The sequence below is a fragment of the Haemaphysalis longicornis genome, unplaced genomic scaffold, assembly GCF_048455015.1.
Source record: "Haemaphysalis longicornis isolate Haplotype H1 unplaced genomic scaffold, Haemaphysalis longicornis Haplotype H1 scaffold_1, whole genome shotgun sequence".
NCBI classification, from domain to species: Eukaryota; Metazoa; Arthropoda; class Arachnida; order Ixodida; family Ixodidae; genus Haemaphysalis; species Haemaphysalis longicornis.
Window position 1 is genome coordinate 84,982,519 of NW_027526203.1, and position 144,179 is coordinate 85,126,697.

At 47.3% G+C, this 144,179-nt stretch overlaps 1 protein-coding gene across 1 annotated transcript; it reads right to left on the bottom strand.

Annotated features, from left to right (window-relative positions):
- Positions 1-22,832: 22,832 nt before the first annotated feature.
- On the bottom strand, positions 22,833-81,150 carry LOC144139057 (uncharacterized). The gene is made up of 4 exons (XM_077671569.1): positions 80,933-81,150; positions 74,861-74,921; positions 56,073-56,690; positions 22,833-22,877 (listed from the first exon to the last, which is right to left on the bottom strand). The coding sequence occupies exons 1-4, from the start codon at positions 81,148-81,150 to the stop codon at positions 22,833-22,835; spliced, it is 942 nt and encodes a 313-aa protein (XP_077527695.1).
- Positions 81,151-144,179: the final 63,029 nt, after the last annotated feature.

Sequence of the window (144,179 nt, forward strand, 5' to 3'; positions counted from 1 at the left end):
AAGTAAATGTGTTAATCAGCCATTAAGTGATTCATTTGATTCAAACGTGATATCTACAACTACAGTTAAATCTCGATATAATGAAGCTGTTTAATCTCGTTATATAGAAATTTCGATCAATCAAAAATTCATGCCTAGCATACACAGGCAATAACAGTTTACTTGCCAGTTGTAAGCGGTGATTCAGAATAGGTTTGGAAGTACCTACCCGCTATATATTTTTCACTTGATTTCCCGGTAAAATCAGTGTCACGCTATTCTATTCACCCTTCACCGACGTACATGCGGTGCAGCTACCGGCTGGCACAACACACACTTTTGTTTGCATTGCTTTCACTAACACCTTTCAACTAGGAGTTTGCAAATACCGAATGCAGTCTACGCTCATTACAGTGGATCCGGCAACAGTGGACTTCCGGTTACAAGAGACTATTTCTATTGGTTTGTTCGGTACCCATATAATTTAAGAGGAATCCACTCCGCTCATGATGGACTCAGCTTAGCAGACTATTAGCTACAACAGACTAAATTTTGGGCGAAAATTGTTTTGATTCACTGTTATAGCTGACTTTCGCGGGGCCGGCACCCGATATGCTTTTTCTTATTTTTCGTTAGGAAACTACTATGTCTGGCAACATTGTCGGCGTAGAATGGGCCATTGGTGCAGCGAGCCAAGCCAGTGCCGGTGGCTTTTTTGTGTGACCAGCGGCAGGGTAGTTGATTTCACTGTCGGATAAATGAAGCATAATGAATGCTGGCAAACATGGCGAAAAACAGGCCAACATAGCCAGAAGTATGAGCTTGTCTAAGCAGGCAGTCTAGTCGACCGTCAAGTAGAAGGACGCTGCGAAAAACGCGACTCGAGTGAGATTGAAGAACAGCGCTTTGAGTACACTAAGTGGCGCAAATGGAGGTCAAGCCTGCCTCGTCACAGATTTTTATGTAATAAAAACTCGGTACAGTGAAGTTCAGCATTTATTGTTCCCATGCAGGTATCATGCCCGTTCCGTTCAATGAAAAGTGTAAGAAATGCCTCAAGCAGAGAGATGGCTCCCATCCATTGTGTGCAATCTGCGGCTGGCCGTGCGGAGTCCAACTGGTCTAACTTTCGATTTCACAGCTGTCCTTCATCAGATTATTTTGTATCATCAGCTGTTTTATTGACCAGGCTAAGATAATTAAAAATGCGGAAGCTACGTTAAGGAAACATCAGGCAGCGATCCGAATTGTTTCACGCATGGTTTCGTGTAAACCTGCCTCGTCACGAAGGATTCGAAGAGGGTTCTGCTGGCCATGATTGATTTTATCTCTTTATGACTGGTTAGTAATTGCCACTAGTTAAACTGACTTTATTTGTTCAGCGTGCAAGTCTTGGAGGGGTGCAGGGTAGGGAAACTCAAGGTGGTTGTTTTCCGTGGAGTGACCCGGGCTTCTGTACAGACTCTTCGGGTGTCCCAAGCAAGGTGCCTTGGTCCTGTATTGTGAGGTGCAGCCGGTTGTCCAATGACGACTGAGCGCTTCTGAGGATGTCCTCGATTGGCGGTAGGGGTGCAAGGTCCCGAAGCTTTCGTAGATCGGTGAACTTGGGAAGCCCCGTGATAGTCCGAAGGACGTGTCGGTGGAGTACTTGCAATGTCTTTTCAACTGTTTCTGACAGGGTTACGACTGTACCCCCGTAGGTGATTTTACCAATTGCAATATATCTCAAAAGGATAGTTCAGGCTGTCTGTCTGTCGTGTCCCACCGAACTTGTTCGAAACGCATTTGATTGCGTGTAGGACCGCGGGGTCATTGCTTTTTGAGTTCCATGATCCAATGGTGGCCCGTTTTGTAGCTTTGTATAGGAATACAGAGAATTCTGACATGTTCATGCTTAATCCTAATTTCATGTTGCCCCAGTGTGAACGTGATTGACCCCCCTGCCAGGAGGGAACTCCGCCTTCCATTGACACAGAGGAGCTCCGTTTTGATTTACCACTTAGCCGATCGCAAGAAATATTCATTAGCAAAGTACTTGCCAACACGGCCACTACACCTCGTATCATCCATAAATGGCAGACACTTGCTGACCGGAAGGAGGGCATTGGCACCGCTGCCCCCTGCACATTTACCTTTTGTCACACTGTGTGTGAAGCAAACATGCACCATCTTGTCTTGCAGTGCTCCGCTTTTGATGTTCTTAGATTGAACCATAATGCTCTTCAGATATAGAAGCATTACATTGGGACATTCTCGAAAATCCTCAACACCTGGTGACCTTAGCCCAGTTTGGCGTTGCCAGTGGCCTGGCCAGCGTGATTTATGGGCGTCTACCTCCCTCCCTATTCCCCCTCTTCCCCCTACAGCAACCTTCGGTCCTCCCCTTCCTAATAAAAGAATTTATCATCATTTGTTCAGCTTAGTGTCGTCTCTACGCACTTGACCGCATGTGCTAGGCCCTTTCCAAGTGTCGGTGCTACGCTTCCAAAAATATGCAATACTGGCCAAAGTTCCCATTTTACGTGCATGCACCCCCGCCTCCCCCCCCCGCCCCCTCCACCCTTTCGGATACGGCATACCTAAGATGGTGCGGGCATTTTTTTCCGGATTAAGAGTCTACGCCCGCTTTAATGGGCATAGACTGTAGTAGCTTTCAAATAATCAAAGCAGAAAAAAAGCCAAAATATCAAATTTGTTTACAATCCTGAATTTTTTACACGCTTCTGTGCAAAAAATGAAGCTGCTTCACATGTTTGAGAGTCATGACATTTTTTGAACTACCCAAAGAACGCACTTTTCAACTCTTTCATTTGCACAGTCTAGTCACCAAACCACTATGAGTACTTCAGGAATATGGAGTGAGCCCAATATGCGTTCAAGAACGACTTGTGCTACAGTTACTATACTACAATCATATGCCCGCAGTACTGCTCTAAGGGAAGCACTACGCCATGTAAGGGCAGCTTGCTACGGTACCACGATCAGGAAATACAATGACGCACTCCATCGGAAGCCTGTGGCGAACATCAAGAAGGGATGGTAAACTATCGTGCCATTTGTCACATGGGGTCTAGAACGTAAAAAGCTAGAAACTCTTTTGCTTTTAAAATAATGGAGGCGCTGTTTAAAACACAAAATCTGCGGCAAAGTTTGTACGATTGCTTTACTGGAAGCTGCCCTAACATGTAATCGCCCGGTCGTAGAATTCAAAATGGCGGCCATAGTCATTGGCATGGGTCGACAGCATTGTGGCCAGTCATCTCATCGAAGCAACCACAAACCACTCTGTGCTGCACAATAAAATTTATGGCCTCTACAAGGCGCAGGCGCACTCGTCGAAAGTGTAATTTAGATGAAGCTTGCCGTGCAGATGGAAAATGGGCAGACAGTGCAGAAGCAGTGTGTTAACATGCGCCACATTTCTCGCTTTTACAGAGCCAAGCACAAAAAAATTGATATAACTTTTCGAAGAATCAAATACAGTGTAGACCGCTTATAACGTAGGTCACGGGAGCCGCAAAAATCCGCATTATAAGCAGTACCGCACTATAACCAAAACATGCGTGAATCCAACCACATCGCAACCTATCTTTCAATCATTCATCACTCAAACTCAAAGAACTTAAAAAGAAAGGTGCAGTCTTTATTTCGTTTATTCATTTATTTTTTTCACATCAGCCGCTGCAGGGTTTTATACCCCTGCTACACTAGCGTCCGAATGTCATTTGAACGAAATGTCATTTCACTCAAATGCCAAGTTGTGCTGCTACACTGGGCATTCAAATGCCATTCGGCTCAAATGATATTCATGAGCACCGAGAGAGACATTTGGGATTTCAAATACCATTTCTAACACTCTCGCACGCAGCGTCTTCGATCGGCAATAAAAAATATAATACTTCCGTACGTAAAACAAACAAAATATATTTGTTTGTGGAACTTTGTTCTCTGCTCATTGACTTAAAATATGAAATCAACACATTTAATTTTTATACTCTCAAATCCAGTGCGTCATTGCAAAAAAAAAATAATAAAACTACGCAAACAGCCACCACATTAGAGTCAGAACTGGTGTCGCTTCTATTTTGATATCATTTTACTGCCTTAGACTACCCCTAAGTTGGATTGTTGTACCATTGCACGAAAACAGAACGGGGCGACCACAGCGCCACTACAGCACTGCGAGCAATTCTGAAATCTTTGAAATGCCATCGAAATTGTAGTGTAGCACGGCGGATTCTGAATGGCATTCGAAGCGTCCCATTTGAGTCAAATGACGTCTGGACCCTAGTGCAGCCGGGGTGTTACATATTGCAAGCGCGGATATACATACAAACGGCGCGCACGGCTTTAACGTCCGTTGTGTTTGTGTTTTGAAGGACCATGGCTGCGTTTTTAGCGTCTATGAACAGATGCCGCGGGACAATGTGATAAGAACGCCAGACGGATTTCTTTTTAGATGCGGCGCATCTCTTGCCTTGAGGCATGTCCCTCCTGTGTCGTCGGCGGCGGCGGCGGCTTCCGTCCGCAGGCCTCCTCCGTTCGCCTCTCCCACAGCTGTGTGCAACACTCTCACTCCGGCGCATTAGCATAACGACAGCTGGCGCGCTTGGTTGGCGCGCGCTTCGCTGCGTTAACGCTGCGTTAACAGCTGCTCCGGTGCGCATGTGCGCGCATGCGCGACTCTCCTCCGCGGTCTCCTCTCCTTCAACTCAATGGAAACGCCAATTGAACCCCCAGATGCGCCGCATCACACCAGGGTTCCCTCGCGGGGAGATGGAGGCAATTTTTACCCCCACCTTGTGTTCACGATGCTGAAGGCGGCTGCTTACTGCGCAACGTACTGGTTGTAGAAACCGGCTTTGCGCGGCTCGCTATCTGCAGGTGTTCGGAATAGGAAAGAGCGGAGGCTTATCTGCACAACGTTCAAAAGCGTGAACAGCATCAAGCGATTTCTTCTCACGAAAACGTGCAGTGCACGCCGCAGGCGCGGTGACGCAAGCGCCGATACAACTGGCGTGGTGCTAATCCTTTCCGCCCCTTGGGAAATGATTCGACTGCGCCGCTTACGAGGAAGCGAAGGAGGAGGTGAGCAGTTTTCCTTCTGAATGACCCTCCCAGCGCTGGCACTGTGGCTGCTGTGGCATCGTCCCCGCACCCACTCGCGAGGTAGTGCCACTCGCTAGCGCGTTTGGTTGTTGTATCACGTGCGTGCCGCTTTGAATTTGACTGGGTGCCTCTTCAACTGTCTCTGTCTTTCTACGGATTGGACATGAGGGCAGATGTTTTGGAAATGTCCGAGTGCCTCACTGAAGGGACGATCATTGCGCGGATACGTGCTGCGGATAGCTGGGACAGCGACAACTCTGACGACGCGGTTGTGCAGCCTTCGTAGTGTCTTCGTAGTGTAGTGTCTTCGCAGGAGGCCCAACGTATGATACAGCCCCCAGGGACTTCGTTTCCACCAAGGACCTTTTGCTCAGCTAGCTGAAGCACCTATAGATGCTCTTGAAATGATGTGCGCCAGCTTTGTGTGCAGAAAACAAAGCTGACTGACTATGGCTTCTTTTCTGCAAATAAGTAGTACGTACGACCTTGCTTGCGTCCAAATAAAATCATGTAAGCTCTGTTTCGTCTATTTTGTTTCAACTGTATTCGCTTCCTCTGTTTCGACTGTATTTTGTGCGAATCAATCGTGAGGATAAGGCTGCTTTTTTTCTGAAGAATGGGGCACGTGTGGGGGGCATTTTCTCTGCACAGGAAGAGTCCAAGCTCTTTTTTTTCTTCGCCGCATATGCCTTACGCCTCTTTCAAATGGTGGGGCTTGGTGCAAATGTAACCCCAATGCAGTCCCGCGTGCATGCCGGGACCAGGTGTCATGAAGTAATGGCACAAACAAAAACCTTCCATTCAGCGCACTACCCGTGACCTTTTTTTAGGGCTAGAGTTCAGCCTGTTCCCACCTTATATCCTTCGTGAGCTCCCTGGTTCAAAGGTCAGACTTTGCAGCACCGAAGGCGATAACAGGTAGGGCAGCTGCAGCAACTGGAAGATGCGCAAGTGCTTTTTATGACTTCATAGCTGCCTGTGGACAATTTGCGCGGCGGGGCTATTGTGTAAGATGTGAATTTTAGCCGCATTTTTTGCGGCAAAAAGGGTGAAGCACTTGTTGCGTAGAGTGAAAAAAATGCGAAGTTTGGTGGTCAATACGAGGAGTATAGGTATTACGTGAGTGCATTTATTACATGAGCACACGTCACAAAGCTATAAGGTGTTACACTGGGGTTCGTATTTCTTCTTCAATATGTGCCAAGTGAACTGCATAGACCCATAAAAAAGAAAATAACAGGAAAAGGCTGATGGAAAAAGTCCGACTGCCATAGGTTTCGGTTCTGGTATGCGAAATGTGGAGCCATTTTTTGCAACACTCGTATGAGCCTAACATAAAAATAAACAGCAATGTGGTTGGCTCATTGAAAAGCTTAAAGGACTTGAAACTGGCAGGTTCTCCTCGGCACTCATGCTTGGTTTGCCTGTGTGGTCACGGTGGGCCCTCTTGATGATGACCGTGAAGGTGTTGTGCATTAGAATCAAATTTTGAGCTCATCCTCATCAGCCTATCTATGCCCACTGCAGGGCAAAGGCCTCTCCCATAGTTCTTCAATTATCCCGGTCCTGTGCTAACTGCCACTAATTTATCCCCGCAAAGTTCTTGATGTGCCCGTCTAACTTTCTGCCGCCCCCTGCCACGCTTGCCTTCTCTAGGGATCCACTGTGTTGTAGCGGTGGCGTAGGGGTAGAACATCCGTCTCGCGTGCAGAAGCACCGTGGGTCGAATCCCAGTGCCGCCCAATTCCGACCCGATTAAAAAAAATCCGCATGTTGATGGAATCGACCTTTCCGGAAAGTTGCGCGCGCCCCCAAACGGCGACCGCAAAGCATCCTGGGAACAATGAGCGCCGCAGCCGCCGGACCCGCTGCCGCTGCCCCGCCGGCCCGTAGAGGAGTGCGCCGTCCTGACCTCCCGCCTCTGTTGTATGCGATTGCACCTGCGAATGCCGCATCTGTGAACCGTGCAGCTTCGCATTATATGATGATAGCCACTACCCTCTGAAGTTGCAGAGACGACACAACAAATCTGCAGACTTTGGGTGTAGCAGAGCCGGAGTTGCCTTGTTGCTGAGCGTCAACCATGTGAGTCAATCAAGCTCTTTGTCTCCGTTGAAAAAGTGCAAAAATGCGTTCGTTCTGAGCGTGTATAGACATATTGCGGTTTAGTTCTGTTATTGATATTCATCAGTCACTACAGTAAGGGAGCGGCGCAAAAGCAAAGCCATCCGTGACAATAGATACTATGGCGTTGGCTCGACGTTAGCATGCTATTCGCCACCGCGTACCTTCAAGAAAAGCGAAGGATACGTCGTGACGAAACCTCAGCCAAAGCAAGGAATATTAATTATTAACAGTGACTCTGGCTAATCAGTGAACGGATGCGGTCGGTAAAAATAAAGACAGGCTGCTATCAACATGAGTTGTGAACAAGTGTGGCACGGAGTTGGGCTGAGGAGATCGGCTACGCTTACGAGAGATTTGTCTTGGCCGGTGTTACGTCGCCCTTTTCGCGAATATGAAGTTCTTGCTTTACGTTATGGTTATGGCACGTTTCTCGCTTTGGTATTTTTTTCCTAAAGAGTGCAGCGCGAAAGATTGTCTTCTGCAAGCAAAACACAGACAGCTCGAGCCATGGGATAGTTTGCGTTCGCGTCGAATATGCGGCACCCGTGTACAGGACATTTGCAGCCTACAGCTTATTTGTTATGCTGTATATTTCGCTCTACGTTTATGATTTAGCTACCATTTCGTTAATGTCTAAACGGAACTATCTCCGTTGGTATTTACGTCGCACAAGGTTATCCGAAAGTAAATGTTTCAACTCAGTTGTAAGGTTTTTTTTAGGTTTGATCCGAAGCGTTGTCATGATTTTTTCCAAGCCATAAAACAAGGCTCATGTAGTCCTTTAAAAGCTGTTGCAGCTGGCAGTTGTTAATAGGTGAAGAATTTGGTGTGACTGTTGTAAAAAAAGTACCGAGGCCGCGTCAGGTATTTGTTGCCTTTTGTCTGGGTGCCCTCTTATTTATTTATTTATTGATACAGGTACCCTCTTAGACAAGGTATTTGTTGCCTTTTGCCTGGGTGCCCTCTTATTTATTTATTTATTGATACAGGTACCCTCTTAGACATTGTCTAAGTAAAGAAAGAGGAAAAAAGAAGAAAGACGCCTTAAAAATTTGTGACTTATACTAATTTTAGTCATTAAAATTTCCTTCATCTGCTGTGTGTGATAAGAACTTTACACATTGATTATCACACTTTTCAGGTGTGCCCTGGTAGCCCTCGAGAATGCACATTTCTTAGAAAGGATACCAAAAGGACCGTGGACAAAGCAACTGCGGGATTTTCCAAAATCATTCAGTGAAGCCTGCATCACGACGTATGCAAGGAGGCATAGGGCTGACAAGCATAAAAAATCGGGCTACCGGATGTTTAAAGCAAACAAAGTGCGCCAAGTGCTGCTGTGTCGGACGGACCATCATGTTTGGGTGAAAGCGTCAGTGGAGGCGTCTTTCGCCCTGTCTAAGTTGTACAAGACGTCTGTAGTAATACTCCAGAGTGATGCGAGCATTACCGAGGCTGGGTGTGAATGCCGCGCAGGGGCCACAGGCGTATGTAAGCATGTTGCCGCGTAGTTGTGGCTTTTACTTGATGCCGTGCTCTCGGACACTCATTTTGTTAGTGAAACATCTTGCACTGAAAGGGCAAGGTCATGGAAGACTGGCTCCAAAAAGTCTAATGTGAGCCATTTGGAGTTTTCTGAACTCAACTTTGTGAAGCATGAGCCAGGGAAGCAAAAAGTGTTTGTGCCAACCACAAAACAAATTGGCGTCAAAGTAACAGAAGATGACCTGGTGGGGCTCAACATGGCTCTTAAGAAGCGGAAAATAAATCCTATGCTGGCTTCTGTTCTGGAGGACGCCTCATTCACGCCACAAGAAATAGTGAGCCTGCCCGAAAAAGCCTGCACCGCTTCTCTTCCGATTCAGCTTCCTACAGAAGTTCTGTGGGTGGAACATGTTCATTCCACCTACAATAACAATAACTGTGCATTGTCAGTTGAGGAGGCGTGGGAGCTTGAAGCTAGCACACGGCTACAGAGTCGCAGTGAAGTGTGGCACGCGGAACGATCGAAGCGGCTCACAGCGTCACATTTTGGAGAAATTGTGTCACGACAGAAAGAAGTGGATGAAAAATTCCTATCCAGGGTATTTGGCAACGCAGCAGTAAAGACAAAACACATGTCTTTTGGAGTGGAGAATGAGGAACCGGCTGTGGCACGCTACATTGCCTTGAAAAAGGGAAGTGTTACAGTGTATGATTGCGGACTGTGTGTGAATCCCGGCGTGCCAGTGTTGGCCGCATCGCCAGACCGAGTCGTCTCTGAAGGGGACCAGTTTGGGCTAGCTGAAGTGAAAACGTTAGCAGCTTCAAAGGAGCGCCAAGAGCCACTCGAAGAATCAATGAGGTCAGCTGTGTACCTCAAGGACAACAAGCTGCGGCGCAACCACAAGTACTACTACCAAGTCCAAGGACAAATGGCGATATCGGGCTTGGTTTGGTGCGACTTCATAGTAGACAATGGTGCAGCTTGTGCTAGCGAAAGGATCCCATTTGACAGAGACCTCTGGGTAAACAAAATGCTTCCCTGCCTACTACAATTTTATGCGTTGCACAAGTGCAAGGGATAGCAACAGTCCTGGAAAAACATGTGGCGTTTCATTAGATTGATTTTAAGAAGTGTCAAGGTTTATCATGCAGAAAATAAAATTTTTCATTTCATTAAGACAAGGCAATCAGCATATTGTGATTACAATAACACACACACTTTTATTCCTTTAGCAACAACTAAGCAATAAAGACAAATTATAACTGTTCAGAGAACACTAATACAAAAAACGTGCATATTTTAAACTGCGATTTCATTAAAAAAAACAAGGAAGCAAGCATGTGGTAATTACAATGAAACACACACACACGTTCATTTATTTAGCAACAACTAATCAATGAAGAGAAATAAAACTGTACAGAGAACATTAATACAAAACATGGCATAGTTGGAACTTTGCTTATCGGTTAAGAAGTGGTTTGTGTGTAAAGTTATTGAGGCGACAGCAAATTTTCCATATTTGGTTTAGCTTGTCGGCCATCACGTTTGGAAAAACATATCGCAGTATTCTAAAGTTCTTCACCTCTCTAATCACTCGCTCAACGTGGATTCTCAGGTTAGCGATCTGACGTGTGCGAATTTCCTCCGCTACTGTGAGTTGACGCCGACCGTTTAACATTGGCGGCCTGTTCAATCTGACACCTAGTTCACGAAGGTCATCTTCTATCAAGAATCCTCTGTCCGCCATGACATTGTCTCCTTGCTCCAGAAGCTTGTAGAAGCCGCTGTGCTTTGTAATCTCTTTGTCGGACAGCCTGCCCGGTACCAGGTTAGACACGAATGAAACAAACCCATTTGGCGTAATGCCAATGAGCCCCTTGGCGGTGTTGTGCCCTTTGAACAGGTTGTATGTTTCACTTTGGGTGTTGTAGTCTGATGGCATTTCAATGAATATTTCCGTACAATCGACTACCACTCGAGTTGAACTGTCCCAAGTTCGGAAGCTTTCGGGCATGAACTTATCAATAGTTCTGCGGGCTGGCCAAATGGGTATTTGGACAAGCATTTCGTGCAAAAAATTCACCCAGTAAACACACATGGCACTTATCGTTGAGACACTGACACCAAATCGGTAAGCAAGGTCCTGCTCCAAAAGTCCCACCCTTAGCCGGCAAAGTACGACGATTATTTGCTCACGCATCGAAAGTGCTGGCGGTCGGCCCCCATTTGACTTCATTGTTTTATACTTACTCTCTACAAGCTCAAGGAATGTGATGAAACGTTCATGGGAGCAAAATCCTGTGTAAAACTGCAGCCTTTTCTCGTCTGCAATAACGAAATCTGCCGTGGAAACATTTTCCTTGTTGCTGGTGGCTTTGTTTTTCAACCTCTCAATTTTTAGCTCGCACACTTCTGCTTTCAGAGCACTGTTCTCTGCCTTCACAGCACTGTTCTCTGCCTTCAGATTAGCGTTTTCTTCTTGAAGTCTGGTGCAGAGTTCAAGAAGCATATCCATTTTTTTACAGATAGTAGTGGCTGCATTCTCTTGTGGTCCCACCGAGTACGTGTGGTCTGCACCTGAAAAGATCGTCAGAAACAGCACACACAAGGAATGTTTATATAAGAGGGTCACTGAAGTATGAACACAAATTTGCCTATAACAGGGGCCTCAAACACGCAACCAGCAGACCTTTCGATTGCGGCCCGGCCCGCTCATGAGTGTTTTCATTCATTTATTTTTGTTTCTTAGAGCGAATGTGAGTGCGCGCCTTGGTCGCGTTTCCTAGTTTCAGGTGGATAATATGAAATAAAACCTAGTTTCAGGTGGCTATAATGAAATAAAATCTAATCAAATGAAAATTTGGTCTCCCTTAAGCAAAGTACACGTATTTGTAAATTCTGTGGCGCCTGTATAAAAGCAGCCTAAATGTCTTGCAATACTACGGTAAATAGCATAGAGTTAGGTTTTATTAATCAACAGAAATCGGCAAAATATAATAATCACCGTAGGAAGGGTCTCCATACAAAAAGGAGCCTGCCATACGGCTTTTAAATTATGCAGCATAATCCCGTGACAATATTTACGTTCCGCACGTTTAAATAACAAGCAGGGCGCGTCGCGGTGAGAACCATTGTTCTCGGACGGAAAGTACACCACAGCTTATGAGCGGAAAATAAATCCGCAAAGCGTCCGTAAACAAATAAACAAAGAAGACGCCAGAAGCTGAACTTACAAGAGAAACCTTGTTCCTTCACTGCCTCCGGCAATGGGCTGCAGCTAGTCGTTGGCGTGAGGCAGACAGGATCGTTGCCTGCGAGATTAAAAGGATTGAATTATCACCCTGGTATGCCCTTGGTGCTGAAGTGGATTCCAAAGCGAGGTTTGCTTACGTTGATCAGGCAGGGATATTTCCACCGTGCTGCATATCACCAGCTCGTCTTGGAGGCAGGGAAGCGGGACGGACGCGTTAGCTGGGCGGCATTTCGTTCGCTTCGCGGCAGCTACGAAGAAAAGCAAATAAGACATCAACTACAAAAGTACCATTCACATTATACTGTCGAGCTTACCTGGCTTTACCGGAGGACACCTCTCGGAGTAGACGCGGTGCGGAAAGATGGAAGGCAGGCGGTCCATGTGGCCTTTGCGTCCGCTCGCGTTAAAATGGGCTCCACATATTTTGTGATGCTCTGACGGCTTCCACAGAGCAAAAGGCCGTCATGTCCCTGGCGATTTATCCGCCGAATCCATTCCTTCTTGAGTTTCTCGTCCTTAGGAAACTTGTGAAAGGAAACATGCCGGTCTCGTAGCGTATTGTTATCGCAACCGGGCACACAGCACGTTTGTCCGCCTCCTAGCTTCCTCGACGCCATAACATCAATATCGCGAAAGCGAAAACAGTGAACGGTACAGCACGTCGCAACCGACCGAAGCTTTAAACACGGGAAAATGCATTAGTCAAACGTAGGCACACGGTGAATGAAACGAACGCGGGCACACGAGCGTGGAGACGTAGAGATGCGAGGGCGAAACAGCGAGCGAGCGCGCTGCCGCACACAGTTCCCATGACACCTTGCGCGTGCCCGCCAGGGGAAGGAGCGGCGCTGCAGTTTCTGGAAAGGTCTATTGCAGAAGGCTTGGGGTGTGCCCTGATCTCGGCGACCATTGCCGGTAACGCACTCCCTCACCAGAGCAGGATTGGCCACCCTGTTGTAGTAATGGCTACGGCCTCCCATGAATATGCCAATTTTGAGCTCCTACTACTAAACAAAAAGTCCCGCTGGGAATTTCTGCTCAGCGCATCAAATGCGAAGCAACTCTCTGAACTCTGATTTGGAGCCTTGAGAATCGCTGTGCGTTTGTCAAGTTCATCATAGACTGTTGCAGGAAAATAAAAGGCCAATTGAATTTTCACTGCAGTGTTTGTGGCAGCTGCATGCTTGTTGCTTTTGTTACCAACAATTTAATTTATTCACCTTGTAATTATTAAAAGAAAATAACTATTCCTTTAGTATTTGCTTTAAAGGCAAAAATCATTAATGCATGCCTACTGACTACAGCTGAAACTTAGAACAGCACTTTTTTTAGCCACTCAAAACCTGAGTTGTCTTTTTACTGAAAAAAAAAATTCTCTGGTACAGAAAATAAACCCGGAGATTGAAGCTCGCAAATTACATAAGAAATGCTATAAAAAACAAAGTTTTAGTTAAATATCGATCCCAAATTCTGTTTGAGCTACACCAAATGTTGTATTGCCACATAAAAATAACTAAACGACATAATCACTCTTCAAAGAACTTCAGCACTTAACACTTTCATGACCCCGCCTATTCCCATCGATAGTATTTTATCGATGAATACAAAGTCAAATTTTGGCGCTCTCTGAGCACTTCTGGACAGCTAACACCATCAAAAGGGTAAAAGTGGAACTATTTCATCAGTTTCACCACGGCCGGACTGGAGGAGCGGCGAGCGCGCACTTTCATACGGCCTTGCTTCGAGTACAGTTGCCGCCTTTCATCACCGCTAGTTCGTGGCGCTGCGGGCCAACCCTCGCCAGTTCACCTACAGCACGAGAGGGGTAGAGGAGCGGCGCGCACGCATTTGCCGCTGCCCTAGCCTGCCGTGGCTACAGGTGATACACGCCCGTGTCAATTTACATGTGCATCCAAAATAGTCGATTGCTTCCCCCTTCTGAAGTTTCGGTCTAATAGGGTCAAACAGCCTAATATTATCATCCGGAAGCGCCTAATAAAAGATTTGAAAGAAAAGTTTTATCGCGGGGCTCACGAAGAAAAAAAATTCAGACCAATCCACCATGTGAATGTGGTAGGAAAGCAAAGCTGTAAACGGTACTCACAACGATTACCCATGAGGCGTCACTTAAATTCCCTCGCGTCGCTCTACAAATAGTGAAACCAGAGATAAGTGAAATGCACTTAACCACACTCGTTGTTACTTCAAAGAGATATTCTTGGTAAGTACTAAATCAATGCATGTTGTATGAACGGTGGTTGGTTGAGTTGAATTGGTGTAGAACATGAGTGGAAACTTTTTTTACAAAATTAAAGGAAGCTCAAGCCCGGTGTTAGACGATCTCACTTCTCCGTTTCTGTCGCCGGCTGCGGATGCAGGCCGGCGACATTTTTAGTGGACACTGGCTCAGCTGTATCGATAATGGGAGAACAAAGCTTTCAAAACCTGTTCAGAGACCAAATTGAGCTGAAAAAATCGCAACTAACATTGCTAGATTTTTCACGTCGAAAAATTCCTGTTCGTGGACAGTTCACTGCCCTCACTGTGCACAAACTGGAAACAGCTGTAGTGACCTTCCACATTACCCAAGGTGGAACATCATTCCTGGGTATTGGTGCCGTACAAGCTTTTACGCTGCCTTACTATGGCCAAACCAAACGTTGACACAAACCAAGAAAAACCTTGACACAAGGCCCCAAAATGCTACGCCCCGAAATGCATCCACAGCACTCAAACAAGTTGTCACCGCCCACCACAAAACCACCCGTGTCGGAAGAAATTGTGTCTCTGGTGACGTCTGTACATCAAGATGAACTGAGACGGCGACAGTGGAGGATAACACTCTCCGAGAAGTTTCCTGTTACGTGCAGACATCGTGGCCGCCCCGCAAGAGTCGGGCACCTAAGCTGACTCCATACTATGAAGTCCGAAAGGAGTTGACAGTTGTTGATGGCATGCTCTTCCATACTAAGCGCATCGTAGTTCCTGCCAAGCTCACAGCGACTTTTGTCCAGCTGGCTCACAAATCCCACCCTCGTATCGTGAAAACCAAACAACGCCTACGAGAGAAGTATTGATGGCCAGGGTAAGGCAAACATGATGAAACAGCTATCCGCAGTTGTTCCATTTGTCAGCACGCAGTCAAAAGTGCCAAGACCTCACCCACACCACTTCAGCCAATTCCTCTTCCTGACAAACTTTTTGTTGCTCTATTTGAGCGTGCACCTGGAGACTACCGATTTGCCACTTCAGTAGTTGATTATTTTTCAAAATGGCCAGAAGGGGCATTTTGCACTGAGGTTACTACTCACACCGTGACGAAGTTGCTTCTTGCACTCTTCGCACGCGAGCGTTACCCTACCGAAATAGTGTCTGACCCCGGTCGACTTCACATCGATTTGAGTCCTTCCTTGAAGACCGTGGAATCAACCACATCTTTTCTGCCGTGTACCACCCATAGGCAAATGGTCTCGTTGAGAGGTTTAATCGTGTACTGAAGACATACATTTAACTGGCTCTGCTGGAGTAGCGTCCAGTGAAGGAAACTGTGACTGAGTACTTGGGAGTATACAGAGTCACCCTCACAGCACCACCGGTCTCTCCCCGGCTGTTCTTCTACATGGCCGACACATGAGAGCTTCTTTAGACGTCATTGGTCAGCCGAAAGCTGACTTCAGCACAAATCCTTCACGGGAGATGAGTCCGCTCGGAAAAAAGAGTCGCAGAGTGTCAACGAAAAAGTAAGGCGCGCTGCAAGGGTACCTAAGTTCCAAGTTGGCACCTACATACGAGTGAAGAAACCAGTTCCTGGACCATGGGTACTTCAAGTTATGAACAACTATTAAAAATCCCCCCAAATTGGCTACTGGGCCTTCTATCTGCTAGACGGTCGAATTTGGAAGGCTTCACAGCTATCAGAGGTACCAAAAGAGGCATCACCAGGGCAATAAACTTACAAGGACAACTCTTGCACATACAACATGCCCCCGTTGACGGACTACCAAAGTAGAGCTGCGCCATCGAAGACTTAGATCACTGCACCTGGGGGTCCGCCACAAACAGAATCTGTGAGTTCATCCGCAGATCAACTTGAGTCTTCATGCGCTGTACCACCACATGTGCCACCGAGCCCACCACAGCCGCAAGGTTCGCAGCCACAAAGTCTGGCTCCAGGCTCTGGCACTGAGAAGTGCGGTGTACCGGTAGAGGGAAATGAACTCGATGCCGGGGCCACCACCTGACCGGCCCAGGAGAAATCGCAGACCTCCAGTGAGCTTCCAAGATTACGTGCAGTAATTTGACAGCTGTAAGGGCTCATACAGACAGTGGCTGTATTGATGATTTATGCGTACAGAGACTCTCTGTCAGAGAGTGACCGTATTGGTGATTTTTATGTGCAGACAGGGCTGTCTCATGATTATTCCCAGGCAGGGATAGTAGTGGCCCGCAGAAGCACTGGGTGCCGCCATGTTATCCGTAGACGCCAACATGTGGCACAACCTCTGTAATATGCGTACACACGCGCGCGCGCGCGCGCGCACGAACGCACGCACGCACACACGCACATGCACGCACACACACACACACACGATGTGTAGTGCAGTGCATCTGTACGGCCGACATTACTTATGCTTACGAACAACCATAGTCCATAGCAGCCATGAAACTCTCTGTATATACCGCCAGCGCATTTGAATACCTGCCCAATATTCGCGCTCGTTCATACTGCTGTTTGGAAGCTACGCAGTCTCAGACGATTGTGTACAACCGTTTAATGCTTCCCACATCTCTTCAATGATGCCGTAATCACGCCTGTTCACGTCAAGATAAAACGCATCGTTGCTCCGACTGCACTACCGCCCAGAGCAACCTGCGAAACCACTGCGTAAAGGGTACCATCCGTTGTCAGTAGAGTGAACTAGAATATGAGTTGTAACACCAGCTACGTAGGCCTCACATTTCACATCGGGTGAGCCCGCGTTCACAGCCAGAAAAAAAGAACCCTTGCAGCTTGTCACCGCGGCTGTCGTAGAACAAAGCCACTCAAATTCCATCAGGGAGATTGCGTTACACAGACACACCTCACACCAGCAACAAATAAAGCCAGGACGTTCTCGGCAGGTGATAGGTGACGACGCTACGAGTAAAAACAACCCACCACGACGTCCTCACGTACAAATGACGACTTGGCAAGACACACACGGCGCAGACGACGTTAGAGCCTTGTGATGCACTACATTCGTAACAGTTCGTACACAAATCGCACACATCGGAAGACGCCTTTGTTTCTTTTTTTTTACGGGTGCTTTTTACAACTAGAAGGCGCTTGTGGCGCATCCGCCCTAAGGTCCCTAAAATTACTAAGGTAGCGCCAACTGCTCCCTCCTTCTCCGCTGCCCTCCTCTTTTTTCTCTCCCCTCACCTGCGGGGCCGCGGTCCTATTAACTCCGCGGCGGGGCCGTCATGTTTGTTGGCTTACTCAGGGTAGACGCCCTCGCAACGCTTCGGGCCGCTCGCTGCAGTTTTTCGTGCAGTTTGCTCTTGTTTTCGCGCCGCAATCGCTCTTTGGTAGCATTAATAGTATTTCTAGAGCCCCGTTTTACCAACACGCATTAAGTGAGGCTGTTTTGTTGTATATTTTTGTGTAGAAGAGGATAATTGCGGGATGGATGCCGCTGGCGCATACGGACAGCGCGGTGTTTGTTTACGTGTGCGGCATGCTCAGGATAGTTCGTGAACGCGAAAAGATCGAACGTGGACGTTTCAAATTGCTCTGTTGCAGTAATTCCGTTCTTGCATTTGCGTGATTAAGTTGTGGTCGTGCAAGTGCTGCACAGAGGGCTTGCGCATGGTTCGCAGGAACCTTGGTTCGCGGCAGCTCGAGCGCTGCGCGGCTTTTTTGCGTTCGCGTTTTTTGCGTTAGTTGTAGATCATTAGGCAGCGCTCAGTATGCGTCCCGCATTAGCTACTGACATTCATGCCACCTTTATTCCGTGCACTTTCCGGTGCTTTGACGCTGTTGCAAAATATATGTCCCTTCACGTCGTTATAGGCTGCTGTCAAGGTCAAAGTTCTCGCGTCTCCTCGTTGGCCTCGCGCAAGACGGCTGTACTTTTGGCAGTGCGTCCGTGGCATAGCAATGTTCGTGCGATTGGCGTTCACAATTACTTCGAGTAAGGCCCTGTCGGGCATATCTGGAAAAGGCTGGCACAAAGAACGCGCAGTTAAAGAATGCGCTTAAAGAATGTGCTTAAAGGATTAGCTGTAGTGCCCAGTTCTATAATAACTACCGTATTCCACGGCCAGAAGCGCGCTAACAAGCGCAATTGTGAATCCCTTTGATGCTGTACAGCTAACATTGATTCATGTGTGGACTTTGATAAATTACAGCTTGCTACAGCCGAGCTGGCAGTGACTGCACTGACCTTATTCGAGCAGCCGAAGGCACAGAAACTCGGCATCGCGAAGCTACATAAAGTGACTCCGACGCAACACTTCTTTGAAACGAGCAGCTGACTCTTCGGTTGTTATTCGCTGGCTGCCTCGATAAGGCCTGCTCCGAGGCAGCTGAGCCTAAAATGGCGAATTTAAATGGACAGTGGCGGCGAAGAGAAGAAAAAACAAACAACGCGGGGACGAGGTAATACGTCACTGGCCGTTGGCCAATGGCGCGCGGCGTTCGCCGGCGAAAAAGAAAATGGCAAAAAACGAAGGAGGAAAGGAGCGCGGGCGAGGGCGAAAGGCGGCGAGATCTAAAGATGGCGCTACCTTAGTAATTTCAGGGACCTTAATCCGCCCCACTTTCGTTAATGCGTGAAACGTTTGCATGCAAACGCTTTCACGTTCAGCAATGTTTTTTTTTCTTTTTATGATCATCTTTATTACTACTTTAAGCATGAACGGCTTTTGCCAATTTGTTCTTTGTTTTTTTTTTATTTTTGTCTGACGTCACCGGAAGTTTTGCCACTACAGCGTTTTGAAGACGGACACACCCGGCGCTGCGATCGTACGCCTCAACCATGGAGGAAAGAAAAAGGTTAGGAGAGTCTCTGTCGTCACATTTGTGAAGCCGAGTCCCGCCATGACTTGAGCCCACTGAGCCCAGCACTCTCTCCCTGCATCCTTTGCTGTTTCCGGTTTGATTCGACTAACATGGCGTCGCCCTGCCCTCGCGCTTCGCAGCGAAAACAGCGTCGTCGCTAATTCCTCGGTGCGATGTCATGTTCTAAGCTGTTGATTTCGCCTTCAATTTGCCCATTGTAACCCTCACCCAAAGTTTCAATCGAAAAACGGCCTTCGTTTTTGAGATAGAAGGACGATTTTCCAGCTCTTAAGCCTGGCAAAGTAGCGTTTGTCGTCGTCATAGCAACAGGCTCGCGGAATGGCGAACGCAGACGACGGGAGCAGTGTTTGGGGTCGTACAGCACGGCGGCCGTACAGCGCAACGAAGAAACACAAAGTGAGCAAAGAACGAACTGTGGATCTCGCCAACGCTGAGCGAAGTGGATTTTCCCGGAAGGTCGCCGGCGGCGGAAGCGGCTCGCTCCGCCGATCTTGACGCGACGTACGCGCCGCTGCGGCAGGGTTGCGAGTTAAGGCCGCCTCCGACAGCGGAGTTTTCAAACTGGCCTAATCTGAAAACGCTTGTCGTAGCGACCAAGGTAAATATAAATGGTAGCGAAGCTTCGGGCGAAAAGCGGTTCAGAACCTATTGCCAGCGACATCAGCATGGGGGCTTATGGGCATGGAGGAAAGCATGGAGGAAAGAAAAGGTTAGGAGAGGCCCTGACGTCGCATTTGTGAAGCCGAGTCCCGCCATGACTTGAGCCCACTGAGCCCAGCACTCTATCCCATCATCCTTTGCTGTCTCCGGTTTGATTTGACTAACATGGCGTCGCCCTGCCCTCACGCTTCGCAGCGAAAACAGCGTCGTCGCTAATTCCTCGGTGCGATGTCATCTTCTAAACTGTTGATTTCGCCTTCAATTTGCCTATTCTAACCTTCACCCAAAGTTTCAATCGAAAAACGGCGTTTGTTTTTGAGATAGAAGGACGATTTTTCAGCTCTTAAGACTGGAAAAGTAGCGTTTGTCGTCGTCATAGCAACAGGCTCGCGGGATGGCGAACGCAGACGCCTCCTAAGGCAGAGTTTTCAAACTGGCCTAATCTAAAAACGTTTGTCGTGGCGACTGCGCTGGTTTGCAAGCGTAGTGAGGCAGCCACGTACCAAGCGCCTTAAAAATTTGTCCGTTCTATTCGCCCAAATTTGGCCACCGCAGTTGTAAACAAGTAAGCAACATTGTCTATGGGCTCAAGAAAAAATCACGTGACTTCCTCCACACTTTTCGCAATGCATTGGGGTGCTAGGGGCCTCTCCTGAGTATTCTTTCCTCCATTCTTGAGCCCGCCCCATAGACAATGTTGATTACCTGTTTACAACTGCGGCGGCCAAATTTGGGCGAATAAAACGGACAAATTTTTAAGGCGCTTGGTATGTGGCTGCCTCGCTACGCTTGCAAACCAGCGCAGTCGCCACGACAAACGTTTTTAGATTAGGCCAGTTTGAAAACTCTGCCGTCGGAGGCGTCTGCGTTCGCCACCCCGCGAGCCTGTTGCTATGACGACGACAAACGCTACTTTGCCAGGCTTAAGAGCTGAAAAATCGTCCTTCTATCTCAAAAACAAACGCCGTGTTTCGATTGAAACTTTGGGTGAGTGTTAGAATGGGCAAATTGAAGGCGAAATCAACAGCTTAGAACATGACATCGCACCGAGGAATTAGCGACGAAGCTGTTTTCGCTTCGAAGCGGGAGGGCAGGGCGACGCCATGTTAGTCAAAACCGGACACAGCAAAGGATGATGGGATAGAGCGCTGGGCTCAGTACAAGCATATCGGGTCAGCGGTCGCCGCACCCTGATTGGTCCGTTAAAATGACGTCACACACACATTAACCGGATGTGACGTTTGATTTTTTTTCTCTCGCCAGGGCAGTCATTTGGCAGCGTGAACCGTGGTTCATCGTTAGTGCAACGCCAGGCAGCCAGGTTCGAGTGATGTCGTTACGCGGAGTTCTAGTTGGCGACAGCCAACTCAAATTCATGTGCACGTTGCGGCTGCGCTTGTTGCCGTTTGTGGAGACCTGCACATTTAGCTTCGGTGGCCACAACACTCCCCGGCTGTCCGAAGCAGTGTCGCGCTTGCGTTGCCGGCCGGCAGATTTCGCCGTTCTCTATGTTGGGGGGAACGATCTAGATCGGACCGGCGCAGATCCGCAGCGGATATGTGACAGCATCAAGGTGTGTACAGAGGAAACCCTCGCACTATTTTGTTTGTCTGTGAAGGCGGGATGGACATTAAATGTCGCCCTATTTGTGTTGTAGGCCCTGGTGACCCAGCTGCAGCGCGAGGTGGCCCCGGCCGTGTACGTCTTCACGGTGCTGCCTCGTTGCTTCCAGTCGGCAAGCGCGAGTTCCACTCGTCGCTTGCTGAACAGGAAGCTAACGGCCACCCTGAAGCGTATGCGGGACGTCTACATATTGAACGCTGAGGTAACAATGGACGAGCTCGTATAGGCCTACGTGTATTGTTTTGTTCTCTAGTGGCTACGTATAACTATATTTCTAACGCTGTCTTAAAAAATTAGAAATTGTACACAACTTTAGCCAGTTTTGCGTGGAAGTATGTGTATAGAAGGTACCATTCTGTTGTAAAAACATGTTGACCGACCACGTGCTTCGCCTGCGACGTCGCTGTGTTCTCTAAATGCATGTTATCAAACTTGCCGTATACCCCCTAGCGTTTGCACTGAAGTACGCTTATAGAGTCGGAAATAGGAGCTAAAAGTCCCACTTTGTATGAAACTTTGGAGAAGTCCGCCTTACAAAATTAGTAATTGCAGAGTGCTACTAAATGTTTGCCACATGGTTATATTAGGGTCCGAATGTAATTTGAACCAAATGTCATTTGACTCAAATGGGGTGCTTCGAATGTCATTCAGCATTCCGTGCTACACTACAATTTCGATGGCATTTGAAAGATTTCACAATTGCTCGCCGTGCTGTAGTGGCACTGTTGTCGCCCCGTTCCGTTTTCGTACAATAATACAACGATCAAATGTAGGAACAGTCTAAGGCAGTAAAATGACGTCAAATTAGAAGAGGCACCAGTTTTTACTCTAATGTGGCGGCTGTCTTGCGTGTTTTTTTTTTTGCGACTGACCCACTGGTTTTGAAAGTATTAAAATTAAATATGTCTGTTTCATATTTTAAGTAAATCAGCAGTGAACAAAGTTCCACAAACAAAAATATTTTGTTTGTTTTACGTACGGAAGTAGTATATTTTTTATTGCCAATCGAAGACGCTGCGTGCGAGAGTGCTAGAAATGGCATTTGAAATCCCAAATGTCTCTTATGGTGCTTATTTGGCTCGAATCTTATTTGAGCCGAATGTCATTTCAAAACATAGTGTAGCAGGGGCATGAAAAGAACTTATTTATGGCAGAAGCACACTAAATGTTTGCATACATGGTTTAAAAAGAACTTAGTAGTGAACCGATGCCAGCTTCGCATTTCTTCGCGAGTCCTGTTGTTACCAAACATTAAATATCTGTACTGTGAAGTGTGCTTGCATTTGCCCTGACAGTCTGCTTGCTTTGTTGTTGAATTTGTGCGCAGCACCGTTTCCTGAACGCGACCAAACAGCCAAGCGGTCCCTGTTTGCCGCGGATGGATACCACGTGTCGAGGGATCGTGGCATCGACGAGATGTCCGCGATCCTTGTGAAGGCGCTGGCCAGGCGGTACGGGCGGGGCATTCTCTCGCCAGACCGAGCTGCACCTGGTGCCAAGTACACCTTCTCCCGCTGTGTCTGCTGTGGAGCCTAGGGCCACGAGAGGAACGACTGCCTGCAGTACTGCTCGCCGTCCTGAGGTGCAACGAGGCACCACCGAAGACCATCGGCTTGCTAAAACGGCCCTTTTCAGGGCCACATATTTTCCTGCCATGCGGGATTCGCTGCAGCCAACCCTTGCCACCCCGTAACCTGCTCTCTCTAGTGGTATTTATTTATTTACTTTTATTTATTTATTGGTACCTCAAGGGCCCTTTTGGGGCATTACATGAGGGGTGGGCAGGAAAATAGGCAGGCAAAATACAGTGCAATGATGTAAACAATAAGGGTTACACGTCATGACACAAATCTTGTATCGCAGACCTAAAACGAGTGCTATCAGTAATAACGGTGATGTCGGCAGGAAGATTGTTCCAGTCATGCGCTGTATGAACAAAAAATGAACGTTGAAAAGTTGTAGTGTGAGCGCGTGGTGGGTAAACAGCGTTACGATGGCTGTGGCGCGATGTTTTAGGAGGGGGTAGGATGAACTGATTGTTTGGGGGTAAGGTATAAAAAAACCGGTGATAAAGAGACAGGCGTGCTATCTGTCGACGGGAGGTGAGAGGAGGGAGGAGAAGTTGCGATTTTAATGCCGAGATGCTTGAGTGATACGAATAATCTGAAAGGATGAATCTGGCTGCGCGGTTTTGAACGGATTCAAGGACGTTACAGAGGTTGGCTTGGTGTGGGTCGTAGATGGCGTTGCCGTAATCGAGTTTGGAAAGAACGAGTGTTTGGTATGCAAGTAATTTAACAGACGATGGTGCTAAGGAAAGGTTGCGACGTAAATAACCGACAACACGATGGTCAGCATAAAACCCTACTTAATCAATAGGTGGTGGAGAAAACTACTTGCACATTCATTGCAGTACAGGCAGCCATGATTTGTGCTCGCCCTAGGCCGAGAGTTGCACTTTCTTTTTATATGCTCTTAATTTCGAAATTCTCGACTTGCATGTACACCTTCTCCCAAACACGAATCAGAAATGGTTTGTTCCACCCAGTTGATGAAGCCTCAGTGCCACCCGCCACGGTGGCTCAGTGGCTAAGGCGTTGCGCTGCTGAGCACGAAGTCGCGGGTTCCATTCCCGGCCGCGGCGGCCACTTTTCTGATGGAGGCGAAAAGCAAGAACGCCCGTGTGTGCAAGATGTTGGCGCACGATAAAGATCCCCAGGTGGTCAAAATTAATCCGGAGCCCTCCACTACGGCGCGCCTCATTGCCTGCGTTGTGTCGGCGCGTTAAACCCTACAATCAATCAAGCCTCAGCGTGTCCTCTGCCTTAGGCAAATTTTCTGCTAATAGCCATGCCACATTGTTTCTTTCGGCAACCACTAATTTGCACAGATGCCACACTTGCTTCCATTTACTCAATGCGACATGGCTGTGTCTGCTTAACGCATCATTTCTGCTTGCATGCTATATTTCTGTTATATATACTGTTAAGCATCAGCTAACCTGAACCAAAGTAATTATGGCTAGCAATTTTGCAAGGAGTCCTCTAAAATCAGGATTCAAGAATAGCAGTGCAGATGTTTGTACGAGACATGCACACTTCATTGCACGACATCCTCATTATTAGCTTTAAAATAGCTCTCAACTTGCTGCTGTTCTGCATCAGAGCTTTAGGGCAGTTTGTAAGCTTTACAGTGAATCTCGGAAAGCTCACACATTCTGCAATTAAATGTAGTTGCTGCGGTGTTTTTGACACCCGTCATAATTCTAGGCTTTGCTGCTGCTTTGGCACAAATACTTCGTTGGCCAATTTTACTTGTGTGTGCTTGCTGCATGAATATTGTCTGTACTGTACTCTTGCCATTGCAGAGAAAGGAATGGATTCAGATGACAGAGCATGCTTTTGAAGTCTGTGGGAGGGGCCTTTGTGGTGCAGTGGACAGTAGGAGGCTGATTATGCACAAATATTCGTCATCGTGACTCAAAATGGCCATGGCAGCTAACCTGCACCAAGCCATTTTGCTAAGAGACATTATTCTGTTACCTGTTTATGTGCGCTGCTTTCTACCATTTAGGATACCGCAAAGTTAGGGGGCTACTATGTAAGCTCCTTTTGCTTGAAAACAAGCGCCTTGATCTCTGATGTCTTGAGATTTGTTGCCTTTTACTGGGTTTCATGATGGTTCTCTAAACACTTACAAACCACTGCATTGCACACACCCTTGATAAGCGTCAAAGTTTCTGAATAAATAAAATTAACCATAAGGCTACCACGTTAGGACGAATCGATTGTTTGGTTGATCATTGGCGAATAAAAAAAATTTGTAACACACAAAGTGCTTATCTATCAACACACCATTAGGAACAATTGTTGAGCCATTGCTTTGACAAGTGGAGTTATCTGAAGGGGATTCCTCTTGTTGAAATGTTGGCTCTATCAAGGTTCCCATTGTGGTGCTCAAAAATTGACACAGCTGCGAAAGACCTTGAAAACCCTCGCATTTCCTTCATGAATGCCATTTTTCTTGGAATGCTGCAGGTGCACAACGAACCACCATGTGGAAAGTTAAGTTGCAGAAGTTCATAATCAAGTGGTACTGTTGCTAGTCTTTCAAATGAGGTGTGCTCGTGGCAGCCTCCACCATGCACTCAATAGTTCCCATTTCCCACCCTGGCCTATATTGCTGTCTGTAGCAAAGAGATGTCTCTGAAGCAAACCTTCCAGGTAAATCATGTTTATTTGAATTAGTATGAATACAGGCCCCATTGCCAAGGTAGTGTGGCAACACTCCTATTAGAGCACATCTCAAGCAATAAGGGAAACACCAGCCCAGGCGACACATTTCTGAACATGTCTTCAGCTCCCTCAGTGTTGCATTCACAGCTCAAAATGAAAGTTCTTGGAGCACCAGTGACTTACTTGTCCAGTAACAGGTGCAGCAGGCAATGGGGATGGAGCATCTTCATGACAACAGGAACTTGCTGAATACAGAAAAACGAAACACATACAGCATGAGTGACCATACTCTGCAGGACTGCATTTTAGGTAGTTGGACTGACAGGTAATAAGTGAGTTTGTTCTGAGCTCGCAAAAAAGCCTAGCACATGTTTGGGGAGGGGGCGGGGGTAGTGCACATCCAACTGCAGGCAAAAGTGGCGACATTCCAAGGCACTGAAATTTTTGTAGTGCCTGTGAATGTGGTCTCCTAGCAAGCGAAAGAAAATGTACAGAGGCTGTAAGTGAGCCTTCACATCCGTCAACGGTAGCGAAACCCAAATGTCAGTCTGAGCAAGCCACGAGTTCTTTTGTAGCATGCTTTGGCAGGTTGACAAGCTAAGAAGGGTTGCAGCATGCAGTAACTGAGGACAGCCAGGCTGTAATTGCAGGGAATGAATAGGCAAAATACGATGGTGCCGTTGTGTCAAGATTACGGTGCACATTAAATAGCCCCAGGTTGTCTAAATTAGTCCGTAGCCCTCCACTATGCTGTGCTTCATGGCCCAGGTGTTGCTTTTTTTAAGATTAAACAGTGTAAGCAAAAGCAGGCATTTTCTGTTGTACAGGAGTATCTGTCCCCACAGTTGGCCTCTTCTAGCACTGCTAGTTTAGCCGTGGTCAATTGTAGCACCACCGAACCCCCCCCTTCCCCGGCTATCCAAAAAGAACCCATGGCAGCATCCTACCGAAGCACGAGTGGATGGGGCTGCAGCACCGGGTGGGCCATTGTGGGCCGTGGCCCAGGGTGGAAGTCCTCTAGAGCTTAACGGGCTCAGGCAGGGTTGGGTATGCACCATCCCGGGGAAACGGGCACTGGATAAGGGGTGCAAGAAAACATACAGGCAGTCCAGAGCAACACTTTAGCTCAGCTCCGAAACAGGCTAAGTAGACATCATGCACACACATAAGCATGATATAGTAGATCCATTTCTGTGGCAGAACACAGGGCACAAGCTTTCATGGTCGCGTCACCTGTTGGTCCGCGGGTGCAAGCACCACTCCTACCAAGCAGAGGCATGGGCTTGAGTTGCAACATGCTTGGGCCAACCTAGATGAACCACCCAGTCCAGTTTTCAGTCCAAAGATTACCAGCGCGGGATGACATGCAATTTGAATGCAACTGTAGTGCCTACCATAATCACAACACATTTATTCTTAATGATACTGCCATCTTTTACCAAACAGGAATGTGCAGGCTGAGTTTTTTAAATAAAGTATATGTTGTGCTGGTTGAAATCTGCTAATACTAGCCCGTCTCCTTGGTAGGAGCCTCCCTATCCGCCACCTGGGAGACGCGCTCTCTAGCAGGCAGGCTCTGCTGAGAGAAAAATGTTCTGGCTCACTGCCAGATGCAGCATAACACTGCAGCCTCACCATGGGAAGACCCGAAGGTGTGGGGGGAGGGGGAGAGAAGGGGGTGTAAAGAGGTGGCACATGTGAATTGACACGGTAGATGCAAAATACATTCTGCGGGCGGAATACATAGAGAAAATGCATGCATATTTACAGTATATACATATTTACAGTATATACATATTTACACTATATACATATTTACACTATATACAGATGCTCACTAGCAGCCCTCGGCAAGAAGAAGGCACCTCTTGTGTCCATCCGAGCCCATGCAGTGGCTTACCACGCGTCAGCCTCATCATTATTTACACTATATACAAATACTTACCAGCAGCCCACATGGCCACGCTCGCAGGCACCTCTGGTGCTCTAACACATGTACCATCCAAGCCATGGCCACGCGGCTGCATACCTTAAGTTAGAATACTTACCAGCAGCCCACATGACCACGCTCGGAGGCACCTCTGGTGCTCTAACACATGTACCATCCAAGCCATGGCCACGCGGCTGCATGCCTTAAGTTAGACGTAGAGACGCGGCAGCTGCTTGAGTAGGAGAACATGACCAGCAAAGGACCTATTAGAAGCTGCCACCGAAACGTTGCCACTCTCGCCCTTTTGCACAAACGCCAGTCTCAACAATATTCATGCCCTGATGATGTGCTTATAACATCACTTGCCAAGTCGCCATCCATAATTTGCTTCTTCAGTATTTCTTTCTGATGCTCAGTTGGCTTCGAAAGGCTACTAGATGGGGCTGCCAGCCTGAGCTTTTTGTGGAGTAAAACCTAGGCTGCTGCATAATCTTCTTGTTCGCTGGTTCTTTTGGCAGATCTTAAACCTTGGAAACATTACGGTCCTTTTCCCACACTTCCAATCCATGGTCCAGAAGCTTTCTCATCTTGTCTTGGGTTTCTGCAGATGAAGATGCATAGCATGTTGCGTATGTTTCCAGCTTTATTTTAAATGCAACGGCGCGTTCTACACTGGTAGATGCCTTTGTTTTTGTTATGCTGTCAAGCGCACGCTTTGCCTCATGTTCCTTGGATACACTGTCAGGCAGGTCCTGCACGTTCTCGTCATCTGTTCTTGCAGCATTACTTGCCATTAACACAGCATGAATGTGCTTGAAGACAGTGAAGTAGATGAGGTGTTCATCACAACTGCAAGCATACATGTCCACACAGACGTTGCATTCGTCACATTTGAGGGGACAGCAGACTTCATCAGCTACTTTAGAAACAGTGTAGAAGACATCTGGGTTCACCTGGGAAGGCACGCTCCATGTTCCATCCTCATTTGGTTGTACACTGCTAGTGAACTTCTTTGCAGCTTCGTGGCTGTTCAGGATTTTGCTCATTTTCCGAGTCCTCCGACACTTAAGAATGGCAATGGCCCTGTTCCTGATATTCATATACGTCATTGTCATCAGAGCAGAAATTAGCCTGTCTACACGACGGTTCTTTTCGCCTTTCATCACATCGTGCTTCAAAGTTCTATGCATCCTCTCGAGATGCATGTTGGTGTTCACACCAATCCGAAGTCTGTAGCAATAAGGCCAGAGTTGCAGGGGACCTGGAGCTGCGTAGTACCTACTAAAGTACTCCATGAAATCTTCCAAGGTAGGCTCATTTCCTTCCAACTCTATGAAACCCTGCAGGAGGCTCTGGAACTCATCTTGATCAGTGCACGTCATGAGAACACGAACGGCTTTATAAACAACTGCTTGAAGCTCATTACCTGGTACAAGGCTGTGGATCTTCTCTCTCCAGTTCTTGTCCACATGCCAAGTGCAAAGAAGCCTGTGTACTGGCTGTCCCATCACAGATTTCCATGCGTCGTAATATTCTATGGCATCGTCCGACATGAAGACGTCAGATGTTATCGCTCCTGTGGCTAGCTTGAGACTTTCAAAAAAGGCCTTCAGCGTTTTCCCATTTGTTCTGTTGCTTATCAAATGAGCTACGGGTACACCTTTCTTATACTCATCTAAAACTAGAAGCGTGGTTAGCTGGAAGTCATAACTGTTAGTTCCATGAGGGGAATCAACGCACACAATGCCAGACCCATATTTGTTTAGCATCTCTTCCTGTAGCTCTGTCATTAATGCTAGAGCAAAATCTTCCTTGCTGAAACTGTCGTCTTTCCACTGCTCTCACTGCTGCTTATACAGCCGTACAACTGGCTCATCTTGGGCCTTCATGGCTTCCACCCACAGTGCACGTTTGTTGCATCGTCAGGATGGCACCGTTCTGGAGCAAAAAGGTTGAATTCACGACGAATGTTGTGGAGCTGTATGCGCTCTGTTGCCTGTAAAGGTGTTAAATCAGCTCCACCGATGCTTACGCTGATCCTATCCATAATTGTGCTCATGGCCACACCTTTTTTAAGCTCTGCTGCTATTTCCGCTCTTTCAGCAGGGGTCATCATCAAGTGATTAACATCTCTGTCGTGCCCATAGTGGTGCTTTTGATACGACACTTCAACAGAAGCTCCAGGAGTGCCATCAGCATTTGTGGTAGCAGTTATAGAGGCTAGACAGATCTTGCCAGACTTACAGGATCCTTGACTTTTCATCAAACGCACTCCTTTGCCTCGCCTGGGCGCAGCCGTTCCTGACCTGTGGCAGCGATAGTAGGTCCGCAACTTGCCACCGGCAACGCTTGAGGCACCACGCTGTTTAACGAAGCGACAGCGCTGGCTTTCCTCCTCACCTAATCGCCATTTATCAAAGTCTGCAACAGCGAAAAAATGGGAAGAACAGACGCATTAGAGAGCCAAAGCATGATGACAGTTTCTATCAGAGGTTAACAGAACACATCGTACTGCCTCATGACAGCCAATGCCTGCAAGCCAACTCATATCCTTTTCCTTTCCCTTTCCCCACCCCTTCCCAAAAGAAAACAAAAAAAAGTGGGGAACAAAACCAGCATTAGCAAAACTATGCCTGGTTTACAGCCAATTAGATTTTAATGAGCAGTGGCAAGTGCCCAAAATGTAAATTTCAGAAAAACACAAATAGTCGATTAATAAAAAAAAGCACCAAAATACATGAAAATCACAACACGAAAAGAGCACAGGAGCACAACACTGCAGTTTGAAGAGGTCCTAAACCAATGCCTGCAAGCCATGCAAAGAGGTGAAGGGTTACATAATGCTTGTAATGTCCACACATGCACGGCTGCTTTTCGAAATGGTATCAAAACACAAAAATGTCGGCCAAGGGCACTTAACTTTCTAGTGAGCAGTGAGAAGGTCCATTTAGCACAGCTTGCTATCTTTACCGATAAAGCCTATTCAACACCGCTCACGTTCAGGAACATATGAAAGCTAGATCTGAAACACTGCAGCAATAATTGCACTTTAATACGGTCATGAATGTGGTGGGCTTTGGCTTTGAGCTGCGAAGGGTGATGCACCTGACCTTACGAAGAGGGGAAAAAAAAAAAGAACCAACACCAACGCGCATCCCCGCAGGCTTGTCAAAAGCAAGGCATGCCCTGCGGGTGTAACTGCAAGCGTCATGCGCATTATTAGGCAGTTTTAGCATATCGTTACCGTGTTTGCGTCACCAGAATTCGGAGCTTCCATTTACCGCTGAAAACGGTGAAACACTTTTTAGCTATCCGTTTGCGTATCCCGGCCGCCGTAGCAGGTAGCGACGCCTGTTGAATTTGTCGCAAAGCAAATTGCGCATAATTTTGTTGCTAATAGCTATTTGCATTCGTTTAAGGTAACTTGAATATTTCACATTTCAGGTGAAGCATTCACACAAGCTGTAATTGTTTTGAAAATACTGTAGCCATACCTGTACAGCTTTAAAAAGAAAACGTGTTGGTGGCGCCATCTACTTAGTAAAGTTAGAATCAAGGTAAAATAGAATTTGCCCCAGCGCTAAATATTTAGACAAGAAATGAGTAAGAACTGTTTGAGGCGGGCAAGGCTTAGCACGAGTATGGATAGCCATTTTGCTCGCTCATCTGAGAAAAATGGTCGTTTGTCGCTTTCCTGAGCATTATTTAACAAGAAACACGTAAGAAACAGCATCAAGTAAGATTACTTTCACAGGCTGTACCAAGCATAGGTACCAAGCATAAAGCGCCGAGCGCACTGCATTTGTTGTATTCAATACGCGACGGTACACTTTGTCTGCTAGAAGCTCGCTGGCGACGGTAAAGCCTGTGCCGGTAAGTTACCGTTCACGTTAACTCTCGCTCATGCGCAGTCGACTCCCGCAAACACGGTAAACGGTAACGTAAACACGGTTGTGTCGCGTTGCCTTGATTCCAAGATTTTTTTTTAGCGCCGCCACGACGCGGTGGACCGAAACACAAAGACACACCGTGCGCTGTGAGTCTTCCTTCCGTTTCGTTCCGCCGTCTTTGCGGCGCTTTTAAACCCTTGCAGTGATGTGCCATCTCGCCAGAACCACGGCTCCGCGTCGTAATGTTGTTGTAATATGGTGAATGCGCGCAACTGCCACTTGCGAACGTTACCATGCTAATACGTTAGGCCTAGAAATTTGGAACGGTCACAACATGAAACAAGCGGAGGTTGATTTTACACGGTGACGAATATACGTCGGCTTACATTTCATTTGATTCAGTTTAGCTAACAGCAGGAAAGATACCGCCCTGCATTAATTGCAACGTCGCTGAGCGTGGACTTGACACTTGATAGGCCTACGTTGAGGCCTAACCAAAATTTGTAACACAGTCGCAAACAAATCAATGAAGTCATCGTTTCTATCTAACACTAATGTCCATTCAATAAAATACGAATATCTCTTCGCTCATATTTGCATTTTCTTACTTCTAAACGCTGCTCACAGCTATTCAAGGTCACGTGCGATAAAAGTCCTTAAATCACTGAGCACAACACTAGATGAAGCGGATTAACGTAGGCGAAATAAAAGCAAACTATTCCAAGTTTTCTTACCTTCAGCGCTGCCGAAGACCAGTTGCACAATCTCAGCGTCGAAATCGTGCATCGCTCTGTGGTGAAGGACGAGGTTGTCAAAAGTTGTAACGCTGTGACCGCATTTGTCACACTTCATGTTGCTTTTTGAGCTTGTCCCCTCTTTGTGGTGCACGTTTCTCTCGTGTTTAAGCATGTCTTTTCGTTGCGAAAACACCTTGTCGCAGTCAGGGCAGCGCCGACGATCCTCATCGGTGGGAGCAGCACTCGACGAACCCGCCATGCCGAAGAAAAATAAACATGCCGCAAACGTCGGACGGAGGTCCAAACAGCGCGTCTTTCTCCCAGTAAAAAAAAAATGACGTCACATCCGCTTGTAAACCAACCAATCAGCGTGTTCAGAATCGACCAATCAGGGTTCCGCGCCCGCTGTCCCGATATGTATGTGGCTCAGTGGGCTCAAGTCATGGCGGGACTCGGCTTCACAAATGTGACGTCAGGGCCTCTCCTAACCTTTTTTTTTCCGGCAAAGGCTGCTGCACCCCGGGGATCCTTTCCCCCGGGGTGCTCCAGCCTCGCCCGATCGCTAACGGCTGGAGCGCCCCACGGAAGTGACGTCACCTGTGTTTTGTTATTATTTCTTGGATTTGGTCGTTCTTGTTGATCGCCGAAACTAGTACGAAATACTATGCCGGCCGTGCAAAGTGGCCATGCCGGCACTCATGTTTAGGTCGGCTGTGCTTTTCATTGTTTACGCGCCGTAAGCGCAGGCTGATAACTCTCCTCCTTGGTAGATCGGCTGTCGTTCACTGTTGTGTTATCCACGGCGCACCTGCGGGCAAGGCGAAACCACTCCGAGTGGAGGATTCGGAGGATTGTGTTGCACGTTTAAGTTCGCCGGCTTTTGTAACCGCACTTCTTTCTTTCTTTTTATTTTGAAAGGTGTGTGCGCGCGCCATTTCACGCCATTAGGTTTGATCTGCTGTGGCTCAATAGGGAAGAATGGGTCTGTGTCCTCAGACGTGGGCACTGGCTGAAGAGGCTGCCGGCAAAGGTCAAAATAGTGTTGCACGAACGCTGCTTGCGCTCCCATTTAGGTCATAGAATCTGTGGCTTTTGTGGGGAGAAGAACAGGCGGAGGTAATACCTTTAAAGGCCCTTATTTGACAAGAGTTCTCTTGGGCCTAGATTACTGGTGCCCACTGGATCTTCCAATAAATAAGCTTATTTAGTGGCTCTTGTGCACTCTAGTACGCGTTTCGGAACCAGCCCGTATAGTTTTGGCGCAGCAGCCTGAAATGTTTTCAACCTCACCATACTTTCTGTGCATAGAAAGACGAGCAGGTGCCTTATTTTGGGGGGTGAAATCAGCACAGCTGGTATACAAAAGAGGCCTGAAAAAACGTTTATTGGATGTGACAAAAAGATGTTTGGAGTAAACACTGTTAATGCCTCTTTTACGTCGTGCCTACAACTCTGTATATTTGGTCATGTTGTACCAACTTTTCCGAGCTTCCAAAGTTGCAAGGGATACACTGCAGTGTGTGGGGATCCTGACGCCCAAGCCATTGCGCGATCACTGGGTTTGTGGCGTTGCGCGGCTCTTTTCCCCTCTCTCCCCGAAATGCCGGCTCGTCTCGGCGCCACTGCGCACAGCCGAACCGTCGTCTCAAACCCCTGTCTGGGGTGAAGCCTGCAGAGACCGTTGCGGCGATAAAACACTGTCACGCAGCGGGCGCTCCGCCCTGGTGGGGGAGCTAACCTCACCTCATTGGCCCGTTTGAACGATTCCGGAACCCCGCTCTCGCCGGGACGCGAACGCGAGCCCTGCGCGGGGGTCCGTTCGGGGAGACGCTTCCAGGACGCCGAAGGCGTTGGCCGAAGGTATGTGACGCTTTCTTTACCAGCCGGCTGCAACTCTGTTGCGCCGGCGAAAACCCACCAGCCCTTCCGGCTGCGGCCGGTGCCTAAGGCTGCTCCTGTTGCCCCTACGCTTGCATATAGTAAGGCCGTACCTACCACTCGACGACCACGCCGTGCGGTACGCGCCTGTGAGCGAATGGGCCCCGTCTACCCCGGAATTTGCCCTGACCGAAGAGCCCACTGGCTTTGCGCCGACGACGCGCACACTTGCGCGTGGCGCCCCATCGCCCCTTTCACCTAACGTGAAGTACGTACCTGTACTGTAAATTATTTAATTGGGTCTGTAAAATATGTGACTAGTACGTTAGTATAAAATAAACGTCTTCCCTCCGTTACCTGGGCATATTCCTTTGTCGCCCCCTTCTCCACCTGCCCAACAGAGGCGGTGTTAAGTTGCCGCGACGGCGTTTCAGTATCGTGAGCATGCTCAATTAGCTCGAACCCACGGTGGTTCCTCGCAGTGTGCATGAGTGCATGCCTTGGGCAATGCTAGGGTTATGAATATTGTGAGGTAGAGAGACCACAAGTGCTACAAGTACTGATCACAAAGTGTCAAAAAATTTGGCTTTTGGCTTCCCATTGCCACCCTTGTTAGTGATGGCCTGGGAAGAACCACGCCGAAGGAGGAAGCACCGACCAATCCAGCAGATACACTGTACTTCATTTCACCAACTTCACACACCGTTGTAAAAATTGTGCTCGTAATCAATAAACAGAGAGAGCGCAGCTCTACCAAACGCTCGTAAGGGCAGCAAATGTAGCGCCAACAATGGTCTTTCACATAAACGGTGCCCACAGCTCCTGTCAACACCAAATTCATAATAGCGTTTTGCACATAATTACGTATACAAACGTCATGTAAGTATACTTCTGGTCAAAGCAGCAGCTGTCGAACAGCCGACCACTGCAAGTGCTGAAGAACCGGCCAACCATGTGACGTTTGTTGTCGAAAAAGAAAGAAGCACTCAGGAGTCAGGCCTTCGTTTTCTGACAAGCAGACTGGATGCTCATCACGCTGAAGTTCCCCCGCAGTGAGAGCTATGTGTGCGCATCCGTTTCGTATATATATATATATATATATATATATATATATATACAGAAACATAGGTGGGCAGTCTACAACGCCAAAGCAGGCATAGGGGTGTGGTTGGGCTCTATTTTTTACTACGGTTAACAAAGTTAAGATTTTTTTTTAAATATAAGGAAGAAAGAAGGAAAGAAAAACACGCGCCCAGAGTGGGGACCGAACCCACGCCTTTTGATTAGATCTCGAATATATATATATATATACGTGCTGCCACGTGCACCTGGCAGCACGTGGCAGCAAGGTTCCATTCTGCCAAGGTGCCGGTTTAGCGCCGTGGTGAGAGGATTTGGCTGCTGATCTGGTGAAATTAGTAAGTCCTACACCAGTCCGTACAGCGGTGGCCCCGCCGACGGCCACGTATATATACGGTCACTTTTCGCGTTTGATGTTACACCTTCGTCTTTAAAATTGGTAAAACTTGCACTAAGTGACACAAGGCGAAGCTGGAGGATTTCTTTTTATGTAAGCACTGAATGACACACCAGTTTATTTACGTGTTCCGTCGTAGCAGTATAGTCATCGTCATATCCATCTATCTTCCGCATGCATGACTGGCTGACCCGGATCGTTTTGTCCGCAGGCTTTCCCTTTCCCATTCCTCCAAGAGTGGAACGCGTCGGCACGCGCTAGAACCGGCTTCGCGAGCTGGGCGTGTGCGAGCTGTCTTGTGCTCTTCCTTGTGCCGCGGACGCACGTGACTGTTTCCTTCGTATTTTTGCGAGTGCCACGCGCAAACCAGGACGATGCCGGACGCTCATCGCAAAACGCGTGCGCGGTAAACGGCGGGAGTAACTATAACATCATGTTTTCTGATGATGCCGCACACATTACGGCCAGCTAGCAACAACAGCTCTGCTGTTAAAAGGTTGTCCGGAGTGTTCGTATGGCGGCGGATTGGCCAGCGAAGCTGTTTTGATTTCATTGGACTGCGCACATTTATGAAAAAACACGATTGGCTCGGGATATCCTAGTTTTGGGCAAAATAAAGCTGTCATCATTGACTCGGGCGTGGTCCAAAGCAGTGCACGAAACAGCTGCGCCTTGTCGGCCGACGCTGTCCACGTGTTTGGCAGCGGGAGCAGCTGGCTGTGTCACGTTCGACGCCCTTCTCCCCCGCATTTCCGCAGCTCCTGCGCCACGCCCTCCACCCCATTTAGCGGCTATACGGCAGCATCAAACCCCGACGCCACACTCTCCTGCGCCTTGGCTGCTGCCGCCTCCTCCCTGTGGCTGCAATTAGCGCCTACGCCTCTCCCACCCCTCTGTCGCACCTTTAAATTGGTTAGTTGGATAAGGAACGAGAATGGCGCGTACCCACTCTGGGGGATAGGCCAAGTCTTATTGTGGTTTCACTGTTTAAGAAGTTTATCAATTAGTTTCAAACGAAGGGGAAATAGGGTGATGCTAACAATTTTAGAACAAAAAAAAATTCAATACTACTGTAGCAACACGTGTTTCAATAAACGATTAAAAATTGGTTGATGCGATTGATTAACTAGGCAAGCGACCTGTTTCGGCAATAAATGAGTGAAGAGCGCGACAAACATTCCCGTTGCACCAACCAAGCCCGACTGCTCCAAATGACAATAAATTAGGCACCGACAAGGCGAGACCCAAGTACCGGAGGGGAACCTTCAGGTAACGATTTCGGAGGGAGGAGAACCGCCGGCAAGACAACAGGAAGTGGTCAAGTGTTTCCTCCTCTTGACAGAAGCCGCAGATGGCTGATGGCGCTATGCGTGCGCGGTGTAGATAAAAATTCAAATTATATGTTCAGCATCGAAAACAAGTCAGTGTGACCTCGCACAGTCGAGAATGCACAAAGTCACACTTCCAATAGTACCGGAGATGCTCAATGTCAGGGCAGCCAGCGATGCGGTCTGGTGGGAAGCTGTACAGCGAACTGTACCTTTGAAACCTAGTTGCAGCAACATAGGCTATCGGGGGCACAGTATCAACAAGAGGAACATTCAGTGCTACTCCTGCAAGGTAATCAGCGGTTTCGTTAAGTACAACACCTCTGTGCCCTGGGACCCAGACAAGACGGATTTCCCTGACATGTGCCAGCATAAGCATCGACAGCGATTGGCGAAGTGGAGAAACGGTTGGTGAAGATAAAGCGGAGCAGACCGAAAAAGAATCCGTCACAATGATCACCTGGGAATGCTCTTCGCTTAGCTTTCGAAGAGCGAGCGCGATTCCCAAAAATTCTGCCAAATATATTGACGTGAAATTTGGAGGACGAAGAGGAAATGCCCAGTCAAGCGCAGGTGAAAAGACACCTACCAGCTTTTTTGTGTCGAACAGAAGCATCTGTGGCTATAACTACAAGTGTCGGGAACTTCTAGGGAGTTTGCTAAAAGGCCAGATATCGTTCTCTCCGGCATGGCATTAAAGGGGAAAATGTTGACGAAATCAACGTCAACCATTGCAGTGCGATAGTCAAATGTAGGTACAGATAATATGTTGATATTTAAAGGGGCGAGCAAGGTCTGGACGAACACCACCTGTGGACGAGTGTACATGGGCCATGACTGGGCAAAAGAGGACGCTGGGGAGTGTACAAAAAACATTTGTGATCGTGATATAGGCAATTCCATTGCACGAAGCTTCTACTGTCAACACCTTGAAGCGAGAAATCAGAAGAAGGATTCGAGGCTCCCAGTAAAATACCCGAATGGAGACGTACCTTGGCAATCCCAAAGACAATCACAAAGCTTGCCTTTCTAAAGTGATCCATGGTCGGAGCATGTAGAACGGGTAACTAGAAATTCTTGCTGCTTAAATCCCTGTAGGTTTCCAGAAAGGTACTGGCATGTGAATGTCTTGCAAGACACATGTTGGGTAGATATTTGTGCTAGGATAATATGAAGCAGGCCGGCTTTAAGAAAAGAAAAAACAGAGAAAACACAGAATTCAATAAGCTTTGGTTGTGTTTTGACGAGAGCTAGCCAGCGTGTTTCATAAGTGCAGTTGCAAAGGGTGAAAAAATGAATAGATCTTCTACAGCTTCAACCCAGTGAATTAGCAAAGAATTGTGGTGCTTTATAAACGTAGGTTTACAGAGCACAACAATTATAAGGAGCTAGGAAAATCATTCCAAGCCTTGCTTTGTAAGATTACAGTCAACATGTTGGGACAAAATTAGACTATTAAGAATTACTTAGAGTCTGGCTACCCAGGAAACGTGCACTTGTTTAGATCTATTAATACACAATTTCATGTTCATGCATGGCACTGTGTACGAAAGTTACTAGGGTCTGCATGGACTGATCTCTTGGGTTGTTACCTCCACAGCTTTTACTGAATCATGCGCAGTATTCTTCGAAAAACATGAAATGAAGGAAAGAATATTTAGTAGGCAGCTCATTTATAAGAATATAAGACATACTGTTCTTAAAACTTAGCTTGGTGGGGGCATACCTCGGCAAAGTTGGCGCGGCTCACTCAAACTCACTCACAATTTTTTTTTTCGAATCACCACTCACTCAAACTCAGACTCAATGCTGAGCAGCACATCTGCGCTCCCTCAAACTCAAACTCACATTGAGCGCAAAACTCAGAACTCACTCGGACTCACAACTCAAAATGTACTCAGAACTCAAAATGTACTCAAACTCAAAATGTACTCAAACTCAATATGGACTCAAAACTCAAAATGTACTCAAACTCAAAGTGTACTCAAACTCAAAATGGACTCAAAACTCAAAATGTACTCAAACTCAAAATGGACTCAAAACTCAAAATGGACTCAAAACTCAAAATGTACTCAAACTCAAAGTGAACTCAAAACTCAAAATGTACTCAAAACTCAAAATGTACTCAAACTCAAAATGTACTCAAAACTCAAAATGTACTCAAAATTCAAAATGTACTAAACTCAAAATGGACTCAAAACTCAAAATGTACTCAAAACTCAAAATGAACTCAGAACTCAAAATGGGCTGAGAACTCAAAATGTATTCAGAACTCAAATGGCCTCACAGAGATTGAGACAGTGAGAGAGTGAGAGTGAGAGTGTGAAAGTGAGAGTGTGAGAGTGAGAGTGAGTGTGAAAGTGTGAGTGTGTGGGAATGAGAGTGTGAGTGAGAGTGTGAGTGAGAGTGAGAGGGAGTGAGAGTGAGTGAGAGTGTGAGTGAGAGTGTGAGTGTGAGTGAGTGTACGAGTGTGCTTGTGAGTGAGAGTGTGAGTGTGAGTGAGAGTAAGAGTAAGAGTAAGAGTGAGAGTGTGAGTGAGAGTGAGAGTGAGAGCGTTAGTGAGAGTAAGAGTGTGAGTGAGAGTGACAGTGAGAGTGTGAGTGAGAGTGTTGATTGATTGATTGTAGGGTTTAACGCGCCGACGCAACGCAGGCGATGAGGCGCGCCGTAGTGGAGGGCTCCGGATTAATTTTGACCACCTGGGGATCTTTAACGGGCGCCGAAATCTCGAACACACGGGCGTTTTTGCTTTTCGCCTCCATCAGAAAAGCGGTCGCCGCGGCCGGGAATCGAACCCGCGACCTCGTGCTCAGCAGCGCCACGCCTTAGCCACTGAGCCACCGCGGCGGGTGAGTGAAAGTGTGAGTGAGAGTGTGAGTGAGTGAGTGAGTGTGAGTGAGTGAGTGAGCGTGGGAGTGTGAGTGTGAGTGTGTACCTTTTGCTTTATACCTTTTGCTATATCCTCATAATTATAACCCGAAAGCATTTTTATATTTGTCCCACGTGATCCCCCTCGACGAGACCTTTAATTTGATACCCCACACACCCTAGCAGGGTCATATGGAATTCATACCAGTCAAAATAACCATGACTCTCATGTCTGTAACCAGGACGCATTATTTAGGTGTCCGACGTGATTCCCCTAACTGGAACCTTCAATTTGACGCCCCACTGCTTCAGCGGCCTCACCTTGAATTTAACCCAATCTATGATTCATAATGACTATCTTATGATTCGAACTACGAAGCCTTTTTTTATTTGTACCACGTGATTACCCTCGTCAAGACTGTAAATTTGATACCCTACACGCCCTAGCGGGGTCACTTTGAATTTTACCCCAATATAAGACTCGCCATGGCTATCTAATGGTTATAACCAGGAAGCATTTTTGTATTTCTCCCACGTGATTCCGCTCATCAAGACCATTAATTTGATATCCATCACATCTTAGCGGAATCAATTTGAAATTAAACCAATCAATGACTAACCATGACTATCTCATGATATAGCCCTACCACATTTTTGTCCCACGTGATTTCCCTTATCTGAACCTTTAATTTGATGCACCGGGCACCCAGTGGCATCATTGTAAATTTTAACCTACTTTATGACCCATTTTGACTATCTCATGATAATAATCAGGAAGCACGTGATTACCCTCATCGAGACCTTTAATTTGATACGCCACACGCCCTAGCATCGTGAACTTGAATTTTAACCGAATCTATGACTTACCATGACTACGTCATGATATATCCATAACTTATTTTGGTCCCGAATGATTCCCCACATCGAGACCTTGAATTTGATTCCCCACATGCTCTCGCAGCATCATTTTGAATTTTAACCCAATCTATGACTCATTATGACTGCCTGATGACTACAATCACGAAGCATTTTTTTATTTACCCCGCTTGATTCCGTTAATCCGGACCTTTCATTTGATACCTTACACGCCTTAGCCTCATCAGTTTCACTTTTCACCCAATCTAATGTGGTCATTATTCTGTCTTAAGGGGCGCTGCCCAGACAATTCAGCTAATTCATTTGAAACAGCAGAAAGGACAGCCCCCGCCCCCATTTCCCCCCGGCTCTCACCTCTTCCTTTGCGACCCCTAGTATATCAAGCCGTTAACAGTAGCAGGCGAACAACCAGCACGCCAGCGCCGCCATGTGCTTCCCCACCACCCTTTCCCACGCTCTTAGTGGATCCGTCAGGAGGAAAAGTTAAGACAAGCCTTTTTTATGACCTCACCAGTCAATTATCACTCACGCAACCAGCCGCGAAAATTAGGTATACAGCAAGTGCTTATGGCCATGAAAATTCAACAAGAAACTAAAAAAAATCAGACACCCCCTCCCTCCCAACCGATCATGCAGATCGCGATTGGTGCCGTACCCTCAGGTAACCTGAATTCCGAGCCCACAGTGACGCATGAAACTTAACAGCCAACCATAGCTGCCTGCTAGGCTACTCATATGTACTCAAACTCAAAATGTACTCAAAACTCGTATGTACTCAGAACTCAAAATGCACTCAAAACTCAAAATGTACTCAGAACTCAAAATGGACTCAAACTCAAAATGGACTCAGAACTCAAAATGGACTCAAACTCAAAATGTACTCAGAACTCAAAATGGACTCAAACTCAAAGTGTACTCAGAACTCAAAATGGACTCAAACTCAAAATGCACTCAGAACTCAAAATGGTCTCAAACTCAAAATATACTCAGAACTCAAAATGGACTCAAACTAAAAATCTACTCAGAACTCAAAATGGACTCAGAACTCACTAGGTGTCAGGCGTACTCAAACTTAATCGGACTCAAACTCAGTCGGGATCACTCGGCTAAAACTCACTCAAGCTCAAACTCACCATGCCACACTAGCCTCGCTCTCACTCAAACTCAAACTCACGCGTGAGTCTTAGTCCAAATGAGTCTGAGTGAGTGGACTCATGAGTGAGTTCGCCGACCTTTGGGTGGGGGTAAATGAATTGGTCGGTTCCTCATTTTTTAAAAAGAAATTACCTCAATAGATATTTGAGAAAGGTGCTGAGCTGCAAAAATAAGGAGGTCGTGTCCAGCCTGGCCAAGCTAGACCTAACCAGTCAATCCATGCACATGGAAGGGCACTCGTAAAAACTTATGCGGAATTTAGGAGCACTAAATGTATTTAATGTCAACACAAACACCAATCCAAAGTAGCAGCACATGGGCTGAGGTGTTGCACTAGTGAACACGAGGCAGCAGGTTTCCTGGGCATACCAGTTTTTGTGAAGGAGGCGGAAAACACAGCTGTCCGTGAGTAAGTGATCTTGCTGTTGATTGAACACTTCGAGGTGGTATAAGTTTATCATTGCCCTCCACCATGGTATGCCTCATATTCATGGTACTGCTTCAGAACATTATACTACAAATTTATCTTTTTGGTCTTAACACTAGCAACATTTAAATGAAACATCTTTGACATTGTATAACTGTTCTTAAATAATTATTCATTTTATAATGGGCACAATAGCAGTATTGTCGTAAAAAAGAACTGCAGCTAAATTATAAATCTTAATTGTTGTATGCTAGTGACGTGTTGCAAGAAAATCGAAAATGTAATAATGATGATGATATCTGGATTTCATTTGCTCAAGGCCAGCTAAGGGCAAAGAGCGCCAAACAAAACTGATTTCATGACAGCGATGTGAAAGTAAAAGTAGAGGGTTTCAGTAAACATACACAAACTAAAACAAGCTAATGAAGATGATTGGTGTAAAGGGCCAGGTTGTCATGATGCATGATAAGAGATGAGATGTAAAAAATTGACATCGGTGAGAAACTTAAAAACAAGCTTGGTGGAAAACATGGGCTCGTCTCCTAGAAAGTACAATGGGTGAAACGGAACGTGTTGTCTGTATAGTTGTGGGAAGTGTTTGCGTCGTGTTGTGTCAAGTGCCTTGCATTGGATGAGTACGTGGATTACGGATAGGCCCTCTCCACACCTGCTGCACATGGGTCTTGGAGATCCAGTAAGCAAGTGCGAGTGTGTTGCGTGTGTGTGGCCTATCCGTAACCTTGCTAGGGTCACTTGGGTGTGTCTGTTGTGTGAGTCAGTTGTGTATCGTCCCAAGTGTGGCTTTATTACATGTAGCTTGTTGTCTGACTGTTCACTCCAGTGTGTTTGCCATGTTTTACGTAGGTGTTGTCTGATGACTGGCTTCATGTGAGTGTACGGTACTGTTGCTATGTCTAGAGTGTTTCTCAGTGCAGCAGCAGCGGCCATTTCATCAGCAAACTCATTGCCCGCGATGCCAGCGTGGCCTGGAACCCAGCAGATGGTAATATTCAGACCTGACGCATACGCCGACATCAAAGATTTAAAAACCAGATTGACAATGTAATTTTTGGAAGACCTTTGGGATGATAATGTACGCATGACGCTTAGTGAATCCGTGAAAATGATGGAGTTTGCGATATTATGTTCATTGATGTGATTTAAAACAAGGAGTATACAATATGCCTCCGCTGTAAAAATGCTAGAATTCACATTCATGGTTTTACAAGCACTGAAATTGGGTCCGTGTGCAGCACAAGACAACGCAATGGATGTTTTTGAAGCATCAGTAAAAAATTTTGTTGCCCCATATTTCGCCTGGAGATACATGAAATGCTGCAAAACGGCAGTTGTGGGCACCGTGTTTTTCTTAAAATGCGTAAACGACAAATCACACAATACAGGCCGAAGATGCCATGGGGCTATAGAATCAATGAGAGATGTTGTAAAAGTGTCTAAAAACGAGACAGAAAGTTCAGAGGCTTTCTCCCTTGCCCTGAGCGAGAAAGGCGCAGAAATAGATGGACGATTTAAAAACAGTTGGGATGTAGATGTACCGTTCATTATAGACTTAATGGGATGGTGAGACATTGATGAAACTTTAAAAGCATATAGCAAATCGACATACTCGCGCTGGTACCCCAGGCACCATCTGTCATACTCGACGTGCAGACTTTGCACGGGGCTAGTCCGGAAAGCACCAGACGCACGTCGAAGGCCCAAGTGCTGCAGTGGGTCGAGCATTTTCAAAGCAGTTTCCCTTCCTGAACCATACAAAACACTCCCATAGTCTAACCTCGAGCCTACCAGGCTGGTAAACACTCGCAGCAGAAGTTGTTTGTCAGCACCGTACGAGTGATGCGACAAGACCTTTAGAATATTCAGTGTTTTAATACATTTTTGTTTTAGTTGTTTGATATGAGGGATAAAGGAAAGTTTTTCATCAAGGACTATAACTAGGAACTTGTGTTCTTTTTTGACCGGTATCGAGACACCATTCAGTTTGATGTCTGGATCTGGCCTGATCCCACGCCTTTTGGAGAACACAACACAAGTGCTCTTAACTGGGTTTAGCTTAAAACCGTTCTGATCAGCCCAGCCAGCTAGCTTATTAACACCAAGCTGGACTTGGCGTTCGCAAATTGACATATTACACGACTTAAAAGATATTTGGACATCATCTACATACATTATACAGGATATGGTTCGTGGCAACGCCTTTCGAAGTGAGTTCATCTTGACTATGAACAACGTACAACTCAAAACGCCACCTTGAGGCACACTATTTTCCTACACAAAAACATTTGAAAGGGCAGTACCAACTCTTACACGAAAGGTTCGTTCTGCCAGGTAGCTATAAAGAATGTTAAACAGATTGCCCGAAACACTGAATGATTTCAGGTCGCTAAGTATCCCGTATCGCCAAGCAGTGTCGTAGGCTTTCTCAAGATAAAAAAATACCGTAGCACAAAGCTGTTTGTGGACAAAGGCATCCTTTATATACGACTCAAGGGCGGCGAGTTGGTCGTTTGTGGATCGCCCCACCCTGAAGCCGGCCTGGCAGCTCTCGAGAAGACCATTGTATTCTAAGAAGTACACGAGTCTCCTGTTAATCATCTTCTCGAGAAGCTTGCACAGGCAGCTTGTGAGGGCGATGGGTCGGTAACTGGCGGGAGAGGACGGGTCCTTACCCTCCTTCAGGAACGCCACTACAATGGCCTCCCTCCAAGATTTCGGATTGTGCGACGAAAGCCATTTGTTGTTGTATAAGTGTAGGAGTGTTTAAAGAGTATCTGGGTGTAGGTGTTGTATCATTGTGTATGTAATCTGATCTTCGCCTGGAGCTGAAGGTTTACATGTGCTCAGGGCAGCCTTCAGCTCATAGAGAGTAAATTCAGAGTTGTAACCAGATTTTGACCTGTTATTATCATGTAAGGACTTCTTTTCACAAGCGGTTTTATGTATCAGGAAAGTGTTTATGTAGTGTGAAGAGCTGGAAACGTGTTGAAAGTGTTGTGCAAGTGTGTTAGCCTGGTCTTCCAGTGTGTCCCCTGTTGTACTAACCAGGGGCAGGCTGTGTGTCTGTTGTCCTTTTAGTTTTCGTATTCGTGTCCAGACTTTGTGTGTGTCTGTGTATGAGTTAATAGATGTAAGGAAGGTGCGCCAACTCTCTCGTTTTGCCTCACGGCGCACACGTTTTCCAAACGCCTTGGCCCGTTTGAACAAAATAAGGTTGCCCGACGTGGGGTACCATCGAAGGATACCCCATGCCTTGTTCTGGGCCTCTCGCGCCCGCCTACAGTCCTCATTCCACCACGGCCTCCTCTCACTGCGCGGGGCACCAGAGGCGTGGGGGATGGACTTCTCGGCGGCGTCGAGGATATGCACCGTGAGGAGTTGGGTAGCTTCTTCAACGTGTAGGTGTTCAATGGATGTGTGGTGTAGTTTAGATGTTTCTGTAAATGTACTCCAGTTCGCTCTATCTTCATTGAACCTGTTATGGGAAGATGGACTGCTCGGGCCTTTACCTAAGTATGTTAATGTGGTTGGGAAGTGGTCACTACCATATGGGTTAGTGCCAACGTCCCATTCTAGAGATGGAAAGAGTACTGCAGAGCCAATCGCTAAATCGAGGTGTGAATAACTGTTGTGTCCTATATTATGGTATGTAGGCTTGTTTGTATTGAATAGACATGCTCCCGAAGATGTTAGATATTTTTCGATAAGGCGACCTCGGGCATCTGTGCGAGCAGAGCCCCAAAAGAGTAATGTGCGTTGAGGTCGCCTAAAAGGATGAAAGGTGTGGGTAGCTGATCTACAAGGCCCTCGAAATCCGAGCTCAAGAGCTGGAAATCAGGAGGGATGTAAACTGAGCATAGAGTTATTAGCCTATTGAAAATTATGGCACGAATGGCAACAGCCTCAAAGACGGTCTGTAACAGGATAGAATGATACGCCATGGAATTTCGGGCAATGATGGCCACACCCCCTGAAGATGTACCACCACCAACTCTGTCCTTCCTAAATACCTGGTAACTATTCAAAAAGTTTGTATGTCTGGAATTTAGGTGTGTTTCTTGTATACACATGACACTTGGCTGATTGGAATGCAGTAACTCATAAACATCATCAAGATTTTTAAGAAGGCCTCTGCAGTTCCATTGCATGATATTTTCTCTTCCCATTATTGAAGTTTAGATCTACTGGAGTATGTGTGTGTTTACGTGTCGGCTTTCGGGGCTTGTACTCTTGGAAGGGGCTTTTTCATTTTCTCTACTGACCTGGACGCCGGAGCCCGTTCCTTCCGCTGTGGTGCATGCCGGAACGGCTCGACGTCTAGGTCGTCATCTGAGGGCAAGGGGGTGCCCAGTGGACTAGGCCCCCCAGACTTGGACTGGGCACCCTTTGCGGTGCCCTTCGTTTTGGCCGCGACCGCCGAGGGCGTCAGGAGCGCCCCGGGTGGCACAGGCGGTGCGGCGGAGGTGGGAACTGCTGCGGTTTCCTCCAGCTCCATCTCCTCCAGGCCCTCGCAGGCGCTTCGGGGTGATGGAGAGGAGGAAACAGTGGGTGCAGCAGCATCCCCACGAGACGTGGTTGCCACCACAGCCGCTGCTGGCTCAGCGAGCGGTGCGGAGGCGGGTTGGGCTGCCTGAGGTAACCCAGAGGGGAGCGGGGGCGGGACCAAGTCCGACTGGCGGTACTGGGTCCCCGCCGAAACAAGACGCCGCTCCGCCCCCGGCGAGCTGCGTCGGCGTACCTCCCCAGGGGGAAAGAGGCGAACCTCTTTCGCGCCTCAGGGAAGGAGATGTTCTCGGTTACTTTTACATGGATTATCTTCTTCTCCTGGTGAAACTTCTCACAGCTGCAGGACCATGCCGCGTGCGGCCCCTGACAGTTTCGCAGGTGAAGGTGGTGGAGTCACACTTTTCAGTGGGGTGGTCGTGTGCGGCGCATTTTGCGCAGGTCTGTTTGCCGCGGCAAGAAGTTGTAGCGTGCGCGAACCGCTGGCACTTGTAGCAGCGGCGCGGGTTAGGTATGTATGGACGTACACCACACCTAATGAAACCAGCATTGATGTGCTCAGGAAGTTTTGAACTGCTGAATGTTAAGATTACGTGCTCTGTTGGTATTTCTACATTGTCGCGACGGATGGTGATTCTCCTGACAGCTGTTACGCCCTGATCCTTCAGGCCTTCCAGAAGGTCGGCCTCTGTTTCACTTAGCAGATCTGGCTGAGATATCACCCCCTGCGAGCTGTTGAGGCTGCGGTGGGGTGTGACAGTGATGTCCAGATCTGCCATGCGGGTTTGGGTCAGGAGGTTTGTGGCTTGCTGCTGCGTCTTGACTTCAACCAACACTTCGCCTGTTCGTAGTTTTTTTGCCTCGAAAGATTTGCCAATTATTCCTTCAAGGAACTTGGAGACGAGGAATACAGATTGGGAGGAGACGGGTTTGGATTTGTCTATTGATTCAAGTACCAAAAAACGGGGATAGTTGTCATGTTTCGGAACGTTGATAGTTGGTAGGGGTGGAAAGGAAACTTCGGTGCGGCCCCTTTTCGGGGGCCGATCACGTTTAAGGGGGGGTTTTGAAAATGCCATATGATACATTGGAAAGCAGGGAGACGGGGGTTCTTTCTCCTTTGACCTTACCCTGGTAGTCCAAGAGGTCCCGGAGCTCCCTGCCTGGTAGACAGGCAGGGAGCCCATCGGCCGGAGCTTGACCAAGGCTCCGACGGTCACCGTTTACGGCTTCTACCCTTCACCTTTAAACACCTCGCCACGGTTGGACACGGCTTATGTTGAGAGCTCGGGGTCCGCGGTGTCGCTGCTCACCGACACCATGAATACTCAAGGTGCCCCGTGTGGGGCGAAAATGTAATAGTTATATTCGTTCGCTCACCAGCTGTACAAGTTGTACCTGTCCCATGAACCTTCAAATGCTGATTAGTCTCATGGCCAACACATGAGCCATACATGCCCTTCTGTTCCCAAAAGGACTAAGCAAATACACAACCTCCAAGAAAACACATCAGGCATTGGGAAGAAACATTTAAAATTGACTCACTTTATTTGATGGACAACCAGTACATTTTGCTTTTATAGCCCACAAAAGACCATTGCCAGCACTGCTTTAGGGCTTAAGAACTTTTCTGCAGTTGGCTTTGGCAACAAGCAGAATGCACCATTATGTACTGGAAACACATATGACAAGCCACAGCTTTGACCAGCCCATTGGTTGCACTGGGTGTTAAGAGATAAAAAGGAAGAACCACGCCGAATGCTTTAATGTATGCATGTTGATCAAACATTAATTCAGAGTGTACAAAAACATCCCTTCCAGCATGTTCGGCTGATCAACCCATTTGTGACAGCCTTATCGAAGTGAAGGCAAGAACGAGTGCGTGGCAAGATTTCAATGTGGGCTTTAAGAACTGTAGGTTGTCTGTAGGCTGTCTGCAGTCATAATTACTATTGTGCGCCAAACACCCTAGTACACAGAGTGCAGTGAACTTCAGAAATGAAAGTAGTCATAAGTAATTTTTATCGTATGTTGACCATTGCGAATCCTAGTAAACCGTTACAAGCACCTGGCATGCTGGCAAGAGAGAGGTAGAGAGAGTAAAATATTTTTGAAAAGAGAAGAGGCCAGCCTGAGAAACTGAACTTGGGCCTGCTACTTAAATCCCGCTGGGGCAAGAAAGGTACTGAATACTGAGGGTATGAAAAATGACAGTGAAATCAACCAATGAACTTTGTAAACTTAAAGCATGCATAACATGCCATGGGGCGCAGAAACAGAGTAATCATTGTATAATTCGCATAACATATTTACCGACCATAAAAAAAAGTTTCGCAGTCTGTGAAATTTCACCACCTAGACCCAAAAGTCCAGACAGGACAAGCAGCGATTTGACAGCTCGATCTTGCTTCTTCGCGTCAGCCCACGTGCGCAAAATCTTTCGTTCAGACAGAGGGTAAGCATTCAAGCGTAGTACGGCTGCTTCAAGGTCTTTTCCCCCACTAGTCAAACACTATGCAAATGATCAATTGTCTCTGTACAGCCTTACACAGAAGGCAGTCTGGGCTGTCCTCGCGTCCGTTTGTGTGCAGATACTTAGGTCAATGCTACTTCAAGCCGCAGCCTGTGTAGCAAGGTTTCATTGACTTCTGTGAAGTTGAGGGCCATGGGCGAGCCAGAACCTTTGTTCGGGATCAGTCCTGGGGAGCTGTTCCTGTCAATTTTGTGGGTCAGACCAATGCAAGGCAGTAGTTTGTGCATGGGCTGTGTAGAGTATTGCGTTGCTATCTTGTCTTACGATGGGTGTAGCCAAAAGAGGGTATATCCTTTAGCAGGCACAAGGCATTTCCTTCCCAGAAAATTAGCTCTATAATTGTAATTACACTAGCTAGTTTCGAATAATTCTTGCAAACAAAGAGCACGACTACGAAGTGTAACAAAGGGAAGAGACAGCAACGACTTCCAACTAGTGCCTTGTTTGAAACCTATGACCCATATAAATACCACATGCGCTTTATAACATCAACATAGCAAAAACAGCACAACACCATGCTGCAACTTTTCTGCTACAACCCCCATGAGCACTGCCAGCTTTCAGGTTCGCAACCTCGTTAAACTCAGTTTTCCCTTGAGAACATGATTTTAGCGCTAAAGACGACAGACACACTTTACTGGTGCTTGCATCTGACAAACACCAGCAAACATCAGTTAATTTGAAATGATACGGGGTAAACTTGGAAGCTGGCACAAGTCAGTGGGATGGGAGTGGCAACAAAAAATCTGTGCACGGTACAGCCCCTGTTGCGGCATTTTTCAGCATGGCGACAGTTGTCACACCACCCTTGTTAACCTATATTCGAATCTCCTGATACTATGGAGAGACTTGTTGCATCGGTGGCACACTGGAATTACCACTGTGTCGAACCATGGAGCCTGCCAGTTGCCATTCGAAGTATGCGAGTTTTTTTCTGGCGACTGTTTCTTGCTGCTTCCTGCTGGCACAACCATTCCATTCCACGCAGACAAACAAAATGCGCGCAGGCCGCATGCATTAGGCATGTGTTTCCGTTGTTGTGTAGGAAGCAGGTTTGCCAACGGGTACCAGTCGGCTGCGCAGTATCACCTAGTGTATGCTTAGATGCAGATACCTAGCGGGTCCGCCTTGGTTCATTCCACAGAGGCAAAAGCAACGCTTTCTCATGTTTCTCTGATGGTGCTTTTCAATGGTGTCAACTATGCATTGCACTAAACAAATAGACAGAGAAATATTTTATGGATTTGCGAGCAGAAGGATGCTAGGGCTTCTACCCTGTGAGAGCGGTTCTTAGTCCAAGTGCACTGAAACCAACAAGCGCCATCAAAGTCGCCCACCCCGGTCTTTCACTACAGTCTTCACCATCACTAGAGTTAAATCTGGATTTTTGAAATTATTAGTAACGATTAATTATTAACAGTGACTCTTCACGGCTAGTCAGTGAGTGGAAGTGGTTTGGTTTGTTGGGTAAAAATCAGAACAGACTGCTTTCACCATATGTTGTGAAGTGGGCGTGACAGTGACCCTGGTTCGTCAGTGAGCAGAAGTGGTTTTGCCAGTTGAGTAAAAATCAAGCATGACTGCGTTGAGGGGCAGACGAAGAGTGTGGAGCACGTCAGACATACTTTTAGCCTCTGCGATCAGTGTACATGCTTTGTGCCATTGAGAAATTTAGCAGGTATATCCCGTGCATTACGTTTTTTGCAAGTTTGTCCAACATATCTTTAGACGCAGCGTTAAATCATCAATTCCTTTTAAAAGCAACACGAAGCCAGCAGGTGAGAAAGAAAGAGGTATGTTAGTAATACTAAAGGAAATTCAGGCTATTAGCAATGGTTCAGAACGACATGTAAACAATCTTTGCGAGCATGCACAGTAGTTGACGAAATACTGCAGGGTAACAGTAGCACATGCACACGTGATTGCAAAGAGGGTTATGGCAGGTACAGGTAAATGTGTAAGGCTGATTTAGTGCTAATATGCTGCATGCACACGTAAATAAAAATACCCTGCAAAAATGCAAAAAAATGAACAAGGCAAATGAGGTTAAAACAAATAGAAACAGCAACTACGCAGATTCACCTAGATGGTATGCTTAGAATGTAGATATAACAGTTCGACACAGCACGTAGCACCTGTTATGGCTGAAGCCACTGACGCCTCACCTAGCCTGTCATAAATGGGCACAATCACGTACGTTTGGCGACATCGTAAATTTTGGAGCACACGAACACAACACACACGGAAAATGCCACAGTAACTCACGACAGATATCCGGCGCATTTTTTTGGCCACGCTTGTAACGACAGGGATCACGGCAAGTTGAAGCGCACGAAGGAGAACTCGCTGTCACTGCGACGCACCATTGCTAACTGATGGGGCTCTAGATTATTATTTGCCTCGCGTTGTGATACCGACACAACACCGTGTATAACGATGACTGTGATGATAGCATCGATGACTGCGGCGCCAGCAGCTTCACACAAACAATAAACCTCTGGAAAACTACGACCCACCACACACATCGGTCACGTTTCGAAGGCAACACGGTGCTTCGTAGATTAGTGCACATTTTGGGGCAACATTTGGTTCTGATACGCACGTATTTGATATGAAAATATTGCGCTCTGCGCAAGCGCTGACCAGCACTTCGCGTTGCTGCCACGAATAGTCATCGGACCTTGAAGACTGTGAATTACTGTAGAAGATACAAGCGCGGAGACAGGCTTGGAGCTGAACACCTCATATGAAACGAAAACACAGCGCAGCACCGCACCACTCGTGAGCGATTCCACACAACGCTGACGCTCGTACATTCTTGCTTGCCTCGGCACCGCGCGAAGCCGGAATATTTGAAACAGGCCAACGGAACAAACTCGGAACAGACGTACCACGGAACAGACAAGCCCGTACTAGAGTGAACTCTACGAGTACGCATGCCAGTACGGGGCCAAAATTCACTCTTCGATCGAATTCAGCCTCTTCTCCATGCCGCTCGTCCGTAGGTCATCCGTAAAACCCGTTGAGAAGCTATAAAAAGTGCTTTGTTTACACAACTTCTTCTACGCGAGTGTCAAGACCAAAAACAAACTCGAGTTTCGCAGATAAAAATATAATGCAAACATCTACAAAGCATGTCTATGACGCCACGGTGACTAGGTGACGTCATATTAAAAAACAATTAACTCAGGCTAAAAATAAATCTTGCTATTGTAATAATAATGTGTCACTGTCGAAAATATATGCAACACTATTGAAATAATTGCAGTGTAATGCAATTACGCAATCTTTTTGTTGACGTACGTCACTTCCGTGGGGCGCAGCAGCCAGTTCGGGGGGAATCGGCTCGGAAGCCCCGGGTTGCAGCAGACGCAGCCTTTCTTTCCTCCATGCTTAGGGAGTGGCGATTGAAGCGCGACTAGGTGAGGAGGAACAAACATTAGTAACAAAAAATTAAGTTTTGTTCAACAATAAAACAGCATTGATATTTTACGAACAATATTTATTTCTGAATCACATTTACTAAGGCACAGTGTGCAAATAGTTTATGAAAATGTTGTTCATTCTCAAAAACGCTTTTTGTAGCGCCCTCTGAAGAATGGCACATGTCCTTTCTCTGTGATGCAGACCTTGTAGTGCTCGGAAAGGCGCTCCTAAAGTTCGTCTGCTAGGAAACGCCCCTCGCGTGTTTTGGTGGTGCGCATTTGCATTCGTTTTCCCTTTATTTATTTATTTATTTATTGGTACCTCAAGGGCCCTTTTGGGGCATTACATGAGGGGTGGGCAGGAAAATAGGCAGGCAAAATACAGTGCAATGATGTAAACAATAAGGGTTACACGTCATGACACAAATCTTGTATCGCAGACCTAAAACGAGTGCTATCAGTAATAACGGCGATGTCGGCAGGAAGATTGTTCCAGTCATGCGCTGTATGAACAAAAAATGAACGTTGAAAAGTTGTAGTGTGAGCGCGTGGTGGGTAAACAGCGTTACGATGGCTGTGGCGCGATGTTTTAGGAGGGGGTAGGATGAACTGATTGTTTGGGGGCAAGGTATAAAAAAACCGGTGATAAAGAGACAGGCGTGCTATCTGTCGACGGGAGGTGAGAGGATGGAGGAGAAGTTGCGATTTTAATGCCGAGATGCTTGAGTGATACGAATAATCTGAAAGGATGAATCTGGCTGCGCGGTTTTGAACGGATTCAAGGACGTTACAGAGGTTTGCTTGGTGCGGGTCGTAGATGGCGTTGCCGTAATCGAGTTTGGAAAGAACGAGTGTTTTGTATGCAAGTAATTTAACAGACGATGGTGCTAAGGAAAGGTTTCGACATAAATAACCGAGAACACGATTAGCTGCGTTAGTAATTTGACTGATATGGTAGGACCAAGTTAAATCGTGACTGATGTGGATGCCTAAGTACTTGACTGATGTACAGGAGGGTACTGCAGTATTGTTTAGGTAATAGGATTGGGGTGCATAATTAGAACGACGGTGAAAAGAAATCAAAGATGTTTTACTGACGTTAAGTGACATGAGCCATTTCCTGCACCACTCTTGAACAGCAAGAAGATCGTGTTGAAGGGCAGTCTCATCTGAAGAGTCGGTTATTGGCCGGTATACAACACAATCATCCGCAAAAAGGCGGATATTAGAAGAGACAACGTCGGGCAGGTCATTAATATAGATTAAAAAAAGAAGGGGCCCAAGCACGGTGTTTTGGGGGACACCCGAGAGAACTGGGGACAGGGCGGACGAGTGCGAGTTGGCATAAACAAACTGTTGACGATGCGCAAGAAAACAGTGAATCCAGTTTAACGTGGACGGATGTAACTTCAGACGAGATAGCTTAAATATTAGTCGAGAATGGGGGACTTTATCGAAGGCTTTCTCGAAATCTAAGAAAAGGGCGTCAACTGGAATGTTGCGGTCAAGATGCGAATGAAGGTTGTGAAGGAATAGAGCAAGTTGAGTGTCGCAGGATAGGCCTTTGCGGAAACCATGCTGGTTGGGATTAAAAAAGTTTGACGACGATAGAAAATTGGCAACATGGGAGTAAATAATATGTTCCATGATTTTTGAGCATACACACGTAATAGAGATTGGACGGTAATTAAGGGGGGATGATCGGTTTCCTTTTTTGAAGACAGGAGTGATTTTGCCAATTAACCAGTCTAATGGAACAATGCCGGTGTCCAATGACTGTTGAAATATGAGGCACAAGATACTTGACGATGAATATTTGGTGTTTTTGAGCACTTTAGCATTAATACCATCGATTCCAGTAGAGGAAGAATTACTGAGTGAGTCTATAACCTTAACAATGCCAGTAGTGTTGAAAGTAATGCTAGTGTCGGAAGGGTGTAAAAAATCGGGCACATCAGGGAGATCGTTGGCAGGCTCGTTAGTAAATACTGAACAGAAAGCTGTGTTTAAGATATCGGCTACCCTTGCTTCGGGGATGGGGCACCCGGTGCGGTCGAGTAAGGAGATAAGGTTAGATTGGTCTGGGTTTATGGTCTTCCAAAATCGTTTAGGGTCAGTTTGTAACATTGTAGGCAATGTGTTAGAGTAGAACTTGCGTTTAGTTTCGGTAATTAGTGTGTCATATTCTTTAGCAGCAGCGTAATATTTTTGCCAGGCAGAATACAACCTAGTAGATTTTGCAGAGCGAAACAGGCGTTTTTTCTTGTTATTCATGCGTTTTAAAGCGACGTTAAACCAAGGAGAGCGAAGACGTTCAGTTATGGTGGTAGTTGGTATATAAAGATTGATTAAGCGGTGCATTTCATTCTTAAATATTTCCCAGTTAGATTCGACAGAGCGGCTGGAAAAACTATTGGCGAAGTTTTCAGCGAAAGTCTCAAGCTCTCGGTTCATGCTCAGATAATCGCCACGGTTGTAAAGGGTAATGGTTTTCTTTTTCTTTTTGGGTATCTGAAGACTGCACTGAAAGGTTGCGTGTAAGACTGCGTGGTCACTAAGCCCTTGGAGATAACACAGAGGTGAAAAGCGATCAGGATCTGTGGTAAGGATTAAGTCGAGAATGTTGGCTGAATGATCAGTAATTCGCGTGGGATTCGTGACGATTTGGGACAACCCGAAAGTAAGACATGTGTCAACAAACTGAGATGCAACGTTACTGGATGATAACGCAGGGGCGAGGTCTGACCAGTCGATAGTAGGGAAATTGAAATCGCCAAAAAGTAGAATGAGAGCGTTCTGGTGAGTAGCTTTGATTGCGAACAAGGCGTCATGAAACGAAGCCGCAAAAGAGCTGTCGCTGTTAGGAGGGCGATAGCACACACCAATCAGCACGGGAGGAAAACAGGCGTTGCAACAAATCCAGACCATTTCAAGTGATGTTGACAAGTTAACTGCGCTGCATTGTAACTGCCGATTAGCTGCTATTAGCACGCCACCACCGCGCACATTACTGGTTCTATCCTTGCGAAATATGTCAAAATCTTTGAGCGGTGGAAGCACTTCGGTATCGAGTATCGACGGGTTCAACCAAGTTTCTGTGAGCATGATAATGTTACTGGAAGATGAATTCGATAGGTCACATAAGGAATCACGCTTTGGAATTAGGCTACGTATGTTAGTAAACAGGAATGATAAGGGGAAATGACTGGGCTGAGAAGGGCACTTTCTAGGTTTATCTGGTTGCTATGGGGTCAGTTCGATAACAGTTTCGGAAGTCTGATCAAAAACGAAGGTTTTGCCATCACAAGTAAGTTTGTCGAATTTAGGTTTAAACTGCATATTGCGGGCCTTTCCAAATTCGATCAGGTTCCTTCGAGCAAGGCGAACTTTCGGGGAGAAGTCTTCCGCTATGCTGTAATCAGTTTCTTTAAGTTGACTACGCAACGAGAGGATACTTTGTTTGTCTTTGAAGTGCGAGAATTTAACGATTACCGGACGGGGCCGGTCCTGGCGAAAGGAACCTAGCCTGTGGGCACGTTCGATATTACGCGGCGGAATGGTCAAGTTAAGGTGTTCGGCGCAAAGGTTAAGAACAAGCTTTTCGGATGCCTCCCAAGTTTCATTTTTTGCGTCCTTTAAGCCGTAAAAGATCAGGTTGGAACGCCTTGACCTATTTTCAGCGTCATCTACACGCGCAGACAATTCCGAAATCTGGGAAACACACGCTTGGGTTGTCGACTCGACGGCTCGAATTTGTGTTTTAACTGTTGTAATGGAAGCGCAGTCCGATTCGATGTTTTCTAATCGAGCTTTCAAGTCACCAAATGTTTTTTCGTGGTTTGCCAATGTTGTGCGAATGGACTGGAGTTGCTCGAGCATGGCATTCTGCCCTGACTGCAGGTCTTTCAATGCGCTGAGCACGTCGGGAGGAAGAGGGACAGGTTTCGAAGGACCGGGGTTTGACTCCACGTCACCGGCAAGCAAGAGAAGAAGCTTAAACGTCATACGGCAGCAATCACACAAAATGTCAAGAAAACACTGTGGGCTCGGCAGCACAAGCAGAGAACGACGACTAGTACGCTTAGCAAAAATGCTATAAGAGTTGGTTACCTGCACAAAAAACGGAGGATCGTGAGTGCGATCCATCGATGCTGTGCTGCCAAGCCCACTGAAGGGCGCGCGATTCCATGTCGGCCTTAAGTAGGGTCTTTGCGCGGGAGGGGGTGGTCCAGATGATCTGGTTCCGATGCTTGCGATAAAGGGCCAACAGAGCGGCGGATAAGGCTGCCGGGGACGATTGTGATTCTCGGAGAGAGCGATGCGCTGCAGTGGAACCGATGCGCCGTCCGGGATGCGCCAGGCGATCAGGATCCGAGCAGTCTCTCCATGAAATCCAGGATGCAAGCCGTGGGCAGCATCCGTTCCAGTAGAAGGGCCAAAAGGGAGATCCAGGAGTACAGGGCACAACAGACAGAAGAGCTGCACAAAAAACGGAGGATCGTGAGTGCGATCCATCGATGCTGTGCTGCCAAGCCCACTGAAGGGCGCGCGATTCCATGTCGGCCTTAAGTAGGGTCTTTGCGCGGGAGGGAGTGGTCCAGATGATCTGGTTCCGATGCTTGCGATAAAGGGCCAACAGAGCGGCGGATAAGGCTGCCGGGGACGATTGTGATTCTCGGAGAGAGCGATGCGCTGCAGTGGAACCGATGCGCCGTCCGGGATGCGCCAGGCGATCAGGATCCGAGCAGTCTCTCCATGAAATCCAGGATGCAAGCCGTGGGCAGCATCCGTTCCAGTAGAAGGGCCAAAAGGGAGATCCAGGAGTACAGGGCACAACAGACAGAAGAGCTGCACAAAAAACGGAGGATCGTGAGTGCGATCCATCGATGCTGTGCTGCCAAGCCCACTGTTAATTTTATGATGATTGTAGGGTTTTAACGCGCCGACGCAACGGAGGCGATGAGGCGCGCTGTAGTGGAGGGCTCCGGATTAATTTTGACCACCTGGGGATCTTTAACGTGCGCCGAAATCTCGCACACACGGGCGTTTTTGCTTTTCGCCTCCATCAGAAAAGCGGCCGCCGCGGCCGGGAATCGAACCCGCGACCTCGTGCTCAGCAGCGCATCGCCTTAGCCACTGAGCCACCGCGGCGGGTCCTTGTTAATTTTCTGTGCACTTAAAGGGGCCCTGAAAGGCGTTTTGAGCACACTAAATTGACTAGCGCAATCGTTAGAGTGGGTCGTCAGCATCATCTGTGCCAAGTATTACTCTTTTACGCGCAGCGGAAAGCTCACACTTTTGTTGCAAAGTTTGTCGCTTTTTTCTCACCCTTTCCTTCGTGTTTTTGGACGCCGCCATCTTCACATGTCTACATCATCGATTCCCAGATGTTAGTCATGAGCTAGACATCCTGCTATTGGGCGGCTTTTTCACGCACTTCCGGCAAAGAGATGAGTCGTCTGCTCAGCGTCGGCTCGCCGGCTGATCTGCCAGCGGAGTGCGGGAGTGCTTGGACATTTTACAAAACGAAACAAGTGTAAACAAACGCTTAACCGTTTGTATTGAATCCAACAGGGCCCATAACACGACATGAATATTCTCTTACTTGAGTACGTTCCATAAAGAAAGCGTTGAAGCCCCGTGGCACTTCTTTCTTGCAATCGCAGAGAACGCCCTGAGCCGAATGCCAGGGTTTGACGCATACATTTTATTCACCTTCCAAACAATCCTGAGATGCGTTTCGAACGAACACAACGTCACAACATGCGTTGCAAGTCCGAACCGCGATTGACAGACGATGGGTTGCCTCCTCCTGCCCCTCGTAAATTCGGCACTCACCTCGCGCGCGGTTTGCGGGGACGAACAGCAAGTCACTTAACTCTGGCGCACAAGCCGAGATGGCTTTTAGCCACGCACACTGCACATACCCCATGCGAGGTTGAGTCGTACGCCGCTTGAGAAAGATAATCCACTATCCACCCGCAGAAGCACAACGTCGCATTTCATCGCGAAACAAAGGCGTCCACAACACACACACCATCGCCTCCTGTAATGCCAAACGCATCTCGCACTTCCAAATGGGAGTGAGTAGTATGCCTGCAGTGCCCATATGCCGCGAGGTGGGGCCCCAAGCTGAACCGGGATCACGCAACCGTAACTGACTTCTAGAGCGGTTTGTGCCTTGTTGCCAGGACAACCGATGTTTGATATTGTGAAAGAAATGGTGCTCGCTCCAGCGCGAGGAAGCTCAGAGCCGTGGCGGAGCACGTTTTCCCAACGTTGCCGCTCTCCACCACGCGTCGCCCCAAGCTGAACTGGCGTTTTGTGCACGGGTTCAGTATCACTTTAAAATGACTTTTTCCGCATGCCGCCGGCAGGAATTACCACCGCCACAAAAGAAGACACGGCACCAGCGGGGCCACATCTGATACGGCGCTTTTTGGATAAACAGTGCGCTGTGCATCCAAGGGAGCGATCGCAGGATCCTCCCCGTGCGGCTGCGAGTTCGCCGCCGATAAAAAGCCACGCGCCGCCGATACGAACTTCAGCAACGTACACCGCGAGGGGCAAGGCCAGGCCGCCGCACACATGGGGCCAGATTTTGCGTTCGCTTTTCCAGCCTTGAGCGGTGTGCGGGATTCATGGTGTCAACAAAGCTTGCCCGTAGCAGACGGCTGTGTGAGCAGCGCAATAGCGGAAGTACGTCACCGCCGAGGAGCTCAGCATCATGGGAGGGAAGGCTGGCTCGCCGTCAACATCGGAGAGTAAGTTGAAAAGAGGAGGAAACGCGGCGCGGCGATAATGCGCGGTTTTTGATTTACGATTTCTCAGCTAATACTCATCGCTTCAACAAAATTCTTGCGGGAGGAGATTGCTAATATATTGCTTTATTTGGTTACATGTACATCCACGCATCGGCGGAAGGTATTTCAGGACCCCTTTAATTTTTGCTGTGCGTGGAGCTGCGAGGTGCGTTGTATCGTCGGTGAACACGTTTAGTACCGTGCCCGGCGGGCACGGCGGGCACGGGGGGGGGGGGGGGGGGGACAGGGGGGGGGGGGTACGTGCCCGGTTCGCGGTTTGCCACCCACTGCAATCAAAATAAACAACTGATTTTATAAACACCGAGGCGAATCATACGACAGTATGCTTAAGTACAGTCGGGATCAATTTGAAGGTTATCGCGGGAGCGTCGACCGACCGCGACGACAGCGCCGTTACGTGACACTTTTTAGCATTAGCCACAACGAGATTGTGCTGGGTTTGCTACTCTCTTGGCTGTTCCATGCAGTGTGCGCACTACCGCCCGAAACAATAACGGCCACGCTCGTTTCTTTTTTCTTTATTCCTTTCTCCCGTCATCGATATACTTCCCACTGATACGCAGCCTTCTCCGGGCTACTATGTCAGCATGCCGGAGCATTGTAGCATAAAAATACAGTAATTTGCTTCCGCAATGTCGAGGTATCTTCGGTGTTATCAAATCGCCGAGAAACGAAACGCAGATACGTCATCCAAAAAGGAACGAATAAAAGGAATGCGGAAGTCGACCCTTGCAGAAGGGGGTGAGCGAATTCTATGCAACAGCCAAAAGGTGAGGGAGGGTAGCATAATCTCGTCTTTGCGAAGGAAAAAAAAGTGCCACGGAACGGCGCTGTCGTCTTGCTTGGTCGGTGCTCCCGCGATAACCTTCAAATTGATCCTGACTGTACGTTTCTCTAGTCACGAGTCTGTACTAGTTAAGCTGGCGTTGACTTGAAGCACACACGCCAAGGGCTCAGTAACTTGCGTCAGATGGCAATGACATGAGCCCTCAGCGATCAGAGGCCTGCTAAAGCTATTTTGAACTCAAATTTTCGCGCTAATCCCACCACAATGACGTCACTTTCTGACCAGATCTTGCGTCACATCCTGTTCATTTTTTGTTACGCCGGAAGTGTTCCCTCCTCACACAGATGGCGCTAAGCCCCATGAGCAGCTTAAGAGCCGCCATTTTCTGAACTTATGGGCTTCTATGGAAGCTTCGCTACCAGTTACATTTACCTTGGTAGCGACTGCGCTGGTTTGCAAGCGTAGCGAGACAGCCACATACCAAGCGCCTTAAAAATTTGTCCGTTCTATTCGCCCAAATTTGGCCGCCGCAGTTTTAAACAAGTAAGCAACGTTGTCTATGGGCTCAAGAAAAATCAGAGCTCTTCGATGTAAGCAGTTGCGAAACTCCGCATCAAAAAAACGGCCCGCGCCTAGACCCCCCCTACTTTGGATTGTGCGGACTGTGGCGCCACTGCGGCCGCCGCATGCACTATCCAAAAAACAAAATAATTATTCAAACTGATAATTTGAGGTTAAATTTTGTTTTAAGGTGCATAATTCTTTATTTTTGTGCTTTCTTAAGTTATTCATTGCTATCTTAACTCCGGTTTTTAGGTGGTGATTGTTTCTGCGTCCGCGCATCTGCCTCGACCAATTAGCGCTTGTGCGGGCACTCCGGCACAACATAGGTCCGAACTGAAGTACCAAATTCCGAGTTATCCTTTGGCCTAAAGCTCATTGTATGCCAAAAATAATCCAGTAGCTGATCAAGCGGCTCTAAATAATCTGTTTCAGGTGGCATAAAGCCATCGAAGAGACTTATTTATTTTTTTTGTGGCCAGAAGACCGAAGAGGACGCGCAGCAGACGACAGTGCGTAAGCGACGGTTGACCCCATGGTCGCTTTTCTGAGCCCCGGGTTGCAGCAGACGCAGCCTTTCTGTTTACTACTTTTGCTCCGTATGTATATAAAACACTTGCATAGTTCAACACATTGGGCTCCTTTGGCATAACAAATTTACGTAAGCACTCAAATACTATTGTTCTCCCAGGTCGTCGAGCGGCGAAGCAAGTTGTATAGTTTATTTTGACACCAAAAGATGGCGCCACTGTAAAACAAGATCCAAAGCAATGGAACAATCTCAGGGCCACTTATTGATACATGGGGCCTATGGGGAGTTTCGCAACTCCTACATCCAGTAACTCTGAGAAAAATGACGTCACTTCCTTCACACTTTTAGGGGCGAAGCTCCTTAGGGCGTGGGTCTGTCCATCCTCGACGTATGTATGTAGCCACCTCTAGTTTAGTTCTTGGATTGTTTACTAGATGGCGTGGCTACCTCTAGTTTAGTTCTTGGATTGTTTACTAGATGGCGGTACTTGTATATGACGAAAAGATGCGCTTGGATTGTTTACTAGATGGCGTGGCTACCTCTAGTTTAGTTCTTGGATTGTTTACTAGATGGCGGGGAGCGTTGTAATAAAATCCGTTCGCTGTTGGCGCGCGCTCCGAGTCGCCCGATGGATAAGGCTGCAGATGTGCGAGCCCGCGAGGCAGAAGCGCTCCGTGAAGCTGCGCGACGCCGCCGCCAAGATCCTGCCGTACGAGAGCGGGAGGCCGAAGCGTGTCGTCTGGCTGCGCGACGACGCCGCCAAGATCCCAGCGTTCGAGAACGAGAGGCCCAAGCGTCACGGCAACGGCGCGAGGACCCTGCCGTAGGCGAAGCGGCACGGCTGCGGCGCGAAGAGGATCTCCAAAACGTCAGAGAACGGGAAGCGGCGAGAAAGCGCGCGTATGGGCAGGCAGACCCCGATGCAGTGAGAGCTTGTGAGGCGTCTGCAAAACGAATCCGGCGAGCTCAGCCCCAAGGTGCCGACGCGCGGTTTAAGCGAGACTTTCTAGACGTTACGTTCGGACACAGATGTAGAGGGCGAACTTTCACTGAAGAGTCACGGTTTTACCTATGATTTCCCCTCAGGAGCTTCGCCCACTCATCATCATTCACCCCGTGGATATGCTGTGAATTTTTTTTTGCAATGCATTGGAATGCTAGGGGCCTCTCCTGAGTATTCTTTCCTCCATGGCCTCAACCGGTGTGAAGGGTAGTTCTGGATTCGGATTGGCGCTCGATGGCTTGTGGAACTTGCTATGAATTGCAGGCAGTTTCGTTTTAGTTTTTGATTTACATGAACGCATTTGCTTACGCGGGATGTTGGGAGGAGTGATCAAAAATACGTTTCTCCTTGGACTGCATGCCTCGCGTGCACTGACGCCGCCCTGAGTGGAATGTTTGATAACCAGAGTTGCGAATTGGGTGCGTTATCAATTCATTGCCGCACAGCGAGCACAAAAACACAAATGACGGTGCTCTGTGCGGCGAAGTTGTCTGTGAAATAGGAGTTGCGGCGCTGCTCATTCGGCAGAGCAATGTATTGTGAAAGCTGACGACGGTTGCTAATCGCTTGGAACAGCCACATTTTTCGTGCGAACGCCGGCTCCTACGGCGTAGAACAGCAGCACCGGCGGCTAATAGGAACGCAGCTTGATGAATGTCACTAATTCAGGCAAGAATAACTTCTCCAAAGGTAATCGGTTTCTTTTTTCTTATGAGCACAAAACTTCTCTTACTATTACAAACCACCAGCGTCGAAACTTTTACAAGTAGTTTTTAAAGAAGTCTGCGTCCTGCTGTACAGTTCACGGAAAATGGCAAACCTGCTCCACAAACCTCCTCGACTCCGCCTCTGCTTTGTATTTAAACGCGCCGTTTTATTTCGTACAAAACCGGTTTTTCGTCACTAACTTTCTTGTTCGCCATGTAATTTGTAAACGAAGAACCGGGCAATAAGAGCTTTTTTGTCAAAAAACACAATTTGCGCAGCCATAAGCCCGTTTCGATCCTACGCAATCCGGTTCCAGAACTACCCATCATTCCCATTGAAGCGTAAGCACCGCTGCCATGTTCGCGTTGACACTGCGCCAGTTTCTCTTCTAGTTATTTGTATGAAACTCTATGGCTGGGTGTGACGTCAGGGCTTCTCCTATGCTTTTTTTTTCCTCCATGTGTGCAGCATTCACTCTGTTCTGAAAGGGGGTGCGTTTACGGGAGTGTAAATGTTTCTGACACGATCTTAGTGTTGTACATACGGCCTGCATAAGCGCCAGGTGCTTCACAGGCCAGCGTCTCGGAACCGGAGTATGCATGGAGCTCATTGAAGTTACACTGCCCTGAAATTTACTAACAGTGTCTCTGTAACCAGCTTTTCCTCAGATGTTCATGCTACGGCTGCACAATACGATGTAAATCGGTTTTGTGCGCTTACATAATCTACCTGAGCACTCATACCTGACAGCACGCCAGTTACGTTTGCCAATATCACATCTCATGTATTGATCACCACCATTTACAAACCAGTGTGTCTTAATTTCGCGATCATTCAACGAAATTACGATGGATAATGCAGAATTATACTCTGGGGTCAGCACACGACAAAGGGTCGTCTTGTCGTGAGGTGAGCGCCTGTAAACATTCATCTGCTACATATATCCTCCGCGAGCAGCGCGGAGACAGGCTTATAATCCGCGTCCGCGACTAAACACTTCTTCGAATCATTGTGATATGGCTTAGCGAGCCTGCAGAGCAAAGCAAAAACTGAAATCAGAGGGCCTTATCACATACCGCACTTTTCGAACGCCACCTTCCATCGCTTGTGAACTGCCTACCGTGTATATTTCCAAAAATGCGTCCGCCAAACGATCAGCTGTTCATTGAAATAAAAAAAAACGAAACAAAAGGAGAGTGAACGCGAGATTTGTGTATGCGTGATTACAAAAGCGTTCAGTCCACAGCGTCCCTCCCCTTCCCTTCGCCCACGTCTCGCGAAATAGCAGCGCATTTCGCATCTAGTTGGTCTGGTGAGTCGTATACCTGACTAAGTTTAGACGAATGTCTTTAACATATCAGAAGCTGCACTGGTTTTTTTTTTTCATTCCCGATCGAGCAATTAGTTTTTTTTTTCGGATTTGCAGAGCATTTATTTTTCTGTGGTTTTATTATCTTTCCTTGGTTCTTACTATAAGGAGCGAGTGGGCACATATTTAACGAAGGGCAGCCTTGTAATATACTTAACATTTTCGCATGGTTTATATTCCTATAAAAGGAATAAGTTATGGTCCTGGATTGGGTAATCCCATCCCGAAACATATTGGTCTGCGACGTATATATTCGAAACGAAGCCGCAGTCGTTGTCCGCGCTGAAAACGAAACCAACATCTCAACACGTCTCCGGGTAGCTCTTGTCGGCGTTCGAGTACTCCACGAAGATGCAGCTGCTTTTTAGTTATCTAGACGTACTATTTGCTTATAGACGTCACCATAACAAGTTTCATAGATCGCGGAAATGCGAAAAGAAGCGAAAGAGAACCAACACATCGCACGAGCCCCTATCAGACACGCAACGCAAATCCCGTAAATGCCGCGGAGAAGCGGCTGCAAGTGGCACAGCGATCGCGAGGCTCGAGGCGTATAGGGCCGTTGAGGGAACGCTCCCTGAATGGATCATGCGGCGGACTTTATCGTAGTAATGATTGATTGATTGTGGGGTTTAACGCGCCGACGCAACGCAGGCGATGAGGCGCGCCGTAATGGAGGGCTCCGGATTAATTTTGACCACCTGGGGATCTTTATCGTGCGCCGAAATCTCGTACACACGGGCGTTTTTGCTTTTCACCTCCATCAGAAAAGCGGCCGCCGCGGCCGGGAATCGAACCCGCGACCTCGTGCTCAGCAGCGCAACGCCTTAGCCACTGAGCCACCGCGGCGGGTTATCGTAGTAACGATGCTTGCGAGAAGCTTCAAAATCTCCTCCGCTGCGTTTTCGCTCGGAGTTTGGTCCGGAGCGAGGAAAGGCGGCTTCTTGGTGCTGCCTGGGGCCCGCAGCAGCGGGTGTCTGAGGAAAGTCTTGTGCCGGCGGCTTTGTGCCTTTGTTTCCGTCTATCTTGCTCTCCACTGTAATGGTGTAGCGGTGAAAATGGGAGTCGGGGAGCCCTACAGAAGTAAAAATTCCCCCGCACCTCCCCGAAGGGAATCGTGCAGAAATGCGAATGCATTGGGTGCACCGATGAGTGTGTTGCGAGTAATGGCGTAATTAATGACGAGAGTGTGAACGTAATCATTTATTCATCAGCACCTGTTTGTGTTATCGTTGTACCTGACGGCCACAATCACTGCCTTGTGATCGCTAAAGTGCACGGTCAAAGGGTCTTTGAGAAGCATACGCGCGTCACAGTTTCGCGTAAAGACCAGATCAATGCAACTCCCGTGAATGGTAGTGGGGCACGTGTCGAAGCCGGCAGAGAGACAATGCATAGAGTGCCTCGTCTGCATGTACTCGACCAGCCACTCGCCACTCTTCTTGCGCACGTCAACGTTCAAGTCACCAACCAAGACTATGGGGTCAGAGGGTTTGGAGCGCACGCGCACACTTTCCATAGCCGCGTCCAGCTGCGCGGCAACGGCGTCTCGAGCGAGGTTGGGCGCGAGGTACACGGTCACCACAAAGACTCCGTCTCCGGTGTAGGCAAGGGTGTACAAGTCCTTGTACGGAGACGTGTCTCGAACGGGAGACGTGGCAACCGCGTGCGATATCAAGTTCCCTCCGGCGTGTCCTCTCCCCTTGCCCTCCGCTACTCCCGCCCGAGCTATCACCTGCTCCAGTTGCTAGGCGCGCCACAGCTGTTGCTAGGGGCGAGGAGGAGCGCGGAGAGATAACACCTGCGGGCGCACGCCGACAGGTGTTATCTGGTTATCTCTAGAACAGCAGCAGCTTCGGCATGTTGCTCAAACGGCGCTTGTTCTATCTGCAGATTTTCTTCGCTTTCACCGGGCCTGCGCTCTCGGGTACTGCTCCATCACGGTCAACTACTTCGGTGTCCAGTCCTCGACACGTGGGTGCCAAGCGGGTGCCTGCCGACTGCCCTATCACCCTTGGAGGTGATAGCCTTGGTGCGTCCGTTGGCGCAGCTGATGGCGCGCCGCGTGCTCTGTTCTGGGCCAACGTCACCGCTGATCATCCAATGATGGACTGCCCCAAGATTACGTCATCTTCGTGTCCCAGTATAAAGGACCGGAAACCTTCAACACTCTTCAGTGGGCAGAACAGCAGCAGCTTCGGCATGTTGCTCAAACGGCGCTTGTTCTATCTGCAGATTTTCTTCGCTTTCACCGGGCCTGCGCTCTCGGGTACTGCTCCATCACGGTCAACTACTTCGGTGTCCAGTCCTCGACACGTGGGTGCCAAGCGGGTGCCTGCCGACTGCCCTATCACCCTTGGAGGTGATAGACTTGGTGCGTCCGTTGGCGCAGCTGATGGCGCGCCGCGTGCTCTGTTCTGGGCCAACGTCACCGCTGATCATCCAATGATGGACTGCCCCAAGATTACGTCATCTTCGTGTCCCAGTATAAAGGACCGGAAACCTTCAACACTCTTCAGTGGGCAGAACAGCAGCAGCTTCGGCATGTTGCTCAAACGGCGCTTGTTCTATCTGCAGGTATGTTACCTTAAGAACGCCTACGGTATTCGCTGTGATGATCGCTTTATGCTGCTGCTCTACTGCCCCAAACGTTTTTCTTGTTTGAATGTTCTGTACAGTTTTATCTGCATTCTCTTGAGCGGGGACGTTGAGTTGAACCCTGGACCCCCTAAACCTGCCCCTTCCTCAAACCAATCAAAGCATGGATCACCCGCAGTAACTGGCCCCTCAACTCGTTCCAAAACTGATACTTCCCCCGCTCCGGAGACGACAGTCATGCTTGAAAGGCTGCTGGCTGGCCAGAACCAGATTGCGAAGGATATTGCCGACATCAAGCAGTCTTTTAATTCTCGTTTTGAAGAACTTGAAACCCGCGTAACATCCTTGGAATTATCCATCAGTACCAACGGCTCCAAACCTTTGTGCGAAAAACTGAGTTCCGAGGTAGCTTCACTGAAGCAGTCCTTAGCAAGGCTTGAAACCAAGAACGAAGACTTAGAAAGCCATTCTCGTAGGAATAACATTTTAATACATGGTTTACCAGAAGATCCCAATGAGAAGAGCGACACACTTCTGTCAGAAGTTTCCAAGCTGCTAACGGAATCACTTGAAATTCCCTGTCCGCACATCGAGCGCTGCCATCGTATTGGTAAGCCACGCGATGGACGTCCTCGTCCAGTCATAATGAAGATTCTGGATTTTACTGAAAAAGTTCTTGTCATGAAAAATGCATGAAAACTTAAAGGATCGGATTATCACATAACTGAAGATTTTTCGCTTAGGGTACGTAATATACGAAAGAATCTGTTCAGCGCTACGTTGCCTTTCCGCAAAAATGGTTCGACAGTCAAAATACGATATGACCATGTCTATATCGATGGCAAACGCTACGTGTGGGATGAGCATTTGAAGTCGATTAGGGAAGACAGAAGCAGTTCTGTCAAAATGACTGGAGCATCTGCAGTTGCTTCTTCCTCTTCCCGGTGACGGACAAACAATGACTGTGATAGTAAGCTAGTGGTTTTAAATCTTAACGCTAGAAGTATTGTCAATAAATTTCCAGACTTGCTTGCTCTTCTGTCCGTATATTCATCTGACATTGTTGGGATTACTGAAACTTGGTTGCATGACGGCATCTACGATTCCGAATTCACCCCTCCCGGATATATCGCAGTTAGAACTGATCGTCAAATAGAAAAAGGAGGGGGTGTTGCTTTACTCCTTCGTCAAAGCCTTAAATTCTCAATCCTGCCCTCTCCCTCTGACATAGAATCCGCCTGGTGTAAAATTCATCTCCACAAGCAATCTGTAGTAATAGGTCTTTTCAATCGCCCACCCGGCTCTCCAATTGATACATTGCACAACTTAAGCCATTTTATGCTGAGTCATAACCTTCAACACGGTAACTTATTGGTAATGGGGGATTTTAATGTCCCAGGCATTGATTGGTCCTCGTTAAATTACTCTGGTAGCGACACTGCAATTGGGCTCGAGTTGATCACCCAATCTTTAAGTCTTGACCTTACCCAGATAGTACACTCCCCTACAAGACTGACTGCTATCCTTGACCTAGTTTTTGTGAACTCTAGATTGATGCAAAATGTCACCTATGATATAATTGATGGTATCTCGGACCACAAAGGTGTTCTTGTTTCAATTCCCTGTTCATTACCTAAACCTCGTACCGTCTATACAACGTTTCATGATTTCAACCGGGCTGACGATACCTCTATTATCGATACTTTAGCTGGCAATTTTAATACATTTTCTAATCTTAATCTCGATGGTGATGTAAACATTCTTGTAAAAAACTTTGAAAGTGTCATTCAAGATTGCATTAATCGCTTCGTTCCTCTTAAAACAAAGAAAATAAACCCGAACATTCCTTGGATGAATCGCGACATTTTACATGCATCGCGTAAAGTCAACCGCCTACGGCGTAAGAAATCATCCACCAATGGTCAGAGCATTGACCGCTTTCTCAAGGCCAAAGAGCTTCTTCATGCCAAAATTAATAGCGCTAAAGACTTTTATTTTCGTTTCCAGCTGCAGGGTTTATTGAAAACTAATCCACGTAAGTTTTGGCAAACAGTTTCACCTACTAACACCACACCGACCTCATTTGTTTCCGGAGGCCAAATAATCTCAGATACTAAAGAGATATCACACGCTTTCAACACGTATTTTAACTCAGTCTTTACGGACGATAACAGTGTAATTCCTCCGTTTTCGAATGCTCCTTGCTATTCTCCCATTACCGATGTTTCAGTGAGTGAGCAAGGGATTCTGAACCTCATTTTGAACTTAGATACTAAAAAAGGCGCGGGACCGGATAATATCCCGAATGCATTTCTCGTTCGCTACTCACTTTGGACATCCCGTTACCTCACCATCATTTTTCAGAAATCGCTGTCCACCGCCACTGTCCCTTTAGCATGGAAACATGCGAAGGTACTTCCGTTCTTTAAAGCGGGCGATCGACAACTGTTCTCGAACTACAGGCCCATCTCTATAACCTCACACTCATGTAAGCTTATCGAACATATAATTTTTAAACATATAATGGAGTACCTTGAGTCAAATTCCATACTTTCAAAAGTTCAGCACGGTTTTCGTCGTGGTTTCAGTACTGTAACGCAACTGGTAGAATTTACACACGACATATCTCGCAGCATGGACTCCGGAAGCCAAATAGATGCCATATTCATAGACCTTTCAAAAGCTTTTGACACCGTCATTCATTCTAAATTACTGTGTAAATTAAACGCAATACTAAAAAATCCTTCTCTTGTTCAATGGATTTCTAACTTTCTTTCCGAGCGCACACAATCTGTTTGTTTTAATTCTGCTGAATCTTCTACTATGGATGTCTCTTCAGGAGTTCCACAAGGCTCAGTCCTTGGACCACTGTTATTTCTCTTGTATATTAATGATCTTCCGAGTAACATAAATTCCAGTATACGACTTTATGCAGATGATTGCGTGTTATATCAAGTAATCAACTCGCAAAACGATCACCAAGTTCTCAACGAATCATTTGCTAACTTCTGTTCCTGGTGCAGTAAATGGCAGATGAAAATTAATTTTAATAAGACTGTTATACTAACCTTCACTACCAGCATATCCTCTTCCCAGTTCTGCTACTCGTTTAACAACTGCACGCTGTCTAGGGTAAATAATTACAAGTATCTTGGCGTTATCTTCGACAATAAATTATCATGGGCGAAACACATAGACTACATAACTGCTAAAGCCTTAAAAAAACTTGGATATTTACGTCGTGTTTTAGCTAAAGCTCCTAAAGATACTAAACTCATTATGTACAAGTCATTAATCCGCCCAATAATCGAATACGCCTCACCTGTGTGGAACCCGCACAAGCAGCTCGAAATTAATAAAATCGAATCAGTTCAAAGAAAAGCCATTCGATTTATATGCCGCTGTTACGACAGACATTTTTCGCCCACCTCTGCTTTGCTGTCTCTTAATCTAACCCTACTTGCCGAACACAGGCGCATCGAGTCGTTAAAATTGTTACATTCTGCCGTGCACTCCCCTTATAGCGATACTCACTTCACATTTTCGAGACCATTATCAACGCGAAGCCATCACTATCTTAACCTGACATCAATATTTGCCCGAACCGATATTTTCAAATACAGTTTCTTTCCCCGCACCATAGAGTGGTGGAATGCCCTGCCTGGCTCTGTTCGTGCACAGCCGCAGCAGCAATTTTTGACAGTGGTCTAATCGCAATAATCGCAATAGTGTTCACGTCATCACTGTCTTCCCATTGTATTATAGTGTATGGCGCCTCTGTAAAATATAACTGTTTAAATTTTGCTACTGTATGTGTGTTGCTTTCGATGTAATTAATATGTATTATTTGGTTTTCTTGTTGTTTTTTTTCTAACCCGGTGTAGATACATTACACTGATCCCACATCTGCATTGTACAAAAACTTTTGTACCCACTCCTGCTATAACCCTCCCTGGGTTGCAGTATTTTGAAATAAATAAATAAACCCCCGACTAAGAAATGCACTCGCATTTACGACGACGACGACGACGACGACGACGAAGGCAGAACTACGAGGCGCGCGCTCACGTGCGCTCGCGCTGGAGGAATGCAGGCGCACGCCGGCCAACGGAGCAAGACAACCCCCGGCTAATAAATGCATTCGCATTTAAAACATAATTTATAGGGTGGCCCTGTGCCCGCAATTACCTGCCACGGCTAGACCGGCGTCCAACCAACTTCGTCTTCACGCCGTTCAGCAGCTGCTTACTTCATTTTACCTGTTTTTATGCCTCAGGGTTGGCCAGGGGGTAATAGTTATAATGCTGTGGCATTACTCCACCTCCGAAACAGCATCGACTCGCTGTCGTAAAGGAAACTGGCAGGTCCGCTAGCCCCTCAGGGAAGGCGGATTGAGGAAACATAGTCGAAAAACGTATTTTCAGCATACACTATAGCTAAATACAGGCAAGCGACGTCAAATCAGGCTGGGGGTTGTACGGCTTCATGCGTTCTACATGTACAGTCATCAAAAGTGTTAACAGCAACAATAAACGAGGTGTCAGTGTATGCCCAGAGCGGCAGCTTGCCGCTCTGGGCATACTGGGTAATCAGCGGGGCTGTGCGCATGTGCTGAAGCTGCCGAGTGCAGAAAGTCAGCCTGGGGAGTACCGACTATCACCTGCCGAAGATGTGCCGGTAGCTATCGTAACCGGCCGCTCCGTGCGTAGGCTGGCACCCGCTTCTTTGTTATTGTTAACACTTTTGACGACTGTACGATTTCTGGGGCAGACCTGGGTCGTGGAGCATGCTGCGGGTATTCTCCCACTCGACGAAGAATACCCAGACACGGCGAAGGACTTGATATGAACCAAAGTGTCGGCGAGGAATCTTTTCTGAAAGCCGTTGGCGGTGTTTTAATGTCCACCCCCAAACAAGGTCGCCGACCAGGTATTCAATATTGCGCCGATCCTTGTTGTATCTTGGTGCATCGATGGTACGTTGCCTTAGGATGCGAAGACGGGCTAGCTGGCGGGCAGCTTGAGTCCGCGGCGTGAAGTACGTTTCCACGTCATTGTTATTGACGGAAAGCCTATAGCGTCCAAGGTAGTCGTCACCGGGCGGTCGTAAACAAGCTCATACGGTGTCATTCGAATTTTCGTGCGTGGCCGGGGTGCTTTTGCAATGCGTGTAGTTAGTAGTACATTTTTCATGAGACTAGCAGTGAAGGCGGCGCTCCCGTCCATTATAAAACCGTATAGGCTCGCCATCTCGCAGAGCGATGTTCGCAAGGAAGAACTTGGCGACTTCACCGGTGGTGCCGTGAGAAAGGGCTTCTTAAAGGCTACTTAACGGCATATCTTAAAGGGGCCATGAAGACTGTGACGAGGTAGAGCATGTTGCGGAGCATTGTTTCCCTACGCCTCGACTGCACATGTTTCGGCGAGCTGGAAGCCGCCATTATGGGCAGCCGGCGCTTCACGTGAGTCATGATCTCTTCGTGACCCCGTGCGACGCTCCGAACCGGCTCGCCGTGCGCGTGTGCGCGAGGGCGCGGGGGAAGGAGGACCAGCTTGTCGCATTCCTTCGCGCCCACCCTCTCCCAAATCTGGGGCGAGATCTCCTCTCCCCCCGAGGCGACCTGCGGGATGAACCAACACCACCTATCTTGAGATGTTACAAGCATTACAAGCTCGCCGCCCACGTAAACAAACACCGCGCTGTGCGTATGCGTGAGCGGCATCCACACCGCACAAATATCCCCTTGCAGGCTAAAATTTAAAACAAAACCACCTCACTTAGGGCGTGTTGGTAAAATAAGACTCTAGAAATGCTATAAATGCAACAAAGAACGATTTGTCGCAAAAATCAGAGGAAACTGCAAGGAAAACTCTAGCAAGAGGCCCGTGCATTGCCAGGGCGTGTGCTCTGAAGCAGCCAACAAAAATGGCGGCACCGCCACCGAGTTCAAGGGCGTGCGGCGCCGCAGGTCAGGGCAAAGAAGTGGAGGAGGGCGGCGGAGAAGGAGGGAGCGGTTGGCGCTACCTCAGTAATTTTAGGGGCCTTAGCCCTTGCGAGACTACTGCACCCTCTATCGGTGGGTCTTGGAATGCGCGGTTTCCAGACCCACATGAGGCCTCCGTAGGATCTGTGAACCTTCTCCTACTTCGGCATGACGGGGGACCCACAACAACGCCGCTGTTCAAAGCAAAATTGGTAATCGTCGTAAACAAATATTTCATCACGCCAAAGAAATAAGAATTAGGCCACAAGACGTCAATATTCTAAAGTTATGTCCGATGGAATTTAAAGCCAGTTTATAGAGTTACGTCTGACGCAGCCCAAAATTGAAAACTTAAGTTGCGCCCCACCGAACTTTGGGCCAATGTTTTGAGTTACGTCCGGCGTAACGTAAAGCACAAAAAAATACAGCTAACCGCACCAAATATACCGTGAAGCTTTATATGCGCAATCTATACGCAACATCACTGAAATGGTCGCTTGTACAATACATGATGGAAAATTCGAAAACACAAATGTTGCTGCTTTACGGCCAAACCGGTTTAGAATGAGTAAATCATAGGTGACATTATAGCCACTAAAAAGGTAATATGTTCGACATGTTCGACATGCTCCCCGTCGGTCGAGTGGTCAGCGTGATATAAGCGCCCACACTACTGCTGCGATGGGAGTTCGAATCCCAACTGGGTTGATGGAGTTTTTTTTTTTTAATTAAAAGACCCAAAATTTTCTGTACTAGTCCACGTACGCTTGTTTCCATATCAAACACATGCAAGCAAAGGAGAAGACGGGAATAAACAAAACTGAACCTTGTGCCGTGGGCGAAGTGCCAGTTTGCAGCGTCTGCAGTTTGTGCCGAGACGCATTTATAGGGGTCAATAGTCTTGTAACAAAATTAATTAATAGGGCTGGGCGTCGGTTACTATTGTAACCCGAATAATTTGACGTTATATATCGTACAAGCGGCCATTTCAATAACTGGCCGCCTCGATTTACCAGTCCTGGATGGTCCGCAGCAAGTCCGAGGAGTACATTCGGATCGGAAGTACCAAAGGAATACATGGGAAAATCGAGCCCCGGATCGCATTTCGGGCAGTCCGCGGTCGATCCGGGACAGATAATTGAGGAAGCCCAATGTTGTCTATGGATTACACATATAGAGTTTCACGGTGTTAGGTGCCGTTAGCTGTAAAAAAAAAATTTTTGTGCTTTACGTTACACCGAATGTAACTAAAAACACTGGCCTTAAGTTCCGTCGGACGTGACTTAAGTTTTCAATTTCGAGTTACGTCGGACGTAACTAGAAACTGGCTGAAAGTTCAGTCGGACGTAACTCTAGTTCTCAATTTTGGGTTCCGTCGGATGTAACTGTAGAGACTGCGTATCTTTTTCCGCTTTCGAAGGTTTCGCGATTCTGGCCCGCCCGTCCAAGCAAGAAAATTAATACACTTTTCGAATATACAGTTTGCTGTATTTCAGCTGGGCGTTAGCCAGTTGGACCCAAACATAATGCGTCAGATTAATATAGCGAAGCTTTTATGCCTAACGGACGGCGACCATCCCGCCACTAAAACGCACTGCAGGAAAGCCAACTTTACACAATGGGCTTCACAAAAAAATGATTATAAGCGAGGGCACAATCAAGCGCCTCGAAAGGAAAACGCTTTCCGTGGACGGAATGAAGCCGACGTCTATCTGATTGTCCCGCCATTCCGACACGGTCGAAGCTGTCCGGACTTTGGACCTCGACTCAGTTTGCAGGGAGAAAGCTTCCCGTTTTTCCCACCTTTCTCTTAGAAAGGGGCTTTGATTTGTTTTTATGAATGAGACATCGGTGCGTTTTTTGTGTCACTCTTCAGGCTTTAATTCCCTGGACCACGACAGAAGTTCTCCCACGCCCCCGGCTGCAAGTAGTCCGGCTTGCAGAACAGGTCCAGCATCGCGCGATGCTCCGTGAGCCTGCAAAGAAAGAGAGAAATATTCATGCACACCTCAGCACCAAAATTGCCGTAAACTCATGAGCGCCGCGCCATCAGCGGGGTACACCTGTACGCTCGAACTGCCGCGGCAAATGGAGTAAATAAGCCTACAGATTAATCTTTTTAGATCCGCTAAAGCAGGCGTGGTATAGGTATGATAGGCGTGGCGGGAAGTGTGTACACGCCTTTTCTGTAAGTTCCACCGCCGTTATTTGTACCTTACGAGCGTTTTCTGAGCAAAAATGGTTGGTGACCGAGGGAACGCTTTAGGTAATTTTGTAGCGCGTTGGAAGGGCGTGGAAATGGCGTTCGGTTGCAAATTGATGAAGGAAATTCAGAAAAGTTTAAACACTGTGGGGTACAAGACATTCCTCCCCCCCCCCCGCCACCCCGGCCCCCTCGCGGGAAGCGTTCAAGCCCTCCCCTTAGCTCACATGTCGAAGCAGTACGGTCCTCTTCATACCCGTATAAGATTATTAGCATGGTATTTACCAGTTGCACCAATGTAATTATGCACCAATCAATCACTGTTTCTCCCCTGAAACTTTTAATATTGTTAGTACTGATGACAAAGATTCTGTCGTTATAGAGTAGAATGGTAGCCCGATATTTCCATATTCTACTACACATGACTTTACTCGTGTGAATACCAAAGACTTTTTAAAAGGCACAAAAAATGTGTAGCGTCAGTGCACTTACTATGCATTTTACATAGCAATGCCCGACGAAAGGCGTAAAAAGTGTTGCCGGGTGATTTGATTAGGTTTTTTTTTTTTTTTTTTGCAGAACCCTTTTTCAGATTTTCGGTGTCGAGAAAATGGTGGTAACGCCCTGAACACCCTCCGTTTTTGGAGAGTGTTGAAAGGGTATGCATAAGGTATTTAGCAGGTAATAGAATGCCCTCACTTATAAAACGCCACAATTACAACACTTTTTCGATTCGGCATTATGACTAACAGTTTTTCAAGTCTGCATGCTAACTTGTACATGCTAAGAGTCATATGCCTAATTCCGAAATTAGCGCTAACATGTGTAATTCTAGAAAAGGTGCCACTGACTGCAGCAAATGACCTATTTTTCCCCAAATAAAAGCAAATAAAGCAGACGTATGTGTAAAGCAACGTAAGTATATACCTCGCTTTCCCCGATTGGAGGTCGCCGGTGAGTGGATGCCACAAGCGGGACGTAAATGGCATTAACCGAAATATTAAAGTCTATCTCTCTCTGCCTGTTCCTATAGCCTGAAAAAAGGTGTTTGCCTTTGCCATGGGAAGGCTGTTTGCCATGGTACGAGGCGGACAATCCCCACTGCGCCACGGCCCACCATCAACAAAGATGACGGCGACGAAGCTGTATGGGGGCAACATAATTAATGGGTAATTTGGGTTTCCATCAGCGGACTTTCATTTCCCGGCCTTCTTTTCTCTGGAAATAAATTAGTAGGTTAAAGTGCTATCCAGGCACTACCAATGAATTAGCCCTGGCCAATACCCCCTTGTGGGTACATGCCATAAACATTGAGGGCATCATCACCATCATCCGCAAACGCGGGCTCCGTTACGGCCACTTGTAAATGAACCGGCTTATCTCGCAAACACATCGATTCATCATCAAACATGGTCAGTGTCATCTGCTTTGCCGCCACGTGACCTTTGGTAAAAGTGCAGGTTCATTCCCATGCATCCTGCTCCCAGCCTCGCATCGCATTGGCGTGGGCTCAGCCGTGCACGATCATGGAAGACGCTCAGGAAAGCCCCACCCCAGCCCTGACCCGAGGTTCCCCACGCCGCGACCCAAGCCCGAGAGATGCCAATGAAGACCAGCCGAGACGAGCCATGCTGACAGATGTCGTGTTCCCCCGCCTTTTCGTCCGACGTGGCTCCAGCGCCTTCGATGCTTCCTCGCGACGGAAGACATCGTTGTTAGGCATCATCATCGTCATCTGTGGCGGCAAGCAAATCGTCACTGTATATTTTCATCGCATTGCGCATCCACTTCTAGTCCTAGCTTGCCTCGGCCTCGATCCGGAGGTGTCGAGTGGGGGGGGGGGGATGTCACGGTACGTGGCGGACAATCCCCATGGCGCCACGGCCCACCATCAACAACGGTGACGACGACGATGAAGCTGTGTGCGGGGTAGCAAGTGCGGGATCCGTTATGGTCACTTGTAAATGGATCGTCCAAACTTGTACATACATCACTTCATAATAAACCATGGTTTGTGTTATTTGTTCTGCCACCAAGGAAAAATTTAAAAACGAAGCTTTATATGGCTAGGAGAAAGAAAATTCCGGCGGTCTCGTGAACGCAGAAAACTCAACTGGCGCAACCACATGCGCGCAGGAGAAAAAAAAAAAACAAAAAAAAAATGAAAAAAGAAAGGGAAGCTTGCACTCACGCGCAAATCTTGAATGGCGAAGCTATTGTAGGTTAGCATTGCCGGACACATAGTTAAGTTTCAGTATCATTGTTTAATTGCATAGCTGCGGTGCTACTAAGCGTCGTCGTATGCATCGAAGAGGTCGTCGTCTTGGCAGCGAGTGGTGGATGCGAAGTCATCCTCCGCATTGTAGACTTCAACCAGGTCTTAGTCATCGACTTGAGGCAGTGGTGGCGGTATCTGCAAGTTGTTTCGGGAGTAGTGGCCCACTCGTAGCCATGCCTTCAATTACCCATAAGGGCTTCTAGAGAATGTGGCATCTGTGCTGGCCTCTCCCAAGCAGGATGTCTTTTCAACTGTAGCATTAGCTCTGTAGTGGTTTTTACATACACGGGAGCGCTTGACGACAGCACTTGAGCTTTTTTCTTTTTCGAGAGCCACTGCGCGAACCGGGGACTCCGCGATCGCGACACGCGCTCACGAGCACTGGGCATTTTTCTCGCTCCTCGGTGTTTTTGCCAGATTTTTGTTTTACTTTTATTTATTATATATATATATATATATATATATATATCTATATATATATATATATATATATATATATATATATATATATATATATATATATATATATATATATATATATATATATATATATATATATATATAGCAGGTAAGAAGTTCCGGACTACCGTAGAAATAGGTAAAAACTTGGGTGCACACTCTTGGAAAACACTGAACAAGGGTTTTATTGTTCCCAACAGTTGCGAAAGGAGAACCTTTCTTCTTCAGGGGTTATCCTTTCTCCTTTCTCCAAAGGTTCTCCTTTCGCAACTGTTGGGAACAATAAAACCCTTGTTCAGTGTTTTCCAAGAGTGTGCACCCAAGTTTTTACCTATATATATATATATATATATATATATATATATATATATATATATATATATATATATATATATATATATATATATATATATATATATATATATAGACTGAAAAGATAAAAACTCACACAGAGCGCGAAAAAAATAAGGTTAGTAGAGACAGAGACAAACGAGAAAGACTTAGAAAATAAAAATAAGTTTACTGACGTTTCAGGGAGAGGACTCCCTTAAAAGGAATCACCCACGTCCCGCGGTCCCCGCCTCGGTTCTTCAACAAAATGGTGCCGTGACCAGGATTAATGGATAATACAGTTGAAGACCTGAGTGCGCACCGCCCCACAACGATGACGTGAGTGACCACAACGATGGGACTAGATTGTGACCGCTGACCACGGACCGCAGGCCGGCGCGACTATCCAAGGATCAATTGAGGCCTCGCCAAGCGACCAACGATCAGACTGCCTCAACAATGCTACCGACTCTTGATGAACGCCTGCCGGGACCAACGGAAGAAACGGCTTAGGTTTCTCGCCTACCATGACTCTACTCGGCGACCTACAGATATTACCGACGCCAAGCATCGACATGGAGGCCCTTTGCAAACGAAGAAGCCTAATCCGAAACGACGCCACTGCACTGATCAACGACATAAAATCACGGATGAATACCGATACACCATCAATCGGTGAGCTTATTTCGCTCAAGAAAAGCCTAATGACAAAACATGTGCTCCTAAAAAAGCTGGACAGCGAGATTGAAGTACTTCTCGACTTGGATGATTTAGACAAAGAATATGAAGCCGCCTATGAATTCGAAGATCTTATCCTATTGACGAAATTTAGAATGGAGCGATTGTTCCCGGAATTGGAAAAGTATTCTACCGATGAAATTGTTACAATAGCCCTGAAAAAGCAGGATAGTACCCTAAACGTCAACAAATCGGCTTTGGAAAAAAGTCACCTTATGAACGAAAACAGCAATTTGACGACGCCTCTGAAAGAACACATTCAGACAGAAGTCAGGGAACAAGCTGTTTGCTTCAAACAAGGGACTAGTTCAAGGAATAACCAAGTGGAGGCACCCGTTCTTGTTGCTCGCTTAGATGACTGCAACCCCAACGACGGAAGTTTTCGATTACCGGCAACGAGAATGACGGATACTCATACTAATGATAACGCTGTGCAAGAACCTGCAGAGCCAACTTGTTTGCAAGGTTTTACTGGGAAGAAAACACGATCAATGCGCAAGAAACGACGTAATGAAGGCCCACAAAAACCACAGATTAATGAAGCTCAGCAGAGTTATCGGAACCACTCACCCATGGAGACGCCGGAGAGATGGCGCCTTTGCTGCAGCAAAGGTTTGAAAAGAATTTTACTGGCCCAGGTGAAACGTACAAATGTGAAGACGCCGACGTTCAAACGAAGACCACAAAAACGGCGAAACGCAGGGGCCCCACTATGCGCACACGCAACTACCAGAAATAAGGTTGCCCCAAAGCACCTGACCAACTGGCGTCTGAGTGAAAAAACGAAAAAGGAAAGGGGTGCGATGAACATCCGGACAAAAGGACCCAACCGGCACACTAATTCTTCAACACGACAGGCTATCCGATGCGCATTCAGCAATATGCTTCCACGGGAATCGCTACGTGGTTATCGAGGACGACCGACGCTCCAGACGCACCGCTTACGACGGTCTGATTCTACAGAGCGGATGTGCCACCGACGCTGGAAACATAGGTGGAAACAGAAGTATGGACTGCTCCGGTGCAGCTACCGCGGACATTACATCGATATGAATCATGAACTTTAATGGACTTTGCTTTTCGGTGCAACGAAGGGAGCGACACTAAACGACCGCTGAAAACTGCTTCATTTCAGCATCTTCCTGTGCTAATCGCGCGCCCGGGAGGATGTTAAAAATATTTGAGAAAGAAGAGGTGGCCATGCCAGGTGCCACCTAATATCACCATCATTGAAAAGTTCCATCCGCCATTAAAAGGAATCACCCACGTCCCGTGGTCCCCGCCTCGGTTCTTCAACAAAATGTGGAGCCTCCCTTTCTTCACTCTGAAGAAAGGGAGTCCTTTCCCTGAAACGTCAGTAAACTTATTTTTATTTTCTAAGTCTTTCTCGTTTGTCTCTGTCTCTACTAACCTTATATATATATATATATATATATATATATATATATATATATATATATATATATATATATATATATATATATATATATAATTTGCTAAAGCCACGGCACGTGCTGGGAACGCTCGGCGGTCGCCGCGAAGCACGCGCTCAGTAGCGCTACTTATTTTCGTTGTTTTTTTCCTGCAACGACGAACTTGTGGCTTGTGAAACCGCTCCACTGTTAAAAATGCCAAGAAAACAGTTCAGGTGCGTCTGCGCCTGTTGCAACTGACGCGTTCCACTTTGGGAGAAACGTGAAAGCCTGTGTACAAAAAGCCGGGTGCGTCAGTTATGCATGAGGAAGACGACGATATAGGTAGTTATGATGATGACTACAACTACCAGAGTCACAAGCGGCGACGGAACATGTAACTAATCAACTTAAAACCTAATCCAAAAATATGCGTGGTGGTGTGTCCTTCAGTGCTTAGATAGAAAGAAATCCTGCCCCTTCGCTATGGTTCAAGCTTTCAGCGACTTGCCAGTAAAGAGTATCATCTTTAGTGTGCAACAAAAGCAGCGCCAAATCAAAACGTACCATTCTTGCAGCTGACGATCCACTTCTTCCTCATCCACCGAGTCGTCGTCGTCGTCCTCAGGCTTGGCCGACGGATCTCCGTCCGGCAGCCCCGGCTCCCGCTGCACACCATCGGCATTGTCAGCGGCGAGGACGCTCTTGACCGAGGCCAGGCTTTCTCCCATCAGCTGCGCGTGCCCGCTGACCACGTCCTTGCCGCTTGCCTCCCCTTCCGGCATTTCAGATGTAGAGGAAGCGGAAGAGGTCAAAGGCGACTCCATTCTGTAAGCAGGTTCAAGAGCTTGTAAGAAGTTGCTTAACCCTAGGACCGACAAGCGACGTTACCTCCAGCGTTCCTTTGTCATCGAAGCCCTAGTTCTACTCCGCCGTCGAAGAACGCCGAAGATTGGAGGAGCAAGATGATGATGATAATGCTGAAGACGACCACGTCAATTGTGATACTTTCAAATAGGCACAGAGTTGTCCCACACTGTTGTCGTTTTTCACTTCCGTGTAATACAACACGAACCACGGGCAGAGAAAACGAAAAGATACACAAACTCTGACTAAAACTGTTATTCAAGAAAACACATATTACTGTAAAGACCACGTGATGCACCATGCGCTGTGAACAAGATACATTATCATCATTATTAACTTTATATGAACAAAAAATAAAACAAATAGATGCTCCCTGCAGAGCGGTGGTTCGGATCCTCATTTCAAAACCCATTGGATCTTGCCGCCTCCCTGAAGCTCCAGGTCTGGGCTGGCAAGAGCAGCCTGAATCTGTTCTTGTTTCTACTGTGGTGTTTGTTGTACTGTCTGGCCCTCCGTCCATACATTCCCATGTAACATGCAATAATGTCGGTTTACCACCGCAATTGGAGCAAGCGTCTTGATGTTGCTGTGGATGTAGATTTCTGTAAGCGTTCGTTCGAATTCATCCCCATGACATGGCTTCTTCCGTGCTAACTTCTTCCTGCGGTGGCACGTATCGGCGTCTTCCAACTCTGAGCTCCTCGAGTCTTTTGCCGTATTGTCGAGGGCGTGGACAATGCATAACGTGTTGATCTCCGCTCGGTTCGTTAATTCACGAGCGATCTGCTCCGCAGCTTCGTTCCCCTATAGCCATTGATGACCCGGAACCCATGCTAGTGCATGTCTCCTGTCGTTGTTATTACAGGTGCCCGTGAGGATGTTAACCTCCGTCTTGGTATTTTTCCGTTCGGGTATCCTTGGCATGTAAGTTTAGGGTACGTAATGATGTGGAGCTTTCTTCCCCCTTCATGCGGTATAGACAGGAAGATCGCTGTTGCTTCTGCGCCGTGGAGTTTGTTCTGATTGTGACGCTGTCAATGAGTTGTGGTTTAGGTCTATTCGCAAAGGTCAAGACTATGCCATCCATAAACTATATCTTTCTTTCTTCCTAACAGGTTCACTGACAGCGGGCTGATACATCGCCTTCCCCAATTACTGATGTGGTACGCTTTGAGAATTTCTGGGATTGCAGGCTGTTACTGGCACTCCCTGCAAGCGCTGGCAAGCGGGCATGCTCATTTACAATATACGCTCTTAACTTCATGCTGACGCACAGGCCCGTTTGACCGATAGACCAGGACAAGGAGGAGGAGTGTATACGCTTTACTGAAGTCACATAGTACGGGACTTCGGGTGCTCACCCTGGGCCGCTCCCTACTTAGGGGTTCCCATTGACGAGGCAGCACATGACAAAAGTATTTGGGAGGCCACGTTTGTGGTGCACAAAGTTAAAGTTTTCATGAGTGATACCTCTACCCCTTACCTTGAGCCGTCTTCTCAGAAGGTTTCTCTGCAGCTGGAGAAAATGTTGGGAATGTGTTCACGCGCCGTGAATGCGACACTGATACCGGAGGGCCATGAAGACAAAATACAGGATTCGTATATTAAAAAAAACTGCTTTGCCCGATAACAATGATACCAGTTTGATTGCGAAGAAGAATCAGCGGCGGCGGACTTGCTAGTTTCCGGCAATTTCTCTACCACGTCGCCGAACCTTGTTTGTGCGATCTGCGGCCGCCGACAAACGCCACCGCCAAGAAACATGACCGGGTGATCGTGGTGGGGCCTACTTTTCCGTTTGGTCGTAACGCTTGAATGCTAACGTGCAGTTGGCACATCGATAACTACGTTTTTAGCGCTAACCCGTATTATTTAACGCCAGGGCGATATCTGATTTTCGTGTGCCGAGGAAGAGACATGGTTAACTAGCGTAATACACGTTATTTTGATTGTATTCACAGATATTTGGCTTAGGTTTCACGAGGACACCATGGGAAAGAAAATGTGAGGCCTTGTAAGAGGTGAGGTATACAGAGGTGTAGATGTGGTGTTAGGAATTAAGCATTTCGAGGTTGAGGGAAGTGGGGCCAGCAGCAACGCCTGTGTGACATGGAAGGATTTCTGACTAACACCGAGGCTTCCCTTCATCCCCCTTCGATTAGCTTTTCCAAATTACGGAACTAGAGTAGGTGCAACACACTTGGTCCCAATACAACACCTGGTGAAAATAAATAACTTCGACTATCCTCGACAAAACTTCCCGAAAGCGCAATTTCTCGCCTTTAAGCTTGCTCTATTTAACCACATCTGGCAGAGTGGTGACCTGCTGGCGTCTTAGAAACAACCCAAAGTAATTATTCCCAAACCCAGAAAACCATACACTTTTCCCCACCTCTTATGCGTTTTGCGATGGTAAACCGCAAGAACGTATAACATTGATGCCCCTTGAACGACACTTTTTGTACACATCTGCCCTTGTTTTTACCGAAAATTTTCTCTGCCACAACATATCCATCTGGGAATTCTATCCTCTGCTTTTCCCACTACGCTAAGTGCTATGACGCCGTTTGGGAATTGTGTCTTGTAGCACAGCTCAAATGTAAACTTAGTACTAATCGACCAGATTTAGGGGAAATCCGCAAGTTGGAGTAAGTTTTGCGAAGGAAACTTTGACATTCACCTGAATGCAGCCATGTGGCTACAAAGGATATATAGCTTCCTCAGAAAGTTTTCAGTTGAAGAAAAATTCGTCCTGGTCCAGGATTCGAACCCGGATTCACCACTTAACCGGGGCAGTCGCTCTACCAACTGAGCTAACAAGGCGGCTAGTCGTTTGGAGCGCGAGAACGAATTGATCAAGAACTCGAAGTAATGAACTCCACCTTGGGGATTTCCCCTAAATCTGTTTGATTACCACCTGTCCATTACTTCTACCTGTTACTTCCAGTCCATTACTTCGCAACATTTGTAGGGCGCCCTTTTTTTTCTGAGGCCACGGAGTTGGTTTGTGATTCTGCGGTACCGTAGATCTGAGTTTGTATATGGTGTGCGCTCAGCCACCGTCCTGCCGCAGAAGCAGGCCGAGGACACGTATGGCGGTTACTTTGGCTACAGGCACTTGATTACTTGTTGGGGCAGAGTAGGGCCTAAAAGCGGGACGTTGCTTATATACTCTTGGCGTGATGTAGAATAACCAAAGCTCCCTCTGGTGCCCACGCGAGGACTCTATAGGACAGTGTCGATCAGGGACGTAGCGAGGCGGATAAGGGGCTTATGGGGCTGCAGGTTCCCCCCCCCCCCCCCAAACCCCCAAATTTCGTCACACTATCATGCACGGCGACCAAGGCAACCACTTGCGCCGGAAGAAACCAGCCTAAGAAACCGCTCCCGCTGCAGAAGAAATAGGACCGCATCGCGAAATCCAGGAGGAGAAGACACACCGAATAAATGCGACACTTTTTCCTAGTATCCCGCACGAAACGCCAATGGCACTTCCGCGCCCCGTGCTATTACTGGCTGCCACCACCAGCTAGTTAACTGACCACGGTAAAACGCGAGTGCGCGGGGAAAAATAGCTACCTGGTTTGACGAATGCGGAGTGCCGAATTTGGGGGTCAGGCGGGTAGTGTCCGGCCACCGGAACGGACAGCCGCGTGCAGAAGTGCGCCCCTTTTCACTCATGTGTCTCGCCCTTAAACATAACCTCCATGAAACCAGGTATACCGCCCAAAACCAGTGCGTTCATGACTTCTGACTTCGTCTACCCCCCCCCCCCCCCCCCCCTCTCCCTTAGACGTAGGTCTGTGTGACTGTTGTTCCGTCCGTTTTTGTTTTTAGGGGCGAAGCTCCTAAAGCCATGGGTCTGTCCATCCCTTGTGTCTCGTGGTACGTGACCGCCGCATGCTTTCGGAGATGTCGCAAAGTGGGCCGCGTTGCACGCGCAAGAACCGGCTGCAACCGGCAGCGCAAACTCGGCACCGGGAGCGCGAGCTTGCCTGTGTTCGCCAACGGAGGCGCGAGCGCACGTGCACTGCGAGGGGGAGATCACGCAAGAGATCACGCCACGAACGCAGGCAGTCGTTCTCGGAGATCGAACGAGACGCAAGGACCTTTGCTCGTTTCCTCTCGTCTTGTTCGGGCACAAGTTCGCCCTAAATATCTCGTCTAGAAAGTCGCGCTTAAACCGCGCGTCGGCAGCTTCGGGCTGAGCTCGCTTGATGCGTTTTGCAGCCGCCTCGCGAGCTCTCACTGAATCGGGGTTTGCCTGCCGATACGAGCGCTTGCTTGCAGCCTCACGAACCCTACAACAACAACAACAAACGAACAAGAACAAAATAAAAGAACAAAATAAAAGTTGATTTGTACAATGTACGCACACAGTCTTACGTCTTTCTTAATGATGTAATGGGCGAACTTTCACGGGAGAGTTACGGTTACCGATGATCTCCCCCTCTCGAGCTTCGCCCCACTTATCATCATTCATTCCGTTGATATGGCGTGATTTTTTTTTTTTTCAGTAGCTTTTATGTGTCCTTTTTTTAAGCGTTGGGCGTAATTTTGCAGAAAGATGGATGCACTCCTTTCCGTTGGGGGTGGTGTCGCAAACTTGCCTTCGTTATTTTTTCTCATGAACACCTCCCGGACCTCCCGCCGTTGGCCGCGCCTTACTCGTCCGGTCGGCGACGCCGAGCAAGCGAGGGAACATTCCGTTTGTCAAGCACGCCCACGTCCGTGCTCTTCGCGCGTGATTAAATTAGTTCCCTCTTGGGGAGTCATCGGTTGCATTTTACCGTTTCCTGGAAAAGCATTGATGCGTTCTTTTTTCGTCTCTTTGTACCTCTTCCTACAAAATTCAAGGACCTTCTGTGAAGTTATATTTTCTTTCACTTGGTTTACTCTAGGTTAAAAAGGTGTTTGGTTGACATGGGGGAAGAGTATAAAATACGGCTTCGCCGAGTTCAGGGCGCCAGACCACGTCGTCTTTCTATGAACTTTATGTTGCCTCCTGTCAGAACGTCCCAGTGTACAGCCCAATCTTGAACCTAAATAGAAAATAATCAACTTAATACGTCCCCCTGTCTTTCGGCGTTCACCTGTCTTTCTTCCCTTCAGTGCGGCGTAGCGACTAAAAGGAATTCGGCGCTACAATGTCACAGAAGAGGATATCCACATTTTTTTTTGTGCTACGTCCAAGCGTCCTTGTGAAGACACCGCAGACAACAAACGTAGACATACCTACCATAAAGCCGTATAGTTATGATCTTTCGTTTACGGGTTTTATTTTGTTCAAAGTATGGGGCGTAAAACGCATGATCTTGAAGCCTAAAGCAGGTTTTCGTCCGCAAGGTGTAACGTACAGGTCCGCGCAGAAGTAAACGGAGCACGGGAGCGGTGGCCGAAATAAGGTCCCTGAAATGGACCTTAGGCCGAAATGCATCGCGGCGCCGCGTATGGGTTCCGATGGGAACCATGGAGCGATCTGATATGTTTAATCGCCGTTCTGCTGGCGTGTCATGCGGGACGTGACGGTCTTCAAAAGGCAGCGCTGTGCTATAGAGGGGCGCTGCTTGCGACCAAATCCGCCGCTGTTGAACTGGACGAAGCTATGCGCGCTCGGATACGGGCCTTGTTGCGCGCTGTAAAGAGTGCCATACAAATGTAAACCGATGCGATTTGGCATAGCATGCCTTTGCGACGTAATTCATTGTAAGCCGGCCACAAAACTGCACTGGACAATATAGAAAGCACATTTACATAAATTTTCGTTGTTCGGAAAAATTATCTCGCTTCCAACATTTTTTTTTTTTACTTTTGGGTTTCTCCCAAGTTATTCCTGCCACTCAGTCCAGATCCGTTGTCTCCCCGGTAGAAATTTTGTATTTGTGAACGCCGAAAAGAACAGATACAATGGTTGTCTCCTATTACAACGGGCCTCGTAGGGCGGATATTTTGTTGTTGCATTAAGCCTATAACCGTCATAAAAGATGTACCGAAATGATCGATGACGAGTATGGTCGTCATCGGTCATTTTGGCGCCCGGACGGAGCTTTTCTGCAAGCACTGAGGTGATGCGGTGAAGCCATCTTTTTTTCAGTGCGCAGTGCGCAGTCGACCTGTTCGGACGTGCTTTTCTGGTGCTCCGACAACAGCGTGTTTCTGCAGTGAAGGACAGCGAAACGGCAGAGACAGCGGAGGACAGCCGAAGCTGAGTATTTACCTGCACGGTTTCTTTCTCGTTGTGTCGGGGTTTCAGCCGAGATGGCGCGTAGAAAGCTGGTACAGTGTAGTAGCTGTCCGCGGCACGTAGACGCAGAGGAGTTTCAGCGGGATGGCGGCGAGGCAGACGAAGGGGCAGGTACGTGTCGGTTATGCGTAGTGGTGTCGCGGCTAGAACGCGTAGAAGCGGATAACTCGGGGTTAGCTAAGCGGGTTGCAGAACTGGAGGCAGCGCTAAGTAACGAACGCGATGAACGGAGGGCCGTTGAGGGAAAGTTAGAAGCAGCTGAGAGGAAGCTAGAAAGGAGCGTCATTTCGCCAACAAATGATGACCACCTCGGCCCATGCAGCGAAGCGGAGGCATGCGCCGAGGTGACACCGGGGGTGGAAGCAACAATAGGCAACAGCTACTCCCACGTGCTGCGAAATAGGACAGCAAAACCAGTCGAAAACCCGGGTACCAGTAAAGAGCGGCACGTGGCAGATGATAGCGTGGTAATCATTGCGGGTGACTTTAACATGAAGAGGAGCAGCGCTGCCATAGTGGAAAGGGTAAAGGGGGATAAGCGTGTGAAGGTGGGGTGTTTCCCAGGTCAAACGATGCAGACGGTGATGAGTGCAGCGAAGGGGCAGCTGGCCTTGTCTAGTAAAGCTAGAAACCTTGTGGTGATTGCCGCGGGGCTTAACGATGTTCTAAAGGGAGAGGAGGGTAAACTTGGCCAGGAGATAGCGAAGGGGGTAAAGGACCTGCGGGCGACGGCCCCAAATGTGAGCATTGCTGTCTGCACCGTGCCGGAGGTGATGAAGCAGGGCGTGCACACCGAACGGGTAGTACTCGCTGCTAACAGCGAGATCGTGAGGTGCGGCAGGGAACTTGGGCTTGAAGTGATAGACGTGAACAGGGTAGTGGGCAGCATCGGACATAGGCAAGCTTTTCAGTGGGACGGGATTCACTTCAGCCCCAGACTAGGAAACGAGGTGGGGTGGCGCTTAGGTGGGAGAGCGGTAGCTTTTTTAGGGGGCCCCGCGCAGCTAAGGAAGGCAAACTAGGAGACAAAGGGGAAGCAAGAGACACATGCACACTCAACGCGGGGAGGCAGCCAGGCCTAGAGCTAAACGGAGAACCTACGGACGTAACTGAGAGCGTTGACAGAAGCCATTTAAGTGGAAACAATGGAGCAAACAACTCTGTAAACGACAAAAACAGACCCCGTAAGCGGAGAGAGAAAAACAAATGCAATAAATATTTAATCAGCTACATAAATATGCAGGGAGGCAGAAAGCCAGATAAGTGGGTGGAAATTCAAAAGCAACTTGAACGGGAAGGAATAGACGTGTACGCTTTAGCCGAGACTCACCTCCGGGACCTAGCCTATCATAGACAATTATGTCTGGGAAGGTTGCAACTGGACCACAGGAATGAAGAAAGGGGGAGGTGTTGGCATGCTCATTAAACAAGGGACCGACTGGCGGAGAGTGCATGAAAGTTGTAAAGAGCATCTATGGGTTAGAGGCACCATAGAGGGGGAAAATACATGGTTAGGAGTGGTGTATCTGTGGACCGGAAGTAGTGCTAGGGAGGAAAATGAGGAAATGGTAAACTGTTTGAGAAGAGATATAAACGAGTTCAAAGATTCGGGCGAAATAATCATAGTTGGAGATATGAATGCCCATATAGAAGGTTTGGATGGATACACAGACCACAACGGTTCTCTAGTGATAGATCTATGTCAGGAAAACCGGCTTGTAATAGTAAACACGGAAAGCAAGTGTGACGGACAAATAACGTGGGAAAGCGGTAACAGGCAGTCCAGCATAGACTACGGTTTAGTATCCGAGACAGTATACGGAAGGCTGCGGGAAATGAGGATAGATGAAAATGGAACAGACAGCTTAGGAAGCGACCACAAGCGGTTTAGCTTGCACTTTGGAGGCGCAACCCGGACAAATGCAGAAATAGGTACAATAGGAGGAAATAATTTGAATAATGAGCAGTTAAAGATCATCGCTGATAGATTGGAAGATGAAATCAATAAATACCCAGGCAAAAATTGGGATTACGATGAAATAATTGCGTTCATAAAGGGTAAGATTAATGAAGAAAAGGAACGAAACCGATGGAAAGGGAAGAGAAAGCCGAGAAGCTGGTGGAATAAGGAAATAAAAGAGGCTATCGACCAGCGAAGAAAGGCGTCGAGAGAACATAGAGAAGCAAAAAGAACTAGTATGGAACCGGAGGTAGTGAAGGAAAAGTGGGATGTCTGCCGTGGGAAAAAACTAGAAGTGCAGAAAATGGTGCAAGCGAAAATCAAGCAGAAAAGCGAACAATGGATGGCAGAAATACGGAAGAAGGACAAAAGCGCATCCAAGAAGTTTTGGAACCATGTAAAATCACTAAGCTCAAAAAACGATAACCATCAAAAATTCCTGATTGCTGAGGAGGGGGAACATTTAGAAGGAGAGCACGCGTTCGCGCATATTCATCGAGTGATTAGTGAGAAGTTTAGGATAATAGTGGTAGGGAAACCTGCACCGATAACATCAGCGCCACAAAAGACTGCGGAAAGGGAAATAAGTTTGAGCAACCTTGATTGGAAAAAAGCAGAGCAAAAGGTTTCCCCTCAGACAGCAGTGGGCCCGGACGGAATACCAATGCAACTGATAAACCTACTTGGACCTAAAAGTAAGGAATCGTTTATGAGGGCAATAGATAAGGTAATAGAAACCAAACAAGTACCAGAGGACTGGTTAGAAAGTAGGATGAATTTAATATATAAAGGCAGAGGAGACAAAGCCAGTATTGAGTCATACAGACCACTCACAGTAACGTCAGTGGTGTATAGATTCGTAATGCAGGCGATAAAATCAGAAATTCAAGCATGGATGGAAGAAAATGAAATACTTGGGGAACTGCAGAATGGATTTAGACAAGACAGGCGACTGGATGACAATCTGTTCGTGATAACGCAATGCATTGAAATTGCGAAAGCACAGAATAGACCACTATGGATTACGTTCTTGGACATTAAAGGGGCATATGACAACGTAAACAGAGAACGGCTGTGGAGAATGCTGAAACTCCAGGGACTAGATGACGAGTTAGTACAGTTCCTTATAGCAATCTATAAAGACAATAGAGTGCACCTTACTTGGGAAGGACAGAAATGCGCCCGGGAGGTCAACATCCATCGGGGACTGAAACAGGGATGCCCTTTGAGCCCAATACTGTTCATGCTTTACATGACAGGGTTAAAAAAGAAACTGGAAGAAAGTCAAGTAGGGTTTAGCCTAACCCATATGCTGCAAGGCGAAGTGGTACAACAGCATATTCCGGGAATGTTATACGCAGACGACATTGTTCTTTTAGCTGATAACCAAACCGATATGCAGCGGCTAATAAATATTTGCGGCCAGGAAGCCACTGACCTCGGGTTAAATTTCGGTGCAGAAAAATCAGGAATAATGGTTTTCAATGACGCCACCACCGACGTAGTGTCTATCCAACAAGGCGAATTACCTAGAGTCAAGGAATATAAATATTTGGGAGTGTGGATAAACGAAGGGGATAGCTACTTAAGTACTCACGAGGAGCAACTTAAGGTTAAGGGAAAGCGAAACGCAGCTATAATGAAGCATAGAGCTCTGTGGGGGTATAACAAATATGAAGTAGTAAGAGGAATGTGGAAAGGAGTAATGGTTCCGGGTCTCACGTTTGCGAATGCTGTACTCTGCTTAAAATCAGACGTTCTATCACGCCTTGAAGTAAACCAGAGAACGGTAGGACGTCTGGCCTTAGGCGCGCATGGAAAAACAACTAACGAAGCAGTTCAGGGAGATATGGGCTGGGCGTCGTTTGAAGTTAGAGAAGCTCAGAGTAAAATATGCTTTGAGATGAGGTTGAGGGCAATGGATCAACGAAGGTGGGCAGCTAAGGTTTTTAGGTACCTATACTTGAAAAGCGTGGACACGCAGTGGTTAAGAAAGACTAGAAGGCTAACGATGAAATACGGAAAGAACAGTGGGGAATCCAAAACAGCCAAGGTAACCAAAAAAGAGGCAAGGCAGATTGAAACGAATAAATGGAGGGAAAAAATGGAAGCCAAAACGTCGTTAGAGATGTACAGGGCTGAGAAGATGAACATCAGAAAGGAAAATTTCTACGATAATTCCCAGGGCAGTGCTTTGCTTTTTGAGGCTAGAGCAGGTTGCCTGCGAACTAAGAGTTTTGTGGGGAAGTATTCACAAAATGATGGGGTATGCGGGGTCTGCGGAAAAGAAACAGAAACTATGCGGCACATCGTGCTAGAATGTGAGGGTATCCATCCAAATCTACATGAAGGGAATATTGGGCTGTCAGAAGCCCTAGGATTTAAAGGTATCACAGAGGAAGTTAACTTCAAGGCTGTCGAGGGGACGAAAAGAAGATTAGAATGCTGGTGGACGAAAAGCAGAGAGGGGAATATTGCCTAGGACAGTTACCACTTGTAACAGAAAACAAAACGTATTTTGTGCCTAATAAGCTTTTTGTGCCTGCCCTATCAGCGCTAGTATTGAACCAAAAGTGTAAAACATAGGTATATTAGTCTTTTTTGGTAAGATGACATGTCATCACCCCGATACAAAGGGGAAACCAATAGAAATCATCATCAATCATCATCGGGCTTTTATTTAAAGCTCTAACATTTTCTTAACCAATATTCGCCGCGAGCTCGACATGTAGGTGGCGACAGCGTCGCGCTGCTAGTGTGGATGCTCCGCTGAGCGGCCCGTAAGAATGCACACTGTGGGCGCGCTTCGTGCCTTTGTCTCGCCGTATGTGCGCACGACAGGTGCAAACAAGAGTGGTATGCTGTAGTTCGGTTACTCAACGTTCAATGTATAGCATGTAAGCGGCAGTCAGTTTTCATTATTACGTCAAAAAACGCGACGACTCATCGGGAATCTCAGAATGGCCGTAATTGTGACAATGAACTTGTACGCTGTGGCTCGTAGCAAGCTCGATATTTCCAGACTATGGCTTTGAGCCTTCAATAAAAGCATAAATAGAAACAAATCGGGAAGCCTCGATCTCTGAAATTCAGTTTACAACGGCAATCTCAGTCGCTTTCACTGGTAGCATGACGCATTCTTGCATTTGTGGGATGCTCTGAAATGGTACGTAACACTACTTAACTGCCCCGAAATTCCTTCTAAGAGCTTACGATATTTTTTGTGTGTTCAAAAGGCAACACAAAATTACTGAATTTTGATCAGCGCAGACATATAAATGTAACCGCTCTAACGGGTCTTTTAAATGAAATTTTAGCGACTCTGAAGGAAGGTTTCATGAATAACGGTTTCGGATCACTTATTTACGGCTTTCGTCGCAAGTGAACTTGCCAATTGAATTGTCAACGCACGCAGTACAATCAACATCTCATGTTTAGCTAGGTTTTCGCAAATTAAAGTGACAAGCAGGCTTACAGTGTGCAAACCAAGCTTCTGGGACCTCACAGTGAGCACAAATTTTCTGTGACGGCTGCTCTGTTGACGATTTGCGTTCTTTTTAAAATCTAACAGGTGCCTGCAACAGCGAGATGTGTTTGCATTCTTGCGTATAAGGTCGCTTACGAACCCTAAAAGCGGCAATAAATGAAGTTGCGCTGTTGCAGATGTAGTAAAACATTTCCTTTTTATTTCTCGTTGCAAATCAGCGTAACGGGTTCCCGGTAACTACTTTGTTTTGTAAACTGAACATCGCGTTTGTCTTGGCATTTACTTCTTGAGGATTGGTTAAAAAATGAAATTCTGCGCATTTCCTTCTTTTTCGGGAAGGGGGAGGGGGGGGGGGGGTCCTGCCAACGTTGCAAGAGCAGGGAGAAGAGAACGCATGTAACGCGCGCGTAAAGCCAAACTATGGTTATCAGTATTATTTACAATCGAAACTACACTAGGCGTCGTGTCTGTAGCGGTGAAAAAGCCGTAGACGTATTTTCCAAAATGATTACCCCCCTTTGGTCCGAGATTGCCCAGGAATTGTGGGACGCCTTTTTCAAAATTGTACTGAAAGCAAGCATTGTGGGAAAAAATTAAAAAAAAAAACAGCGAGTCATGGCACACACCCCACACATATGTGGGCAACAACGTGCATTACACTGTAAACGCAAACTAGCCGGAAATGGAGTTTTAATCAAGTAATGTGCCCTGAAAAGTACCTATAGCAAAAAATGTACTCCCTAGGCATGATCTAAAGAAGTGGACGAACCTCCACGGTAGTACCGTTGCCCATCCGGGTAGCAAAAGGGAGGATTTAGAACGACTTAACACCATTTGTGAGATGGCGTTCGGTTCCTTGTATACTACCACGTCCACAATAAACGCCCTATCTGAGGTAATCATCTCAAGCGGGCGGTCGCCATGTTAGTCTTCTGTTGTCTCCGTGCACCAGCACTTCAACCGTGGCCTAATGCTAATTAGAACGAGTAAGCAGGACGCAACGGTTGCACGCAGCTACAAAACCAATACCGTACGTATACCCGTATAGATGCTTCAACCAGCGCGATCACAGGCAGAGAGCGCGGCCGTGTTGTCTCAATCTGTTTATTTTGGCGATAGGTGGTGTCAAACTCTGCTGCTAACGAAGAGGCAGTTCTCGCCGTTGCAAACAATTGCAACGTTCATCTGCTTCGCTTGCTTGCGCATACATAGACGATTTAAATTCCCGTGCCAGCGCGCCAACGCACCCGACTGCAGCGACTCAACTTGCCCTGGCGGCACGACTGGCTGCCCGGATGCGGCCGGTGACTCGGCCAACTCGGCGTGGCCGGAGCCTCTATGCCGGAGCTTCAAGCCTCGCCTTGGGCCGTCGTTTTTTCTTATTTGTGAAGGACTAGTAGTGCCATTTGGTGGAAAGATTTTCATGTGCCCCTGTCACACGAGGAACGGCCGCAAACAGCATTTGGATACGGCGACAGGTGTGGACAGCTCGCTGGTAAGTGGTCTTTCATCAGTCGATGCGTTTGTCAAACGTTTGGATAGGGTTAACAGCGAAGTACCCGGGTACCCGTGCCGCTCACCGCTCGTACGCGCACGGGCAAAGAAAAAAGCGCACACTCGTATTATTTTACTTGTTTGTGGGTTTTGGGGTATGCGTTCGCATTCTTTTGTAGGCTGGTTTGTAACAGGGCATTCGAGGTAAAATCGTTTCTCGCGCGCGGCGTCGTTTCAAAGCAACGTGACGGTTACTTCGTGCTGGCGAAAATCAGCGCAGTCAGACGGAAGCGGTAAGGAAGGTAGAGAGGTCGGGGAGGGCGCTAATATATAAAAGAAAGCGTAATGCAAGACGAGAAATATAACACAACCCGCCTGCATTTCTCCGAACTTGAGGACAGAGCCGCACACGGGTACGTTGTCACAAACTCGAGCGTACGACGTCTAAAAGTTCCTGTATATTTTTTTTTTTTCATTTTCCAACGTGACCTGAGCCACTTATCTTCTCATTGCCGCGCATGGAGACCTGATTGCGTCCCTGTGTTTGAGCGCACAGCCATCCTTTTGCGACATAAGAACCAGCAAACGCGAGAAATTGTAGAAGCCAGCCACATCAGAAAAGCTGGTTCCGAATGTGTCAGTCATCCCTCTATCACCCTGCTTAAGAAGTCGCATATTTAGACGCACATTGAGCGCTATTTCGGTGCTTCTGGGAATGCGTGTTGGGGGTGGGAGGGGGGTCTTAATCCATGTATGATGCGGTTATCTTTGCTGATTTTTCGCCTTTCGTGCGCCTCAAAGTTCGTTTTGTGGTTTTGTTGTTACGGTTTTTTAGTATTTTCGGCTGAGTGCGCCGAGAACTGTGACGCATTGGGGGCGCGGCAATTGGGCGCTTGGGCATATAAAGCTTTGAATTGTGCAATAATAAACTAGTTGCGAGTGTGCGCTTGTGCTGTCTTCATGTGTTCTTGTCCTCGTTAATTTGCGCGCAGTTTATTTTTCGCAATGCATAATTACCAGCTCGCCCAACTCGCAACCCTTTTACAGATCCTATACTCCGTAAAAATGAGTTGCCTGTCCTTTTAGGTACGGCAAAATCTCGCGCAGCGCATCATTCTGCCAGGGGGCCATATCCTAATGTCAATGCACACACTATGAAAGCAGCTTGCACTTAATGCGTCACATTGTCTGCTGATAAGCATTTTAGATTCGCCCCTCTCATCATCATTCACTTCGTGGAGATGGCGGGATTTTCTTTCATAGCTTGTTGTCACTGCAGTAATTAATAGCAGAATCAGTCCTACAAATAACAGAAACGGTTCGTTTCACGTTACACTAACACACTTTGCACCACACGGAGGAACAATCGGTTGCAGTGATGAGGCATAAGGGTAACTTGTTGTTAAAGGGTCATTGAAGACAACCAGCAAGTTGATTTCAAACGGAAGCCGGACCTCCGCATAGCCATTTCAGCATTGATTTAGTGCCAAGATGCCTTAAGTGCTGAGAAATCGCTGTTCAACTGCTCATCAAGCGTGACGCAAACACGACTGCAGTCGCTGTTTGCATCAGGATAAACCGGAAGCAAGTGAAGCAGCGGTGATTAATAGCAGTATACAAGCAACTGAATACAACATTACCACGTACCAAGCAGTTTGGTCAGTTCCGGTCAAATCGCTCATGCTTCCCCAAACTCCCCTGTCATTTGCCGTTCGAGACCACTAAGCAAAATGTTTCTCCATTGGACCTGTGATCAGTATTTACGCTTCACTGAAGAAGAACATTGGCCTTTTGAGGCCTCGCAAGTTTTGGCGTAGAACGATTTTCTCATGCGTAGCTCGCATGCTCCCTTGGAAAGCGGTACTGCCACCCCAAGTATGGACGAGTAGCACCATCCAGCGGCAGCCAAGAAAGAAGTTGTACGCGTCAGGCCACTTAAGCCCTTCCGGTGAAAACGTGTTTTTGCTAGTTTCAACCTTATTTAAAAAAAAATGCCAGGTGTAAGAGGGGTATTGTTCCCCGTGAGCTAATCTATCAACCTAGAGAGACTTGCATTTTAACTTCACTGTCATTTAAAGTTGTGCTCGAGTATATTGTGCGGAAGTAATATCTTTTTTATTGCTGCAAAAGCCACGACGGTTAATGTACTGGCACTTGGTTTTATGAAGCCTTTGCATTCCTAATTTAAGTGCTGAAATTCGCAGGGAACCTGGCATAACAATTTTATTACTGTGCCGAATTATTAAGTTCGTTTAACCATAGTGTCTGTTTTGAATTTTACATGTGGGGCATTTTTTTTTCTTTTTTGGTTTTTCAGGTAGATGTTCCTTTGACTCCCTGCCTGCATTCCGCGAAAGGGGAAATTAGCCTCCGCATCGATGGCCAGAGTGTCTTGACTGCATCATCTTTACTGGGAGGACTGTGTAGTCTGTTTGCATCGTTCTGGGTTTTCAACATTCAATATCCCAAGAAGGCACACAGAGCTCTAACGTTTGTGGAACATGCCTTTTTGGACCTTGCCAGCACCAAACCACGTGTGAAGGATTTAGAACTAATTAACTTTTATCGCATCAATATCCCTCACCAATATTTTATTTGTTTTCAATCCTGTAATCATTGGATAGTAGTTTAAAGAATTTCGTATTATGTTTCTGACGTTTTCTTTTTTTTTTTTTACTGAACAGGGGATATTTGATGGGCCCTTCTGTATGCTGATAATACAGCTATCTTTTAGTGAAGCAATAATATTAACCAACTAATATAACTTGAAACAATTATCTAAATAATGTTGGCAACTGGTGCCAAATGAATCAACTCAAAATTATCGGAAAAACACGAATTACATGGCTTTTTCTTCTCACTCTGAAGAAGCTGTCGCGATACCACCCATTCTGTTCTATATCCTTGCAATTAACCCCTCAGACTGGGTCACTTTTCTTGGCGCATTTGTGTCTTTATCAAAACGCACTGGTATTTTCCGCAGCATATTTCTCGTTCTTTATATTACTCATTTATCCATAGCCATCTCATTGCTGTCTGTCTCCTACATCATTTATCTCTTGTGCCTTTACCATCTTCAAAATGCTCGTTAGCTTTCAATATCAAATCCTTACACAGCTCTCGCACATTTCACCACCAATTGAAAAAAAAATTTCTTGTTGTAAACCACTGCAACCATTTTTTTCACTTTGTGTACTGAGTACTGATGCGTACTGATAAGTACTCACGCGTTCTCAATCCTCTAGTATTATATAATGATGTCACTTACCATGCCGTTGTGTTTGTGCCTATATGTTTTTCGCGTATTTCCAGTTCTTGTAGTAATATTGTTTCTACAGTTTGTTCAACTAGCACACAGATCGCTCATTTCACCACCAACTGAATTTTTTTTGTTGTTGTAAACCACTGCAACCATTTTTGCACTTTGTGTATTGAGTGCTGATGCGTTCTGATAAGTTCTGATAAGTACTGACGCGTTCTTGATCGGCTATTATTATATAATGATTTCACTTACCATGTGGTTGTGTTTGCGCCTAGGCTTTGTTTTTCGCGTATTTCCAGTTCTTGTAGTAATATTAATTCTACGGTTTGTTCAACTAGCATTCTATTGCTGTCTTCCATTCCTAACTGGCGTGTTTTTAGCAATTTACCATTTTTGCTTTCTTATAGGAGGTCGCCCTAAGTTTTTATTTCGGAGCCTCCTTGTGTACACCATGTACCATGTAAACTTGTATGCGAAAGTTCGTTTGAAATAAACCTGAAATCGAGAAAAACCGTGTGAAACCAGTACTCCCGCAGGGAACTAGAAACTCTCCCTTGTGGCCTTGAAAAAACTCCTTTCGGAAGGCCTACAAAACCGCCCCAACTTTGCAAAACTCCATTCAAAAGAAATATATGCTTCCCTTGAACCTCCTAAAAACTCCCCTCGCGAGGCCTACAAAACGTAAAACTCCATGCAAAAGAAGTAAATGCTTCCCTTGAACCTCCTCAAAACGCCCCTAAAATAACATAAGTACTTCCCAAGGGAGCCATAATAAGCTCCTATTCAACCGCCTAAAAAGTCCATAAACATCACTTAAAAACGCCTTGAGGAAGTAAAGAATACTCCATTTTGATCTCCTTAAATTCTCCCTAACATTTCTTAACACTCCCTAACTACCTCCTTTCTATCACCTAAAAACACCCTGTTTTGAGGAGGTAAACAAAACCTCCCTGTTCCATGTAGTAAAAAAACTCCTACAAGGAGGATCACTAGAGGACAGGCGAAAAAGAACCTCTAGGGAGTATATGGGTGGAAAAAAAGTTTAGAGTGTATATTACGCGTTTTCTCCTCTTTCTTTAAACTTATGTCCACCTAAGAGGTTAAGACGTGACCATATTAGGCATTTGGTTATGCTGAGTGAGACACGTTTCTGGACAAGGTGATTCATGTCGGATTTGAAAATGATATACATGAAAATGACACACAAAATGCAACATGACTGACGCAAACCACAACTGCTTAATTTTACCGAAACATTCCCGCTAAATACTCTTGCGCATCCATAGAAACGTATTTTAAATAATACGTAAAATTAGGAACTCGATACAGTTGAATAAATGTTTATTCCTCCTCCTGAGTATAAGCAACGACTGTCCAAAAATGGTATTTATTTTAGAAAAGGTACGAGAAGGACACGATCACACAGACGGGTGTAAAATACGTGTCCGGTAATGTATGGGCGATAGCGCACGGGTCGTGTGCAGTGTAAATGTTTTTGTTTGTTTCTTCTTTCTATAAGGACATAGCGCAATTTTACAAGGGTGTGGAATTTGCACGCGTATGCACAGGTCTTGTCGCTTCTTACCCGTTTCGCGTACTAAACTTATCCTTTAAATAATCGCCACGCCACCTTTAAAAAGCACCCTTCGACGTTCCCGAAACGGCAGACGACTGCACTCAACAATAAGAAAAGGGCAATGTGTGGAAGCAATGTTTATAACACGTTTCACACTCAAGCGGTGACCACTGCGAAGATGTTTCGTGGAATTAAACCAGCGCATTAACCCGCAACGGCCGCTGATTCTTGCGTTTCTAGAGGAAACGAGCACGCAGAGGTTACTATGTCATTGCTTACTGCCAAACGAACACACATATTGGTTGTTTTGTCGTGTGCAGCACGCGTCTTGCGCCGCACGCAACGTGAAAAAGCAGACGACGCGAGAGCGCCATCCACACTAGGAGCGGTTCGTCCCGCCGCCGCCGCCAGGGGCCGACTGTGTTCGCGCTCGGGGCGAATAAGGTGCTCGTGAAAAAATAACAACGTTGGTTTTAGTCATGGAGGAAAGTTTCCTCCATGGTTTTAGTGCGACAACAAAATGTTCGCCTTATGAGTCCCGCTTTAATAGAAGACAATTCTTTATGGCGTTCTACAACGCATACATTTCCGCCGCATGGGCATTTTGTATTTTCCTTTCTTCAGAGCAGACCTGAACTGAGCGGCAGCAGTAACTTGGGAGAAATCCAAAGGTCTCTTCGATTTGGCCTGCACTTTCTGCACGAGTTCCGAATGAGTTCAGCCAGTTCAGCGCAGGCTAGTAACGTTGAGCGCAGGCGCCGCCACTGCAGAACCGGTCCTGCACTTTTGTCGTCTGCTTCTGCACCTCCTCTCGGGGAAGTGCAGGGAAAGCCGGCCGTGAACTCATCCTGCACACTCTGCACCGCCGGTAAATCGAAGAGAAAAGTGCAGGCGGTGCGCGCTGCGCTCGAAAATCGAAGAGGCGAGTGCTGCACTACCTGAATGAGTGCAGCGAGTGCAGCAAAATCGAAGACACCTCAAGATTAAAAAGGAACAATGTTGAAAGCGAGATTTTTTTTTTTCAGAAATACAAAAAATTCTGTGAATATGCTTTCTATATTATCCAAGGTAATTTTGTTGTCGGCTTACAATAAATTACACCGCATTGACATACTGTGGGAAACCGCAGCGGCCTTCCGCGGGTTTAAAGCCCCCGACCTACTAAACTAATGATCGCGTGTGGTCGCTCCGCGGTGCGTGAACTCTGCTCAAACTGAAAGCAAACATTTCTCCAGTGATTTCGAACATTTCTCCAGTGCGTTTTACCACTTCTGCTATTTGTACCACGAACTACTGAACTCTGCCCCCAGCCCTCATGTCGGTGTCCTTTTTTGTCTCTTTCGTGTTTCATTTTTTTTTAAATTTACACCTCACGTAGAATGTTAGGCTGTCTGCTGGACTGGCATCGTCAGCATCATTAAACTGCACACACTCTCTCTTTCTTTCTCGCAGCGGGCTACCATTTTATGCGTTCCTTTAGAGCGCGCAACAAGGTCCGTTACCGAGCGCCCGCAGCTTTGGCCAGCTCAACAGTGGCGGTTTCGGTCGCCGCTGATGCCTGCGAGCGGCAATGCAACCAGCGCCCCTCCATAGTCCAGCGCTGCCTTTTGAGGACCGTCTCGCCGAGCATGACACGCCAGCAGAGCGGCGATTAAACATATCAGATAGGGCGGCGGGGGCAGTGCGAACACACTCTTAGACCGGCGCTCCATGGATCCCGTCGGCGCCCATACATGGCGCAGCGATGCAGTTCGGCCACCGCTCCTGTGCTCCGTTTTGTTCTGCGCGGACCTGTACATTGGTATCAGTTAACAGTTATGTATTTATTACACATATTTTTAATCCTTTGAAAAATCCAATGGAGTAGGTCACGGTAACACCTAACCGCCCCCATCAAAATTTCTGGCTATGCTGGTGTCGATGGCTTCTTGAAGTGTGTCTTGTTGGTTTCCTGGGAAATTCAGTGGAAGCCAAAAATTGTAACGGCACCTGTAGCTGGGAAGTCTCCGTCGCCGCATTCTTTGAAAGCAAAGCTTTACTAATCTAGTCGAGCCGAGTTTCGCCATCGCCAGCAATTTGACCTTCATTTGACCGCAGCTGCGCCGTAGCTGTGGCAACGCATCACGTGACTCGCTGCGCTGAGCTCCGCCGCCGCTGCGTTACACTGTAGTTGCGTGCACAGGCCTCAGCCGCCAGCTTGGCGCATGCGCTCTCTGCAGCTGGGTCGCCACCTGGCCACGTGACAAGCTGCGCGTCTGGCTAAAGGAGCGCTGTACACGCCTAGTCGGTGCGAGCTTGGCCATAGATGACAGCGAGGCCGGGCCGTCTCCTCTGAGCGTTGCGCGGGAGTGTAAGACTGAGCCGTCTTCGGCAAGCGTCATCTGACCACCCCGCAGATATCGCCCGGTGAGCTGTTTCACTGGAGAGGGTCCGGATTTATGCCAAGCGCGCGAAGCTACCGTAATACCCCTGTCACACGGGCACTTTCAATCACAATTGAGTCGATCCGGATCGAGCTCATCACGGATCGGGCGCATGCTATACGGCAGTTTCAATCGCGATTGAGGTCAATCCCGCTCGAACTCAACCCTGGGCCCGTTTGCCCGAACGTGATAAGTTGGAGAATAAGTTCTCAACTACGACTTATGCGCTTAAGTCGTTTGCCGGAAACCGGAACAAGCACGCCAATAAGGTGGCCGACTTATTCCCCACCTTATACTGGTAGGAAGGTCCCGGCCAGCCTATGCAGCGAAGTCGCAATTGTTTATGCGCTCCCTAGGAAATACGTCCTTTGCCCGGAACCGAAACAAGCGCACGGATAAGCCTTGTTTACATAGGAAGGACCCGGCTAGCGTACGCGGATAAGTTGCGAACTTATAATTAAAGGATGGCTGCCGTTGCTCCCGCTCGCCCACATCGGCTACGAGCTCTGCTGCTGGGACTGCCCTTGCGCAGACAGCGCGTTTCGCGACCGAATACGCCCGTTCGAGGTCTGCGACGACGAAGGCTTGCGCCGGCGGTTACGGTTTGGTAGGGGTGGCGTTCAGTTTTGCCCGAACGCACAAGTTCCCGCCTGCAAAAAGACAGCGGCCGCCGACTACGATAAGTCGAAGACGGCAAACGCCGCAACTGACCATCTAGGGACAACTTATCTAGAGACCAGCGAAAGTTCAGCACCTAGCTGACGACTGTGAAAGAAATCTAGGGAAAACGCGAGGAAACCAAAACCGACTGAAAAGGTGCATATCGACGGCTAGAAAATCAGCTCGCAGTACGCCAGGAAGCCAAGTGGGCGACACCTAGGCCCGGCGCCGCCAATGAAAATGCTGCCGCCTTTTGCGACAGTCGTCTGCTTTGGAAGCTGCGATCATTGTGAAATAAAGCAAAAATTGTCAGTTAAATTGCTCCACACTTGGAACGTTGTTTTCGGAGACCTATAAAAACCCCCACACACGCAAACAACCACTTCCCGTTGCGCGACTACATTTAAAGTTTCACATGTGCCCGGAAAGCAGAAGACGCTTGTAAACATTAGTGCGCGTCTATCATTACTGCTACTGCAATGCTATAACGATTTAGAGAAAGCAACATGGCTATACTGACAATGCATTGCTGACAAATATAAAACATAACGGCTCAACCAGTCTGTGCTGAAAAACACCCGGATATTTTGCGCAGAAACCGTCGCCGGAGAATATTGTCTTAACAAAACGTTCATGCAGATGATAGCGTCTACCGTCGCTGGACAATATTGTCTTAAAAAAACGTGATAGCGTCTGCGTAGGCGATGGTTTCGGTTGTATGTCGCAGTAATCAAGCATACGACTACAACTGATCGGTGGTGCAAAAAAAAAATAGAAAGAATGTTTATGTAAAAAAATTTATGCATGGCAGTAAAAAAAAAAGAACGGTCCCTCGGTACGACCTCCTTTTACCACAGCAAGCATAGCAAGCAGATCAGCCATGGCTACGACCGCACGTGTTTGCGCTGCCCCAAAAAAAAGGGACAAGGGAAAGCATTGGTCTGACGATGAGAAACTTGAATTGCTTCACCTAATCAGGGACAGAAAAAAAAATCATATTGGAAAGGTTCAATTCAAAAACAACACTCCAAGCGAAAAAGCGTGCCTGGAGTGAAATCGGCGAAACCCTACATTCTCGGCATACAACAATCAAAAGATCCGTCGAGGACTACAAAAAACAGTGGTCAAATTTAATTCAAGCCTCAAAAAAACGCCTCGCTGCCAATCGGAAGTACAAAACGACAGGTGAGTGAAAAATTATGCATAATGTCTCAAAAGTGTTTCATGCTTTCTTTAAGCCTTAACCACTAATGCCGCAATGCAGTCCCTCGCAACAAAAAGTAAATTGATCACGTAGAATACTTACATTTAAATTACCACCAAGAAAATATCCAAATATACGTCCTTGTACTTTTTTTTTCACCAATGCTTGCTAAGATGCTATTTCAGTGTAAACACTGCAATTCAATGAAAGTGATTAAAGCTACATCCCCATTACAAAACTCCCGTGAATATGCATTTGTATTAACTTTCTTCTGGAACGAGCAGAAGGCTCGTTCATCCTTATCTGATGTATTGTGACTTTTTGGCACTTTCCAATAATTGCAATATAGAGAATAAATGAGCATACTTTCAGAGGTAGAATTAACATTTATTTTTATTTCAACATTTGTCTTGAAACGTGCAACAAGAATATTCATGCAAACACAAACCTGAGGTGCTCTTCAGTACCATAAATGAGGATGACCTACTTAGTGAAACTAGTCACATGTCTGCTTCACGAGCGCCACGATGGTCAATTTTACAGAAAAGTTAAATATTCAATGAGGAAGACAGGCACTAATTGCTACCACCCATGCGCTCATCACGAGTTTTCTTCGGTAGGCGCACCTGGGGACAACGACAGCATCGACCCCCTGACAGATGCCGTGGTTGATGTGCTGGGAAAGGACAGCCCCATCTTGGAGGGCATCGCAGGCACAAGGGACATGGACCATGAGTAAGTCATGTCTACCCTTAATGGCCCCCTGAAGAGTGTTTGGTACAAGGGTGGAGGCCACAACTACACACAAGAGCTGAGCACAGTGAGGGGAAAAGGCAACGCAGGAGAAACAAAGGCCCCAGGTGAGAAATCACAAAAACATAGCATGAAGTGCTTAGGACCAACCCCCCAAACTCTCATGGTTCAATGCTTTCACTAAAATTGTTTCAACCAAATCTGCTCTCTCCTGCTGACGCCATACTGTAGTCGCCATGCAAAATCCTCAATAACTAATGATAGAAGTGAGTTGCGAGAAGGGCTTGTTGAACTTCGGGGCTGTCGGGCACTCATTGAATGAAAAACAATGCATAGTTCAAAAGCATGGTACCACCACACAACCATGCAAGGTAGGAAACATAAGGTCTTGAAAAGGCATCGGCCCACAACTGTTCATCACCTTCCATGCATACAATGGCCACTTCGCAAGAAGAATGGTCTTACTGCCATTTCTTGTAGCGTATGGCTGAATGTACACTTTTTTCCTTCAATGTGCATTGCAGTGACTGCTGCTTTGGTGGACATATTGTTCAGCCTGATGTGATGGCAGTAGCAGTGGCCATAAATTAGCATTTCCCAGCCATGGATTGGGAAACTTTCTTCTAACAAACCAGCACATATATAACAATACTTTAGAGCAATGGGAGGGGAGGGAAGAGACATTATTTAAGGTAATGTATGCACAAACAACATGTAGTGCCTACAAGTTATTTGCCCAATAGCTGTACTTACACCCAGTGCACTGAGCTTTCTTGCAGGGTTTGAATGGTGTGTGAAGCCGTGGAGATAACACCAATGAATGAGTAATGTTCTAGCAAGGATCGGAAATGTACAGGATAGTATTATGCGGCCCCCAGCATATCGTCACAACCCCCACTCTCCCCGTCACTTTCTGTCTGAAGGCCCACACGCCAGTATTGACCTCAAAGGGGTTAGGTGGTAGGGAGGGAAGGAGGGAAAACGTTTATTAACAGAAAAGACAATTGGTCGCTTACAGATGTCATTGTCCCCCGTCTTGACACTTAGCCAGATTATTGTCCATCATTGGGAATTATTGTCAAAGGTATTGTCCTTTTGCGGAATTTTTTTTCGTTGTTTGCATATCCCCCCTTCTCAATTTGGCATCCGGCCCCCGCCGCACTGGCTTCATGCAACTCGGCCCGTCATTGGCGACACCTGTTTTAAGCGAAAACACCTTCATAGCACCACTGTGCATGTGACAAAGAAGTGCGGTACTTGTCAATCACTTTGGCTCAGTAGACGCTCATTTGCAGGTGGCTGCTAGAAGGAAATCATGAGCCATCCTGCGCTGGGAAGGTGGATAACCACTGAAGCTGAGGTTATAGAGTATTTAGTAGGGGCGTGCGAATATTCGAAACTTCGAATATTCGATTCGAATTTGTTGGTATTCGATTCGATTCGAACGACACTGTTATTGTTCGAATATTCGAACCACCCGAAACTAACAAAAAAAAATCAGAGCGCGTCTGTATTGGTGTTTATTTACAGTGGACTCTCGATGATACGATTCTGAGGGTGCGAATTTCGGGATGATACGAATTTCCGAAAAGTCCCGGCGAAATTGCATCGTTGCAACGGGAAAAATTTCGGCTTTTACGAACGGACCTGCGCGGCCCGGCGGGAGATAGAGCCGGCGAGGCAACTCACTGCCGAACGAGCAAGTGACGGCTCTCGCTCCCCTGTTGGTCACTCTTTCTCCAGAAACGGCCGGGCTGTTGTTTTCTGCTCGCGAAGACGCTCTGCGCACGCCCAACGCGCTGACACCGCCGCGAAACCACCCCCACGCTGCGCGCGGCGCGGCCGGCGGCGTCAACATGGCGTCGGCTCCAGCCGCGAAGGGGCGCGGGCGCTCGAGCGACCGCTTCTTACCGCTCTTTAAAATGCGGCTCAGGGGAGACACGAAGTTGCTTGTGCGGTAAAGGAGCTGATAATGCATGCGAAAACGGTACTGTAAAACATTATCCGCGCCGCTAGTGAAAGCGCCCATAAAATATTTGCCGGGGTGCTAAGCCTAACCATCTCCGGCGGAGCCAAGCCGGCTGTCTCGATCTCATCGCAAGTAGTCAGGCTCTTCCATTCTGCCGCGCGCGCCGTGCGTCATTTTCTGACCGAGGTAGGCGCTACCGCAGGCGCGAAATCGTCGATGTGGGCGTGAAAATACAGCGCTCGCAGAGCTGACGCGAGCGAATCGCGTGCAAAAACGCACCATGCAGTTCACGCTTGGCTGTTGCGGCGTGTAGCGAGCTTGGGCACGGCGAGTGAGGAGACGAGCGCGAAGCTTTAAGTGCTCCAGAAAGGACTGCTATGCGACACGGGGGTTAAAAAAAGCAGAAAAAATCACGAATTTCTTCACGCGAAAGTAGGAAAAGAAATAAACGAAAACTTTTTTCAGCGCTAAATTTTTTGGTCTGTGTTGGTTCATACGAATTTCGGATGATACGAATATTTTTCGCAGTCAGGCGAGATTAGTATCATCAAGATTTTACTGTATCAGCGCGCGGCAATGTGCACGGGCTCGGGCATGCCAGCTACTAGTGTCTCAAGTGAGCGGCTGTTTTCGGTATCTGGTAAAGTGGTAACGAGCAGGAGGTTGTCACTGCTCCCCGAACATGTCGAGCAGTTAACCTTTCTCCATGTTAACATTTAAGTGAGTGCAGACCTTAACCTGTTGAGTGCAATGGTATTGTGTAATTCCTAATTTTACTTTGTGTGATTTGTTGCGCAATAAAGTTGCAGTTTTTGTGTCTCTAGATGGTGAAAACATTAATTTTACAAAAAACAATAAGTATTCGTATTCGAAAAATATTCGATTCGATTCGAACTTTGTTTTTATTATTCAAATTCGCTTCGAAATTAAAAATTGATATTCGCACACCCCTAGTATTTAGATTATGAGCTCTTGACGAAAACTCGAGCTGCGACTAGATGTTCCTCAACAACATATAATAGCAGTAAAAACATGCAAAAGATATATCTCAAGCTAACAGTTCCACAATGCAAATGTATCACGTTGATTTTCAGGTCCCCAGAAGACGATGAGGCCGGACCCTCTGAGGCTACGGAGCTGTACTACTTTGAAGTCTTGGAGGGGGAGGAGGAGCAGGAGCAGATGGGGAGGAGTTGGAGGTGGAGCAGGAGCAGGCTGAAGGGGAGGAGGCGACCCAAGCATCAGGGGCCCGCTCGGGTTGGTCGTTCCCAACGGAAGCAACACACGAAGAGTGGTGGACCTGCCCCGACGAGCTGCTGTAGCGCCAGGAGAGGGTGGGCTGGCCTGGCTTGGGAGGGGTCCGGATCACCACCTCCAGCAGCCAGCCCACCCTCTCCTGGCGCTACAGCAGCTCGTCGGGGCAGGTCCACCACCACCAGGACAGGTGTGCTGGACGAGCTACAGGGCCTCCTGGAATTAAACGAACAAAATATTCAGCTTGAGGAGCAGGTGCTCAGGGGACGACAGACTAATGAAGCGGCCATTAAGGCTGCAGCAGAAGCAGTGATTCTCGCAGCGAATTCTGTGTGTGCTGCGGCCAATGCTGTACGTGCAAAAAATGAGGAACAGGTGCACCTCATGCGTGAGGAACACGAGTGGAGAGGGAACTATATGAAATGAAAAAAGCACAGCTAAAAAAATAAAAGTTTTCATTTGCTTTCTTGACTTTTTTTATCTTACTTAATACTTCATATGCATTCAAACATGAAGCAGACGGGAGGACCATGGCAACTACAAGCACACTTGGTTGCACATGGTTTCTTTGTTGGAACCTTCAGTCCTCGCTAAATCACTTTATCCCTGAAAGTCTGATTTGTGTGGCATGACTTTATGTTGTGAAATAATATTGTGATTTGGGAAAAAAGGCTATACCTGGGACAGCACTTTCATTTCTTCGACCAATACACGACCACTGAATTAAGTACAGTTGTGTGGTAACGTAGTTGGTATCACGACACGCTTAAATGCAGAGTGCCGAAATTTCTGGAGGAATACACCGTAAAGGAAACGAACGGAGGGCGAAGCTGTGCAACAACTGTTTTGTTTGTTTCCATTATTGCGTGTTCGGCTCGTAAATTTCAGCGCCCTCCGTTTAAACACTGAGACAGCTTAAGAGGTCTGAGAGGTGCGCAAAAGATTAATTCTGTTATTAGGCCAAATAGGGAAACTCTAATAAAACTTCTTGCTGAAAGGGTTAGTGTAAAGTCCAGGTTAAAAAAAAATTGGCCACGTCTCTGCTCCTTTCGTTGCAAATGTCAACGCAAGACGATAGTCGACTGGCACCACTGGCACGTAAATGTATCCCTTCTCTATCCCGCCCACCTCTCATGCTGCTGTTCTGCTGTCTCGTTCCTTTCATGCTAGAGGTTCGCTCAAGTCAGTTTAAATTTATCGCGTTCCACTACTCCAACTCAGGTGCTGCGATGCCAGCGCTGCCGTACGGCGGAGATGGAGTGTACCGGGGCACCTGACTACGTTGATAGAACCATGCTGCCCTCTTCCACGACCGTTCCAAGTGGAACGCGCAACCTATCCAGTGGAACCTTTCATTGCTGTTGCCGCTTGTTTTTTTTCCAATTCTGCCAGGCAGAGTGAACGACAGGTGACAGTTTTCTGCAGTTGATGTAGTATCCTAGTTGCTATCCCAAAAAGCAAGCACCCGTAATTTTTAGTAAAGGAACACTGGAAATATCACTCATGTATTGATTTTTTACTTTACATTTGTGTAACGTCTTTTTCTTGTCCAGCAATGTTGCGAAGTATGAACAATAAACACCGGAATTGGACGTTTAGATTTGGCTGTGAGTATATAAGACTATTGCGCAGTATCAGTTTCACTTTGGCCGGCTGGCTGAATCGAGTGACACAGAGACAGACATTGAGACAGACAGACCAAAATTTTCCTCTTAAGGTAGCCCAAGAAAGACTATCGTTTGAAAAAAAAAAGCTGACAAGAAATAATGACAAAGTGAGGCAAAACGTGGTGTTGGTAAGGTCATGTTTTCTCCATGTACACGTCAGTGTGTGCGTTTCTAAATAACATAACCCTCTTTTCCATTAAAATGGTCCTTCGTGTAGCAAATTCATTAAAGCAATTACATGAACCCCTTCTAGGCCCAATTCCCATAACTGCACTTCTGTACTGTGTAAAGTCATGCCAGTAAACTTTCATTGTGTGGCAGGGGCCAACAAACTCACAGGCAGAGAAGTGTTGCTGCACAATGGTGTTCCGCATGACAGCCCCATCTCCAGTGTCTGGTACAGGTACTCCTGGCACCTCTGCAGGCAGGTCACAACTTTCGTCGCTGCTTGGGTACTGCTTTGCAATGTTGTGCAGAGCACAGCAAGCCAAGATGATGGTGCAGCAGCGCTCCGGCCTCATCCTCAGCTCCGTGTGAAGGCAGTGGAAGCGGCGCTTCAGTTGCCCAATAGCTCTGCACAAAGAGGACAAAAAATTGAACACTTTGCAGATGAACATAAATAGATAGTGGTCTGTGGGCTCGTTCGGTAGGTGTGTGCTCCCAGGCAAGCAGATCTTGTTAGAAAGAAACTGTTGCAAACAAGCACACATATATACAAAAAGTGGCCACAGTCATTGCACAGCTTGGTTCAGACTAAAGTGCAGTAAACACAACATTTTTGTTCGCCTGTCGCTTCTGGATGAAATTCTCATAACGTGCAGTCTTTCACTGCCACCGCACATAATTGGCTTTACTCACCTATGTGAGTCAGCATACCCAGTATCATTTATAGTCTGCGCCAAATTTTACTGTTTGCGAGGGCATCCTGGACACAGAGGTAATGTTTTTTATCAATTTTGCTGCAATGTGCTCATGTGCTTTTCAGCCACTTAGGTGATGGCAGCATGAATGAATTAACGCAGACACTCGTGCCATCTGGTGGTTTTGTGGGAAACCCACGATGCTTCTTCTCACCCCCTGCTCCAGTGCCGAAAAGGAGCCACCTGGCAAGCGTGCTGCTTTTGACCGGGAAAACAGCAACAGGAACAGACCCTCCTACTTTTGCGAGAGATCATAACACTTCACTTAAAAAGTAATAGGCGATGGAAAGGTGAACATGCACTCTCACCTCTCCACCACAGCTCGAGTCGTGCCATGTGCACGGTTGTAGCGGAGCTTCCCCTGGGTGTTTGGAGTGCGGAAGGGTGTCATTAGCCAGGGCCTACATGGGTAGCCACTGTCACTGAGAATGATGCCTTGACGGCGGCCGCTGTCAAACTTCTCGGCAAGGCCACTCTCCGCAAGGATGCGGGCATCGTGGACGCTGCCACGCCACTTGGAAACCACACTGCGGATGCGTGAGGAGGCATCCACAACGAGCTGTACATTGATGGAGTGGTACAAGTGCCGGTTGACGTACGCCTCCCCATGCTGCGATGGGGCCTGGATCCTGATGTGCGTGCAGTCAATGGCACCCACAACACCCGGGAAGCTGTGCATGGCATAGAATGCCCGCTGAAGCTCCGGCACCTCCACACGGTTTGGCCACCTACAGCAAGGCGACACATATTTACAAAAATGAACCTCGCGGTGGTACGTTACAATAGAACATTCAAAATCAACTGCTCTATTTTGAAAGCCCACAAACAAAGTCTTATTTCTTATTTTTCAACACAAGGAGCAACAAATGTGACCAAGACCTATCACTGAACCCAGCACCATCACGGTCGGTGCTCATGTGGCCACCGTTCACTACGGGCCCACAACAAAGGGCAACTGCTGGCGAAGATTTCGCTCTCGATCTTTGCTCTCCCCGAGGAACACGTGCAGGGCAGTATTATGCAACACAAAGCGGTGACGTTCGCAAAGCGTTGTGCATATCTAACGATTGGGCCACATGTGCAAGAAAACGTCCAGTGAGCTCTGGGAAAACCAGCAAACAAAAAAAAACCGACGCAAACACGAAATAGAAAAGGGACAGCACGCACGTTGAACTAGCTACTGACAATCACTGCAGAACAAAAACAGAGAAATACTTGAAGCATTCTACATCACCGAACAGCGGGAAGAAAATTGCACCAGTGTTTTCATTTCTCTCAGCGATAAAAGATCGCCTTCCTAGAATACTGCGCGGAAGTTGAAGAGAGAAAAAAAACTCAAGTAGCATGATAGCGTTTTTATCAAAAACATGTACCTGTTGGCGCAAGCTTTGCCATAGATTGTTCACAGGTGTTGTCGCTTTTTTTTAAGGACGATGCTATATGTACTACGTAGTGAAGTCTCACAGGAAATTGCTATACGCACTACCGATATAGCGCCATCTATGGACGCTGTCAGAAGCACTTTTTTTTAATGTTTTTACGTGGTCTCAAGCGTTCGGCCGATCGACATGGCTGCTTTTTGTCGCTTTTGACCGATGCATAAATGGATCGATCCCGCCAATCTCGTTGCGACGATTTTAATCACAGTAATATAGCGCAAGTCTTGAATCGTGGGCGGCGCTGATGCACACGATTCGCGCCAGGGCTGTCAAGCTGGCGTGGCAACTTCCCGATCGCGCCATCAACACGCCGCAGTGGTTCGAAGACGGCTTGCCCAATCTGAAGGTAGGTATTTCTGGCCTCGTTGGTTTGTCCCGTAACGCTTGCTTTACTGATGTTGAAGTGGGAGACCCGCGTCGACCGCCGAGCTTCTATTTCCGTCACCAGCCTTTCCAGCCGATCCGCGAGCATGCATGCATGTCGCGTGGTTCCTTCAACCGGCCCGAGCAACTGAACGGTGCGAACGCGTATTGGATGCCTTCAGCGCGTTTCCCCTCACCTTGTTAAATGTCGTTTCACGCATTGCTACAAGTGCGATAACACATAAGGACAAGCACTTTTTTTAATCAACAATTAAGTGTGAAGCTATTAGTAATGATAGGAGATGGGGGGAGTCAGTGATGATGCTTGTATCCGCTTTCGAGTACCGTATAATTAGTGTGCTGAATCTTTCTCAGGGCCAACACATCGTTCCAGGTTGTAGTGAAAGTTGCGGAACAGAACAGGAAGGCACCCCTGCCTTGTTTCTCTTTGAAGCAGCCTTGTATTTATGCATTGAGAACCAATTCGGCTAGCTGCACACTTTACTGGTTCCTTATGTATAAGCATGGGCGTCTGCAGGATTTTATCTTGAGGGGGGCAAATCCATTTTTTCTGGAAAAAATAGGGAGAGGGCATGGGGGAGGGTGCAAGTGCTGGGGCAGCTTGGGGGGGCAACATGTATATGTTCCCATTGTGTAGTATGATTCTAATCTTGTGCATTGCTCTTTTGACTCAGAAATACTGGTTTTATTTGGGTGGCAGTTCATTTTTCCTAAAAAAAAATGTAGCTCTTACTGTAAACGGGACCAAACAGCAAAAAAAGGAGATCAGTTCTAAGTGAGGAGGAAAAAGGTTCACGTCAATTTATAACAGAAACTACGACAGCTTCTGCATGCGGTATGGTTCCTTTCGGGCTAACAGATGATTTGCAAAAAAATTGCACACCACTTCACACGGTGTGGTCGCATGCAGCCCTGCACCAATGGCATCTGCTCCCATTTTCTGTGACTGGCCATAAAAACTGGCTGCTTAAAAATAATAATAAATTTCTTAGCCGCATTTACATTCAGGAAAAAAGTATTGTGCAGCCATTTAATGTAATAATGGTTGGTATGAAAAATCGTGCTCAATAGTTTTTTCACTAAAGTTGGTTTCAAGAATTGAAATTGTGCCAGTAGGACAAAAATAACACAAAATGAAAAAAAAACACAACAAAGGTCCTGAGTTTTGACATGTTTATTTTTGTGCTTTTTTTCTATCGTTTATACGAGCAAGATAGCCATATTGCTAATTGTATTGCACATTTGGTTTTACAGGTCACCCAGAAAGGACAACTTCAATTGAAGCTGAGGATGTGGTGTAATAAAAGTTTACTTCATATTGTAAAACAATAGCAGTGTTGATGTCTTCTTGAAAGTGTAAGAAACAACAGCCTTTCTTGGACCTTTTGAATACAGACTTATTTTGGGATAACCTGAAAACAATGTAAAATAGTTAACCCGTTCCTTCTTGTCTTCTTTTAAAGCAAAGCTTTTTACCTCTACCCCCCAAGGGTTCTTTCGCGACCGTTGGTGTCACCAGAAAACTTCAGCGAACAAATAAAAGAATTTACTGGCACCACCGGGAATCGAACCTGTAACTAATAGACTAACAAAGCGAGAGCCCGTTGTCTTACCAATTTAGCTACGAGCACACGCGAAGACGGGGAAGACAGTTGGTGTACTCACCAAGCACATCTACGGGTTTACCCCCTGCGTTCTCGCTGAATGCCACATGAAAGCGTCACGCGACCACTCACGCCCATCTAGCGGTCCTGTGCGCACCTTGCTCATTTGCTAAGAGTTACAAAAATTAAAGCAAGCTCACACCAGTGCATAGCATCTCACTTCTAGTGCGCCACTGTGCTAAAGCCTGTGGCCTCCAGTGTTCACGTAAAAAATCACAGCTCCTTGTCGTCCGCCCTCACGCCAAATCAAGGAATACATTCAAATACTCCTTGATGGCCAGGCCATCACTCCAAGCACCAGCGTCAACATCCTGGCCCTACATCTCGAGGCTAACACCAAGAGTGACGTCTCCTTGCAGCGCCTCAACAACAGCATTAACCAAACCATACACATGATCAGGCGAGTTGCCACCAAGAAGCGAGGCCTAAAATATTCCGGCACCTTTCGATTAATTGAACCTTTTGTCCTCTCGAGAGTCACTTACATCAACCCCCTGTCTTCTTCTCAACGAGAAATCCATGGAGATGCTTTATATAATGAGTAGAAAGGCGGTCGAGCAGGCCATTGGTCTTCTCATGAGTGCGTCCACCTGAGGCTGCTGAGCACGGGGCTCCACAACACGGTGGAAGAGCTGATAGAAGGCTATCTTTCTAACCAGAAAATCCGACTCACAACTGCGGTGGGTAACCGCATGCTTCACCAGATTGGCTGGGCAGCCCAGAATGCCACTCCAATTGACGTACTTCCAGACTCTTGGCGACTAAAACTAAAGATGCTCCCTTTGCTTAGAAATATGAGCCGCTCACATGACGAGGGTCACCGAAAAGCACGGGCTCAAGCGGTAAACACCACCCTCAGCGGGGATCATGCAGTTATCTACACAGACGCCTCCAAACATCGAGGGCAGCAATACGCCATCATCGTGGCTACCTCCAGAACCAACCTACTTGCGTCTACCTCACTTAGGACCCCAGAAATAACGGCAGCAGAAGAGGCAGCCATCACCCTGGCTCTCACTCAACCAGGGGTTCGGAGGGTAGTAACCGATTCCTAGTCAGCCTACTGGAATTAACTGTTGGGTTGGGTGTCCTCACCTGCATTGCGCGTGCTAAAAAAACCACTCCCCAAACGGTTCCATTCAGCTCATCTGGACACGCTTCAATGGAGGGCAACAAATACGCCCACCCAACAAGCCTGTGCTTGCACCTCCCGTGCTATGGAGCTGCACGAGGACAGTCACCCGCTTGTCACGTTCAGGGAGATAACCCAGCATTATCGCCTTCTGAGACAGACCGTACCTTTGCCTTACCCTGACGTTTCCAGAGAACAACAAACTACCCTACGGCTCATACAATCCGGGCTCCTTCCCACAGCCTACGTGTCTTCACTTAATGCATCCGAATCGCTACGACGCTGAATGTAAATTTTGCTCAGAAGTAGGAACACTCCACCCCGTAATCGGGATGTGCGACTTTAGCCCCGAGCACGCTCCTCTCTTTCCGTCAACTACCCAACATGAGCAATGGGAGATGCTGCTGTCCAGGCCCTCTCAACCTACCCAGCTTCAGCGGATGGACAGTACACAGGCCGCGCGGACTGCATATGGGCCCCACAGAAGAATGAATCACTCCCCAGGTCTGTACACTGGGCCGTTCAGAAATCTGAATAGAAGTATTTCTTCCTCCTGCGCCTCCTCCTTCTCTGCCGCAAATCTCGTCGCCTCCGTCCACGGCGCAGAGACGGAGAAGTCAGATCGTCTGACACTGGGTTGGAGCTTACTTCGATTTTATGAAAAAAGTTTCAACTCTTGTGCTACACCAATACAACTCAACCAAACACCGTCATGCATCATGCATTGATTTAACCTTACCAAGAATATCTCTTTGAAGTAATAAATGGTGTGGTTAAGTGCATTTCACTTCTCCCTGGTTTTACTATTTGTAGAGCGATGTGGGTGAATTTAAGTGACGTCGCATGGGGAATCGTTATAGGTGCCGTTTACAGCTTTGCTTTCCAACCACATTCACGGGGTGGATTGGCGCGATTTTTTTCTTTTAGGGTAGGTGGTGCTTCTTTTCTTTTAGATTGTTTTGTTGTTTCAGGTTGTTTGTTTCATGCTAAGCATCACACGTGCACCCTGCATGCTCGCCATGAGCACGGACGAGTTCCAGTGTATAAATGAAGATAGCACGGAATCCTTTTATCAGCATGTAAGCACCTAACACATACTTGAGCAAAATCATGGGCATCTTATGTGGCATAGAAATAATCGCAGTTGCCCTGCCAGTTGGAAAACATAAAATTCAATAGACAATGCAGATGCTAATCAATCCTTCTGCTTAGAAATGGCCTTTTTCCTGTACTTTCTAGTTTATAAATGTAACATAATGCTTGGCTGCAGCAGCTCTGATAAACTAGAAAATGTCAGTAATGAAGAGATGGGCATTGCTTCCACATAATTTACAGATATTTTTTTTTACCATTCGTGATGTGAAATTGCCTAGGCGAGTCTTTGGAGTTTGGTAAGAAACTGCTTCAATGCACAACATAAACCGTGTTGGAGAAACGGCACTGCTAGCATGTGACATTATGCACGTGAAAGAATGCAGGATAAAAGTTCTATACATCTTCCGGTTTCCTTTTCCTGTGTCTGCATTTGAAAGTGCCTTTATTTGCTAAAATAAGGCTGAGTGGGAGGAGGGATGTGAAATGTTTAAAGGTCACACTGCAAAAGAATGTGCCTTAAGAGTTTCGTAAACACTATGGATTAGCTGCTTTACTTCAGAAGCGTTTCTCAGTCTCACCATCACGTTTAGCCCAGGTGACTTTCTTGCACAGCTTGACAGCCATGCGGAAAAGCCAACTTTACGAACACATGAGCTAAAAGTACAGGTGCATGTTCTCCCGTTTGTACTCAGGAGTTCCTGTAGAACATGCTTTAGTTAAATGCTGCGTAGCCAATTAAAACTGGTGTTTTGTGCGCCACCGAAACCACATCGCGCTACACGGCCGGGGCAGCGTATTAGACATCTCACTCAAGGATCTTTAGTGTTGATCAAAACATCTGCTACGCACAGTAATTTTTCGTCTTCATCGTAAATTCAACGCAGCCTTGGCTGCCGGGAATCGAACCCGAGACATTGTACCTCCAGCAGCCATGAGAGACCATGCGAGATCTGAGCAATCTGGCGCCTGAGAAATCTTATTAAGGCGAATAAAGCCGCCGTGGGATATTATTTAGAGAGTTGGCGATACCCAGGAATGGGCAGCTTGAGGCTACTGTAGATACATACTTGATTACACAAAACTCAAAAGTAAAATAAAAAAAAAAAATGACGCGGGCCGCCCAACACAACATACGATATGTTGATCAACACCAGTGGATCAACACCGTATGTTATGCACCGGCTGCCCGCGTAATTTCTGTTCCTGCCTCGATTAAATGCTCAAACTTGTCGTAAACGGCCCTGTGGGCAGCCATAACCTATTTCACGCCCATGACTACAGCGCAAACTTTGCTGTGACCGAAAGCAGGTACTTTGCCGTTCGTACGAAGGTCGCGTCAGCCCGCCATGGAGGAACAGCCCGCCACCAAGCAAGCTCGGGAGTGTTTCTGACAGAGCCTCAGATGGCAATTTCCGGTGGGGCTCGTACTACGTAGTACATATAGCATCGGATGTCCTTTTTTTAAATTAAATGCCATATTCAGGTTCACGCGTGTGTTGTCGCCAACGAGTCTAGATTAAATGTTGATTGTCGCCACTTCGTGTTTGCTTCGGTTCTCGCTGGTACACTTGTCCAGTGAGCCTGGCGCGTTCACAAAATAAAGATAATGGCAACGCACTTTGCAATGCTCGTGTGATACTGGAATAAATGATGTGGCAAAACTCAATTCGCGGAGCCGTGTATTGCTCCCGTTTACGTGATAACATAGAAGTTATAACACCGGATAATTCAGTTCGCGCGTGTACCGAGCTACAAGGAGCGCACGCCATTTGATGCACAGCGCAACCTTGGGGCCGCGGCGCAAGGCGTACGCGCAACGCGGAAGGCAGCATATCTTGCACTCACCGAACAAAAGCCGTCAGCTTCTTTTCGAGGGCCAGCGCAACGCGCTGCACCGTCTTCGAGGCTGTCCCGCCGTGCACGCCGATTATGTCGCCTGCAGTGATGAGGAAGTTCCCCGTTGCGAAAAACTGCAACGCCAACATCACTTGCAGGATGGCAGGCAGGGCTTGGTTGCGCCGGGTTCGGCGCTCGATGTCAGGGCGTATCGCCTCGGTGATAAAATAAAGGCCGTCCACACCATACCGAAATCGCTGCCGCAAGCCTTCGTCGTCGTAGAGCTCGAAGGGGTGCAGGCGGTCGCGGAACGCGCGCTGTCTGCCCAAGGACAGTCGTAACCGATGTCGGCGAGCGGCGGCAACGGCAGCAACGGCAGCCATGTTTTCATGATAAGTCCGCGACTCAGCCGTGTAAGCTTGGCCGCGGACCTCCCTACGCGAATTATGGAGCCGGCCTTCGCCGTTGGACCAGTTCGACAGCCAGTGCGCCATTTTGTCTTCCTCGCCCAAGCGTTTTGCGCCGTTCACTCGCTCGCCTCCTTGTGCGCGTCTGCGCTTGCTTGCTGGCGGACGCTCCAGCAAGACTGTTTTGTGTGTGACAGCTCTCACAAAGGAAGTCAAGCACATACAGAATTCTTTCAACAGCCAGAAAGAGTTCATACTGTCGGTGAACCACTTGCCAACTACTTTCAGCCCAGCCAACAGCAAGTTGGAACTGAAAGCGCAAATTAGACATGGACAAAGAAAGGGGACAACAGGACGAGCGCTAACTACCAACTAACTACGAGTGCTAACTACCAAATTTGCGCTTTCAGTTCCAATTATGCATCACCAACAGGCCCAAACCATGACCCTTTTGGGCCAACAGCACGCCCAGCATGCCGAAAACTTTGTACATGGACAGAAAAAGCGAAAAACGCTCGTGAGCCAGCCACCGACAGGTTCCAAGCCTGTCAACAGCGCCAACCAGCCGCGACCTGTGCAGCAGCCACCGCCCAACTCGAGCCATCTGGGGTACCATAAGAGACCAAGGACAACTTGTGCCGCACCTGGCTGACCACTTCGTGAGTGGCATCGATGTACTTCAGCTGGACAAAGCCCATGCCTGAAAGTTTAGCAGCAGCACCGACCATTCAGCATTTGGCTACAAGACGAGCAAGGACTTCCTGCGTAGCAATTGTGACATATTGTGTGCCACATGCAGCTCCAGGAGACTGTTTGAGAGGGTGTCGGCAACCTCCTGTCCAAGGACAACTGGCACGCCTTTCACGAACCTCGAAGCCAAGGCTAAGGCCCTTACCACGCTTTAGTGTGCATGAAACTGCCAGTGCAAGGAAGCAGGACAGTGTAGACTCACCTCTGCAGTTAGTGCAGCCACAGCTTAAATGGTACAATGCGCTTATTGGCTGTCTAGCCACCTAGATGACTTGGTGCACGAGTGAAGTGTGCGGCAGTGTTTCCCCCGCGTGTATGAGTGTTGTGCCTGTTGTGAACAATGTGCGGATATTACTGTCCACGAGACGTGGTCAACCAAACTGGGGCGGGGTGCGAGCACCCAGCCTTCTTCTTAGGGGGTTAGATGGAAAAGGAAAAGAAATGGACTGGGGATATTATTGAGCCCAGCTGGGGGCTCACCGGCATACAACCCAGTCCGGGGGTAAGGAATATAGAAGGGGATGAATAGAATAGGGTAGAGAAAAAGGAGATGGGTAAAGGGAAAGGTTGAGGTGCCGTGAGGAAAAGAAGCGTTGCCACAGTCACTGGGGGCCACCGAGCACAGTACACACCACAAACACAGGTCCTGGCGTCATGCTGCGTCCGGGAGAAGTTCTCGACGGGAGCGGTGGAGCGTAGAGGCGAGGCTGTGCTGCGATGAGTCGTGCGCGGAGGTCCGAAGTGTGGGGAGCTTGCTGAGTGAAGTTCGAGGCAGACGAGCGGTTACTGGCGAGCGGGAGCAGGCGCTCGACGGCCCCACGCAGTAGAGCGCGCGCCACCCGAAAAAAACACCCATGGCTCGCGACGCGTGCCTGGCATAATCGCGATACCGCCCCGGTCGCGCAGGAGCGAACGAAAAACACGTCCGCACCCCACGACGACCGAGGCCAAACTCTCAGCACCCAGCCACATGTGCTGTAGTCATTGGGTGATCACTAGCATCACCTTCAGTGCCATCACGCCACGCAGCTCCAGGCCCATTCGAGGTCTGGGACACGCTTGTTTGTTTGTGCTTCATTTGTGCCCGCCTCCGGTGTGGTCAATCGTGTTGTATAATGTTCAAATAAATGCTTTTCTTTAAATAACTCCCATTCGCCTCGCCATGCCACCTAAATGTTTGGCCTCCACGCCCAGCCCTCACAGTACCGCATACGGTGCAATTCATGAATTGCGAGGAAAACCAGAGATAGCGCAAATAAAAGTAATGTGGTTTTAGCAGCACAATTTACAACAATCAAGGTGTAAACCTAAAAAATAGCTGCAGTGATTTCATTGAATCGGCAGATTTGAAGATCCACGGCGGGTAAAATGGATCACAAAGAAAGAATCTGGATTGGATGTTTTTAAAAAAGCATAGTAGAGATAGAAAATGGAGGTGATTTCTTGCTGGATGGATGTCGGGATTTTTTACTATAGAAGTGTAGAGGATGTGTGTGCTTAAATTTGTTTTGAGATGGGGTGTGTTCAGACATATTTAAGCGCAAATGTCAAGGAAAGCATTTCTAGTAAATTTATCATGAGTGGTTTTCAAAGTGTCAAGACGCGTAAAAAACAAATAGGCTCGGGTAACACTTCTTTACCATGTCTCCGGATAAACCTCTCTCAAGTGACGTTTTTAAAACCTCTTGGTGTAGCATATGCTTGTGTTGTTCTCAGCAAGACATCTTTTACACGTTTACAAATAAACTTCACAAAGCTGCTAGCAGTAAACGTTTGCAAGATGTCTTCACGTAGAGGTAGACGATTGTAGCTGTTTCAGGCTGTTTCAAGACGTCTTCAAGACAACTTGTGTTTCATGTTGTGTCATGTTTTGGGAATTCGGTGAGCCACATCCTAAGTAATCAGGGAGTGAGAATGAAAAGCTGGCTTAGTTTTCGATTTCAGATCATACGACTGCAAATTATAGATGCAACAAGCAGTAAGCCAGCATATGTTAGGGCTTTCTTAGACCGTGGTTAGGGCACAAAACCCTGCGGTGTTGTTTTGCTTTCACCAATGGCGTTTTGTCGCACTGTTCCATTACCACAATTCGTATCCAAGGCATTTTGCATTATAAAATTAGGGGCAATGAAACTGCGGCAAAAGGACATATGCAAGAAAACACACCGGACACCTGTAAAAGCAAGACTGTCGAGTCAAACAGGGACATCTGGTAGCTTTAATTATAGATAAACTTTCCCAACTTCTCAGGATACTTTACGTCAACATGTTTAGATCTATTAAAAACACAAACAACACTTACCTTTCTCAAAGCAGTGTTTGGTTTTCAACATGGGACCGTTCTCGCACAGGATCTGGAACCCTTGAGTATTGAGGTGCTGGTCGATTTTCCCCCCTGTAATATACCAAGACAGATTTGAGGCGCAAAAAGCCTTTTGCATTACCGTCCATGTAAAGAAGCTGTGGTACACCCAATTTTAATGTGCTTAAATAATTTACTGCTTTTCTGAGCAAAAAGGTAATCGTATTTAAAGTTACTTAAAGGCTGTTGCCAAACTCTAAAGCTCCCTCATCAAGTGATACGGCTTCTATGCATTTCTTTGATCATGGACTTGTTTTTCTAAGGTGGCAAAACGTTGCTTATTAATGGCATCTGCATTGGCTGTAGAGTCGGTGTGCTTATTGCTTTACTATACTATACACTATACCTTAGTTTCCATTGCTTCCCTGCACAGTTGACTTTAAATTTTGAAAATCTTGAAAAATCTTTAAATCTTTTAAATCTTGAAAAATTTCTTTTTCAAGACGGGTATGTTAGACACAGTGCTGGGGTACTCAACCTTGCAAAGGTTGAGTACCCCAGCTGTTTCTTTTTTGTGCACAACTTGAGGAGGCACCATCATAACTACTCAGGTTTCGGACTGGTATCGCTTAAACCTCAACAACCAAATGTTTCATTAAAACTGCAGCCCACAGGCAAGGCTAGTAGGTTACTTCAGTAGTGACAAAACATTGCACTGGCTTTCAACTGCCGCATCTCCCGACGTCAGAGACATAGCTGGTAGCGATCCTGTTTACCACGTCATCTAAACACTGCCTCCAGGTTTTCTGTGGCTTGTATGTACAAGAGACAAACTCAGGCCCACCAAGAAAGTGTGTCCCAACAAGAAAGGCCCACCAAGAAAGAGAGAGCGAGAGAGAGAGAGTAAACTTTATTTTGCGAAAAAAAGGGGGAGCACGTGGTCGGATTCCTCATTTCAGGATCCCGTTGGAGCTTGCTGCCTTCTCCGCACGTTCCACTAGCCGAAGCTGTTTCGCTGCTGGAGCTGGCCAGTTCTCTCTCCCACTGCTTATGGGAAGGGTTGGGAATTGGGCGAACATTTGGGTTTTTCTGGCAAGCCCAGACCATGTGGTAGAGGGTACAGATCTCACCGCAGTGTCAGCAGGTGGGGCTGTAGAGGGTTGGGTTGATAGCGTGAAGTTTAGATGGGTGTGGCAACGTGTTTGTCTGAAAAAGCCTGACTTTATGCTCCTGTTGTTTGGTGAGTGACGGGTGGGCAGGAGGATACTCTTGCCTATACTCAGTTTGTAGTGCTGTGTGATGCCTTGGTATGTTACTAGGGGATGAGTCGCTTGAAGCCAGTCGTCTCGCGGTGCCCGGTAGGCTAATTCTCGGACTGTCGTACGTGTGTGGGCCATGACATTGCCGCGAAGGCACGAGTGGGCAGGGGTCCAAACCAAACAGATCTTGTGTGCAGGGGGTCGCTGGAGAAGGATTCTTGCAGCTGGTCTTGATATTCTTCCGCGTAGGTAGCTTCGGCATGCTGCTTGAGAGTCAGTAATGATTGTATCGGCTGAGGTGTGGGCAATGGCAAGAGTGATGGCTGCTGCTTCTGCTTGAGTAGTGTTGATTTCAGTAAGTGTGACACTGGCGTCATGTTCGGTGCATGTTGTGACGACAGCTGTCATCATATCCATGCGAGCGTAGTCCGCAGAGTCCGTGTACACAGTTTTGGGGTTGGATCCATGGGCTATATCTAATGCCTGTGCTCTCGCCGCACATCTTCCTTGGTGAAACTGAGGGTGCATATTCCGTGGGATGGGAGCCACGTAGATGTTTTGCCTTATGGTTGTGGGTATGTCGATGGAACAATTTCTTTGTTCTTTTGGGGTATTGTATCCTAGGCGACCAAGCAGTTGGCGTCCTGTTCTTGTGGCCGCTAGACAGTAGTGCTGGTCTACCAAATGAGCATCTATGAGCTCCTCCACAGTGTTGTGTACTCCCAGTTTGAGAAGTCTTTCCGACCCGCCGCGGTGGCGCAGTGGCTAAGGCGTTGCGCTGCTGAGCACGAGGTCGCGGGTTCGATTCCCGGCCGCGGCGGCCGCTTTTCTAATGGAGGCGAAAAGCAAAAAAACGCTCATGTGTACGAGATTTCGGCGCACGATAAAGATCCCCAGGTGGTCCAAATTAATCCGGAGCCCTCCACTACGGCTCGCCTCATCGCCTGCGTTGCGTCGGCGCGTTAAACCCCACAAAAAAAAAAGACAAGTCTGTCCGTTGCCGTGCTGATGGGGAGACTAAGTGCTTGTTTATATGCTTTCCGAATGAGTGTATCAATTTTGTTGACGTCGCGCCTTTTGGAGAATATCGGATACGGGATGGCGTAATTGATGCGAGAGATGATGAAAGCTTGGACAAGCCGTAGTGTGTCTGCTTCCTTCATCCCTCCAGTCTTCGCAGTGATTCGGCGGAGCGAACAATCTGTCCTGTTGTTTGAGCAGTGGCGTAACTAAGGGGGGGCAGGGGGGTGCAAGTGCCCCGGCCGCCACTTGGGAGGGGGCGCCGATCCGAGTCCTCCCAACATGTGCCCGACGGAAAAAAGCGGCAGCGCGTTTCCGTTTGTCATCGTAGCGCGGCCGCAAAGCCACAAAAGTCACTATTGAAGAGAGCGCCAGTTTGGGCTTGAAATGTTGGCATGACGTCAATGTAACAAAAAGCGCTAACCACATGGAGCGATTTTTCCAGCGACGCGACCAGCGACGCGACTAGGATCCTCACTCGCCGAACCGAAGTCACTCGCCGAGGCAACCACATGACAGCGATACGGTGGCTAACAGCGACGGCTCGAGCGACAGAGGATGGCGATTTCAATGTTGCCGCACTGCGCATAGTAACGCCCTTGGTACGCTGGTTGTTTGCAAACATTTTTTTTTGTTCATTTGTCATAAAAAGCATGACTAAAAAGTATTACGCCTTTCTACCTTGCTTTTTGCACTTCATTGCATCTCTAAAACTGGTTTGGGTTAGCGATAGCGCACGCTTTTCCTTCTGCGCCTCGTCTCTCGGCTCCAACATGAACGCCGTGAAAAATTCGCTTTCTTGACGTAGTTTTTCCCACACGGGTCTCGCCCAATGTGTGCGGGAGCCTTCTTGCTTCTGCTTCAGCGTGTACACAAGCTTTGCCACGCAAAGCTTTCTTTTTGGTGCTAAATACCCCACGCAAATCGCTACACCGAAGCGTCCACCAGCCCCCTCTAAAGGCTTCGGAGTCTTCCTTGCCGTGTTTTCGGTGTTAGGACCCACGCTACGCAAGTAGCTTTTGTTGCAGCTCCAAGGCGTGCACGCCAGCCGAGACAGCACTCAATACGCTTCGCAGTCTGCCGTGTTCATCTGCGCGAATGCCGAAGCCCAGACATACGAACAGGTTGATATCAAGCGACTTGGATGCCATATGATATATTGGACGAGCGAAAGAGAAAACTATACTTCTCGATAACGTTTGGTGCTTTTTGGTCTTAGCTGCTGCGTGTTAGGCATATTGAGCGGGATGAAATTGCAGTGGAGGGACTAGGTGACGTACAAACGCACGTACGAACAAATTTTTCACTGTCAGAAGTCACATTGATGTGACCGAACGATGTAAGCGAGGCTTTAGTAATGTGCACACAGGCAGAATTCAGAAAAGCGCCTTGAAGTTTCTTGTCAGGCTGATGCGACGTAGCAGTGTGTCATGTGGTTCCTGAACTTCTCTGCCGCAGCACGGAACGTTGGGCTAGTTGGAATTCATCTTGGTGGGGAAAGCGCTCGAGCGTTGACTGCGTTGACGCGTTGACTGCTTCTTTCTTCGTCCCTGCTATTTCAGCGGTTTTTCCACCACAACAAGCTTCTCTGTCTTTTGTTTTTCTTTGTCGAAGCAGTATTTTGCACTTTTTCTTTCAATGTATGTGCCACCCTTGCCCTGTTTTTCTCCAAACATAGAGTTTGGGAAAAGGAACGATTTTGTTTGTTGTGAACAAACCAGGCCAGTGGTTGGAAAAGAAGCTTTTATGTGCGCGATGCAGACTTTGCAGAACATGTCACTAGTTGGAAAAATTGCACGTTAAATACATGTGAATACTTTCTCAATCCTGAATGGTCAGAAAAGCTCAACCTCAAAATTCAAACATGTTCAATTCTTCTTACTAGAGTGCTACGTTGAGCTAGTTAGTATGAACTGAACACACTGAAAACAGTGCGAATGCGGTACAGGCAGTGCTGGTGTTTGTCTTTTCCTTCCACTCCGTCTTTGAGCTGTTTTCAGTGTGTTCACGTTCACAGTACTGAAAGGGCACAGAAATGAATGCAGTATGCTACCACTTGCACAGTGCAATCACGCAACATGAGCATTCATAAGTGCTAACGGGGGTGTGCAAAAAGTTACACACAGATTTCAACACTGAGTTCTCTGCCATAAGCAACTATCGAAATCTAGCAGTGTTACATAGTACTCAGTGTAGCAGGATATTAGTGATGCAGCATTTTTCCGGGTACTTTCATCATTGAATGTCTCGCAGGTTCTACACAAAAGGTCTTGCAGCCTGGGGAGAACAAGCACAACCAGGACAGGGCATGGTTGGAATGGCGGATCTCTGCGCCACACGTTTGATCGATGAGCCACGGGATTCCAAGACCCTTGCCGTTGGCCGCCTGGGCCTGGCCTCCTGGATGGGTCAAGTGACTTCAGGGCCCTGCTGTTTCATCCCACTCTGGCTTCCTGTTGCGGGGGAACCTGAGTTCGTGGTGCCTTGCTTGTTTTTGCTCAGGCTCAAACTGCTTCGCTGCTAACACTTGTCCTTGACATTCTGGCTCGTCCTTTCTGGCTCTCGAGGTGTTCCTGAGTGTCTCGTGTCAGCTAGTGGCTGATCCGGCCATGCAAGATGCTGCCAAGCCTGAGAACCTTCACTTGCGGTGAATGGTGTGACTGATTGCACCACACACACGAGCTGTGGTACACCGTGAGTGGTTCATGTGTCCAGCGCTAGCCAGCTCCATAAACCACAGTAGTGGGCCCTGTTTTGCGAATGTTCTCCCATTCACCATTATTTTCTTTGTCGTGTCATTGGCGGCGGCCTTTTATTTTTTGTGCTGTCAAATGCACCTCATAGAAAAAAAAACAGATACACTTCAAATGCATTTGTGTGCACGTCCAGCATACGGCTTTGATCTTTCCCTTCGGCCGTAGCATTACAATGAGTTTAACACCTGCATTTCTTTACAATTACACTTATATACTAAACACATAGTGTTTTTTTGCAAATTCATTGTATGTGCATCCCATACGCAGACGCTTAACACTCAGTATTGCCGATACCTCCATGATGCCTATACATGTACCACAGGATATCCCTTGCGGGTAAGCTCCCTGCCGAGCTCAAAATATCCCCAGTGCATTTCCTTTCCTTTTCCTCTCCCGCCAACCACAGCCACCCATGTAACCGCGCAGTTGGTTCTGATAGCAGCACAACCGGGTTCTACAGCTACGTGGGGAAACTCTTTCTTGTTGGGCCTAAGTTGGTCTCTTGTACAAACAAGCCGCAGAAAACCTGGAGGCAGTGCTTAGATGACAGGGCGAACAGGATCGCTGCCAGCTGTATGTCTGACGTCGGGAAATGTGACAGTTGAAAGCCAGTGCAATATTTTGTAGCTACTTTGGGAAGCCTTGCCTGTGGGCTGCAGTTTTGATGAAACATTTGGCTGTTGAGCTTTAAGCGATACCGGTCCGAAACCTCAGTAGTTAGGATGGCGCCTTCTCAAGTTGTGCACAGAAAAGAAACAGCTGGGGTACTCAACCTTTGCAAGGCTAACATACCCGTCTTGAAAAACAAATTTTTGTTTAAAATCAACTGTGCAGGGAAGCAGTGGCGACTAAAGTATAGTGTATAGTATAGTAAAGCAATAAGCACATCGACTATACAGCCAATGCAGATGCCATTATTAAATGTTGGCAATGTTTTGTCACCTTAAAAAAACAAATCCATGATTAAAGAAATGCATAGAAGTAGCTATCACTTGGTAAGGGAGCTTTAGAGTTTGGCACAGCCTTTAGTAAATTTAAATTTGCTTACCTTTTTGCTTAGAAAAGCAGTAAATTATTCAACCACACTAAATTTGGGTGTGCAACAGCTTCTTTACATGGACACTGATGCAAAAGCCTTTTTGTGCCTCAAATCTGTCTTGGCGTATTACAGGGGGAATCAGCACCTCAACACTCAAGGGTTCCAGCTGTGGTGCGAGAACGGTCCCATGTTGAAAACCAAACACTGCTTTGAGAAAAGTAAGTGTTGTTTGTGTTTTTAATAGATCTAAACATGTTAACGTAAAGTATCCCCAGAAGTTAGGAAAGTTTATCTATAGTTAAAGCTTCCAGATGTCCCTCTTTCACTTTCACTCGACAGTCTTGCTTTTACAGTAGGTGTCCGGTGTGTTTTCTTGCATGTTCTTTCGCTGCAGTTTCATTGCACCTAATTGTATAATGCAAAATGCCTTGGATACAAGTTGTGGTAATGGAACAGTGCGACGAAACGCCATTGGTGAAAGCAAAACAATACCGCAAGGTTTTGTGGCCTAACCACGGTCTAAGAAAGCCCTAACATATGCTGGCTTACTGCTTGTCGCATCTATAATTTGCAGTCCTATGATCTGAAATTGAAAACTAAGCCAGCTTGTCATTCTCACTCCCTGATTACTTAGGGTGTGGCTCACCAAAATCCCATTACATAAGTGCAAGTTCGTGAAGCAGGAACAGGCACAGTACAAAGGAACAAGCAGTGAGAGAGAACAGAGAAAAGGCAATGGTTATTACAGTAAAGCCAGCTTATGTCGAACATGGATATATTTAATTATTGCCTATATCGAACCCTTGTATAATTCCGGTAAAAATTACATGCATTTAAATCTTTTTATATCGAACGCGATTTTGCTCACAATGAATATATCGAACTCTTCCGCGTGGGATTTTTCGCTCTCCTTAGGCATGTGGCAGGCTGTCCCGCAATATATCGGCGCGCAGCAGTGGCGCAAGTGTCGCTTGCGAGTCCTGCGCGAGCTCGGGCGCGTCCAAACCGGCCGTGGCCAGGCCGTGGCAGAGTGGACCAGGTCCACGCATGCATGCTATTGAAGCCAAAAGCGATACATTGGGCGCTGCGAGCTGCGGTGTCACCGAACTTCAAGTCCGCACAACTCGCTGCGCGCACTTCTTCCTCGGTTCACTGGGTTCGCCATTGTTCGCTTGTATCCATGCTTGTCTCCGCTCTGTCGAAGACACTGAGGACTCCGTACCGCTTCTGAGCACGACCGAAGCTGTCGCTGCCGTGGCCCTGCTACGGCGATGCTGCAGTGCCATTGAGGGCAGCAGTCTTGTGCTTGTCGACTGTTTAGATACCGTGAAGCAAGCAGTCACCAGCAACGCGTTGCGCTGCAAGAAGCAGGCTGCACTCACGCAGTTCTTCCGCCCCAATAAATGATTGTTTTCTTTCCGAGAAGTTGTCATATCAATAGTGAACTGCAGGGTGGTAAGAGCTCAGCGTTAGCTCTTGACTCCGTTGACAAGATTGCCCTCATATAAGTTTTTTTGCTTCACTTTCTTTATCGAATTTTTACTATACTGAACTATTTTACAATCCTCGCGCTGTTCGATATAAGCGGGCTTTACTGTATGCTTAGGGTCCCTACTAGCAGTGCCTTATGTGACAAAGCTTCACCTGGGCTGTGGGGCATGCTGTGGTGGAGGGCTTGGGAATATAACTTATGCCACCAATCATGATCAACATGAGAAATTGTGCTCAAGGTCATTGTGTGCATGATTTGAATGTCTCTGAAAACACAAAGCTTTTTTTTTACCGAGGATGTGTAGTATAATTTGAGGAAATAGTTGAGCATTCGTGTGTGGAATGTTAATAATGCACCTTGTCTTTCTCCTCCGTGAACCTGAGGCTCGGCCTGATGCACACGCCTTGCTCTGGCTTCGCAAGTCCGCAGCATGTGTTTCTCACGTGCCCTTCGTACATCATGCTTAGTTCTCTAACCGTCTTAGTGGTCATGTTTTTACTCGCTTTATCTGCGGCGTAGACTGCCTCTCGCTCCTTGTGTTGTCCGCCAGTGTCGGAGTTTTGTCGACGCCAGTCTCATTCCTTCCTCTTTTGATGCCGTGCACTGGCTGCACACTCCATGTGACAATGTATACAAGCAGCAGTGGGAGTCATAAGACCCGTTCGTTGAGCCAGTGTGTGACGGGCAGATCAGCGGAGGCATGTGCTTCAACTTGATGTCCCCTTAGCAATGCTGGCAGTGGACTGAAGACAGTGCCACCGCTCTGTTCTGTCGCTCTGGGCATGAATCAATTGCAGAAATTTTTGTCAGCCTGCCCTGTCTATTGCTCACGCTGTAGCATAGTTCAGAGGTATGTGTGGCGAGATGTGTTTTTTTAGTGGCGGCATATAGTTATGTTTACACGCCACATGTTGAAATTCTAGGAGTTTAAAAAAAATGAATGAATAAATGAAATAATTTATTCATACAGGAGAGGTCAAACGCCTAATGTTGGAAAAGAGGAGAAGAGAGGAAAAAGTTTGCAGGTGGCATGGGTTCATTTCATACATCTGCCCCGCACATGAACCACTCAGTGAAGGTCATTTGGGGGGAAGTAATTTTCCAAGGGAATCGACTGGTGGCTTATTTGGTAGTGTCTTTATGTCCGCCCTGCACACGGACCATCTCAAGTCCACTGAAGAAGGTTGACACCTTTTGTGAAAGACCAGAGGGACATGTACGTTTTCTTTTGGTTTTGCTGTGGCTTAATCCACTCTACGTATGTCCGAACATAGTGTGGTTTGTGTCTCCACCTTTCTTCATACAGCTTGTCGCATTCCCATATAAGGTGCTTAACACTGGGTCTACTGTTGTGACATAGCATTCATGGATGGAAAGGTGGTGGTGTGGGTATGGTGCGGTCCGGTCTTTTTTTGCCAAATCGTCGCATCCATTCCCACTTCTCTCTTATGTCTGGCGTGATGGCATAGCCAGTCCGCGCTTTGCAGAGTCGGACTTGTAGCCCCCGCGGAATGTCCAAAGGAATGGGTTGGTCGGGTCGTGGCGTACTTCCCTTCAGTGTTCATTGCCTAATTTTATGGCGAATACTCCTCGCAATGGCGTCTTTGTCGACATCCCGAGGAGGCAATGAGTCAAAGAGAAAATTTTTTTGAAATAAAAAAAAAACAGAAACCAGCAGAACTTCTTTGAGGAATTCTGTTGTGATGCAACTCCTTTAGACGTGCTTGAAAGTTTTTGTTCAACTTGTGAGAGTACCGTTTTCATTACCTGCTTTTTCTTATCTCTCCTATCTATGTCGCGTAAGTGCTTGCTAAGGAGGCGGTAGTGTAAGGGGCCATGTAACTCATGTTTAACAAAAAGCAGCAGTCAGGCACACCTTTCAAAATCTCAGCCACGAAATCCATGCGCAATGGATACTTTCCGCTCCATCCCTCCCCAGAGCCACCCATGACCCCTTCTTTCACAGAAAGGCCACGGAAGCAGGTGAGCCTTCCCGAGACTAATCTTCAGGGATGGAAGCGCTATTTGAATCAATGCCTTGATGTGAAATCGTGCACAAACTTGGAGAGCGGAACCTCTGCTAGACTTTTTGCGATGCAGCGTGCAACAGTTACATTATTTTCAGTTTTAATGAAAAAATTTACTGGGCGCTTTAGACTCTTAGCGATTTGAAGGCTTTCACCAGCTATTATGAAAGTGATCATCAACACTGCTGCATGAATGAGCGTGAAACTTTCCGGGTGATTTAGGGGCCTTCGTAGCCCAGTTGGGGGAGAGGGAAAGCAGGAAGGGTCGTCTGGTCAGGTCTGCCTCGCACAAGAACTCGCACAAAAGGAAGGACCGTGCTTGCTGCATCCAGCTGAGGGGGTGGGGATATTCATTCCTCCAATGAGGTAACGCCCGCACCCGTGTGCATATTCCTCAGTGGTAAAAGAATGGGAAAGTCATACAGTAGGCACTGGACCGTTGGACAGGCACGGGCGTCACAGTGGCTGTATAGTCACCCTCCTCGTCTTGATCGGTGTCATTAGCATCTGCTGTAGGCTCAGTGCCACCAGTTCTTTTTGAAGTGGCGTGTGCTCACCGCTTAGCTGGAACATCTTTAGTCAGGGCAGCAGCTGTCCTCGCCTTATAGATTAACTCTTCCATACCACGTGGAAGCCCTTTTGGAAGTGGAAGGGGATTGTGCGGCACCTTCGCCCCCAGTTCCCCTTTTGCTGGCACTTTTAGCCACTTGCGTTACTCGTTTGGGTCAAGGACCAGCTGGGAGGGCTACAGCAAGGGGGGACGAGCAGAAACGTACCAGCTCGCTGCCTCCTGTGCGGTGCCATTACCGATGCCGCCCACGTGTCCTGGGACCATGCGCAGGTGACTTCCACGTTATATGCTGAATTGCCAGCTCTGGGCTCCTCATCAGATATTTTAGAGGCTCCAATGAGTCAGTGAAAATGGTGAAGCTTTTGCCTCGCACAGAAAGTGGGTTAGTCCTTGCACATTCCATTAACTTCTCTCGTGCATAAAGGCCCACCTCTCATGCAGCACGCATCAGGCTAATTCTTGTTTCAATATTGCACAGTTGTCCATTCGTCAGTAATGAGGCTGCAGCCTGGCTCTTTTTCTGACTGCAAGCATTCTCTCTCCCTTGAAAGCCGTTCCCTTATTAGGCTTGTTACGCGAGGCTCTCCTGCAGAAGATATTACGAACTTTTTGTAGCATGCTTCGACATGGCAGCCTCAGCAGTTTTCTTCCCCACACCTGACCGTAACCCTTACAGGGGCCATGAAGACAAAATAGAAGTTTGTTTTATTTGAAGATTTCGTGTTTTATAGTGCTCCCACCACTTGCCCGGATGCAAACGATGTTTTCTTCACTGAGAAATTAATCAGTTTAAGTTAAAATTTTGATTTTCCCGCTAAATCGTACGTTTTTATGGTCTGCAATGACGTCACAGGAACCGACCGCTCTACAGACGATTGCGAAGCCTTGTTTACCTTTAGTGAATCCAGATAGGCCACCATACCGCAGCAAGCCGTTTTCTATATTTGGTTTGTTTTTGACCGTATTTAAACCTGGCTTGTTTTTGTTCTGGGAGAAAATAATTGTTTCGAAAAACATAGTGCTCACTCGACAAATATGTCACATAAGACACCGTTGTGTGTGCCAATCGGCCAGTGTCGTCTGAGACAACCCCAAAGCCCCGCAGTCCTGTGCAGCTAAACCAAGTACCAACAGCAGTATTCATAGGTACTTCTATGTTCATGTGTGCTTTCGTAACTTCCACTGTTTGTCCCACCATTCTTACTGCTGTCTAAAGAATGTGCCATAAGTGTAAGCACAAATTGCTCGTTGGGCAAGCTTTTGCGCTCTGCCTAATTTGCGTTTGCTTTTGCCGCCAATTGCAGGGCTGGCTGGTATGACATCACAGGTTCTGTGGCGGGAAATGAACTGGTGGGTCGCATGGCCATTCCGTTTTTTCCTAATTATATAGCTTGTTTGAGCGAAGTGGGCGTTAGAAGTGGTGTCAGCATGATTCTAACGAGGCCGTCTTTTGAATGAACCAAACTTGTGTTGTGTCTTCATGGCCCCCTTAAGGATGTCGCCTTCGACAACACACATTCCCACAATTGGCCGCACCTTATCGATGTTGATAATCTGTTCGACAAATTTCGCATTCCTATTTCCTCCTTGTGCAGATTCTGAAGGGTCTTTAGAGCTTGCACAGCTCAGTTGTCCCCACATTGCTGAACTGTTATTCCAAGCGCTTGGTTAGTCTCTGCACTTTCACTTCGAAACAGTGTGTTTTCGTTCCGTCTCTGCAGTTCATCTAACCAGGTCAAACGTCGTCTGGCATTGTTCAGCTTTCAATCCACTTTCCAAGTGTTTCTGACAGTCTGAAGGCTTGCCCGAAGCTATGTTTTCTTAGTGGTGTCCACTGGCTGCACGTTCAGTGTTGCGTTGTTCTATACGAAGGCATTTCTCTTTTTCTCTTATGCCACTAACACTGGTTCCCCTGATATTCTGGCTTACCTGAACTGATGAAGTGAGAGAGCACTAAACAGAGTTTTGCTCTCCTTGGCACGTGGTGGCAACGTGTAGGCTGGGTAGGGCGGAAACTGAGTCGGCACAGCAGCTGGAAGCAGCAACTTGCATATGCTTTCTACCTTGTAATTGTCTGCAGTGAAGTAAAACAAAGACGCTGCACAGCGGTCCTGGAGCTAGGAACAAATTAAACCGTCAGCGAAGCAACGAAGCACCCCAAATGGGACATTCAAATGAATTCCCCTAATTCATTTGAATGTCCCATTTGGGGTGCTTCGTTGCCTCTGCCTGCGTGAATTTTAGTGCAAAATGTAACGTTTTAAATATTAGTATTACTCGGCTTAAAATGCTTTCTCCCAATCTCAACCTCTTGTCTTTTTTACGTTTCCATGTCCCCAATCACCCCACTTCCTTGTCAAGAAAATGTTTTGCAGCCGGTCATATTGAAAGTTTTCTTTTGATAGCAGCTCATGGTAGCACAGTTCCGCATTTTGTGAGTCATCCAACTTGAAAAGTGGCGTGCAACAATTCTTAGGCATCCACAGACTGGTAAATGTAACACCATTTCCGAAAAAAAAAATAGCTCTCATGCTGAACAGACGATGGCAGGGTAAAAGAGTCAAGAGTAGAAAGGTTGCCACCTTCACAGGCGGCGGTGCAAGCATGTGCAAAGCACTTTCTTCGCACATCAGTGAGTCAACTTCTGCTTTCACAATGTTATTTTGTTTGCAAGACCAATCTACAGGCCACTCCAAAAGGGTAAGAGGGGGGGGGGGGGTAGAGTGGCCGTGCTTCTGCATATGAGGAAACAATTGGGCCCATCAACTAGCATGCACAGTACTTCTATGCAGGTACTCAAAACCACCCTAGCGTTTCTCCAATCCACTAACTTCAAACAGGCACGCAATCAGTGGCTCAATCCTACAGTAATCGTAGCTTCCGACAAGGACTATCTCCGCAGCGCCTCCAATTTTCATAGTATTCCTCTACTTCCCTGCAAGACTGCTTGCCCGGTGGCTGCAAGTGACATTCTGGTGGCTACAAACTGAACCCTGCTCACCTCCCCTCCTCTTCTGTTTTCAGTGTTTTTGCAGCAAAGAAAGCCGCCGTTCCCTGGCACCCAGCGGCACCCAGGTCGGCCTTGAGCACTGGCTGTGGATCTACCCGCTGCATTCAGTTGCCAGAGCTCTGGCGGTGGCTTCACCTCTGGGGGGGGGGGCACAACTTCCCTCTTGAACTGGGTGGCACCGGATTTGCATGCTACCACAGCTGTTGCCAATGGGTTTTGGCTATTGTTGCACAAGTTTATTGGGGGTCCACAAGCCCCTGCCAGCAATTCAAGGCTCGGACGGCACGGACACAGAGCCAAAAGTAGAGTGTGTCATGGTCAAAGACAGTGATGAAATATGAGAACTTGTTTCTAGTTTCTTTTTCCAGGATTTTGTTGTTATCTCCATAGCAGCCTAATGGCAGAAAAATGTGAAATAAATGCATTCAACTAAAACTGTGCACGCATTTCTTCCCCTCCCTCATTCACATAATTTGTGGGCCTTCATTCAATATATATTTTACACTTGTTTTGTCAGCTGTCCTAATGGTTTCAACCTAATCCGGGTACAGTGCGGAAGCCACTTGCCTTGACACCATCCAGCAAGGCAGCATATATAGGCAGCCCATGCGATGGTTTGTCCTCCAAGCACAAGGATGCCAAAGGCCTAATACTGATAGTCAAAGTCAAGATACTGCACAAGTTTTTGACCACTGTAAGTTAAATAGGGACGCCGTATTTAGTGTACAAGTGAGACAACATTCGTTAGTCTTTGAGATTAACGAGTTCATCAACAGCATGCTGTACATGATTAGGGGCTCACTGCCTATCGATGAAGTGCGGTAGTGGATTCAAGAGGAATAGGGCAAACAGATTTTTAGCACGAACTGAGATTTTCACTCGCGCTTTTACTGAGCATCACGCTACTTGCAATAATAGAAAAACATGCGAAAATGATCATGAGCATGACAAAGGCATACAGGAAATTGGTGCCAGACGTAAAGCCACCAAATGTACTGACCTTTCAGCACGCCACATGCAAAACGTCCGAATTATTTACCCGCGCGCTCCTAACTGTGTAGCAGAAATGTAGGCACTGGTTACTAATGAAGTCATTTGAACAAGTTACTACAAGTAGTGCCCCGTGCGCTTCGTTCGGACTGGTCCCGAGACGTGTTTGTGTCGGCCTAACCACTAGACGCACCACTCCGCAGCAGCCGCTTCCGACAAGCTTACGCAGCGGATTACGCATGCCTGAACTGGACTCCTCGGTGTCATTTTGCAGGCTGACGAGCCAAGAAAAATCGCCTATTTGTTCTAGCGACAGGACGGACGCGGCAGGAGTCTGAACAGCTCGATCACGACGTTTCAAGAGAACCGACGGGCGTTACCAAAAAGCGCGCTGTTTCGCGCGTCGGTCTGATACGCCTTCTTCATTTTATTAAAGCATTAATGTCAGAGCTTTAAGATAGCGTCATGCGTTGGCAGATACACATCTGTTGATGCTGACCAAGGCGCGCCTGACGATCACTCGTAGCCACGACCGGCCCGTGCTTGTAGCGTAGACGCAGGGCGCCGCCATTTGCTTATACAGCTACCATAACAACGGAGGCGACAACTTTACAAAGACCTTGATAGGCTCTAACAAAATTTTAAGCCAAATATATTTCAATATGAGCTTGATTTAAACACACGTTGTTTATTTAAGCACTAGTATAATAAACACACCGGACATGACGTTGAGAAGGTCACGTGGTGTGCTCTAGGCGGCGCGTGTTACCTGAAGTTTTAAATGCAGAGCATTTCTTAGCCTCGCCTCTTCCTGCGTCGGACGGCGTCCACAGCTCCGCGTCCGCAGCAGGTGCGCGCATGCGTCGTAGTCAGCCCGTTCGCTCGTCACCCCCGGAACGCTCCGTCGCGGTCTCGGCCACGGCCGGGCTGGAGGAGCGGCGGGCGTGCACTTTCATATGAAAGTGCGTGCTCGCCGCTCCTTCAGTCCGGCCGTGTCTCGGCGTAACAGGTGCGTGATAGCACAGCAGCGCGGTGGGGCGTAGAAGAGCGCGCGCTGCTTGCGCATGCGCGCTCTCCCCCCCGTACCGCTCTCCCTCTACTGCGCGCGCTGCAAATATAAAGCCGCTAGCGGTCGCTCGTGCTTCAGTCACTTCAGTCACTGCGTTGCCCCAATTCCTTCCTTGGTTGACGCTCGCTCCCACGTTTACTCGTGTTTGCTACTCCAGCATCACGGAAGAAGCGATGGAAGCAACACTGCCTTCAACCACTGCTGAGGCCCCAATGCTCTGCATTTACTCGTGTTCCCCTCGCGGGAAGGCGCGGGAATTTTTTTGCGGTACAGCGTTTTGGAATATATCCTCCATGTACTCTATGGTTTTGGATACGGAAACACGCCTAGGCGGCCAGGATTGTCATTCACGCGCCCAGGGGGCGCTGCGCAAGCGGCTTCCGGGCAGTACTCCCGAGTCCCGGGTAGTGTACAAAGCTGCGCAGGTCCCATAGGATCCCGTGTTGACAGAAGCAAAATGAGCTCGACGCTCCCGATTATTTTGCGACGTGGTCACCAGCTCATCCCCGACGCGTCCAATCTATTTCAGCGATCAACTTGGCATTAGGGGAAAAAGCTTTGCAGCGCTAAACACGTTTACAGCGCCGACGAAAGTGCTGGGACCGTGGCGGCGTCTGCTACTCTCAGGTTCACCGATCGATGGTCGTACGAAGTGAAATTTTAAGTGAAATTTCTAGCTTAAACTAATACTCTAGGTGACAACGACTTCTCAAAAACAGCCAAGAAGAGTTACGCAATCGGCGATGATCGCGCTTTGAAAACCCAGCGAGTCCGACGGACCGCAGGCTCGCCTGCTGCGGTGCGCCGCTCTTTTGCGTACCTGCACACTATGCGTGCACTTTCATTAGAGAGTGCTCGTTTGCGTCGCCGTTACAAATACATGTTGCAGCGTTAGCTTGCCGTTTCGTTGCATGTCTCAGTGACAAAATGCCGCGACCGTCAGAAGCGTGAAATCTGTTTTGCGATTCCGAAATTAGTGGCCGTAAAACAAAGTGGTAGGGCGAACTAAGAGGCCGCTCGCTTTCCTTGTTCGCTCTCGCTTTACTTAATTACGCTCTTGCAGCATACATTCCGAGGGTCAGCAACGGTCGAGTTCCATGCAGCCGACACGGCGGAGGGCTAGACGGCAAATCGGGTGGGAGGAGGAGGGGGGTTTGAATGCAGAGAAAAAAATCAGCGAATTTCTAATAATATGTGACAATAATCTCGCGAAGTGTGAAGATGGGGGGAAATTCAACTGGAGGACGCCTATTCTCTGTTCTTGTCTCGCTGTCTAACTCCATTTGAAGTCAAAACTGGCGTGTCGGTGTTCGGATTCGACGACCCCTGCACTAGAAAACCAACACCGTCAGTGATGATCGTATGTAAATATTCGGGGCCCCGCGCCGTACATGTGGCTGTGTTATGTTATGCTGTGTTATGTGATGTTACAGAAGTAGACATCTCTGCAGGCAGCGGGCGTGTGATTTTGTGCATGTTTTGCGCCCTTTAATAGCGCTTAATTTCTTTATTTTGCGCTATTTCCCCACCTACTCGCTAGTATGTACAGCCGGTAAAAGGCTTGTCTATAACACAGCGTTCGTACTCTCAGTCCTATCCTGCCCCGCCGGTGCGGGATTTGAATAAAACTACTGCGGAATTCTGAAGTCTTAGCCCTTCGCTTTTGTCTCCGACATGTTTGGAACGAGTATGTTTCGGCAGTTTTCGGATGTAGCTCGTTGAAGTTGAAATCGCTGTTATAGACAAGCGTTTTACCGGCTGTACCCTGCCGTTCGTAAATCATGCGGCGTAAAACATTACGCAAGAATCATTTGGTTTGCGAAAATGCGAAACAAAATTTCCACCCGTTTCAAAGGCGGTGCTATGGACAGCAGTGTCAGCTGAGTCGGCTGCGTAATTCTTGCGTTCGCTTGCATGCTCCCGCTGAAGCAACGTTTTGCAGTTACCTCAGGATATAGGATGAGCAGCGTTCCGTGTTTATGCTACTCGTGAACTTTCCTTTGTCGACCGCACGCAAGAAGAAGAAACTGTAACTGTCGTCGAACAGTTAAACCATTTGATTGATTGCGGGGTTTTAACGCGCCGACGCAACGAAGGCGATGAGGCGCGCCGTAGTGGAGGGCTCCGGATTAATTTTGACCACCTGGGGATCTTTAACGTGCGCCGAAATCTCGTACACACGGGCGTTTTTGCTTTTCGCCTCCATCAGAAAAGCGGCCGCCGCGGCCGGGAATCGAACCCGCGACCTCGGAACAGTTAAACCACCCGACCTGGCGATACTGCCCCACGCCGCGACCACCGCGAAAGCTCGCTCAAAAGAAAGCCGACAAATCGGCTTCTTTTAGCGGATATTATTTTGTTTAGCCTCTTCAACTACTTTAAGGGCTATTTCATACAGTATGCAGTCATTTAAACACGCCACGAAGTGCCACACCCAACTTTCACTCTGGCTTGTAATTAAAAACACATGGAGGGCGGCGAGGGTCGTCTGCTTTTGTACTACCCAGAGGCGTTGGCCGCTAGGGGCTGAATGTCGCCAAAACTCCAGCGCAGGCAGCATTTTACATTTGTCGCCTCGTTTTTTTTCCGCTCACATCAACTGTCATCGTTGACGAAAGAAGGGAAATACCACAAGTGGAAGGCACCCAAGAGGATTACACTTCACGAAAATGCAAGGAATCACCGAATGTGTTTCACACAGTGGAAATAAATTTAATCGGTACCCAAGGAATAATTGGTGCTGACCTTCAATCGCAGATGGAGAAAGAGAAACACAAGTGGCGTGAAAATGTGACGAGAATCCTCCACCGGATAAATTCGTAGCTACTCCGAACTTAGCATTCCGACGGCACCGAGAGGCTTCAAACAGCCACGAAAGCAACGTGGGAAATTTCCTTGGTCTTTTGAAGTTAGTTGCTGCTTTTGACGTCGTCATGAAGCAACTCTTCGCATACGTTGAATGTCACCTCGGTTCCGCATCGTACCTATCACGTCTTGTCCAAAAGGAATTCACCCATATGACGGCTGCCGCAGTACTTCGCGAGTGCTTGCAGCGAACAGTCAGTAAAGACAAGTATTATGGCGTTAGGTTTCGTCACGACTACCTAACAAGCGCACCGTGAACAAATGTCAAAGGTTTTGCGATACGCATAAGTCGTTTTCGATAAGAAATCAGTTAATGTTGAGGAGTCGTTCGTCGGTTTTGTATACGTCAGGAAAAAATATGCTGAGAGCTTTGTCGAGGTGATGTTACACAAGCCAGAAGCGTACAAAATGGACCTAAAGGGTGTCGGTCACAGTGCTACGACAACGCTGCCGTGATGGCTGGACTAAAAAGGGGTGTCAGCCCAAGAATAGCAAAAAAAATGAAGTATGCTCACACCAACCCGTAAGACGTGAAGGTAGAGAAGTTGTACGCAACCTTCACGACCATCACAATGGTCTAAGTCGAGGATTGCAGCCAATTTGTTTCTTCGCTGCTGCCGCAAAGACCTTTCTCCGAATTTTCTCCGACATTGTTGCTCTAAGTGTGAGCTTTCTTCATTTCTTTGGAAGTGATAACCATTGGACATCATCTTGGAGGGGCGTACGGCATATATGACCTGTATTTCTCGTTCCGAGCAAGAGGGTACCAGGATAATAGGGAACGCTGGAGTTTTCTTTTTTTTTCTTTCGAATCGTGGCCACTCTCACAAGTGGGTATGCTTGGCTTTCAGATGTGCGCCGGTGACGTTGGGCGGTCGCCGCGAGGAACGCACACCAAAGCGCTCGGAATTTTCTTGATTTTTTTAACTGCCGTGCGCAATCTTAGCCAATCTCCCTAACTGGTTGTGCTTGGCTTGACAAACGTGAGCCGGGAACTCTGGCCAGTCGTCGTGAGGCACGCGCACACGAGCGCTAGGCATTTCCTTGGTTTTGTTAACTGACGGGCTGTGGCCAACAGGCTCACGCTCACTTGCGCGTGCTCGGCAATTTCTTCGCATTTTTAACTGCGGACGCGAAAAATTACGATTTGCTAAAAAGCTTCGCTCTTAAAACAACAACAACAACAACAAAAACAAAACAAATGGCAATCTTCGTAATCTGCGACTATCACTCGCTCAACTTGTTTGGAGTACATGCTGCAAATCAAGACACCATAATAATGACCTTTGTTTGCGACTACCGAAGCACTTTAAGTGTTTTTTTCTCGCTCAACGCACTATTGAGAGAAACTAAAGGATGCTGTGCCTGTTGTTGTCAAGTCAGAGTCGCAGACAAGGTGGAGTGCAAGGGTCAAAGCGGGGAAGCCAGTCAGTCGATATCTTGAGGAGATACTTGAAATTCTCCAAGGTATACAGCAAACAGCGGCGAAGAAACGAACGAGAGGAGAAGTTATGCCACGCTACTGCAGAAGCGGATGTAAAGTTGCAATTTTTTGCTCGGCTTTGGGAACAAGATACTGGTTCGAATTGATCTTGCTCAGAAACGTCTGCAAGACTCAAAAATGAACTTTCACGAGGCTGCCTTAAACATAAACGCTCTCGGAGATCACTTTCATGACGAAAGGGAAACGCTAGTGAGTGAGTCACTGGATGAAGGGCTCGGTCTCTGTTAGGACTTGGGATGTCGATGTTTAAAGACGTTCCAGGCAAAAAAATGTCAGGTGCCTCGTGAAAAGCACAAAGAACGGATAAGCATGGATAAGCACGGAATAGAGGCGGCCACGAAATCCACACTCGACCGTCTTCATTCTGAAATCAACGAGAGCTTTACTCGCCTACACGACACCGAAGTCAAGTTTGGCTTTCTCCTGGGGATCAACAAGCTGCGCTACGGCGACGACATGGATGAAATAAAGACAAGTAGCTGCACCTCTGACAAGTTATAGCGCACCGACGTTGACGCGCAGGACCTCTATAAACAGATTTTAAATTGCCGACTGCGGTTTGCCGGCGGGTTGAAACAGAAAGTGTCAAGACCTGAAGAATGTCTGCAATTTATCGTACAGTATGAAGCGTATTTCCCAACCGTCGCGTCTTCATTCAGATATGGAATAGCATTTTCCATCGCTGGCTGCGAAAGGTCCTTCAGGAAGCAGAAACTGAAATTTTCCGATTTGCGGGCCACAGTGGATCTGGGCAGATCTTCTGAACTCTCTGTGCTCAGCGTGGAAAGAGTAGAAACTAAAAAAAAACGAAATGTTATGATTATAGAACAGTTTGCATCATGAAAAACACGAAAGGTGCTGCTACAGTTTTTACGGAGTGCCCTAGTGTATTGCATTTTCATATTTGTGTTATTACTGACAAAATGATGTGAATAACGCGCTTTATCTACAGTGTGTTGCGACGATAACTGGAACACTTTAAAAATTTTTCCTGAGCGATCCGCCGCTCTGTTCACGCTCAAACTTCACACAAAGGTCGCATTTTGTGGTCTATTTTGTTTGACACCGGGAACAACAACGGTAGTTACCTGTTTATTCTGAAAAAAATAAAAACGATTTTCGCCTATGGGAAAATGGCGGCGATTTGGACGTGCGAGCCCGAAAACCGGGTTTTCTGATCGTCTGTTAGCTCATTTCTAGGTGCATTTTGTGATCGTCTGCTGCACCATTTGGCTCCGTACGTGAATACCAAACATGCGTTTCACTCTGCAGGTGGTTCCGTCGTTCCAACATCAACTTGCGCTGGCTCGCACGTCCAAATCAGCGGCCATTTTCCCATAGGCGAAAATCGTTTTTATTTATTTTCAGAATAAACAGGTAACTACCGTTGTTGTTCCCGGTGTCAAACAAAATAGACCACAAAATGCGACCTTTGTGTGAAGTTTGAGCGCGAACAGAGCGGCGGATCGCTCAGGAAAATTTTTTAAAGTGTTCCAGTTATCGTCGCAACACCCTGTATTAATAACGAATTTTTCTTGACAACTTGCTGACGATGAGCATCAGCATTGACGTCACAAGAGCCAGTGATATGCGACAAGGAAACAACAGGGATTGCCGGGACGAGTTTTTTAACGTATCAGTAGCATACACAGTTGCATTAGATACGCATTAGATAGATTAGTATTAGATACGCATTAGATTAGCATTAGAATAGCATTGGATACTCAGTTTGCAATAAATAATTTTGAGCAATACATATCATGGTAATGCAGCGAAAAACGATAAGAACTGTTCACATGCTTACTTGCTGGTTCTCTTCGGTGTGGTTGTAAGTAATTTATGAGCTTAGCATATTTCGGGTCAAGCGAGACGAGAACCGGTGACCGGCAAGGTTCATTTCTTCTTTCACTTCTCTTTCGAACCTTGTGGACTTTCGGCTGATGGCACGATGCATGCATGTGCTAAGATGGCTATAGTCCACTGTAGCGAACAATCAATCAAAAAATCTCTCATTCGCTTTCCCAAAACAGCCAGATGGCCTTTTCTGGACATAGATGACGACGGGTATAATAATAATCAATCAATCAAGCTTTGTTAAAATGCCCAGGAACAGTAATAATCAATCAATCAATCAATCAATCAATCAATCAATCAATCAATCAATCAATCAATCAATCAATGTTTATTATAGTGCCCAGGAACAGCGGAGGCCTTCGTGCTGGAGCACTCAGAGGGGAAAATGCAGCACTGTAGTACATCAACAATTTGCTAATAAACACTCAGTGAGCAAAAAAAAAAAAAAAAAAAACCTACAAAAACGGCAAAGAAGATTAGAAATAAAATAGTGCAATCCCACCGACTTTGGATTGCTGGCGCACAGAAAAGGTATAAGACAGCAATGAAATGCATCAACAACTGGCAAATGAACAGTGAGTGAGCAAAAAATAAGAAGAAACTACAACTTCAAAGAAGAATAAAAATACCATAGTGTAATTTTAGCCAACATTACACAATCAATAGAAGCTGTAATGTCTAGTCAATTGCAAGAAGACATCTTACAATAAGCGTAACTATACGGAAGGGTGAGTGAAAAGAATAAAGTTTTTACAAGATTCGGGAAGCGTACATTTTCAGTTTCAAATGGACGCATGAAGTGAATATGGCAACATTGAATGATAAAAACGGCAGAAAAAGAAAAATTCTACGATAATTACAGTCGCAGTATCAGCACAATCCACGAATAACCAGGAACAAGTACAAGCTCGGTGAAGTCAATGCACACGTCAGGACGATAAGTGAAGAAAAAGAGCACTGCCAAGATGAACCTAGTGTGTCAGAGCTGACAACCCGGCCAAAAACTCCTGAAGAGGACGCTGAAAGATATCGAGCTTCTCTGAACATTATGCAGATGCTGCATCCTTGGAAGAGGAGAACGTGTGCTGAGAGCTCCAGCTGCTTTAAAAGGGTGGGCGAGCCTTGTAGCTTTTTGTGGAACGCGAAAACTGATTGATTCAAGTAGTTCCGGGCATAAAATAATACCATGAAGCAATTTTTACATGAAAAGAAGGTCTGAGTGGGTCCGCCGGGAACTTAGAGAAACCGTTATAGGGATAGGCTCCGAAGGAAAACGATGCCTAAATATTGATGAAAATTTGGTTTGTACACGCTCTATACGTTGACAGTTGGAACTACAGGTTCCATTCCAAACGACAGAAGCATATTCTAGTTGCGGAATACAAAGCGTTCTGAATAGTTTTAGGAATGAAGAAGGAAACCGGAATTCTCGAGAAAACCTGCAAACAGCCCCAAGAGAGCGTAGTGCCCGCCTAGTAAGTTGAGTGACATGAGGTGAGAAAGTTAAGGCACTGTCGAAAAGCACGCCGAGGTCTCTGATCTCTTCAACTCTAGACAAGTAACCGCCGTTAATACTGTAGCAAAATAAAGTGCGGTTCGTTTTCCTGCT

Bases quoted from the DNA above. Each gene is read 5' to 3' on its own strand.
- LOC144139057 (XM_077671569.1), bottom strand. From the start codon at position 81,150: ATGCCGGAAGGGGAGGCAAGCGGCAAGGACGTGGTCAGCGGGCACGCG. The intron at 74,922-80,932 runs GTACGTTTTGAT...CTTTCTTTGCAG, and splicing joins GATCGTCAGCTGCAAGAATG to GCTCACGGAGCATCGCGCGA. The intron at 56,691-74,860 runs GCGTGGGAGAAC...TTTTTTGTGCAG, and splicing joins CGGACTACTTGCAGCCGGGG to GTAACCAACTCTTATAGCAT.